General features: G+C 40.4%; 3 protein-coding genes across 6 annotated transcripts; 2 read left to right on the forward strand and 1 right to left on the reverse strand.

Annotated features, from left to right (window-relative positions):
• Positions 1-14,060: 14,060 nt before the first annotated feature.
• sdhaf4 (succinate dehydrogenase complex assembly factor 4) lies at positions 14,061-17,689 on the forward strand. Of its 2 annotated transcripts, none has more exons than XM_047350855.1 (3): positions 14,061-14,223; positions 14,348-14,479; positions 16,431-17,689. In XM_047350855.1, the coding sequence occupies exons 1-3, from the start codon at positions 14,145-14,147 to the stop codon at positions 16,538-16,540; spliced, it is 321 nt and encodes a 106-aa protein (XP_047206811.1). In that variant the 5' UTR covers positions 14,061-14,144; the 3' UTR covers positions 16,541-17,689. The 2 variants fall into 2 exon arrangements, with proteins under 2 accessions (XP_047206811.1, XP_047206812.1); XM_047350856.1 differs by having other exon boundaries at positions 14,063-14,223; positions 14,348-14,458.
• Positions 17,690-18,907: 1,218 nt separating this feature from the next.
• Positions 18,908-45,100, forward strand: cep68 (centrosomal protein 68). Of its 3 annotated transcripts, none has more exons than XM_047351747.1 (8): positions 18,908-19,198; positions 27,077-27,339; positions 33,028-34,071; positions 38,463-38,643; positions 38,727-38,902; positions 39,163-39,285; positions 43,893-43,989; positions 44,085-45,100. In XM_047351747.1, exons 2-8 carry the CDS (start codon positions 27,106-27,108, stop codon positions 44,246-44,248), a joined length of 2,019 nt encoding a protein of 672 aa, XP_047207703.1. In that variant the 5' UTR covers positions 18,908-19,198; positions 27,077-27,105; the 3' UTR covers positions 44,249-45,100. The 3 variants fall into 3 exon arrangements, with proteins under 3 accessions (XP_047207703.1, XP_047207704.1, XP_047207705.1); XM_047351748.1 differs by having other exon boundaries at positions 38,730-38,902; XM_047351749.1 differs by lacking the exons at positions 43,893-43,989; positions 44,085-45,100 and adding an exon at positions 40,546-41,075.
• Positions 45,101-49,094: 3,994 nt separating this feature from the next.
• Positions 49,095-85,297, reverse strand: chrna1 (cholinergic receptor, nicotinic, alpha 1 (muscle)). Its single transcript, XM_047352578.1, has 10 exons — positions 85,070-85,297; positions 77,054-77,196; positions 73,045-73,089; positions 71,105-71,214; positions 70,791-70,986; positions 70,323-70,560; positions 65,816-66,039; positions 65,587-65,701; positions 54,998-55,122; positions 49,095-49,860 (listed from the first exon to the last, which is right to left on the reverse strand). The coding sequence occupies exons 1-10, from the start codon at positions 85,122-85,124 to the stop codon at positions 49,732-49,734; spliced, it is 1,380 nt and encodes a 459-aa protein (XP_047208534.1). The 5' UTR covers positions 85,125-85,297; the 3' UTR covers positions 49,095-49,731.
• Between the last annotated feature and the right edge of the window lie 58,882 nt (positions 85,298-144,179).

Consider the following 144,179-nt stretch of genomic DNA (forward strand, 5'->3'; position numbering starts at 1 on the left):
AGCAATAAAGACAATAATTTGCAATAATTTCATCTCCAACTACCACTGACAGATACATATTTTGATTATTGAGTAAAATATATTTAAGATAACAGATAGGAGAGAAGGGAAAAAGCTTTGTGTTGTGTGTTGTATCCTTTCCAATCATTTAAACCTTGGATAAAGTGTTTTCATTTGTTCCAGCAGCAGAATTATTTCTATGTAACAATAAAAAGCAAATTAACACTGACAGAAAAATAAACAGAAACACACATTGTGTTCACACTAACCAAATCTACGAGTTAAAAAAAAAGTTAAAAGCTAATTAAATCTTGGCTTTTTAGACAACAAGAGGAAGCAAACGAAAATAACATTGCACCTAATACGAAGTAAAAAGAAATTTCTGACTTTTTTAAAAGCAATTATAAATTTATTATCAATCTGGTATAGCCTATTCACAGATGAAGTAGAGTCTAACAAACATTCAGCAGGTAAACTCAGTTCACAGCTGTTTCAGGTGAAAAACACAGCGACATCTCTCAGAAGCTAACTTTATGCTATGCTAACTTTAGGTATCAACAACAACAGAACTTGCCTGCTAATGTCGATTAGCTTAACTGTAACTGAAGGCCTTATCTCACCACTAAGGAATTCATTTCAAAAGTTTGTATATTTTTGACCAACACATTTTGGTTAAATGTTTTCTATGGATGGTAATGAAAAAAAATCCCTCTATACAGTTCACTGTGCTGCGACAGGTTTTGTCTTCCTGCAATGTCGTTTTCTGTATATGGTAAGAAGAGGCATTTTCACTATCTGACTAAAAGGCAATGAAAATTTTTCCAAACCCAACAAAATTTAAGATACGTGCCCATTTAATTTGTTCGTGTTCATTTATATTGTTTTGTGATTGAACATAAATATTGCTAAGAGACCTTTAGGCAGTGGCAGTTCTAGACCAAATTTAAGAGGCGGGCCAAGGTGGGGCCAGTGTTGTTTCATGGGGGCACAGAACAAAAGAATAAAATAAAAACAAGAACAAGGCAATTGTTTAATATACAGTACTTAGTGAGTCACAGAGCCACATCTAACTCTGCTGCTGCAGGTTGCAAACCCCTGATCTAGCAGATGAACAATTTGATCCTACCTCAATACGGCTGAAGCTAAAAGTGCAACACCTTCATTTTTAACTCACTGTTAAAGGAAACCTGTAAAGGTAGAAATCTAAATTGGTCCAAGGTATTAATCAGTTAAGGTTTCTATCCCAGTGCATATCATAAGAAATTGATTTAGTATTAACAGGAGCCAGGATCTGCTCTACAGGGGCACTGGTACATGTTGCCCCCTGTCTAAAACCGCCCATGCATTTAGGGAGAAGGTGAGAGAGGTCATCAGTCACTCTCAAACACTCTCCAAAATAAATACTCTGACCCATATAGCAAAATTGGTCTGGCCCAGTTCTGGCCCACACAATAGACTTACACTTTGCCCAGATACTGCAAGGAATGACGGCCCTTTGGAGGCCCAGATCTGATTTGCCAGAGGCGGCCGACACGTGCCAGATGTGGACACACTGATGGACCTGTGCTGGCCTAAAACAGCCTTACCTTAGCAAACCTTAATAAAACCATGATCTATATTAAAAAAACCACAACAGTGATAGAGTTATACAAATATTTATTTTGAATTCAATAATCAAGTATAAAATGCAAAGTTTACTCTTCCACTTTGTAGAAGGGAGCTTTGTCCTGTAACTCAGTGGAAACTGAGTAGAAAACTTCCATTCTGAAATTCCAGACATCATTCATTCCATTGCTTCCCTTAAGGTGCAAGAGGGCAGAACAAAAGTGGAAAAAGGACATGTTGTAGATTTCTTTTGACTTGCTAAAAAAGTGTTGGGAATGTTACCAGAATACTTTTATAATTGGGAAAAACAAGTATTTCAATTGGACCCTCAGTTATTGTCATCATAAACAGCAGCATGGCCTATGGAGTGGTTCACAATGTTTTTAAGCATGCTGTGGAAAACCCACTGTTTGTCAAGATGGGGTTTTGGTTTGGACCGAAGTGCAGACAAGAGCTTGGAACCAGCATCTTAAATAAATCCTTACTTTATTTGCAGGATCAAAAACGTAACAAAAATTACTGCAGGTACAAACAGAACCGGAATCCAAAAACTTACTAAGCTGAAAACACTTCAGGAACATGGCATGAATGAGGGTAGGGAGTGTGAGCGAAGGAACCAGCAAAATACAATGACACAAAACCAACTAATATACTGAGGGAATAACAAAAGGGCAGGTAATCAAAGGAACAAGGAACAGGTGTGACAAGGAGGCAGGGAGGCAGAGGAACAGGTGACAACAAAATACAAAGACTGAGCATGGGTGAAAAGACTAATACACAATAAACAGAAAACACAGACCAAGCAAAACTATAAGCAAGATAATTAATCAAATGAAACATAACGAAACTAGAATAACCATGAACTAAAGTAAACAGAGAAACTAGAGGGAAACATAGGAACACTAACAACAACAACCTAAGAACAAACAAAGAGCCCATAAGGAGAACCTGATTTACAAAAGTAAACAACCCAAACATAAACAATAACTAAAGCTAAGGAAGACCTGGAAAGAGAAGAAATACCTAACCATAAAGAAACACAGAGATACTAAATGAGAATCCAAGGAAGACAAAAAACTATAATGATAATAATACAACACAAAGTAATAAGAAAGCAACCACGTAGGAACTAAGAGCGAGAGGAAGAAAACAACACACACTAGGAAGCGGTAGAGGGAGGAAAAGAACTAATAAACATGATACAAAAACCAAAATAGAAACATCTAAGTAAAAGTCTACATGGCCCTAAGGGTGCATTGTTGAGGGTTTTTGATGAGCAACTGATTATTGGAGTTTTGTTATTCTGGTACTTAGACCTAACTGCAACATAAGTACTGTTGACCACAATATTCTTTTATCCCATTTGGAACATTGGGTGGGGTAAAAGGTGCAACATTAGACTGGTAGTATTCATACCTGCAGGACAGAAGCTTCTGTGTTTATGCCGAAAACATTTAGTCCAAATCACCTCCTCTTTTCTGTGGAGTTCCATCCATTGTCTTCCGTGGATGTTAGATCAGATCGCTGGGCCAACAGGTCCAGGAGGGAACCACAGACATTGCTCCCCCCAGAAACATCCTTCAGCTCATTCTGGGGGATCCCAAGATATTCCCGGGCCAGACAGGATGCAAAGTTGGTTCTTAGCTGGGGTCTCCTCCCAGTGGGACGTGCCCAGAAAACCTCTAAAGGGAGGCACCCAGGGAGGCATCCTGATCAGCTGCCCGAACCACCTCATCTGACTTCTTTCAATGCGAAGCCTTCCAAACCTCAGGCCGAATCTAAGCCTCCCCTGCCGCCAGGGAGGCTTTGTAACTACCAAGGCGACCTCTGCCATAGTGATGGAATTCCATTTTCCCAATTTTTCAGTTTGCAAAATTGTTCAGTCACCATGTCAGTGAAGGAGAGGATGACTGGATTTAGGAGATCCTCAAAACACTCCTTCCACCACCCAACGATATCCTCAGCCCAGGTCCGCAGTTCCTCTCCCAAAGCTTACACAGATGAGATGGTCCCTGTTTTGTCAAACAGTTTTCTAGAACCTCCCTACCTTAAGTCTCTCAATGGTCTCACTGAATTCCTCCCATGCCCAAGTCTTTACTTCTGCATTCACAGAAGCCGCAATCCTTCTGGCCACCCGGTACCTGTCCGTTGCTTCAGTAATCCCCAAAGACATCCAAGCCCTAAAGGCCTCCTTCTTCAGCCTGACAGCTTCCACCATCACTGGTGTCCACCAGTCGGACCTCTGGTTGCCACCGTGACAGGCACCGATAACCTTCAGGCCACAGCTCATGGAAGCTGCCTTTGTAATGGAGGTCATGAAGATGGTCCATTCCAATTCCACATCCCCAACCTCTCTTGGGACATGAAAGAAATTCTCCCTGAGCTGTAAATTAAAGATCACCCGCACAGGTTCCTCCGAAAGAAAGTCCCAGCACACCCTCACCAACCATTTAGATGAACCAGGTCTGTACTGCAGCCTCATCTGCCACTGGTTCCAGCTTACTATTAAGTTGTGATTAGCTGACATCTCTCCCCCTCTCTTATCCTAAGTGTCCAAGGTGTAACGCCGCAGGTCTAATGATATAGTTACTAAATCAATCATTGACCTTTGGCCCAAGGTGGATAGGAGCAAGTACACTTATAAACCACCTGGTACTTGAACACGGTATTCATTATGGATAGTCCATGCTTCATACAGACGTCCAACAACAAAACAACACTCAGGTTGAGATCAGGGAGGCCATTCTTCCTGACCACACCCCTCAAGGTAATGTCGTCGTCTCGTCAGAGCACCTAAACTCACTCCACGTCTCCAACATAGAGCAGCTTCTATGTCCTCGTCAACAGTAGCAGTAGTTTCTATGTCCTTGTCTTCAGCAGTACCTCCCTCGTCCTCAAAAGAAGTGGCTGTCACATTCATAACTGTAGTATTTGCAGCAGCTCTCTCGTCTGCTGTGTTTGATTCACACTGAGTCCCAATGTGTAGCCTTCAGCTTCATCATATTGTGACTATATTATTTAATATTTAATTTTAATGATTTATCAGATAATATTTTGGTCTGTTAAGGGTTGTCCTGTGAATACCAGCCCAGTAAGGCGGCGATATTAGGACAAAATAGAAAAGGATGAGCCAAGCTCTGACATTATTGAACAGCAAAACTGCACATATATGGAATGAATTCACACAATTTCTTAAAATACAAGAATTTATTAACAAAAATAAGTCAACTCAAAGTCAAACATATTTCAATCAACAAACTCTTTACTTTGCTAAAACAATCCAACTAAACTACTAAGCAGAATTAAAGAATAAAGAAGAATAATGGGTTATGTACAATATAAACAAGTTGATTAAAGATGATTGATAATTATGACCAAAAGAGTGATGCAACATTACCCTGTTAATGTTTATGTTTGAGAACCAAGGATTATCTTGAAGAACCTGGAAATGAAGTTAAGTTAGTCTTAGAATGAAACTTAGGCAATAATCAGCAACATTTAGACAACCCTTCACAATGTAAGATCAGATAAAATATTATTTTAATAAAATAATGTTTTAAATAATGATCTGCTGAATAAAACCAACCTTCTGGATAACTAATTCTCAACAATGCCTCCTTAACTGCCTTTGATTATTAAAATAATATTTAAAGAAATATTATTAAGGGAATATTTTGGAAAAGAGCCGAATCTTTCTGGAGAAATGGGGCTTAATGGTGTTTACTTAGTTATCAACTTTAGTAAAATAATGTTTAGGGACTATTATTTACTGGAATGAGAACTAAACCTTTCTGGGTAAATGTTCTTTAGCAGCAAGCACGTGTTATTAGCTGTTAGTTAAAGCTAACAAAAGAAGCTGATAGCTTAGCACCAGAATCAAACACACACCTTTGATCTGATCAATCTCCTGTGTTTAAAATCACCCTTCAAGCAAAGTTTGTCTTAACTTTAAAAACACACAAACACAGAACACAAAACTGAGCACGTGTGCTGCAGATAGCATGCTAGCACTAAGATAGCTGAGTTTCACACAAACAAAACCAAACTTAATAAAATAAAAAACATTTAGATCATTTCATCCTAAATCTCTCTGCCCAAACCTAACCTCTGAACCATGTTGAGGAAAAGCTATCCAGGGTGGCGAAGTTTGAAGAAACGTCCACAGTCAACAAACGGTTAGCTACAGCTAACCTCCTTAGCTGTGGGGAGTGGCTCGTTCTGTCAGGCCACCAAACTGCACGTTACCGTAACCACGGTGATGCGGCTCCTGTTCTCGTCCTTTCAGACCGGGAAAACCACTCCATTCGGCTTCGTAGAGACAGCGTCTCTACAGGGAATTCTCTGGAACACAGTTTGCTTCTGCAGGCCTCAGAGAGAAAGTCAAGCAATGCTTATACCTTAATTACCCCTTTTTTGTGAATGAATACCGGGTATACAAACAGTGATTCATTTGTACTTAACTTGTGCATATGGTCGCGTGATCTTATGACACTCTCGGATCCAGTTGAAGAGTTATGTCTGTTTCCCAGCAAAGAGACATTAGTGCGCTGTGCCTCCCATATCCCGGTTGTCACAGTGATGGAAGTGAACGACTTGTGGGAGAAGTGGGGGTTTTATATAGACAGAGGCATCATGGGAAGTCCACTGTTACCCTTTTCTTGGCTGTGCTGGAAGTAGGTTAAATGCAATTTATTTTGAAAGTTCCAGAAAGGTTTGTACCGCAACTTTCATGTTGTATTTATGGTTGTGGGTCCCAACAATCATCATCATCGCCATCTATGCTTCTGGCTCTATCATCATCATCTCCATTGCCACCATCTACACACCTGGCTCTCTGGCTCCATCATCATCGTCGTCCTCGCCTTCTGCACCACTGGTTCTGTCATTATTGTCCTCGCTATCTGCATCTCCTGTTGTCGTCATGAGATTTCCTAGGGGTTTCAGGATGAACTGCCTCTTGTTCCTAATCCTGAGTTCTCCGACAAGGGTGTCCAAGTGGATTCACCTCGTATTCCTGAGTTCTTCAACGAGAGTATCCAGGTGGACCTGCCTCGTGTTCCTGTTATCCACATAAACTTTGGACACTCAATCTTAATGTTGTTAAGTATCCATCAGATGGAGTAATGGACTTCTAAAATGGCAAAGAGGGACATCTATGTTCTCTCACAAGATGGCGAGGAGTCGGATATAAATATTTGACCTCCTTAGCAGTTAGTGGTTTTAGCTAACAAAGGAAAGCTTATAGTTTATTCACTACTCCTTTAAGTCACGCATGTCATAGCTTTATTGCAAAACTACAGGCTCAATAGCTGTTAGTATTAGCTCAGCAGGTAGCCTGCTAGCACGCAAATAGCTTCAAATTGGAACCACAAATAATGGCACACACCATGTAATGAACAATATTACGTTTTTTTGTCCTGAACTAATGTTCTTTGCCCAAATAACCTCTTACATGAATCGTTCTAATCAACAGGAGTTGCTTGGGGGACGTATGCAGGGGCTGGCACATGCGGCAGGCAGGCAAGGCTGTAATTTACACTCACCAGCCACTTTATTAGGTACACCTTTTTAGTACCGGGTTGGACCCCCTTTTGCCTTCAGAACTGCCTTATTCCTTCGTGGCATAGATTCAACAAGGTATTGGAAACATTCCTCAAAGAGTTTGGTCCATGTTGACATGATAGTATCACACAGATGTTGGCTGCACATCCATGATGCGAATCTCCCGTTCCACCACATCCCAAAGGTGCTCTATTGGATTGAGATCTGGTGACTGTGGAGACCATTTGAGTCCAGTGAACTCATTGTCATGTTCAAGAAACCAGTCCGAGACGATTCATGCTTTATGACGTGGCACGTTATTCTTCTGGAAGTAACCATCAGAAGATGATGTGGTCATAAAGGGATGGACACGGTCAGCAACAATACTCAGGTAGGCTGTGGCGTTGACACGATGCTCAGTTGGTACCAAGGGGCCCAAAGTGTGCCAAGAAAATATCCCCCACACCATTACACCACCACCACCAGCCAGAACCGTTGATACAAGGCAGGATGGATCCATGTTTTCATGTTGTTGATGCCAAATTCTGACCCTACCATCCGAATGTCGCAGTAGAAATCAAGACTCATCAGACCAGGCAACGTTTTTCCAATCTTCTATTGTCCAATTTTGGTGAACCTATGTGAATTGTAGCCTCAGTTTCCTGTTGTTAGCTGACAGGAGTGGCCCCAGGTGTGGTCTTCTGCTGCTGCAGCCCATCTGTCTCAAGGTTCGATGTGTTGTACGTTCAGAGATAACCGAGTGGTTATTTGAGTTACTGTTGCCTTTCTATCAGCTCAAACCAGTCTGGCCATTCTCCTCTGACCTCTGGCATCAACAAGGCATTTGCGCCCACAGAACTGCTGCTCACTGGATATTTTCTGTTTTTTGGACCATTCTCTGTAAACCTTAGAGGTGGTATTGAGTGAAAATCCCAGTAGATCAGCAGTTTCTGAAATACTCAGACCAGCCCGTCTGGCACCAACAACTATGGCACGTTCAAAGTCACTTTAATGACCTTTCTTCCCCGTTCTGATGCTCGGTTTGAACTCCAGCAGATCGTCTTGACCATGTCTACATGTCTAAATATATTGAGTTGCTGCCATGTGATTGGCTGTTTAGAAATTTGCGTTAACGAGCAGTTGGACAGGTGTACCTAATAAAGTGGCCGGTGAGTGTATATGCCTTCTTCTTGAACATGGCAGTGGAATCCCCTGCAGGAGCTCAGACAAAACAACTGCAGGTAGTTTGTCTTATTTGTCTCTGTTATACAGTTGCAGACATCAACAACTTATTTTATGTTGGATCCAAGGATTCTTCAAAGAAGAGTCTTACTTGCCAGCGATTTTCAGACCCTCACGCACATCGCCTTTCCTTATGGTGCTTCAGTGGTGGGCAGCACCATAGAGAAAGAGATGCGTCCAGGACCAGTGTTTTGCTCATGGATCCTCATGTCATCACAAGGATTCCCGTTGTGACTCTTCCTTCCTGGGGCTGGCCTAAATAAAGCTGGTTAAAGCTGTGCAGCTTTTGATTCTGAGATGTTTTTTTTTTTTTTTTACAGTCTGTAGTTCTTTGTGTACAGTTCAAGTCGATGTTTCATACATTGTTGGGGCACAACACCAGTGCTATTCAACTTAAAACTTGTTTCTTTATGTCAGCATTCTTTATTTCCAATTAGTCTAGCTTTTTTTTTGTTTTCCATTATGATCCTTTGTGCCTTCAGTAATCTGGCTGATAGCCTTTTTTGGTGAGCTTATGAAGAAAAGAATATTTTGGTAAAATCCTGCCTTCAAAATTCTGAATTTCTCTTTCATGCTATTTCACAATAATTGTGCAGTTGTTGAAAGGGAAGTAAGGAAGTCATTTTTTCCAGTTTTTCAGAAATAAAGCCTAAATACAATCTTGAGACAGTAAGCCATGTTCTTATTTTTCTGCATATTTATGTTCGTATTCCTGTTCATTTTGGAAGCAATCAGGCTGCCAAAATACTGGTGTGTGTGCATGTGTATGAGAATATCTAGGAGGCTCTAGAGCAGCTCTACTCCATCAGCCCAGTGCTGATAGCTCTGAGTGGATGTTGAAACTCTCCTTTAAATTCCTCTTCAACTTTTCAGAAAGCTGCCCTGGACAATGTCCCCTTACACACACACACACACACACACACACACACACACACACACACACACACACACACACACACACACACACACACACACACACACACACACCCAACACACGCACACACACACACACACACACATTGGCCCATTTTCCATTCCTTGTGGAAAGCCCCAGACTTTTGAAAGGCCCGGGGCATTTGAAAGCCCAAGGTGCATTGCCATACCAAATTACCAGGGTAATTTTATGAGGCCCATACTTTGGACCCCATTAAATTGTATAATTTTACAATTATAAGATTTTATGTAAATAAAATTGTTTACGTGTTTGAACACATATTTGTTAGTTTACTGTTCAAAGCAGGGGATTTGTAAAGCAGTGCTGTCATCTAGTGGTTGCCTTTTATATTACTAGCAGTGACCTTGTCAATTTAAAGACAGTTGCCACATGGTTGGGCTTCTGAATTGTTTTAGCAAACTCTGCACACATCATGTTTTCTGGTTGCATTGTTGGCATGCATCGTTAAACTGTTAAATATTTACATGTTTTTATATTTGGTTTATGTTGAGGCTTTGTGAATGTAGTAAGTGTGCTAGTTGTTAGTTCATATGCTAATTAGTAGCCACAGTGCTCCACTCCACTGTCTTACACGAGTGCAATGTTTATGTTTTTTTGTTTAAATCTTGTGTAATTAATGTATTGTGTTTGTTATTTTATGTAATTTTGCCTAGTTTTTACATGATTTAGTTTGTGGACAACAGCGGCTCAGTATTCAGTCTTGGTGGGGGGAAAGGAGTTTAGCTGATTGTCAGGAATGCACATGGGGTGTCTCCTGGGCAGTACATATATAGTTCAAGTCATTTTAGTGAAGAGCAGAGGGAGGGTAGAGTAAAGCAGCAATCATATTAGAAATAGAAGAGACAATACATCAAGAAGAAGACAACGATGTCATTAATATGTATTTTTCAATAGTTGAGTTTGAACATGCCCTGAGAAAAATCACAATGTCAACTCCAGGAAGTGACTGTTTTTATTAGAAACATTAGAACAGTGAGTTTTCGAAGTTGTTTGTATTAGATTGTATTCTACTCGCATGATAGTGTGCAAATATGGTACCAATACCAAAACCCAGAAAGGATTGTACAAACCCGGCAAATTATAGGCAGTTCCCTTAACATCCTGCTTGTGTAAAATTATGGAGAAAATGATAAATGAAACAGAAAAGGCATGTAATGGCATGTGATGTGGAAAGAAGGATTAATGATTAAGCTAAGAACAATGGGCATTGGTGGCAGAATTTACCACAGGTTGGAAAACTTTTCAGTTGACTGAACAGGTAAGAGTTGGAAAGACTCAGGAAAATATGGCATTGAAAATGGGGAAGCAGAAGGTAGGATAATAAGTCCTTTATTATCTTCAATTATGTGGGATTCTGCAGCACCTCTTCAATCTTAGCCTGGCCCAGAAGAATGTTGTGGAAGACCTGCTGTCTTGTTCCGGTACCAAAGAAAACTCACCCATCAGTCCTCAATGACTATAGACCTGTTGCCCTGACATCCCATATCATGAAGGTCCTAGAGAGACTCCTGTTGGCCCAGCTGAGTAAGCAAACAATAAACTATCAGGACCCCCTTCAGTTTGCTTATCGTTGTGGAGTTGGAGTTGAAGATGCCATCATACACCTGCTTCACTGTAAGGATCATGTTCATTGATTTCTCCAGTGCATTTAACACAATTCAACCTGATTTACTTTGTCAGAAACTCCAGAAGACTCAGGTGGAGGCCTCAACAATCTCCTGGATCAAAGACTACCTGACAAACAGACCACAGTTTGTGAGACTGAAGGGTTGTGAGTCTAACCAGGTATTCAGCAGCACAAGAAGTGGAGGTGGTGGAGGAGTATAAATACCTCGGTGTTCACCTGGACAACAGACTAGAGTGGAGATGCAACTGTGAAGCCATCTACAAGAAGGGACAGAGCAGACTGTACTTTTTGAGGAAGCTTAGATCCTTTGGTGTTTGCAGTAAGATGTTGCATATCTTCTATAAGTCTGTTGTGGAAAGTGTGATCTCTTCTCCATCATCTGCTGGGGAAGCAGCATCAGAACCAGGGACTTAAAAAAGCTCAACAAACTGATAAAGAAGGCTGGTTCTGTTCTGGAGACTCCTCTGGAACCTCTGGAGATCATTGTGGAAAGAAGGATTCTTCATAAAATGAAGAACATCATGAAGAACCCTGAGCATCCTCTTCATGAGACTGTCCTACAACAACAGAGTGTCTTCAGTCAGCGGCTTCATCAGATCTGCTGCAGGACAGACCTCTACAGGAGATCCTTCCTGCCTTCATCCACAACGGCTCTTTGAAGAAACCTGCATAATATGAGCTAAAATGACATTTAATTTCCCTTTGGGATTAATAAAATATTTTTGAATTTGAATTCAATTTGAATTGAATATAAAGAAATAGAGAATGAAATGAGCTGTTCCCTTTTGGGGGCTATATGGAAGCATGGAAGAAATGTTACATTGTTACAAAAGGCCCAGCATGCAGTCTCTAAGAGTAAGTAATGGTCTTATAAATGCAATTTAAAATGTTCTCTTTATAGAAGAAAAGTAATGTTTTTTACAAAGAAAATAAATCAAGAAGTAAGTTATGTAACCAGGACCTTAAAGAGTAAAATAATTGAAGTTCTTAGGGCTATGGTTTGATGAAATGTTGATGATGAATGTAAAAGAAAATATTGAATGTATTAAAGGGGTTTAGTCAGGAGTGAATGGGGCTCAGACAATGAAGCTTTAAAATGTATTTTAATTAGTTGTATAAGATCTATAGTTCATTATGGTTGCATAGTTTACAGCTCAGCTTCTGACACAGTTCTCAGGAAACTGGTTGCCATTCAATATAACGCTTTGCGATGCGATTGAAACAACTTCGGCTTTAGCTTTAGAGGTAGAGGTGGGTGAAATGTCATTAGCATGAGGAAGGATTCAACTGTCGCTAAAATAAATGGTAAACGGACTGAACTTATATAGCTCTTTTCCAGTCATACCAACTACTCAAAGTGCTTCACACTAGAACTAAATTTACCCAGTCGCACACACATTCATACACCAAAATGCAAACTGAGGTTTAGTGCATTGCCTGGGGGCACATTGACTTGTGGCAGGAGGCTGGAATTGAACCCACAACATCTGTAAGATGAATACTCTTCCTACTGAGCCACAGTTAATAGGAAACAAGGAAGGTAACTCTCAAAATATAACATTGTAAAGAGAGAAATATTACAAACTACTGGGTTAATCTGCTGGGACACAGTCCAAACCATCCCACACAAGCAACTTAACACTCACCCTAACCCTAACTTTCAGTTACTGTTATTTTCAGTAGAGTGGATTGAGGAGACAAGACCATTAAAAGCTGTTATTCAAAAAGCCGTACTGCTATTCTACTTGCAAATATTATACCGTATTCCGATGATGGGGTTAGCAGTATTTGTGTCTCTGGGTACCAGCACGTACAAGGGTTGGACAATGAAACTGAAACACCTGTCATTTTAGTGTGGGATGTTTCATGGCTAAATTGGACCAGCCTGGTAGCCAGTCTTCATTGATTGCACATTGCACCAGTAAGAGCAGAGTATGAAGGTTCAATTAGCAGGGTAAGAGCACAGTTTGGCTCAAAATATTGAAATGCACACAACATTATGGGTGACATACCAGAGTTCAAAAGAGGACAAATTGTTGGTACACGTCTTGCTGGCGCATCTGTGACCAAGACAGCAAGTCTTTGTGATGTATCAAGAGCCACGGTATCCAGGGTAATGTCAGCATACCACCAAGAAGGACGAACCACATCCAACAGGATTAACTGTGGACGCAAGAGGAATCTGTCTAAAAGGGATGTTCTGGTGCTAACCCGGATTGTATCCAAAAAACATAAAACCACGGCTGCCCAAATCATGGCAGAATTAAATGTGCACCTCAACTGTCCTGTTTCCACCAGAACTGTCCGTCGGGAGCTCCACAGGGTCAATATACACGGCCGGGCTGCTATAGACAAACCTTTGTTCACTCATGCCAATGCCAAACGTTGGTTTCAATGGTGGAAGGAGCTCAAATCTTGGGCTGTGGACAATGTGAAACATGTATTATGGCAAAAACTGGAAAGATGATACGAAACGATTGCCCTGCGATGGACTGGCGACATGTCCAGGGTGTACCCCGCCTCCCGTCCATAGACTGCTGGAGATAGGCACCAGCTCCCCCACGACCCACTATGGAATAAGCGGTAGAAAATGACTGACTGACTGTCTGATACAAAACGAAGATGGTGCTAAATAATTCAGTAGAAGGTTGAAGAAGCTGAAAGAAGTGCTGGAAGAAACATAAAATGGGGAAGGATAATAACTAGACTATACCTGGGACACTTGGGACTTAATTCAAAATTACATTATATATTATAATGGAGAAACATGAGGAAGGAAGATATGAATTCTGAGGGGAAAGTGAAGCATTAGAATATGTAATGTAAAACTGTGGGAAATAACAGAGAGAAAGAACAGAATTAATAAGGAGTCTTGGACAGGTAAAAGAACCATATAATCTTACAGGTCTATTAAGAAAAAAGTCCTTTTTGATGTCAGCTATAAGATAATATTTCGTTATTTCATGTTAAATGGGTTATTTTAAAGAAGATAGGTTTTGTTTCTTTTGGAGCATGCTTGTCCTGATTCACACTCCTTACCGATTGGTGGCAGTAAATATTATACTGTCATTAAAACTCAAGAAGAAGACAAAAGGGGCGTTATTGTTGTGTAAGAATCGCAGAGCAACCTCAGAAGAAGACACGGTGTGTTTTTGTTCTGCATTATTGTCAAACATGTCTTTTCTGCGGTTTTGTGTGTCAGCTAGCAGACGGGTCGTGTCTCGGACCGCAGCTGTGGACTCGGTGTTTCCAGGTTGGTATCAAGCCGAGGTTCCGGAGGCTCGCCTGTGGATAGTTTTCATACAAACTCTAGATGGTTTATAGTTCTGCTGTGAACGCTGATGAGGTAGAGCAGTTAGCATGCTGTTTTTGTTCAGGCTCTGCAAGGTCAGCCAGCGGAGCCCTCAAGGACCAGGAGCCGCCGAGGAGGGCCAAAACCCCGCAGGGCCGCTTCGATGCTCCGGAGAAGAACACCGATGTTCTAGAAAGTGAGAACGTCTTATTACTGAGTTCGGTATTTATTCTGCTAATGTTATGATTTTGACCTTCATTTAATGAAACCCAACATTCATTTTGTCAGACCAATAAAAACTAAGTTTAATCCGGATATTATTATGTTATTATAACTTATTTAACCAGGTAGATCTCGTTGAGACAAAAATCTGTTTTTCTAGAGAGACCTGGCGAAGTACGGCAGCATAACACAGACCTGAGCAGTCATAAAACCACAGGTATCAAGTTAAAACCCATCATGGTAAATAAAAGAAGAACAATCAAATTAAAAATAGGACTAAAATACAAAGTATGGCCTTAAAAACGTTACAAGAGACCAACATCTTCAACTTGAAGTTTTCCTCCAGGTGATTCCAGCCTGGAAGAGCAGCAACCTGGAACCTGAGGTACAGTTCATAAAATGAACTCATCTAAGTGCAGAGAATAACCTCCTAACAACAATAAACAGGAGATAAGGGGGAAGATGGCTTCATAAATAAGATTATACCAGTGATAGAATCTGGAGGTGAATAAGACATTCTGTCCAACACTGGTATACAAAAGATGAACAGCTTGACGACCAGTGATAAGACATAAGGCTCCATAATATATAGAATCCAACGTATGCAACCAATAAGAAGATGTATGCGTATCAATCATGTCACCATAGTCTAAGATGAGCAAAAAAAGTGGGGGTGACGTTTCCTTGCCTCAAAAGATAATTCTGTAATAAAACCCTCATTTCAGCTTCAACTTATTTACCAGCTGTTGAATGTGGTCCAGAAATGAGCTGTACCAATGATGGGAGTTCTTCACTGGCACCTGGAGGAGTAGGAATCCAAGATGCTGCAGTCCAGTCCGGAGTATACTTGCAGCTTCTACTGGCATCTTTCTCAATGAGCTCACTTGTAAGCAGGAAAGAAAAAGTCCAGCAGAAATTGAGCCGCGAATAAAATCAGAACTGAATGCGTTCCTAAAAGGATCAGAACAATCCGACAAGACGGTGTAGAGAGATGAGAAAGAAGAGGAACCTTTAGACATGAAAGACCCAGACCAGAAATGTGGACCTAACAGTAAGTCCATGTTCTGGACTCAGTACTTGGTCTGAGCTCCTTTTACCTGAATTCCTGCATCAATGCAGCATAGAGGAGATCAACCTGTGGTTCTGCTGAGGAGTTCAGGAAGCCCATGTTGCTTTAATAGCAGAACTTTGGCTCATCTGCATTGTTGTTTCTGTGTGTCTGTTCTTCTTCATGACGACGGCCCAAAGATTCCCTCTCCACTCTTCTTTAGTTCTCTAGGACCTTGGATTTCCAAATGAAATGCAAACCATACTTTCATCTTAAATAACAGGACTGTGATATTTGTTTTCCATGTCCTGGATCCATCCGTCTGTGGTGGATCTTGAAGTTCTGACTCCAGCTGCTGTCCACTCTTTGTGAATCTCCATCAAACTCTTTAATGGGCTTTGATTCACAGTGCTGCTGTCACCCCGGTTGCTTGTGTACCCTCTTCTACCACACTTTTTCCTTCCTCTGAACTTTCCTTTAATAGGTCTGGATACAGTGCTGTGTGAACTGCCTCTGCAGCAGTGACTTCCCCTCCCTGAGGAGGGTGTCAGTGACTGGTAGCTGAACTGTTAGGTCAGCAGTCTTTCCCATGATTGTTTAGACCAGAACAAAACATTTCATTATTAAAAACCATCTTTATGGGCCTTATGTCATATTCTAATGTTCTGAGAAACTAAATTAATAGTTTTCATTGGGTGTAAGCCAGAAATATCTCTTTCTTTTCTCAGGACAATATTGCATTTACTGCTTTTCTTTAGTTAAATAAGAACAAGAGTAATTAAATAAACTCTTTGTAGCTGAAGAAATATAAAAGGAAAGAAAATGATCAGTTACTAAGAACGAGTGAAAACATGACATGAAGGGAAAGGATCCTGACTGGTGTTTTGTTTTTCTGCAGAGTTTCCAGATGACGTAAACCCTGAAACCAAAGAGAAAGGTGGTCCTCGGGGTCCAGAGCCCACCAGATATGGAGACTGGGAGAGGAAGGGCCGCTGCGTGGACTTCTAGTGAAGTCTCACCGTTTCCTGCCTGCAGTGTGAACACGTGCACTACTGTCAGAGGCAGCAAGATGCTGCTATGAGACTGAGACAAAGAGACCGTGTTTAGTTTTGTAAATATCTCCAGTCTGAACAAAATGGTGTCCCACATAGGAAACTAAAGGATGTTTTTGTCTAATTCCAACCTGCTACAAGTGTTTGTTCTGACTCTTTGGCTCATGTTGTTTTGCATTAACAGCGACGGTACACGGGATAAACCCTGGTTAGAAGAAAGTATTCACAAGTTTCCACAACGCAACAGTTCAGGGACAATATTCAGGTTCTGAGAACTGTCTTGGTCCCAATGAAGATTTGTAGCCTTTCAGTCGAGGAGGGCCATCTTCCCCTAACTACAATATAGCTGCTATTCTTAGATGTTCTGCAGCTGTAAAACGTAAGGGGGACAGGACCCAAGCAGGAACTGGACATGTGTTCATTTACATAAACCTAGACTGTGTGGAAAAGCACCAATAAAAGCTGGTCTGGTGATTTGAAATGAGATTAAAGACTATTAAAATGTGAGCCCTTGTTAAAACCAGAAAATGAAATCATTGGCTGTTCTGACGTTGGTTTCTCCATATGCTGTACAGATGAAGGTTTGGCTCTTACAACCCATAGGTCCAGTTTACCCTCTATACAGGTAACCACCAAGAACTTGTTCAGAAATCTTTCCAAACCAGGTCTGGAAGTGCAACTGGTCTGAAAATCCCTTAATTCTGTGTTAATCCCATGTCACTATGATTTACTGAGACCAAGTTGATGGAAATGTTCAAAATCTGAAGTGGCTGTGATGGATTTTTCTGTTCATGCAAACAATTTGCCACATTTCAGGAGGAAATTGGGGAGAAGTATGGAGCCATTTTGCTCCAGGGTTTTTTTCTTTTCTTGGGTGTGATGCTAAAAAGCAGGCATGACAAAGGACTACAAAATAAAATGGTGCATGACAGCAGTATTCAGGGTTATTACACTGCGTTGGTCCGATGTGGTCCAACTCAAAGATGAATTAACATTAATGGTGTTCTGATCCAGGAGAGAGTGAGTCCTAATGTTCAGTAACATCACTCCGTCCTGTCAGCACTGTAAGGATGTCCACATGAATAAAACTTAGGTTGGTATCAGGTTCAAAGTCTGGCCATGATTTCTTCAGGAAAACCAGAACAGTGTGTAATGAAATGTTTGCACTCTTTAGAAACTTGTATGTATGGATACAACCCAGATGTTAGGTGTAGTTTTTTTCTTTTTTCACTATTGGAGGAGCTATAGCTGGCATCAGATGGAGCATTCATTTTATAACCAGGAACCGGCAGGTTCTAGTCCCAGGGAACACCATCCATCTTCTATATCCATACCGTACACGGTCACAGGGGAGCTGGTGCCTATCTCCAGCAGGGTACACCCTGGACAGGTCCCCAATCCATCGCAAGGCAACACAGACACACAAGACAAACAACCATGCACACACACATTCATACTTAATGGCAATCAAGAGAGACAAATTGACCAAACAGTCACGTTTTCAGACTGTGGGAGGAAGTTGGAGTACCTGGAAAGAACCCATGCATGCACAGGGAGAACATGCAAACCATGCAGAAAGACCCCCGGCCAGGAGTCGAACCCAGGACAATTTTGCTGCAAGGCAACAGTGCTACCAACCACGCCATCATGCAACCACCAGGGAACACCAAGGTTTCAGCTACGCCTTGAAAACGGCTTGCTGAAATGTGATCACATTCAGGAACAGTTCCTTTGGCTTAAAGCCAGAGAAAATCCTGGAGTTGTCTCTGCTATATGGAGCATACAGAAATAAATCCCTCTACTGCTGCTGCACACTGCTGGTCAGGTGACAGAAAGATGGCTACTAAACCTTTCCCTGACTGAAAAGAAAGGCAAATTCAGCTTAAAAAATAGGGATAGTTATTACTTTGAAGCTAAGTTCCCACTCTTCTATTTCCCATTTCCTATGCTTCATCTCTACATTTTGGAATAAAATGGCATTTTTTGGCTGTTGTCACTAATTGTGCGGCTTAAAAAGTCACAATTATCCCCAATCAGACCTGTCTTGTGAGAGCTGAAAATGCTGCCAACCAACAGGAACCTTTAAACCTGTACAACTCATGAGGATCTGCATAAAGAAATAACCAAAACTCCAGAGATCTGAGGATAAACGTTGTCCTCTCTTTCATTCAGAATGACCAGCCTCTGCAAGTACACAGTAAGGGCTATAAATATGAATAGAAGTTGAGATTTGCATTTATTATTCAGTCTCTCTAATAGTTGTAATTGTGCGACTCAATGAGAGTGAGACATGCAGACCTCGTTTTGTCCACTGGGGGGAGTAAAGAGTGATAAAAATCAAAGTGTATTTTTTGGTTCCGTCAGTAATATTAGAACTACTAACTCTAGTTGTTAGAACTGTTTCCTTCACCTGATGTATGTGATTAAAGGAGACGTTTTCCATGAAATGAACATGTTAGTGTTGTAAAGAGAATGAGGCGTGTTCGTGACGGACAGCGACAGTAGTTAACAGACGGAGGCGGAAGCTTGGAGACAGAGCTGCGGAGGAAGGAGGCTGATAGCACCCACAGCTACCGGCCGGGAAGAAGGTCACTGCAGCTGGACGCTACAGCAGGTAAATACCCGGGCTTTGTGCTGGGCGGTTAGAAATGGCCGCCCCAGCAGCACTTTCGCTTTTCTGGCTTCTTTGTCCACTTTTCTTTGTGCGCTTATAGAGGACGTGATGAAACTTCCGCTGAACGCCTGCTGTGGACATTGTGATGCGTCAGATAACTTCTTCAGACAGACTAATTAATGATTCATTTCCAGGCTTATTGGAACCAAAAGACGGATAAATCTTCAGTGTCTGTGTCAGGTGTGTCGCTTGGTACCGTGGGCTCGTCCACAGATTTATATGGATGTGAATTGGTTTATGTCCTCACTTTATAACAAAACCGCTCTTTAAATTGTATGTTAGAAGTCTGACACAAAGCGCCACATAACGAGAAATATTTTTCAACATTATTTTACATATAGAAATCTGAAAATGTGGCATGAATGTGTATTCAGGCCCCCTTACACTGACACCCCTGAATAAAGTCCAGTCCAACCAATCACCGTCAGAATTTATAGTAGTGGGAACTTCACACCATCTGAGTGCTTCTTTGATTTAGTTTGTAAGACATGGATGTCCACCTAAACAAAATAGCCAGAAAATATTCAAGTGGTCAGACTGATTTCATCAGTAAGACATCAGAACACGCTGAGCTTGTTTCTGAGCTCAACCTATCGAGGAACGTGTTCAGTTCGTTGGCTCGGTCCAGACGTCCCTCTATGTGATCCTCCTGCTTGAAGCCTGTGATCTTCTTCATCCCTGAACAGCTCTGATATTGTTCTGTTGGAGCGTTCCCCCCCAGCGTCTTCCTGTACACCTCCTTGCTGTCTTTAGGGTTAGAGATGTCCTATGGTTGAACAGGCCTGTTTAGGTTCCGTTTGTTTTTTGCATTAACAGAAGCTCACAGTGTACTGGAAACACTGGACGGTACTGTCCATTGTTAGATATGTGCACCCTGTATCCTCGGATAAAAAGAGGCATTCATCAGCTTGGTGTGGGTTACTCTGTCACATCCTACACTGTGTACTCACAATCAGACATAACTGGTTTCCTCCTGCTAGAAGAAGAGAAGAGTTTCCTCATTACAAATCCATAAAGCAGCGAAAGGAGAAGCGTCTCCAGCCGGCTCTATAAATGATTCAGGCCAGAAGGCAGGGTAACACGTTGCAGCAAGGTTCCTGCTTTCTCCCACTTGTCCCACTGCTTCTGTTTTTTAGTGCCAAACTTGAAGTGTGTGTGTGTGTGTGTGCGTGCTAACATACATGGTTTCCTCGTTAAAGTGGAACTAAACCAAATCAGCCTTTTTTGCAGATAAACTGTAAAAATTGGGCCTTAAAGGTGCTATCTTTATGTTACTGTGCAATTTTGTTTAATGAAGCAAAAACCATCTTAGTGCTGCCCTCTTTGCGTTGAACAGTGACCACTGCGGTTGAATTTTCCTATTGGTTGAAACGGTACAGCTTGGTACATGTGTACGTCACAAAAGGGCGGTTAAAAATCTTCCACCTCACAAAGTCTATCTGTAACGAAACTACCAGCGTCGCTCTGCTCTCTCCATGTTTCAATATGTCAAATGAAGCTAGCTGTCACTTTCCCTCGTCCTCCTGACCACACCCCTGTTCAACCCCTCCCACTCATCCCCACATTTGACCACGCCCCTCAGTGTCTCGTGGCACCGCCCACTTTGGTGGCATTTTTCAAAATTTGGCTGTGGGCGGAGTTATGCTTTACATTGGGTTTAGTTCCACCTTAAGGTCTTGACATACCTCTCTGTGTCCTTCATGATCTGAACCATTGTTTTCTTCATCTGCTTTGGGATTGGTGTCGCCCTCTAACTGAAAGCATTTTTGTCCCCGCCATTGTGGTCCCATAAATCTGGCCAGAAGACAGATGACTACAGAGACCCCTTGCAGACCCTAGTGACCGTGTACAGATGACAATATCTACATCGCATGGGCGTTGTGGTCAAACAGAAATGGACCGGTCAAGAGTGTACCTTGTCTACCTCAGACCCAGTAAGAACTGGAATAGACTGTTCTTGGGAAAGATAAAACCCGTAGTCCCCTTTGGTGGCCATCAGAGTTGGCTTACTGTCTCTAGCTAAAGGTCCGAAAAGGAATTTGTCTCTGATCACCTTTCATAAGGTACCTGAGATCTGATCTGAGATGTGAACCTGCTACTGTGGCACCTTGCAGCCACCAAGCGAGGTACTGACAGGGCTGTAATGGGTACAGTGTGAAGGCTATGCTCAGTTTGATGGTGGAATATGTTCAGTAGTAAGTTCTGAGGAGAAGAGAAAGAAGCATTTAGGTCAGGGCTGTCCAGGTCCAGTCCTGGAGAGCCACTAACCTGCAGCTTTTAAATGCATTCCTGGTCCAAAGCACCTGGAGAAAATGTCTGAATTCCCTCATCAGCCTTCAGCCACTCAGCTCTGCAGAAGTCTTCTTCTTCTTCTTCTGTGTTGTTTTTTGGCAGTTGGCAAATAACTTGAAGATGTGCATTACCGCCACCGACTGGTATGGAGTGTGGTTCTTCATGGTTTTAAATCTTATTTACTATTACAACAATCAAATTTTATTTATTAATTTAGTGCTTTTGAAAAATCTAATTATAATTTGAATATGTTTGCTACCTAAACTTCTTTGCAAAGTATCTCTCAATATAAAATTTTCTTTAATACCTACAAATTCTCTCCTTAAAATTGTTCTTTCTTGTTCATATTTCTGACACTTCAATATTACATGTTCTATTGTTTCCTCCTCTCCACAATAATCACATTTTCCTGTATTATGTTTCTTTATCTTGAACAATGTAGAATTAAGTCCTGTATGTCCTATTCTTAATCTTGTAATTAATCTTTCCTCTTTTCTGCTCCTTCTTCCTGTTCTTACTTCTCCTACTATCTTGTTGATTCTGTAAAACCATCTTCCTTTCTTTTCTTCATCCCACCTTTTTTGCCACTCTTTCCTGATTCTCTGTTTAATTATATTTCTTGCCTCTGACCTACTAATATTTATTATAAAGCTAATGTTGTTTTGTGTTGCCTTCTTTGCTATCCTGTCCGCCTTCTCATTCCCTCCAACTCCTACATGTGCTGGTACCCATAAAAACACTAATATTAATCCCATTCTTTGTATTCTAAATAAAGTAAGTTTTATTTCCAACAAAATGTCTGGTCTACCCTCTGAATGATTATGTTTTAAACTTAATAATGCTGAACTTGAGTCTGAACAAATGATTGTTTTTAATGGTTTTATATCCTCCACCCACTGCACTGCTAACAATATTGCTAATAATTCTCCTGAATATACTGATAATCTATTTGTAATTCTTTTTCCTACTTTTATTTTAAATTCTGGTATTATAAATGCTACTCCTATTTTTTCATCTGTTTTTGATGCGTCTGTGTAAATCTGGACATAATGATAGTAATTGTTTATATATTCTTGTATTATACTTGAATCTAATCTACATTTTGGATCCTTTTTCTTTTCCATCAACACCATATCCACCACTGCTTCTGGTAACAGCCACGGTGGCACTACTGGCAAAGGCAACATTGAACTTATTTCTTTTTCATATATTTGAAATTTTTCTGCTATATTATTGATAATCCAACCAAAACTTATAACTTGTTTTTTTCTTTTTCCCAGCATGGTTTTAAAATATCATGTGTGGGATGATCCAGATTATTGCTTTGTAAGTTTATCCAGTAATTTAATGCTAACTGTTTCCTTCTTAAATCTAATGGCATCTCTCCCATCTCTACCTGGAGTTCTGCTGTTGGACTGGTTCTGATTGCTCCTGTACTAATTCTTAAAGCTTGATGTTGTATATTGTCTAATTTTATAAGATGAGTGTTTGCTGCTGATCCATAAATTATACTTCCATAATCAATATTTGATCTAATTAATCCTGTATAAATTCTTTTTAATGATGTTCGATCTGCTCCCCAATCAATACCAGCCATACATCTCATAATGTTTAATATTGTTTTGCATTTATTTATGATTTTTTCTATATGTACTTTCAATATTATTTTTTATCAAACCATATACCTAAAAATGTTATATTTTTTACTTGTTCTAAAACTTGATTGTATAATTTTAGTTTTATATTTTCTCTTTTCCTTTTCTGTGTAAACACCATTACTTTTGTTTTTTCCACTGAGAATTTAAATCCCCATTGATTTGCCCATTGTTCTATTCTAATAATCTCATCCTGTATTTTCTTTTCAATAAGTTTGATATTACGACCCCTTTTCCATATAGCTCCATCATCTGCAAATAGTGAGCAACCGACTTCCTTACCAATATTTTTAAATACATCATTTATCATTATAGAAAACAATAATGGACTTATAATACTTCCTTGAGGAGTACCATTATCTATTATATATTTATCTGACAATTCTTGACCAATTCTTACTTGTATTTTTCTATTTGATAAAAAATCTTTAATCCAGTTAAACATTTTTCCAGTAATACCCATTTTATGTAATTTAATTAATAATCCTTCAACCCACATCATGTCATAAGCTTTTTCTATATCATAAAATACAGCTACTACATTTTCTTTGTTTATTTGTGCTCTCCTAATTTCATATTCTAAACATAATGCAGTCATTTGTGCTTCTCCCTTTTCTAAACCCATTTTGATTTCTAGATATATATCCATTAATATTTAAATAATATGTTAATCTATTATTAATCATTTTTTCCATTATTTTACAAATATTTGATGTTAATGCGATCGGTCTATAATTTTCTGGTTTTGTGTTATCTTTTCCTGGTTTAACTATTGGAATAATAATTGCTTCCTTCCAGCTCTGTGGCAGCTCTCCCTCCTCCCAGACTTTATTATATAATTATAATATTTTATCATTAAGATGTTCTATCATCGTATAGTACATTTGATCTTTTCCAGGTGATGTATTTTTTGTTTTCCTGGTAACAAAGTAAAATTATTCTTTTGTTAATGGTTCATTTATTAATTTATTTGTATCTACATTATTTTGCATTAAGTCTTTATATTTCATCTTTGTGATTTCCCTACCTTTCTTTCCCTCTTCACTAATATTATTTGAACTATGAATTTTACTAAATGTTTTAGCTAATATTTCTGCTTTTTCTTTATCTTCCGTTATAGTTATATTATCTATTTTTAATATAGGATATCCATATTCTTTTCTAATACCTTTCATTCTTTTAATCGTTTTCCAAATTTGATCAATTTTTGTTTCTCTCCCTACTGTATTACAAAAGTTTCTCCAATATTCTCTTTTTGCATGTTTAATGATCTTTCTTACCTTTGCCTGCTTTCTTTTGTACTCAATTAGATTCTGATAAATTGGGTTACTTTTTAATATTTTAAATGCTTTATTTCTAAATTTTATTACTTCACTACAATCTTTTGTCCACCATGGCACAATTTTTTTATCGTTCTTTCTTCCTCCTTTTTTTATTGATTCTTCTGCAGCCTGTAATATGTTTTTACAGATATTTATATTTAAACTATTTATATCAATTGACTCATCTATTTCTTCCAATTTCTTTTGACTTAAATATTTAAATTTTTCCCAATCAGCCTTATTAAAGTTCCATCTTTTATATAATCCTGTATTCCTGTTATTTATTAATATTCCTGTTATGATTTTAATGGAATAATGATCACTGCCTACTGTTGTATCTTTGTCAATGTCCCACTCACAGTTATTGGCTAAACAATTTGATACTATTGTTAAATCAATCACAGACTCTGTACCTGTTTTTACATTAATTCTTGTTCCTCTTCCATTATTTATACATACCAAATTTTTTATTTCCATTATTTCTTCAATAACTTGTCCATTTTTATCATTACATTTTCCCCATAATGTGCTGTTAGCATTAAAATCTCCACACCAGATTACTTTTCCTTCTAAGTATCCCATTAATTCATCCATCAACTCAAATGATTCTGCAGAAGTCTGGAAATGAGCCTCTGATTTGATTCAGGTGGGTCTGAGAAGGGATGCGTTTAAAATCGCAGGATTGCAGAGCTTCAGGACTGGACTTGGCCAACCTAATTCAGGTATCCTGAGGATTGCATCGACTCCATCCTCCAATGTTGTTTTAAAAGTAATGGTGCCTCCAACATCATCACTAAGATGATCAATGCTGCTCAGGTTGTCTTTGTCTGAAATGAACATTAAACCGATAACCTGAACATGTGAAAACATGGAGAATACCTTCACGATGTCATTAAGTAAAGTTTACCGAGCAGATCATCTGCATAAACTGGAGGACTCTGCCTGTTATTAATCCTTCCTACTATAAATGCTGAGCCAAACAGGACATATGACGGAGCATTCCAGCCAAGGGACAACTTGGACATTTTAATTCTGCCTTGAAATGTATCTTCAGTAGTAAGATCACATTCAGGGCAAATGTTGCCTTCCATTTCCAATCAGAACTTGGGAGTTTCAAGTTTTAAGCCAGCAAAATCAGCTGGAGGATTTTTCTTTTCAGAGTGGGCTAACAAATTGATCTGGACCTTGCCAGTCGACCCTGAGCCGAGCCATACCAGATGTTTGGGATGAAGTTATCCTGAAATCAGCAGTTCTATCAAATTTTCACAATGCAGCTGAACAGAGAAGCATTAAAGTTAAGTTTGGAACTGCAAGCATTTCTCTGTCAGTCTCTGACCATGACTGAATGTGACGCACAAAGGCTTCGAACCAACATCAAGGGCTGCTGTGATGACATCATCTCATCTTTGCAGCATTGCTTTTTTTTTACTAGTGATTAAATAAAGTTGCTTCCTGTTTTTTGCGGGTTGAAGTCCTACCAAGCCCCCTACCAAGTCTGTGTTTACAGTAGTGATGTGAATAATCACATGTAAAGCTTGAATGCTGCAGCCTTTCTCTGCTTCCACCTCTGCATTCATGTACTGTAACGGTGCTTGCAACTCCTCTAAGTGGTGCAAAACATGAACAAAGTCCTTGATTTTAAACATGACATTTTAGTAGTTGTGGTGCATGTAAATGTCTTCCTCCTGCATGAAGATGTGATCTTCGTTTGCACTCAGACTCACACATGCAGGACTTCTTCGACTTATTTCCATATCTAAATGAAGGCATGTCAGTCAGTTCCATCTTGTTAGGGATTTCCACAGGAAATGTGCCTGGATCAATGCATACACAGCTTCACACATCTGGATCTTTGGTGCGTAGTCAGTTGTTGGCATTTAAATACACAGCATGTTTTAGTAGGAAATCCTTACAAGTCCATGATTCTGAGCATCCTGCAGCTGTTAGCAGATGCACCGGGTCAACATTAGTCTTCAGTGTTGCTGCAGTGAACACAGTCAGCGCTAAGCATGCAGTTTTAATGAGATTAGTCAGGTGAATAGCAACATATCATTGCAGTACCTGGACCCATCAGGAGGCTCAACAGGCCCGCTGTGTAGTGACTCCACAGAAACACAAAGACTGTCTGCTGTTTCCATCCCAGCTGTGTTTGAAACATGGAGGCACCTCATCATGATCTTAACAGGATCTACTGCTGCAAGCTGCAGATACACCAACAGACCCTCCGAGAGCTACGGGACTCCACAATGAGATGGATCAGAACACTTTCTAGCATTACAAGGGTCCTGTTTGCTCTTGGATGGTTGATCAGTGGATATTTTCCATCAGATCTCAGAATTATAGGAACTTTGTTTTTATCCTGATTCCTTTTTTTTTTTTTACTAATCAGCAAATTCTAACTTTAATCAGCTTCATATTTTATTTCATTTCCAAACTTACTTTAAGCCAGACTGTTCAATGTTTTCAAAACACACAATCACACAAGAGCATGTCAAATATTTCTCTGATTTTTCTACCAATAAACGTTGTTCTGTTTGTTTTCACTGCAGGAGCCCCCACCATTAGCCAGTGATGCAGGATGCATGTCTCAACATTTAAGCACAGCAACAGATTCTTACGTCCACCTGCAGAAGACGGTGGAAGAGACAAAGCTGAGCCAAAAGGCAATAAGAAGCATCATGAAAATGTGACCATAGCTCCCACAACCTGCTATCTGACTGACAGACGTTATGTGGAGAGAAAGCCGCTGTTCACTGAGGAGCATCATGTGTCCATCCTAAAGATGAGCCATGCACAGAAGCTCCCAGAGGAGGTGAGAAGGATGGGAAAGGGGTACTTGTTTTTTGTTCCTCCACAGGTCATCATCACCTCTTAGTTGTGAACCATTTTAGGCTCAGTCCTTTCAGTATGATGATCATGTCAGTTCCTCAAAGGTCACCCGACTGAAAACAATGTTTCGTGAGAAACAGTAGAGTAAAAATGGAGAGACAGCTAAGGTGAGATGCAGGGAAAGCCAAGAGTTAGTCACCAACTTTCTTCCTCATTCCTGATCTGTAGCCTGTAGCTATTAAGTGTTCATCAGAGAGACAGCCTGGGTCAAGAAACCTTCTCTGTAGCTCCGACCTGAAGGTAAAAGTCTAAACGGCTTGCGTCCAGGATGTGTGAGGTCTGCAGACATGTTTTCCTGACCCTGGATCTGTACAAGTCCTGGATGGAGGGAAGGTCAGCTCTGATGATCCTCTCTGTGGACCTGATTGTTGGTTGAAGTCTGAACCTGTCCTGCAGGACAGACTGAATGATGGCATCGTAGAAGATGACCAGCAGTTCCTGTGGAAGGTTGTACTTCCCGGGTTGCCGTAGGAACTACACTCTTTTCAACATTACATCTTTTTTTGCAGACATTAGTTTTTAGACATTATTTTGTAGATTATCTGCTATGCTTAAAAACATCATCCTGTTTCAGGACCCACCTTCAGGTTTTAGACACTGGCCTCACAGTTCATGGTCCACCCAGTGGCTGCAAAACAAGCCCCAATCATCACCACCCCACCAACAAGCTTCACAGTTGGTATGAGGTGTTGTGTTCTCCGAACCTGCTGCCTTTCAATATGACCAGATATCTCCAGCGTGGTCTTGTCTGTCCAAAAAGACTTTGTCTGCGACGTCTTGTGGTTTGTTCTGAAAAAGAAAACATGTTTTCCCCTGGCCTCACATTAGCCGTGATGTAAACTGCCAGGTGATGTCAACCCACAGATAGAAGCAGGTCCTGGTACTCAAAGCTTGAGCTCATGAGCTGGCAGATGTTTTTTAAGCTTCAGCATCTCGCCCAGTTAAGCCATCATTCCTAGATGCTTTAAAACCTTCACAATCATTCTAGGGACAACACAGTCTGTTGTCTGAATGATGACCTTCATGTCCCACTCAGCTCCATAATAATATAGCGTTTTTAGCAGCTTCTTAAAACCCACGTGAAAGCCAGTCTTGTTGCATCACTAGATTCACGTTAAATCACCCCAGCTGCTCATCAGAAGATGCACCACACTGCACAAAGTAATCCCTCATCTGGACAATAAAGACACCTCGCCTCATGGTATTTAACACCATCCCTCCACAGAAACTAACTGGAAAACTTCTACTACCCAGCCTGAACACTGCCACCTGTCTGTGGGTTCCTGACTGTGAGACCTCAGTCACTCCACAAACTTCTCTAAGTGTTATGCTGAGCATGGTCTCTCCTTAGGGCTGTGTGTTTAGTCTGTTGCTGTTCACACACCACTGTGTAACCATACATAAGAAAAACCTGCAGATGATACCACTGTAGTGGGACTCATTCCTGGGAATAATGAATCAATGTACAGGGAGGAAGTCAAACAGCTTCATCCTGATGCTCAATGTGGACAAAACAAAGGAGATGATCATCTTCAGAGGATCACAACCTGAGCACCTAAGGTATCCGCAGCAGTGCAGTAGAGAAAGTGGATAGAGTTAGGTTCCTCTGAGCACAGATCTGTGATGGCTTTACCTGACCAAAGAACACCACTGGGATGATGAAACAGGCCAAGCAGAGACCATCTGAGGAAATGGATCACTCTGTACCAGTCTCCTCACAGCGCTCTACCGAGCTGTGGTAGAGGCTGTGTTGATCTCAGTTAAGCCTGCACAATATATCGTCTGTAATGCTAAAGGTCGCAGAGTGATGGAGGCACACATGAGATGGAGAGGAAAGAAGAAACTAGGCAGATATCACACCTGATATCATCAAAATATTGTCTAATATCATGCTGAATTAGTCTGTGTTGTACTTCAGCCACATGGCAAACAAGAGGACGCTATAGAGCACTAAGAAGATCATTGGAGAGCCACTCCCTGATGATCAGGATCTTCATCAGAACTGCTGGAGGAACAGAGCTCTGAAGACTTATCAAACCATCTCCATGAAGATTTTGAGCTGCTGCCATCAGTCAAACTGTACCACAACAGCAGAGCTATCAGACTGCACAGCTTTCTCTGCAGCAGACATGTACATCCAAAGGATAGAACCATGAGATGGTAAAAAGAATAGTATGACCTTTAACCTTCTGTAACTTTCAGCCTGCTGTCTGAAATGAGATAAATCTGCAGACCTTGTTTGAACACATGCAGCATCTTCTAAACTAAGCAGAGGTCGGTATCCGCAGGGCACCAGAGGCCAGCTCAAACCTAAAAGGTAACGTCTCCAGCACCGGAGAAGTTCCGATCCGACTAAGGTTTCACCAGGGAACCACCTGGAGAAGACTCCAGCCTAACTAAAGTCGTATTTACACCTGCCGCCTTTGGTCCGTTTTAAATGGACCAAAGTTCGTTTCCTCCCTTGGTTTGGACCTTTTGTGCAGGTGTGAATACACTCAAGCGAACCCTGAAAAAGTGGGTCTTGGTGCATCCAAACGGAGTCTGGTGTGGTTCACTTCTGGTGTGAATACGAACTGGCCTGGATCCGACCCAACTACAGAAACATATGTCTGTTTGGACTTAACAAGCCACCGTAGCTGGTAGCAAAAGCAGAGGTACTAAAATCATACCTGATCAGCAGTTAATTGCTTAGCAACGCTGCTCCCAGCATGTTGTGGGACAGGGCAAGCAGAGCAGGTCCTGTCCTTCGGCTTGCAGCACACATTCTCCGACAGGGTTCCGAAATCAGAAATAGAACTGTTCAAAACCCACGTTAAATGAGCTGCTCTTGACCCTTAGTGATTTTGCAGTTGTAATAACGGCACAAATATGCAGAACACAGTGCCACAAGCCTTACCTCCTTGATAGTTTTCCTCCTGTTCTGGGTCGGTGTCATTTCTTTGTTTACAAGTTATAGTTCACTTTCAAAAAGGACAATGTGAAAGCGAACCGCACCAAATGAAATTAATAAAGTCCTTTTGGCACAGACCAAAAAGGTGGACCAATGCCACACCAGGTACCTCCGCCACTCTGGGGCCTGGAGGAAGGTTCAACACATTGTTCCTGCTTGGCTAAAACACTTCTGACACACTGTACTCAATCTCACCTTTATCAGTTTAGTGCAGAAGTTTTTCTATTATTTAGCTTTTTACAGGTTTACTGTTCTATGAAACATCATTTATTAACATTCTGACCTTTTCAAACACTTATTATTTTTGTTGCTCCTTTTATTCATTCTAAGTCATGGTTTCATGCTGTTGTTTCATGTATGTTAATATAGATTTTAGACTTTATCAATGTGTGTCATATACAGTACTGTGCAAAAGTTTTAGGCAAATGTGAAAAAATGCTGTAAACAAAGAATGCTTCAAACATGGAAATGTTAATCATTTATTTTCATCAATCAACAAAATGCAGTGAATGAACAAAAGAGAAATGTATATTTGGTGTGACCACCCTTTGCCTTCAAAACAGCATCAATTCTTCTAGGTAGACTTGCACACAGTTTTTGAAGGAACTCGGCTGGTAGGTTGTTCCAAACATCTTGGAGAACTGACCACAGATCTTCTGTAGATGTTGGCTTCCTCACATCCTTCTGTCTCTTCAACTACAGGTCCTTCTCAAAATATTAGCATATTGTGATAAAGTTCATTATTTTCCATAATGTCATGATGAAAATTTAACATTCATATATTTTAGATTCATTGCACACTAACTGAAATATTTCAGGTCTTTTATTGTCTTAATACGGATGATTTTGGCATACAGCTCATGAAAACCCAAAATTCCTATCTCACAAAATTAGCATATTATTAAAAGGGTCTCTAAACGAGCTATGAACCTAATCATCTGAATCAACGAGTTAACTCTAAACACCTGCAAAAGATTCCTGAGGCCTTTAAAACTCCCAGCCTGGTTCATCACTCAAAACCCCAATCATGGGTAAGACTGCCGACCTGACTGCTGTCCAGAAGGCCACTATTGACACCCTCAAGCAAGAGGGTAAGACACAGAAAGACATTTCTGAACGAATAGGCTGTTCCCAGAGTGCTGTATCAAGGCACCTCAGTGGGAAGTCTGTGGGAAGGAAAAAGTGTGGCAGAAAACGCTGCACAACGAGAAGAGGTGACCGGACCCTGAGGAAGATTGTGGAGAAGGGCCGATTCCAGACCTTGGGGGACCTGCGGAAGCAGTGGACTGAGTCTGGAGTAGAAACATCCAGAGCCACCGTGCACAGGCGTGTGCAGGAAATGGGCTACAGGTGCCACATTCCCCAGTCCTGGGCTACAGAGAAGCAGCACTGGACTGTTGCTCAGTGGTCCAAAGTACTTTTTTCGGATGAAAGCAAATTCTGCATGTCATTCGGAAATCAAGGTGCCAGAGTCTGGAGGAAGACTGGGGAGAAGGAAATGCCAAAATGCCAGAAGTCCAGTGTCAAGTACCCACAGTCAGTGATGGTCTGGGGTGCCGTGTCAGCTGCTGGTGTTGGTCCACTGTGTTTTATCAAGGGCAGGGTCAATGCAGCTAGCTATCAGGAGATTTTGGAGCTCTTCATGCTTCCATCTGCTGAAAAGCTTTATGGAGATGAAGATATCATTTTTCAGCACGACCTGGCACCTGCTCACAGTGCCAAAACCACTGGTAAATGGTTTACTGACCATGGTATCACTGTGCTCAATTGGCCTGCCAACTCTCCTGACCTGAACCCCATAGAGAATCTGTGGGATATTGTGAAGAGAACGTTGAGAAACTCAAGACCCAACACTCTGGATGAGCTAAAGGCCGCTATCGAAGCATCCTGGGCCTCCATAAGACCTCAGCAGTGCCACAGGCTGATTGCCTCCATGCCATGCCGCATTGAAGCAGTCATTTCTGCCAAAGGATTCCCGACCAAGTATTGAGTGCATAACTGTACATGATTATTTGAAGGTTGACGTTTTTTGTATTAAAAACACTTTTCTTTTATTGGTCGGATGAAATATGCTAATTTTGTGAGATAGGAATTTTGGGTTTTCATGAGCTGTATGCCACAATCATCCGTATTAAGACAATAAAAGACCTGAAATATTTCAGTTAGTGTGCAATGAATCTAAAATATATGAATGTTAAATTTTCATCATGACATTATGGAAAATAATGAACTTTATCACAATATGCTAATATTTTGAGAAGGACCTGTAGTCCCAGACACACTCCATGATGTTGAGATAAGGGCTCTGTGGGGCCATACCATCACTTCCAGTAAGTCCTGTTCTTCTTTACCCTGAAGATAGGTCTTCTTTGGCTGTATGTTTGGGTTTGCTCACTTAACATTTAGTAAATTGATAAAAATAAAAAGTCGTCTTTTATAGTTCTGAAAGCATTCGTTGTTTACAGCATTTTTTCACACCTGCCTAAAACCTTTGCACAGTACTGTAGATCACTAAAGAGGTAAAAACTCACATGTTAATATGAGACTGATTTATTAAAAATATTGTTTTTTTCTCCAAAGAATACAATTATGACTAAATATCAGTAAATATAATAATATCATACACTCAGACTTTGTGCATTTCTTTCTACCGTGTTACAGGAGCACCTTTCAGGAGAACACACCAACATGAACCACCGGGTCAAACCAGCACAGACACTGCTTCCAGAGAGACATGACCTCTCTCTAAGTGACCTCTCCCTTCCTACAGCTTCTGGAGAAGAACCCAGCTCACCCTTGACTGTTCCAGAACTTCAGACCCAGCGGAGCCACAGAACACCAACTGCAGGATTACTTTTCCATGGAAGATCAGCTCAGGGAAACTTCTCAAGTTCAGTTCTTGAGGTCCAGAACATAAATCCTCCTCTGAGGCCACGTCTGACGTCCTCAGTTCTTCATCCAACATACACTCCACGCTCATGGTACCACAGCCCAAGCCAAACCCACCTCAGACCAAGGGAAGGGAGTGGTATAGAAGAGACAAAGCCACGTTCTTCAGGGGTCAACTCTGAGCGTTCTTATCAGGTGGACTACTGGGCCTGTGCCATTCCTAAAGGTATGCCTCCTTCTCCGGACAGGAAGTCTGCTGCCTGGAATCCAAACACAGAATACGAAGCCCTGCTGGACTACACCTACCCACTGAGACCAGGACATGTCAACAGTGAGCGGAACCGCTCTGAGCTACAAACAGACTCTCTTCTCAGGACCAATCTTATCATGAAGGATTCAGGAATTGAAATGGACCAGTTCTGCAACTCTGCCAGCCTGTCAGGGTTCGACCCATCTGACAGTGGAGAAGGAAGGAGCAGAGACATAAGCCCTCTGTGTGCAGAGTACATGTTACCTGACCTGCAGGTCTTCCCCAGATCCTCAGATGTTCCAACCTGCAGTACACCACTCTCCCTTACCCATCCCATCAGTTTGTCTCTGGAAAGTTTGGACTGCAGGAAGGACAGAACTGGAACAAGTTATCAAAGCAGGGATGGTTGTGACTCTCAGGACATTGCAGTGGCCTCCTCCTCTTCCACAGCTTTTATTCGTTCCACCAGTGTTCTCCCACGGTCTAGGTGGGCTGGTGGAGAGATCGATGAGGATTACTGGCCTCTTCCAGAGCAGCTGGAGGAGCTGCAGCAGCTGTCCAGACAGGTCCGTGCAGCAGTCAGCCATGTGTAACACTTTCCTGCGTAATGATCAGAAGGCTGAGCAGGGTTCTCACCAGGAATTGTAATGAGCTTGGGGGGATGAGAAAATATAATTTGTTTTGTCAGGCCCTTCATGATATGATGCCGTTTATACCCACCTTTCGAAGCTGACATGATTTTAGAAAGCTTTACCGTTAGCGGTCACATAGGATGAAAGGTAGCGGGAGCAGACGTAGCGCATGCGCTACAGCCGACATAAAAACCACACGGAGAGGGAGGCCAGATGTCAGTCAAAGGGTCACTACCCTCATAAAAAATGAGCGTATCAGCCTAAATTTTAGCGTAGCAGCAACAATTTTCAGTGTAGCGGTCCGCTACACGCTGGCAACAACCCTGCTGTGCAGTTCTGGTTATTTAGGTGTTATTATCTCAAACAGCCACCATGCTGTGAAAAAGTATTTCCCCCTTTACAGATTTCTTCAGTTTTTACTTTTTTTGCCATGTTGAAATGTTTCAGGTCATCAAAGAAATGTTAATATGCGACAAAGATTACCTGAATTAATACGAAATGCTGTTTTCAGATGATGATTTGATTCGTTAAGGTAAAAACGCTATCCAAACCAACCCATGCAACTTCCTCCACTCCCACATGTAAATTCGTGAATTAACTTCAATTAACCATTGGAACAATAACAATAGCCACACCCAGGCCTAATTACTGTTAGACCTGCCAAACCAAGAAATCATTTAGAGAACCTTTCTGGCAAAATGAAGTAGGCTAAAAGAACTCACAAAACAACATATCATGCCTCTACCAATCAATCAAACTTTATTTATAGAGCACTTTACACATCCAAAGTGACCAAAGTGCTGTACAGGTCCATAAATACAAGAAAAAAACAATAAACATACAAATGACCAATTGGATACACCTACTAAAAAGAAACCGCTACAAACAGTGACTAAACAAAAATAAGACTAATAATTCTAAACATCCTGATATTTCTACTTGACTAGAATTAAAAGCCAACTTCAAAGAATGGGTTTTTCAAAGGGACTTAAAATTATTCAAGATATTGTCCCTCCTCCAAGCAACAGGGAAGATTGTTTCAGAGTATGTGAGCAACAACAGAAAAAGCTCCATCTCCTCGGGTCACAAGATAAGTTCTAGGAACATCTGTCAGCAACAGAATTTCTTCTGGGAACATGCTTGTGCAGAAGCTCTGCTAGATTAGGCGTGGCCAGACCGTTTTCAGACACAACACAACAGACCGCTTTAATTTAAAAACCAAAATTAAGATCTTAAAATCAATCCTAAAGCGTACAGGCAACCTGTGTAGGGAGGACAATAATGTTCAGGTTGCTTGTACCTGTTAGCAGTCAGGCAGCAGCGTTTTGGACCAGCTTCGGGCGATGTAGTAGAGAGTTGTCCAGTCTAGAGGTAATAAAAGCATGCACCACCCTTTCAAGGCCACTAGAAGGTAAATCGCATTTGATTTTGCTAATTAAACTTAAATGATAAAGGTTAGACAGGACCACTGCACTGACCTGTTTATGACATTTAAAACCTTTATCCAAAAACACTCCCAAGATTCCTGACAGCAGTACAATTAAAGAACTCAAAGGATCAATAGTACTGCTGCATCCTGAAAGCAAGTCAGTTTTCCATCAGATCCTGTACAGACTGGCTTCTTCTTGCTATCAACAGGAGATACATTTGTTGATCATCTGCAAAACAATGCAAAGACAGACCATATTTCCTAAGAATCGACCCCAAAGGAAGCAAATAAAGTTAGAAAAGAATAGGTCCTAAGATGGAGCCTTTAGGTACCCCACAATTCAAAGCGGCTTCAGAGGAGAACTGATTAATAATGGACAGAAGAACGTCTTCCAGACAGGTACGAGTAAAACCAATTAAGAACTGTGGCCTTAACACCAACAGACTGGTCCAGGCGTGATAGTAAAACATTATGGTCCATTGTGTCAAAAGCAGCAGTAAAATTAAGCAAGATTAAAACAGCAGAATCTGAGCCTGTAGTTAAAAACAGATCATTAAAACTCTGAGAAGTGCTGTTTCTGTGCTTTGAGGCGATTTAAAACCAGACAAACAAGATCTAGATGTTCCTGAAGTTGGAGACACACCACCTCTATCATTTTAGAAAGAAAATGCAACTTACAAATAGGCCTGAAGTTTGATAGGACATTAGGCTCGAAGTTGCCCTTGTTAGACCGCAGTGGGTTTAAAAGCAGCTGGGATACAGCCTAAGGAATTATGAGTACAGAACAGAAAGAATATCAATGAGCATTACAAAGAAATGGGTTACAAAACCATTTCTAAGGCTTTTTGACTCTGAACCACAATGAAAACCATTATCCACAAATGGAGAAAACATGCAACAGTTTTTACTCCAAAACTGTATTCTGTGTCTAATTTTGAAAGATAGGTATGAGGTAGCCATCCCAGAAATGATTAAACTGTTTTAGATTTTATTACTTGTACTTTGGACATGTCTTTGAAAAAACATTTCTTTTCTCCAATAAAGTTCCTGCAGTTGGAATCAAACAGATACAATTTTGTTTGATTTCTTTTCATTATATTGATTTTATGCTGTGCATTCTGGCACATTTTGATGTTACTCGGGATAAATGTGATGACCAAAGGCAAGTCATATGCAGGAGTCCTACAATGGAAATCCGTACTTATATTTCACCAGATTCCTTTTTATGAGATGAAAAACACATTCGGCGCAGTTTTGGCACATTTGGCCAAATGGTTCTAAAATCCCAGGTCCGCCTGACATTGGACCTATGTGGAACAAATATACTTCAACTGATTCAGTCCAAATTTGCTGTGTTTATAGTTGAGATGTTGATAAATACATCCTGGGGGTTCTAGGATTTCACAAGGATTTTCATGGTGTTTTTCAATGTTCATTTAATAAGAAAATGTTGCCGTGGCTCAAAAAATTCAAAATGTTTTTCTTTGTTTAATCACAAATAAATCAAACATAGTAACAGTTGCAATAGTGGTTACACTGGAATTTATTTTTTTTTACCTTTTATACAGGTACCAAAGGTTTGCATTTAGACTTATTTCAGGTATGTAATTTCAGGTGGAAATTCCTTCTAAAACCCTTTGGACTTAAGAGGTTAAGTAAGGAAATTAATTAAATTAGAAAAATACCTAAAACAAAATAACTAATGAGGCGAGTGTGTGGCTAAGTCCTAACCAGTTTGAAAATAGGTGGTGTACATTTTTAGAGAACGTTTGTATTTATACACTACTGGTCTAAAGTTTTGGAAACACTTTCTCATTTACTGGTTTTCTTTATGACTATTTCCATTGTACGTAGATTCTCAATGAAGGCAACAAAACTGTGAATGAACAGATATGCAATTATGTAGCAAACAAAGATTGTAAAATAACTTTAAATATGTTATATTTTAGAATCCTTAAAGTAGCCGCCGTTTGGTGTGATGACTGAAATTTCACGACTCTTTGGAAAACCATCTCAGGTGACCACCTCATGAAGCTCATGGAGAGAACGCCAAGAGAACAAAGCAGTCATCAAAGGGTGGTTATTTTGTAAAAATTTAAAAATGTTTATTTTAATGTCATGAAAATAAACAGACCCATTAAGTGAGAAAGGCCTTCTAAAACTTTTGACTGGTACTGTATGTTAGCAAAAATAGATTTTTGCTAACAGATTAACTAAATCAAATAAGAAAAAGCATCAAATAATAGATGATCTTTTATTCCTATCATTAGTAATAAGTCAATTACAAATGTGTTTAATCCCTTTTTCATTGATTCACCAAATGGAATAGCAATTAAGACTGATAACAGTCATGTCTAAACCAGCAATAATTTAAAGCTATTTACTAAAACCTGCTAAATATCTAGTAAATGTCTCAATAAGGCCAAATATGTCCCCACAGAGCTGGAAAAATGCTGGAATTACACTGATCCACAAGTTAGGTGAAAAGGATGAATGAAAGTACAGAATTAGCTAATTGTTACTTGCTGGAACAGATAAAAAACTCACTAGACAAAGGCTGCGTTGTTGATGCAGTTTTAGACTTGCTTTTCATACTGTGGATCATAGTATCTTAATTTCAAAAATTGGGACTTTTGAAATATCATAAGCTTTGTCATGGTTTAAATCTTATTTTGAAGAAAGACAGCAATGCCTTGAGGTTAATTGAGTTAAATCTGATCTCTGTCTTATTCCCATGGGAGTGCCACAAGGATCAGTTTTGGGTCCACTGTTATTTATAATGTGCATAAATGACCTTCCAGACTGTTGTCATGATGTCAGTGAAGCTACAACAGGAACAAATGACAACGTCCATATTTTCTGGTTCTGAACCAAAGTGTCTTCTTCTTTGGAGCAGGTGAGGGAGGTGACAGCCCAGCTGAGCCCACCTGTGACAGCCAGCTGTGCGTCTATTGATCGGTTCACCACTTCCATCCTGTCCTCCGTCACCTTTGCAAAGAACCCAGGTGCTGATGAGCAGACTCAAGAGATTGTGCAGGACAAACAGGATGGAATGCAGAGAAGTGCTGCTCAGACAGGTATTTATTTACTGACAATATACGGCTCTACAGATACTCCTTATCGCCACCCATCTGTTCTACTTGTTTTGCTTTTTTCTCAGCAGCAAGCGGTGACGGGGACTCTGATACTTTGAGGAGCAGTGCTGGTGCCGGGCTGGACCCTGCAGGAGGAGGACTCAATCAGACTGGGGTCAGGGAGCGTTTGGTGAAGCAGCTGCATGGCTCCACCCTGCCTGACAGCCAGGAGTGGAATGATTCTCTGATGAAACACATCCAGGTAGGAACAACCTGAGCTGTAACTCACCAGCCTCACTCTCATTTAACGAGCAGTAATCTGCAAATGTTTGGCTCTCAGGCTAAGACAGGACAAGTTTTTGGACCTGGTCCTATAAGTCCTTAACAGCAGGACAGCATTTTTTTGAATGTTCGGATCTAGAGGGGTCTGGGGAAAGAGAGCCAAGAGATTTGAACTCTTTAGGTTTATAATCTCCATTGTATTAACAATAGAAAGTGAGTGGTTTATACTGTTTGTTCCAGGTGTTCTCTTCACAGCTGGAGCTGCTCATCCAGCAGCTGTATGCCCTATCACAGAGTATGGAGAAGACTGCTGCACCTGCTAGAAACATAGGCAGTGTGAAGTCATCTCTGGCTGATTATCAGGTCAGAAATGAACTTTCAGAATGTTCCACAATCAATTCAGGCCTACCTACACATCATTTGAATTTTAGTTTGTCTGAGGTAGTCTGGTTCTGCATGTGTGTTGCGTTTCTCATGCACCAGTTGACATGATTCCTAGCTGTTTTATAGATAAGAGAAAAACTAGTTAAAATGTCAAAGTGCTGTAGAAAACTATAATAATGAGAACAAGAATAAAACAGCTAGGAGCTCTAGAAAACAAAAACAGGTACTGTGCATGCATTGAGTAAAAGGTTAGGACACAGATAGCAGCTCAGTCTCAAAGATATGAGCATTAGGGCCAGAATAAGAGAACAAAGTGGTAATGAAACGGCTCCAGAAGCAGTCCATGTGGTTCTTTCTTCTGAACAGTTGTTTCATAGTATTTCCTTATACAAAAGTATAACTTCACAAGATGTTCAACATTCCAGGGGGAAAACTGCGCTTTCTTGTAAGAGTTCTCATAAAATTACTTCTTTATTCTAGTAAAATTGTGACTTTATTCTCATGTCTTGAAGAAAGAAAAATATTCACTCAGTCTGGCTCTAATACTGTCGAACAAAGAGACTTAGTAATTTAACATGTATTTGATTTGAATTGATCATATGCATGGCCAGACTATAACGAGATAAACAGTCTGCTGAGATGTTTTACCTTCAAGTTGTGTTGAAGGGCAGTCTCCCTTAAGGTCCGTTTGGACTGAACGCGATTGACACGACAGGAGCGAGCGATTTACGTGTTAACCCTATGTAAAGGCGCGTTCAGGAACGAAGCGACGCAAAGGACGCAAACAACGCGATGCGATTAGGGTGAATAAAGTGAAGCGAAACCCGCAATGGATGAATTTTGCTGGAGTTGAAAAACCTAAACTTTTCTGTCAATTCGCCTCTTGCCTTTAGCCGTCTTTTCAGCAGAGCAGTTTTCATATATGTATGAAACTCACAGCAGTTGCTCAAGGTACATCTATGTTCATGTAGGAAATGATATTTTATTCACAAGCGTTTAATTTTAAGATGCACATGTCAGCAAGCCTGATTTCTAAGTGGCTGATCAGCCGTTATTACAGCATTATTCAATATGCTACCAAGCTACATTCTGTTGTCATATCAGCTCTTCTCTGGTGTATTTTGGTGGTCCACGTCCACATGTTTAGGCACAAAAATGTTTATTATATTTAGAAGATGTGGACAGTACAATTTGGCTGTTTTTCTATTGAGCTGAGATTTATTTACTCACCGAAGACAGATGGGCAGACGTTCTGCAGCAGGGATGGAGCCCCTGTAGTAGGTGACCCAGAGGCTGATTCGTCCCCCAACGCGGAGCAGCAGGTACTCAAACTGGGTCCTGGATAGACGGAAGTACCGCTGAAAATGACCGTAATCCAGACGCATCTCCTGGAGTAGGTGGTGGTACTCTCGAAACAGGTTCCGTCTCTGGTGAACACGCTGGCGGCGTTGTTAAATAAAGCACCATGACTCGCTCCATGTTGACTTGAAACTGGCAAGCAGCAGATAGAAGCTCCACCTATTTGATGATGCGAGTGGAGCGTTGTCGCCCTTTGACCATGCGAATTGCTGGCAAAATGTCAGGCGAGCGACAGCATGGAAATGAGGTGAAAAATTTGTTGAAACTTAGGTTGGTCTGAATGGACCTTAACATGTCTGCAGCTTGAAGAACATCTAGACTGAGGAAAAACGATTGTCAGCACGACATCCAGATTTTCAAAATAATTCACTAAAGACAGACTAGATTTTCTTAAAGGCTTTGTAATAATGTATATACAGGGGTTGGACAATAAAACTGAAACACCTGGTTTTAGACCATGATAATTTATTAGTATGGTGTAGGACCTCCTTTTGCGGCCAATACAGCATCAATTCGTCTTGGGAATGACATATACAAGTCCTGCACAGTGGTCAGAGGGATTTTAAGCCATTCTTCTTGCAGGATAGTGGCCAGGTCACTACGTGATACTGGTGGAGGAAAACGTTTCCTGACTCGCTCCTCCAAAACACCCCAAAGTGGCTCAATAATATTTAGATCTGGTGACTGTGCAGGCCATGGGAGATGTTCAACTTCACTTTCATGTTCATCAAACCAATCTTTCACCAGTCTTGCTGTGTGTATTGGTGCATTGTCATCCTGATACACGGCACCGCCTTCAGGATACAATGTTTGAACCATTGGATGCACATGGTCCTCAAGAATGGTTCAGTAGTCCTTGGCAGTGACGCGCCCATCTAGCACAAGTATTTGGCCAAGGGAATGCCATGATATGGCAGCCCAAACCATCACTGATCCACCCCCATGCTTCACTCTGGGCATGCAACAGTCTGGGTGGTACGCTTCTTTGGGGCTTCTCCACACCGTAACTCTCCCGGATGTGGGGAAAACAGTAAAGGTGGACTCATCAGAGAACAATACATGTTTCACATTGTCCACAGCCCAAGATTTGCGCTCCTTCCACCATTGAAACTGACGTTTGGCATTGGCATGAGTGACCAAAGGTTTGGCTATAGCAGCCCGGCCGTGTATATTGACCCTGTGGAGCTCCTGATGGACAGTTCTGGTGGAAACAGGAGAGTTTAGGTGCACATTTAATTCTGCCGTGATTTGGGCAGCCGTGGTTTTATGTTTTTTGGATACAATCCGGGTTAGCACCCGAACATCCCTTTCAGACAGCTTCCTCTTGCGTCCACAGTTAATCCTGTTGGATGTGGTTCGTCCTTCTTGGTGGTATGCTGACATTACCCTGGATACCGTGGCTCTTCATACATCACAAAGACTTGCTGTCTTGGTCACAGATGCGCCAGCAAGACGTGCACCAACAATTTGTCCTCTTTTGAACTCTGGTATGTCACTCATAATGTTGTGTGCATTTCAATATTTTGAGCAAAACTGTGCTCTTACCCTGCTAATTGAACCTTCACACTCTGCTCTTACTGGTACAATGTGCAATCAATGAAGACTGGTTACCAGGCTGATCCAATTTAGCCATGAAACCTCCCACACTAAAATGACAGGTGTTTCAGTTTCATTGTCCAACCCCTGTATATAAGGCTGAAACAATTAATCAAATTACTTATGATTAATCGATAATTGAACTAATTTAGTAATTGAAATGTTAACTGGAGTATACATTTGCTGAAAGAACAACCCACTCAGAGCTGTGATTAAGCCAAAACTGTACAAAAATGATGTTTAGCATTTTAGAAGAAACCCCTTTTTTGTCTGTAAAAATGCTCCATCCAGAACATCTCAAGTGGCATAGCTTTAGCTTCACCTAAGCTTTGTTCATGTTTTCACAAATGTTTTGTGCATCTTGCAACATTTGACAAAATGCATTTTCACTTTTTTTATTTAAAGACTTAATTATAAGTGCCATGTTCTGAGCATTGAATTGAGTCTTTTACATTTTTGCCATTTACGATGCATTTAAAGTGCATTTTTTTTTTTTGAAAACACTTGTTTACTAAACAATGATAATTTACTAAGAGTATCTATTTTTAGATGAATCAATTAATCGAAAAAATAATTGCTTGATTGATCCATTACCAAAATAATCGATAGCTGCAGCCATAATGCAGACAATTAAGGTTTAATGCACACACACACACACACACATATATATATATCTGTGTAACCGCTCTACCGCAGTTACTCCAAAGCCTTTATACCAGTCAAAGAGCTTCCGTTTTCCCTTTTTAACTTTTTAAATAAGACACTACAATTCCATAAGTAAGTTTCAATTATTTTATATAATTAAAGCAGAAAAATAGCACAACACGATTCCGGGGCCCAATCCTCTCCTCACATGGACAAAGTAGGTGGAACCCCAGACAAAGGAACACTCATCATTATATAATCTAGGCTCTGCCTTGTTACATGAGGCCGAGCACAAACCTCAGTGTATCAATAAATTTATCAGCGAAAAGCAGCTTTAACTGGATGGAGCAGTGTGGTCAGTGGGTGTGATGAACCCTCATTTAGTGTGGGAGACGTTCAGCTGATAACAGAAAGGCTGAACGTACAGCAAAGGTGCTGTTTTTGTTTTTGTCCCTTTGCGGTTTCAGCCTCTGTTCATTTAGAGCATGGTTCATTTGGAAATGCATGATCTCATAGTAAATGTAAGGGCTTATATTCTTTAAGTAATACACAATAGGCACTACTGTTTTAGTAAAGCTAACCATGCTAACCTGCAGCAGAAGATGCTGAAAATTTCAACTCTGTAATCGTGTTTTAAGATGTTTTATAGCGACTGCTCTCCTAAACACACAGCAACGTCTCCTTTGCTCCTAATATAAATAATCATTCACGGCAGGAAGACTTAGAAAAAAATCTTTGGAGTGCTGTTGTATATTATTCTATTGTAGTTCTTAAAGGGAAATGGGAATGAGTCAAAATTGGTGTCATCTGGTCAAAGCTTTACAAATAACTTCAATTGAAAATGAGCTACAAAGGTCTGATTGGTCCATCTCTAGTAAAAACCCAACATAAGAAGGATTTTACTGTGCAGAAACATGCTGCAACCCCCGACCCTCAGTCACAGCTTCATAATGTCTTCGCTCTGTAAGTGACTGATGTGTTTGTAGAGCTTTCAGAAGGAGGTGAGCAGCCATCAGCCTCTGACCTCCTGTGTTCTGCATGCTGGGCAGCATCTTCTCAGCTGCATCAACGGCACCTCTCCATGTCAGTGCTCTATACACACCTCCTGGAATTAAGAGATTTAAATAAAATGTCCCTGCAGAGCCTGACTCTGGTATGTCCTGTTTCTTTGTTTGCAGATTTAAGAGACACACTGTTACTTATTGAGAAGCAGTCTGGAGTTCTGCAGACACACTCTGACCACTTTTTCTCCTCCATCCTGTCTGCTGTGGACCGCCTGGCTCTGCCCACTCACCACAGTTCTGTTCAGCTGAGAGAAGAGAAGAACTCTGCTGGAACCTAGTAACTTCAGACAGGCTATGAAAGGGACAATATTACCTTTGTGACTTGTTTCTAATGGTTCTGATGGTTCCGTAATTATGATTTTCAAGGCACAGAACGACTGTTATGTTTAAGAATGAGCTCATCTGAAGTCTCCTCTTCTTCTCCTCCTGCTCCTCCTCCTCCATACTGAACCCCAGGCAGTTTCCTTGGATGATGGCACCCTGCTCAGCTACTCAACTATAGGACAAATAAATGTTAGACGACAGCTTCAGACATCCATACACTGTCTTCCAGGGGGACCAGGTCTAGAAGGGAAACCCAGACCGCTCCTCTCCTCGGGGTCACTCTCAAGCTTCTCATGGGGCAATATTATTGAAAGTTTATTTATGTCAGTAACTCCATCACTAAGGCGGATGTTTTCAAGCCTTTATTTCTGTTAATTATGATTTTCTGCTTACAGCTGATGAAACCATGACATTTAGGATTAGAATATTACATCAGATCATTAAAATATTAAATACAGAAATGTGGTTTTAATGAAAAGTATGTTTAAAACCTGCTTAAAAGTTATTTTTAATCTGACAAACGACCCTCATCAGAACACATACTGATTTATTGAGTCGGACTGTACAATCCCCCCAGTTTGTCCTAATTGCTCCTCCTTGTAGGACCTACCCAGAACATCTCCAAATGGAGATCTTCAAGAGGCATCCCAAGCAAATGACTCTGAACAACATCACCTGATTCAACAGGTGCAGTGTTACCATATTTTTTATCGAATCATTTTGTCACATGGTATTGGAAGATATGTTATTAAAACTCACATGAGGTTGGGACATTGTATAAAACATAAATAAAAACAATACAATGATTTGAAAATCTTGTTCAACCTATATGCAATTGAATCCACTACAAAGACAAAATATTCAACGTTTAAACTGATAAACGTTGTTTTTTTGCAAATATTTACTCATGAATTTCATGCTTGCAGCATGTTCGAAAAAGCTGGGACAGGTGTACAGGTCCTTCTCAAAATATTAGCATATTGTGATAAAGTTCATTATTTTCCATAATGTCATGATGAAAATTTAACATTCATATATTTTAGATTCATTGCACACTAACTGTAATATTTCAGGTCTTTTATTGTCTTAATACGGATGATTTTGGCATACAGCTCATGAAAACCCAAAATTCCTATCTCACAAAATTAGCATATTTCATCCGACCAATAAAAGAAAAGTGTTTTTAATACAAAAAACGTCAACCTTCAAATAATCATGTACAGTTATGCACTCAATACTTGGTCGGGAATCCTTTGGCAGAAATGACTGCTTCAATGCGGCGTGGCATGGAGGCAATCAGCCTGTGGCACTGCTGAGGTCTTATGGAGGCCCAGGATGCTTCGATAGCGGCCTTTAGCTCATCCAGAGTGTTGGGTCTTGAGTCTCTCAACGTTCTCTTCACAATATCCCACAGATTCTCTATGGGGTTCAGGTCAGGAGAGTTGGCAGGCCAATTGAGCACAGTGATACCATGGTCAGTAAACCATTTACCAGTGGTTTTGGCACTGTGAGCAGGTGCCAGGTCGTGCTGAAAAATGAAATCTTCATTTCCATAAACCTTTTCAGCAGATGGAAGCATGAAGTGCTCCAAAATCTCCTGATAGCTAGCTGCATTGACCCTGCCCTTGATAAAACACAGTGGACCAACACCAGCAGCTGACACGGCACCCCAGACCATCACTGACTGTGGGTACTTGACACTGGACTTCTGGCATTTTGGCATTTCCTTCTCCCCAGTCTTCCTCCAGACTCTGGCACCTTGATTTCCGAATGACATGCAGAATTTGCTTTCATCCGAAAAAAGTACTTTGGACCACTGAGCAACAGTCCAGTGCTGCTTCTCTGTAGCCCAGGTCAGGCGCTTCTGCTGCTGTTTCTGGTTCAAAAGTGGCTTGACCTGGGGAATGCGGCACCTGTAGCCCATTTCCTGCACACGCCTGTGCACGGTGGCTCTGGATGTTTCTACTCCAGACTCAGTCCACTGCTTCCGCAGGTCCCCCAAGGTCTGGAATCGGCCCTTCTCCACAATCTTCCTCAGGGTCCGGTCACCTCTTCTCGTTGTGCAGCGTTTTCTGCCACACTTTTTCCTTCCCACAGACTTCCCACTGAGGTGCCTTGATACAGCACTCTGGGAACAGCCTATTCGTTCAGAAATGTCTTTCTGTGTCTTACCCTCTTGCTTGAGGGTGTCAATAGTGGCCTTCTGGACAGCAGTCAGGTCGGCAGTCTTACCCATGATTGGGGTTTTGAGTGATGAACCAGGCTGCGAGTTTTAAAGGCCTCAGGAATCTTTTGCAGGTGTTTAGAGTTAACTCGTTGATTCAGATGATTAGGTTCATAGCTCGTTTAGAGACCCTTTTAATAATATGCTAATTGTGTGAGATAGGAATTTTGGGTTTTCATGAGCTGTATGCCAAAATCATCCGTATTAAGACAATAAAAGACCTGAAATAGTTCAGTTAGTGTGCAATGAATCTAAAATATATGAATGTTAAATTTTCATCATGACATTATGGAAAATAATGAACTTTATCACAATATGCTAATATTTTGAAAAGGACCTGTAGTTGACAGTTGTTGAATGTGACAGCACTGGAGTAGAACGGATTCACAATTTATTCTTCTCAAATCAGTTCATTTGTGTCTTTTTTCCCAACGTGTATCTTGGGACCCACCAAAACGGTTTATCGTTCTTTGATCAGGTTCCAATATCTTGGAAATCTTAAATGTGCTGCAGCCCTCTGAAACCTTTTACTGGGTAAAAACTAGGCTCCTGTAAATTATGTACTTCTTTGTCTAGCTAGCTGAGCTAACGTATTAGATGCTATAACATACACTTAAGGAGGGTTCTGTAACCACAAATACTAAATGGCTTTTGTGCTGACATGGAAGCCTAACAGCAGTACTTGCACATGAAACAGCCTTACCTGTTGGTCCATAGACTGCAGTTTCAACAGTCTAGTTAGGTACCATCTACCTAACGTTTGAGTTCTCAGCAGGTTTAACATTGCTGCTGCTTTGCATTTCAGATCGATATTGTAACTGATCTGTAATAAGCTCTCAAGGGGCTCAGGTAGGAATGAATGTAAACAGTTGAGATTTATAACTGGTTCTAGATCTGTTGAACTGTATTATTTGAATGATGGGAGTTCCTGTGATAACCTTGTTAATTGATCAACTACCCATCATATCTAGGAAGGCCACCTTCAGTGACCAATGAGACATTTAGGGAGGCACTCCATCTTTATCGAGCCTTTCTCCTTGTAGCCCTGTTTGGCTGTACGGCAGATTCAAGTCGAGCTCATCAATCCATCACCTTGTAATTCTAAATACATGTCACACACTCAGCGTGCGAGACTTGAGATCCATGTGCCGATTTTTGGACCTCAAACATCAACACAGTTGGGTGTTTATGGGATGTTATTAGTAGATGGGACAATTTGCATCTCAGATTTTGACATGAGAACCACCTTAGAATAGGTTTTGATGGCTGTGTGGGGGTGACTTGTGTGCCATCTATAAGAATTTGACAGACCACTATAGATCTTAAAGAAAATACATCTGGACTAGGTGAAAATCAACATCTGTATCTTAGCCCAAAAATAATAACTTTTTAAAAGCGATTTTCTGAAAACAGCAAAAGATATTAAAAAGTTAAATGATTTTCTATTAGCTCAGTGCCCCTATGTGTAATTTGATTGGTGTTTCTAGGTGATAGTATACAGAAGTAGTTTGGTTTAAAAAATCACTAGTTTGAGAGGCATTTGAAGCACTAAGTAATTCATTTTAATAGGATTTTTTAAAGTTTAAAACATAAGGAGACCCAGAATGTCCTGAGGTAGCTTAATAGCTAAAACGTTGAATAGTTCAAATAGCACAAAAATTGCATAAGTAGTTGAGTGACAGAAATAGGATCTTAATTTAAATAACTTACAACATTCACATAATCAAGAGAAGCAGGACCACAATGAACAGACTGAGCAATTAAAATGAAAAGCTTTCCCAGGCACCTACCTGAATATGGGACTGGAAAATATCGTATAGATTTAATAAGCAGTTTTAAGATACACACGTCTTGCAAGTTTCCATACTTTGAAAAAAAAGAGTTGGTCACTTCAAGATAGAACAACTGTTTAATGTATGAAGAGATTCCTGGGTTATTAAAGAACTTCAAGAAAAACCCTCAGCTCTTCAGGACAAATATATTTGCACTTTTTCACACTTTGTTTGTGTACAAACTTGGTCAGTAAAGCTAATTCTGAGTCATATTTGTGATTTTTATTGGTTTTATATTTGTTACAACAAAATGCACAAAAAATGCACAACCTTTGACCCAAAATGGCCGACTTCCCATAGATTTTAGACTACGGGTTCAAAAAAATTCAAGACAAAATTTTCAGGCATACCCCTCTCTTTAAACAAAACAAACCTTGCAACTTTAAAGTGAGTTATTAAGTTAAAAAGACTTTAACCTATAACAACGTCAATGTTGGTGTTTATGCTGTATCACATTTACAATACAACCCAGATTTGGGAATGAGATTACATCCAACCTTACCCAACCAGTGGCAAGTTGAAAAAAACCCAGCATGTTATGCCACTTTTTTATGCAGTGACCAGGCCAATTACAAATAGCATTATAATTAAACATCTATTCATCATCTATAGCCACTTGTCTGTATATGTGTTACAGGCATATATGTGTGTATCATTGAATTTATACATTTAAACACTAAACATGTACTTTTACTAACACATTGCACAGTTCTATGTGTACAACTGGTTTAATGAGACACAAACTGATAGAACTGTAGTTTATTGCTGCAGTAGTACAGTAGCCCCCACGGCTGCTACAGAACTGCGGACGTTTTTAGGTTTAGGAGAGACCCCTGATTTCTCCAGAACTGATATTTTAATGTTTTCTATTGCATTATTTTGTTTCCTGAATCTCAAATAAAATAGTAACTACATGTACAAAAGGAGTAAAATACAGATGAGTCAGGCAAAGCCAATAAGTAAAACTTCCTGGTTGGGAAATATTTTGCCTACATCAGGAGATTAAAAGCATGCAGTTTTTCAAAGTGACAAAAAGAAACTAGAAATAATTCTTTTACACATCAGAGTTATGATAAACCCTGCATTACCAATAAAATTACAGTTATGATCTAGTAAAATTCATTCACGACAAAAGTAATGTATTTATGCCAAGAGAATGAACTTATTACTGAAGTCTTATCTATTTTAGTAAATACACAAACTCACAAATGTGACACAAGGCCCAGGGCATCTTATAGCATTTTAGCTATCTTTGCCTTTGCGTGCCAGAGAGTCACAAACATAGTGTCAAAAATACAACCTCAAAGGGTCTATAACTGATGCCTGTGAAGGCAGGGTTTCTCATCACACTGTACACATCCTCCTTAGTGGGTTCAGGCTTTTATAACATGTTAAGCTCAATGAGTCTCCCAGCGAAGACAGCAAGCGTTCCAATGATGCACACAGCCATGAAGACACACAGCAGGATATGATCCAAAACCATGGCCACAAACTTCCATTCTTCTGCTGCCTGCAATGAAATGAGATGAGATATACCTTTGTGTTTAGAACTTGACTCTGTTGATATGTTAGCAACACTGCCCTGGTGGCACAAACTGAAATGGAAAACTGGTTTGCTGATGAATAATGCTCTATTTCACAATAATAAATGTACTATGTTTACAGATGAGAAATATACTACTGTAAAGACTCCTAATACTAACATCAAATGCAGAGATCAGCAGTTACCTTTGCTTATATCCCTTTTCCACTGGCGCGATTTGGCCCTACTTGGCTCGCTTTGCAAACGTTACCCTTACAGTTTTTTCCGTACTGGGACCTACTTTTTTGGTCCCTGCTCCTGAGCAGATACGGTGGGGCTGAGTCGGGACTACATGTGACATGAACAGACTGCTGTTCACTAATTGGCCATGGGAGGAAGAGAAATAAGAATGTTTTTGAAGCAATACAGGTAAAAGTAAATAAAAGTCAAGAGCAACAACAATAATTTTAAGGACCACAATTGCTGCAACGTCAGTCAGTCAGTCAGTCATTTTCTACCGCTTATTCCATAGTGGGTCGCGGGGAAGCTGGTGCCTATCTCCAGCAGTCTATGGGCGAGAGGCAGGGTACACCCTGGACAGATCGCCAGTCCATCGTAGGGCTTGCTGGAACGTGTCAAACCAAAATATAATTTTACTATTTACAAATCATAAACCATGCCAGAAGGCTGAAAAAAGAGAAAAAGAACACATCAGATGGCCTGTTGTATTTTATTTATTGAAGGTTCCAAAGAAAACCAGTGTCTGCAGGAGGGGGGAACAGGCAGACAGCCGTTGCCCGCAATCAGGCTGCCAACGTCGGATCAAGCAAGAGGAAGACCTCTACTGAGTTTTCCACGGAGCACGAATATCCAATATCAAACCTAAAACTAACTTCACTGCGGTCAAAAGTCCACATTTTCGCTTTAAAGCTCTTGTCCTTGTTATTGCCATGGCTGAGACAAAAACGTCCACATAAAGCTAAAAACTGTAACTTCCTCATTTCATACATGAAAAAACATATATGACATTTTTACACAAACAATAATACAAACATTATTAGTATTTAGATTATTTCTGTATTTATTTTCTATGAATAATTTTTTATTGTTTCATGAAGATTTATTCAATGTGACAATGTCACACAACAACATTAATAACGGCACAGTGCTCTACACTGACGGCTGGAGGCGGGGCTTCAGCCATAGCTCCAGCTGTCGGTGGGTCAGTGGAAACACAACTGGTACCGTACAGAATAGAGCGAAACCAAGTGGAGCGGGGCCACACCGCCTTAAACAAGCCAGTGGAAAAGGGCAATAGTTACGTTGACTCAAATAACTTTTTGTTACTTCACTGAATGAAGAACAAACACATTTTAACCAAAAATGCTTTAGACACACACAGGTTTGTGTTTAGTGATACTTTGGGTTTGTAAAAAAGCTTTATTGTTCTAATGTTTTTTTTTGTCTGCTGTACCATAGGTCAAGTGAGCATACAGTAAACAGTAGCTAGTGTCACTGAAGTATTTTGCATCGTTTTAACATGTATACATTACCTAGTGTAAGCATTAGTTTCAAAGATTTTATGTTGTGGAAAACTGAGATTTGGGCATGTTTTTCTTCTGCCTGAATTTATTTTGAAATGATATGATTTTATCATATGAAACACTGGAATGAAACATGAATAATACTGTACAAAAACAAGGAAACTGGTAAAACCAACAAATCCCTAAATACTCTTAGTGCAGCCCAGGAAGGTGGAGTCACAACTGGAATCCCCGTAGAGCAATTACCAAAACACTCCTCCCAGCCAGACCACTTTTTTTTTTTTTTACCTGCAACAGCGCTGCTGATCGCATCAGGGAGGCAGAGCATGACCACCTGATTGTCTTTGAGTAATACTCTACCAAGTATCCTTGGATCTAAAGTTGACTACAATCTGACGTTAGTGTATTTGTCGATCGAAGAACTACCAAAAGTTAGGTTATGATCTGCAATATGTGCATCTGGGGGTAGTTAAGACAAGTTATCTTAACCTTTCTTTCTGAGCTTCTGCAGAAAAGGAATCTGAGCCACAAATTCCCCTGGAAGAGAAGTTGCTGCGGTTTTCCGCACCGACTGAAGAAGACAGGCATCAAAAACGCAGCTCTACATGTCTGAAGCGTACAGCCCAAGCAGAAGCTTAAATCAGCTTACATCATCAAAAAAAAAAAAAAATCATGGAGAAGACTGCTGACCTGGCACAAGTCCAAACCATTAAGAAGGTAAGCCAGAAAAGATCATTGGTAAAGAATCTGGTTGTTTACAGAGTGCTGTATCCAAGCATATTTGTTGGATATTGAGTGGAATAAAAAAAGGAAAAGCTGCACCACCAACAGGGATAGCTGTAGCATTGACAAAATCAACCAAAATCCATTCAAGAATTTGGGAAAGACCAAGCAGTGAACTGAGGCTGGAGCCAGCGCATCAAAAGCCTCTATGCACAGACGAATCCTACACATGGGCTACATACAGGGGTTGGACAATGAAACTGAAACACCTGGTTTTAGACCACAATAATTTATTAGTATGGTGTAGGACCTCCTTTTGCGACCAATACAGCGTCAATTCGTCTTGGGAATGACATATACAAGTCCTGCACAGTGGTCAGAGGGATTTTAAGCCATTCTTCTTGCAGGATAGTGGCCAGGTCACTACGTGATACTGGTGGAGGAAAACGTTTCCTGACTCGCTCCTCCAAAACACCCCAAAGTGGCTCAATAATATTTAGATCTGGTGACTGTGCAGGCCATGGGAGATGTTCAACTTCACTTTCATGTTCATCAAACCAATGTTTCACCAGTCTTGCTGTGTGTATTGGTGCATTGTCATCCTGATACACGGCACCGCCTTCAGGTTACAATGTTTGAACCATTGGATGCACATGGTCCTCAAGAATGGTTCGGTAGTCCTTGGCAGTGACGTGCCCATCTAGCACAAGTATTGGGCCAAGGGAATGCCATGATATGGCAGCCCAAACCATCACTGATCCACCCCCATGCTTCATTCTGGGCATGCAACAGTCTGGGTGGTACGCTTCTTTGGGGCTTCTCCACACCATAACTCTCCCGGATGTGGGGAAAACAGTAAAGGTGGACTCATCAGAGAACAATACATGTTTCACATTGTTCACAGCCCAAGATTTGTGCTCTTTCCACCATTGAAACCAACGTTTGGCATTGGCATGAGTGACCAAAGGTTTGGCTATAGCAGCCCGGCCGTGTATATTGACCCTGTGGACCCTGACAGTTGTCATTGTTGGCTCAGAGGTCTAAAGTCTTCTTTTCAGATCAAAGTACAGTTTGCATTTGATTCAGAGATCAAGATCCAAGAATCTGGAGGAACAGTAAAGAGGCACAGAATCCGTGTTGTTTGAAGTCCAGTTTGAAGTTTTTATAGTCAGTGATGGCTTGGGGTGCCATGTCATCTGCTGGTGTTGCTCCACTGGGTTTCTGAAGTCCACAGTGAACACAGCCATCTACCAGAACATTTTAGAGCACTTTATGCTTCCTTCTGGTGATAAGCTTCATGGAAAAGCTGATTTCATTTTCCAGCAGGATTTGGTACTGCCCCATACTGCCAAAGGCACCCAAAGCTGGGTCCATGACCATGGTATTAATGTGGTTTATTGGCCAGCAAACTGGCCAGACCTGAACCCCGTAGAGGATTCTATGGAGGATTGTCAAGACGAAGATGAAACACCAGACCCAACAAGGCAGTTGACCTGAAGGCTGTTATCAAATCAACCTGGGCTTCTATTACATCTCAGCAGAACCACAGGCTGATCACTTCCATGCCACGTTGCATTGATGCAGTAATTAATGCAAAAGGAGCCCCAACCAAGCACTGAGTGCATAGAAATGAACATGCTTTTCAGAAGCCTGACATTTCAGTTTAAAATATCCTTTTTTATTAATTATATTCACATTTTCTGAGATATAATTTTGGGTTTTCATTATCTGTCAGCCATGCTCATCAAAATTACAAGAATAAAGGCTTGCCAAGTTTTACTCTATGTGATGAATATAAATGAGTTTCTCTTTCTGAAACAAGGGACAAAAATACTGAACTTTTTCACAATATTCTATTTTTAACCTGTACTTGTAGCTCAGAAAGCCCAGCAGGGAGAAATTAGCTACTCACAACTGAGCTACGTCTTAGTGAAACACATTACTGGATTTCCGATACTCTGGCAGTCTTGATCAGCCAAAGTATTGGGAATGTAGAAGAATGCTTATCAAAAATAAGCAGTCATGTGACCACTTTCTAATGTATACCTAGCTTGTACTTATTTGGACCCACTTTGGCTTTATTCTCCATTGCATAGATTCAAAGGGTCCACTACCTGCTGGAAGTTGGAATCAGAAAATAGGCAGACTGTAGTTATAAGGCTATGGACAGCAACAGTACTCATGTAGACTGGGATGTTTAAGTAATGCTCAGTCGTTACTAAGAGAGCCAAACTGTGCCAAGCAAACATCCCAAACCACAGACAGCAGCCTGAACCATTGAAACATGGCGGGACTGATACATGCTAATATCTTGCTTACACCAAATTGTAATACTAACATCTGAATGTCACTGCTTAAATTGAGACTTGTTGGACCAGGCAACATTTTCTAATCTGTTATTATGCAGTTTTGGTGAGCCAGTGTGAATTGTAGTCTCAGTGTTCTGTTCTCTGCTAAACAGGACTGGCACATCCTGTGGGTTTTTGCTACTGCAGCCCAACTCAAGCTTCAACATATTGTGCGTTGGTACCAGTCTGTCCATTGACATTAACAAGGCATTTTCAATGTCTAATCCCTCTTTGAATCTCAGCAAGTTGTCTTTGCCACGTCTAAATGCATTAACTTGCTGCTATGTAATTGGCTTCGTCTTTATTTTTGTTAACATGTAATAGAACAGGCGTATGTCATTAAGTGGACTGTGAGCGTTTGTGTATTTTCACTTATAAGACGCTAAAACAGAAACTCTTGTTGACTTTTGTAAATGTTTGCATAGATCCTTCTTTGATTAAACCCAACATGTTTAATGGCTCTTCAGTGGATTAATACAGTTTCCATAATACACGCAGACAGTCTCTTACATTGTTAGATTCTTCGTCTGATTTCATGGTTTCAGCAATATACTTCACTCCTTCAATGGCACTGCGAACATCTGGATTCTTCATGATGGGAGACTTGTAGGTTACACTAGCGGGGGTGGGGTTACCTGTAGAGAAGAGAGGACCCCAGGTTAGCCTGCAAATGTATCACTTTGTATCCCCATTCTGTACCTATGTGTTTTCCTCCCATCCCAACTTATATCCATTTGATACCCATGTACTAAAAACAGTTCATCAGTTTATTTATTTTGTTAGTTTAGTATTATGATCAATTATAGAGATAATCATAAGATTTTCAGATAAAAAATATATTCTTGCATATCATTTTCAGAAGATATTAATAAAATAAAACACCATTCCTATTGATTGTGGTTCTTATCCCCATTTGGGCCGATTGACTCTAAATGACAAAGGCCCCTGAAGTATTAGCAACCGCGTTTCCTTTCAATTATAATTAGATTATGAAATAAATCTTCTATATTTAAAGTGCAACGTTTTCCAAGCAGGATTAAAATGTGAATATTTTTGGAACAAAATGGCCTTTGGCAAGCTGCTCCTGTTAGTATCTTAAAAGTTGACCAGAAATAGAGAATGGTGAAGCCAGCAGTCCACCGGGGATTTCCCCGGTGTCCCCGTATGCCAGTTTGCCCCTGGCTGTGAGTCACTTCACTAAATGAAGACCAAACACGTTTAAATAAAAAATGCACCAGAAACCAAAACCCGGGTCCAATCCATGTGAAAACAAGTCCAGGCTTAATTATGCAAGGATATTTGGAAAATACCGGCTCGTTTTGCATCTGGTTTCATACTGCCGTTTAGTCTGGCGGTTCTTTTGCTTGATTTTGAGAGCAAGGGAAATCTCCAACACGGACTTAAAATGCTGTGCAAATCTGTCAAGATCATATTTTCTCCTCTGAGATGCACGTCGTGTGTTCACGTAAGCTGCTTCTATCGGTGAAGCATGTTATCTTTCAAAACAAATCACATATAAAGGATGGCGCCGCAGATGGTCGCCTCGGCGTGTTTGTGCGCATTGTTTAGTTTAGTTTTTTGCTTTAAAACGGTCTTCTGTGATGGTACCCGGAGCTCTCTCACCAGAGAAGAACTCATGAACATCAGGGCTACTACACCAGAGGAGTTATTTCCCACTTTTCTGCCTACTGCTCTGGAATTTATGGACATTCTGGTCAAAGGTGCGCTTACCTTTGTTCATGCGGTGAAACGCCGGAAGAGAGGGAAACGGGCTGGGGTGCTGGTACGTCTTTGCCAGCGTGGACTACGAACACCGTTACCTGGAATATTTCTCTCTAACGTGCGCTCACTTCCCAACAAAATGGAGGAACTACAACTGTTGTTGGGGAAAAACAGGGACTTTTATTCATCGTCAGTTTTGTGCTTCACGGAGACGTGGCTGTGTGGATTAATACCGGACTCTGCGCTGCAGCTGGCAGGATTCCAGCTCTACAGAGCAGACAGAGACACGGAACTCTCCGGCAAAGCGAAAGGTGGAGGAATCTGTTTTTACCTCAACAGTGGTTGGTGCAACGACGTGACAGTGATTCAGCAGCACTGTTCTCCAGACCTGGAAGCCTTCATCATAAACTGTAAGCCTTTCTATTCCCCCCGTGAGTTCGCTTCGTTCATCCTGGTCGGTGTTTACATCCCACCGCAAGCTAACGTGCAGGTCGCTCAGCGCATGCTCGCCGACCAGATACTGAGTGTGGAGCGGACCAACCCGGACTCCTTAGTTATCGTCGTTGGCGACTTTAACAAAGGTAATCTCACCCACGAACTCCCCAAATACAGACAGTTTATAAAATGTCCGACCAGAGAGGACAACATTCTGGATCACTGTTACACCACCATCAGAGACGCTTATCACGCCGTCCCACGTGCTGCACTGGGCCAATCCGACCACATCATGGTCCACCTGATTCCTGCATACAGGCAGAAACTAAAGCTCTGCAAACCTGTTGTGAGGACGACAAGGAAGTGGAGCAGTGAGGCTGTGGAGAATCTCCAGGCGTGTTTAGGCTGTACAGACTGGGATGTGTTCAGGACTACTACCAACAGTCTGGACGAGTACACAGAGGCTGTGACTTCCTACATCAGCTTCTGTGAGGACAGCTGTGTACCATCATGCACCAGGGTGAGTTACAACAACGACAAACCCTGGTTCACAGCTAAACTCAGAAGGTTAAGACTGGATAAGGAAAAGGCCTTCAGGAGTGGGGACAAAGACATATACAGAGAGGCAAAGTACAAGTTTGGCAAGGCAGTGAAAGAGGCCAAACGACTGTACTCTGAGAAGCTCCAAAACCAGTTCTCAGCCAACGACTCTGCGTCTGTCTGGAAAGGGCTCAAGCAAATCACCAACTACAAGCCGAAAGCCCCCCACTCCATCAACGACCGACGCCTCGCCAACGACCTGAACGAGTTTTACTGCCGCTTTGAAAGACAAAGGGACAGTCCTGCAACCATCTCCCACGACGCCCCCCAACAGCTGCAGCCACAATCCACCACCCCCATCTCTCCAACCTCAAGAGGGGCCTTGGCACCTCCAACCCCCACCCTGAAGTTCCCCCCCACCAGCCTCCTACCCACGCCGAGGTCGGCTCTTTCCATCCAGGAGAGGGACGTCAACAAACTCTTCAGGAGACAGAACCCCCGGAAAGCTGCTGGTCCGGATTCTGTCTCACCAGCCAGCCTGAAGCACTGCGCTGATCAGCTGTCTCCAGTCTTCACAGACATTTTTAACACCTCACTGGAGACATGTCATGTGCCAGCCTGCTTCAAGTCCTCCACCATCGTCCCTGTTCCCAAGAAGCCAAGGACCACAGGGCTTAATGACTTCAGACTAGAGGCTGACATTTTTTTGGGAGTCCCACGGGTCACGGGATTCCCGTGGGAATCCCGCGGGACGGGAGACAGCGTCAGTAAAGATCACGTGATTGGGACGGTACAGGATAAAAAATGAACAGGAGCAGACGGGAGCGGGAGCTAACCAATAGGAGGAAAAATAAACTAGGATCAATTGTCTTTGGAAATGTAAAACTGAGACTTTGTTATAAACTTTAAGAAAAAATAACTTGGATCGACGCCGCCATTGTGTAGTTTTTTTCCAAGAAGCCTATACTATAATGCACGTCTAACGAACTACACGACCCACAAGCCAACAGTTCTTCTGCTCGATGTTTTCCACCTGCGTTCAGGATGGAGAGAGCAAACGCAGGTGGACAACTGGACGTGGTAAAATTGGATTTGCAAAGTAAAGTCAGAAATAAGGACTTATCTATTAAACTCATAGAGCTGACAGGAAAGTCGCAAATATTACCGAACGTCAGGAGAGTTGATGTTAACACGCAGTCTGCTGCTTGTAAAACGTGTTTAGTCGTAATCAAGTTCACCAGTGATTAAGGAACACTTATAAGGCAGATTCTGGATTAAATCAGCCCTGCATCTCTTCATTCATCAAACCAAAAGTCCCATCATGTGTCAAGTCTCATCTGACCAACAAAACTGCTGCATGTGCACCAAAGATTTAAGAGGTAAGGTACGGAAGCCCGTGAGGGGACATGGGGAAATTTATTTCTTTTGCATCTCCACGCAATACTTTTGCGTTCGGCATTTTGGAGCAACAGCACAGATGACAAACTGCTCATAAAACAAACAGCACTGATATGTCATTGATATGGTTTATTTGTCATATGCAGGTTAACATGCAGTAAACAATGCGATGAAATGCTTAGGATAAGAAGAACCGTTCAAATCACGATAAAAACAAAAACACTAATGGTGTACAAAAAAAAGTACACATCATGCAGCAGTAATAAGCAAACAAAGTGTCACAGATGTGGTTTCGTCCAGTATTATTGTTCAGTAGTTTGTTTGACAGCTTGTGGATAAAAACTGTCTTTTAGTCTGATTTGAAGATAATTTTATTTAAGGCTGATTTCAAAATAAAACTCAATAAATCTCAAAACGGGTGTAGTGTTTGTTTCATTTTTGCAGTTATCTGGTTTGGAAACTATCCCACAAAGTATTGCGAAATAACGCAAAGACTATTGCGTGGGAACACAAAAAAGAAAAAAATCCCCCCTTGTCCCCTCGAGGACTCCGTATAGAAAGGCTTAATCAAGGGAAGATATTAAATAAATATATTGTGAAATAGAAAAACATTTAATGAACCATTAAATGTATAATTTATTTAATACATCATTAAATATTAAGTGTACCACTAATTACGTCATGTCGTCTTTAAAATTATACTTAATTATTCAGTGGCACATTTAATTGCATAATAGTTCATTTCATGATATAATGGTACATTTATTGTTTCTAATGATGTATTAAATAAATAAATGGTACCTTTCATTTAATGGCACATTTAATGTTACATTTCTTTCATGTTACATTTACTTCACTTATGGGACATTCACAACATTTATTTATTTAATGATGATTTTATTGTATTAATTTTGTCCAGTTTGACCCTCCATTCTTGATGTCTGTATAGGAGGTCATGTCAGAATTTGAATCAGGTGTTCTGGAGCAGACAAACATCTAAAACTTGCAGGGAAGGGGTCCCTGAGGACCAGGGCTGTGAACCATTGAGGTACAGTTTCTAAATTATGAAGGTAATGCCTTTTTATCCTTTTGTTCACCAAGTACAGTTCTCTTACTAGGTGCATTTTTCCTTTGTTCCAGCAACTTGAAACATAAAAGTGATGTCATTGTTCAAAGGAAATTATCACTTAATAAATAAGTAAAATACAACTAGGTACATTTTGTTTATTCAACTAAGATAGGCATGGTCTGTTTCCTTGTTTGATATTTGATTATTTCTTCATTATTATTCTTTTTACTTTAACTGGCCTTTACTACAGCTAAAAACAGGGACCTAACTGGTCCTTCAAAGAAAGAAATTACCAAAAGACTAAATGAAGAAAACAAAAATGGGAGTGGCACAGGAGTGGGAGTCGTTCTGAATGGGAGCGGGATGGGAGTGGGAGTCAATTTACCAGGAGTGGGACGGGACAGGATTTTCTTCGTTATGCTGGCCTGGGATTGGGATGGGACAGGAGAGAAAATCCACTCCCGTGTCACCCTCTACTTCAGACCCATCGCCCTGACCTCTGTGGTGATGAAGTCCTTTGAGCGCCTTGTGCTCTCACATCTAAAAGACATCACCGACCCCCTCCTGGACCCCCTGCAGTTTGCCTACAGAGCCAACAGGTCTGTAGATGATGCAGTCAACCTAGCCCTTCACTTCATCCTCCGGCACCTGGACTCCACAGGAACCTACGCCAGGATCCTGTTTGTGGATTTCAGCTCTGCCTTCAACACCATCGTCCCAGTTCTGCTACAGGAGAAGCTCTCCCAGCTGAGTGTGCCCGACTCCACCTGCAGGTGGATCACTGACTTCCTGTCTGACAGGAAGCAGCGCGTGAGGCTGGGGAAGCACGTCTCTGACTCCCTGACCATCAGCACCGGTTCCCCCCAAGGCTGTGTTCTCTCTCCTCTGCTCTTCTCCCTGTACACCAACAGCTGCACCTCCAGTCACCAGTCTGTCAAGCTTCTGAAGTTTACGGATGACACCACCCTGATCGGACTTATCTCTGATGGTGACGAGTCTGCGTACAGATGGGAGGTGGATCATCTGTTGGACTGGTGCAGCCAGAACAACCTTGAGCTCTACGCTCTAAAGACAGTAGAGATGGTTGTGGACTTCAGGCAGAACCCAGCCCCACCTGCCCCCATCACCCTCTGTGACTCCACAATTGACGCTGTGGAATCTTTCCGCTTTCTGGGAACCATCATCTCCCAGGATCTCAAGTGAGAGCCAAGCATCAGCTCCCTCATCAAGAAAGCCCAGCAGAGGATGTTCTTCCTGCGGCAGCTGAAGAAATTCAACCTGCCAAAGACTATGATGGTGCACTTCTACACAGCCATCATTGAGTCCATCCTCACCTCCTCCATCACCATCTGGTACGCCGCTGCTACAGCCAAGGATAAGGGCAGGCTGCAGCGTGTCATTGGGTCTGCTGAGAAGGTGATTGGCTGCAGTCTACTGTCGCTCCAGGAACTGTACACCTCCAGGACCCTGAAGCGGGCAGGGAAGATTCTGGCTGATCCCTCCCACCCCGGTCACAGACTCTTTGAGACTCTCCCCTCTGGCAGGAGGCTGCGGTCCATCCGGACCAAAACCTCACGCCACAAGAACAGTTTTTTCCCATCTGCCACCAGCCTGGTTAACAAAGCCCGGAAACCACCCTGACACTCTCCCTTTCCCCCACACCCCCCTTTTTTTACTGACAGGACACCTGTAACCTGTAACTCTATGAGTTACATTAACGCTCAGCATAGACTCCTGCTTTACTTGCACAATGATCACCTGCACTGTTGTATTGCTCTTGCATCTTATACTGCTCTATATTTACTCTCACTCACTTAAAACTGTGCACATATATTTATATTATATTGTAGATATGTTTATACTGTTTAATTTGTATTGTATTGCACCGACTACGCCAAAACAAATTCCTTGTATGTCCAAAAACGTACTTGGCAATAAAGCTTTTCTGATTCTGATTCTGATATGCCTACAGAAATAACCACTCTATATCTGTTGCAGTGATGTTAGTCATCCACACTGCTCTGACTCATTTGGAAGGTGGGGACTCTTTTGCCAGGCTTTTTTTCTCAGATTTAATGACTCTCGCCAACAATCTACTCCACCTTAGATTAACACCATCTCTCTGCAACTGGATCCAGGACTTTTTGACACACCAGCCACAGTCTGTAAACTACCACGGTAACTTGTCCTCCATCATCATTCTCAACATCAGCTCCCCTCAACATTGGGTCCTAAGCCCGCTGCTGTACACTCTTCACATATGACTGCTCAGCCAAGCATCCAGGGAGCCATGTACTGAATTTCGCAGATGACGCACCAGTATTGGGATTGATGTCCCACAACGATGAGTTGTTGTACAGGCATGAGGTGGAAGATCTAGTGAACCGCTGTGGGGAGAATAACCTCTTCCTAAATGTAAGTAGGCTGAAGGAGTTGGTCATGGATTTCAGGAATGGTACCCATATTACTGCACCACTGTTCATCAGTGGGGAAGAGGTGAAAATAGTCCACAGTGTCAAATATCATGGTGTCGACCTCTCCAGGGACCTGAAGTGGACCATAAATACCTCACACATCCTGAAGAAAGCTAACCAACAGTTTTCTTTTCATGGGAGGCTGAAGCAGGCTGGCTGTCACAACGCAGTGTTGGCAGCATTCTACAGGTGTGTGGTGGGAAGTACTCTTACCTTCTCCATCCATTTTATTCACTTCAGGTGCCTTGAGAAGCAGGCAGTTTCTTTTAGCAGCTCTCAATCTTTCCTGAGCTTTTTCTTTTTAAATGTATTTTTTAAAAGTGTTTTGTGTTCCAGTTTTTCCACCTTCTTGTACACATTATCGAGCTGACTGTTTTGTGGAAAACTTAGTTTTTCTTTTCTTTTTATGGCATTTGGTGTTTTGGCAAATATGGCGTGAGAGGCCATGCTCTCATTGTTTACTCCAGAAATAAGCTTCTAGCTCTAGGGAGCTACATTGCGCTGCCTCCCACTGAGCGGCCTGATATTCCCAGTGAGCTCAGAAGAAGGAGACGCGAAACATGCGCCGGAATCAGGCATCACATCTGGAGGAGAAGGTATAGAACCGTCATCCTGTGCGTAATCATGGGAAAGGTGAGATCTCTTCCCAACAAAGTGGACGAATTGACAGCACTAACCCGTCATCAGAGGGTCTACGGAGAAAGCAGCTTGGTCATGCACACTGTTACCACACTATTACGAGCAGACTGCAAACACTGCATCTCCAGAGCCAATTCCTGTTATCTGAGGACTGTCCTCCACTCTCACCACCTTCACTCAGTAAGATACCTCCTGCTCTAGATAAAACAAAACTCTAGACTTATTACATGCAAACACGAAGAAGGCAGACAGCTTATCACCTCTCCCTACCTTGGGATGCTCAGATCACAACATGGTTCACCTCCAACCTGTGTATAAACCCCCTTGTACACAGTGAACCAGCTGTGACATACACTGTTTAGGCTCCATTGTGTAGGAAGAACTCTGTGCTAGTTATGGGAAGGACATTGGCAGCATCACACACTCCATCTTGGACAAAGTTAACTTCTGTGTGCCCAACACTGTGCCCCTCATGAAGGTCAAGTGTTTTCCCAATAAAAAACCCCTGGATTAACCCTGATATAAAGGCTTTCCTCAAGGAGAAGAAGATAGCCTTTAGATCAGGAAAGAAAGAGAAGCTGGGAGCTGTGCAGAAGGAACTGAGAAGAAAGATCAGGGATGGAAAAAATATCTACAGGAAGAACATGGAGGACCAGCTGAAGCTGTAGGGTTTGGCTAGGCCTGAACAATTTCAGGTCACAAACCAAACTCTCAGAAAGTAGATGATTTTGGGTGGGTGAATGATCTGAACCAGTTCTTCAACAGATTTGATCAGACACACCCTACCCCAGTCACCCCTACTTCAACGCCTGCCTGCTTTTCTTGAGTCTGGCATTGGGTAGATGATACTGCTACCTACTGCAGCGAGAAGCTACTTGGATAAGCCTGGAAGCACTGTAAGGATCATGTCCTTTGATTTCTCCAGTGCTTTTAATACCAATCAATCAATCAATCAAATATTATTTATAGAGAGCTTTACACACCCAAAGTGACCAAATTGCTCTACGGGTCCATAAAACACACGAAACAAGCAATAAAATACAACATCTACAGTAAAACAAAAAAAACAAAAATCCATTACGCTGGAATTTCAAAGGGACAAGCTGGAGCTGTCAGGAGTTGACTACCATCTGTCCCAGTGGAAACTGGACTACCTCACTAGCCGGCAGCAGTATGTGAGGACACCTGGCTGTGTCTCTGACAGGCTGATCGGCAGTACCTCAGGGAACTGTGCTGGCACCATTCCTGTTCACGTCTACTCTTCAGACTTCTCCATCAACTCTCCAGGTGGCCATCTACAAAACGTATCTGATGACTCTGCCATAGTCGGCATCATCACAGCAGGGCTTTGTGGACTGGTGCCAGTGGAACCACCTGCTGCACAACATGAGGAAAACTTAGCAGCTGGTGGTTGTTTTCTTTAGGCACAGACACACCTCACTGACAGCAGTAAAAATTCAGAGAACTGACATTGAGATACTACACTCTACCTGACTGTTCACTTGAACAATAAACTGGACTGGAGTCACAACACTTATTCTCTTTACAGGACGAGTAAGAACACACTCTGCCTTGCAAAGGAGGCTGAGATCTTCTAGTGCAGGAGGCAATCCTGAAGAACTTTTTTGACTCTGTCCCAGGATGCCTACTCAACCTAGTGCAGATGGTGGGAGACAGAAAGACTCTAGCAAAAATAACATCACTGTTGGGCAATGTCTCCCACCCCATGCAGAAAGCTGCTGCAGAACTGGAGAATGTCTTCAGCGACAGACTGGTGCATCCTAGGTGCACAAAGGAGAGTTGTCGCAGATCCTTCCTCCCAGCAGCTCTAAGATTTTATAACCATCACTGCTCCCAACAAACTGTTTTTTCCCTGCTGTTATGTGCACACCTTTTCATCTTTTTTAAAACAGTGTGTTGTTGTTTTTTTCATGCCAATTACAAATGCGCTTTTTGTAAATTTTCAAATTTGAAATTACCCAACATTTTATTAAATTAAGCACAACATTTTTCATAACTGTAAAGTATTCAAATTTGTTTCCTTTACTGTACAGTCTCCTCTTATTTTTAGATTTGCTTTTTTTTTTACATTTGTATGCTTCCATCAGCCCTTTACAATGCTGCTTACATGCCAGAATTTACCCACTGTGGGACAATAAAAGATATTTCTAATATATTCTATTTCTATTCTACCATTTGGCATGGGAACTGTTCTGCTGTTGACATAAGGCACTGTAGAGGGTGATCAGAACTGCTCAGAAGATCATCACCTACTGCAGCTTCTCTGCTTCGGAAGATATTTACAGACGAAGGTGTTGGAGCAGGGCAGCTCACGTCATGGGAGATTCAAACCACTCGGCTCATGGACTGTTCGAGCTCCTCCCCTCGGGCAAGAGGCTGCGAAGCATTAAAGTTTAAATAAAAAGACTCAGCTTCTACCCAGAGGCCATCAGACTGGTGAACTTTATGCCTCACTCAAGTGGACATTTATTGCTCAAATGTGTTTTTATGCTGCTCCAGTTTAGTTTACATTTTATCCATTGCCCAACTTAGTTTTTTTAATTTGCTTCAAGCCTGATCATGACCCGTTGTGCTTTTGTATATTTCATCATTTTAGTAATTAATTTTACTTTGTTTTTTTCTAATTGTCAATACATCGCCCCTGGGCGTTTTTCTTGTTTGATTTCAAAGGTTGATAAGAACCAGGTCATTATTATTATTATGTAATTTTACATAACACTGGGACTGTAAAATGATGTACTTTCTTCATACCATCAGCTTACTTGGTTTTTTGCTACTGTGTTTAGTGGATTGTGTCTTGCCTGAAATATCAGATATGTCCATGTCAGTAGGGAACAATCTCTTCTGGCTGATCTCCTGACTGGGGCGCTTTATTGTTGAGAAAAACATCATGTTTGGAATGGTTTCAATGAAGACCTAACAGGAAAGATAACAAAAACAGATCAAGTTGCATCCAAACTGTTTTTAAGAGTCACTTATGGAACAGGTACACCATTTGTCACATTCTACCATAGAGCAAAAGACATGAACCTTGCGGATCCATGCTGGCATGGTGTGTGTACTGGGAGAGCGGTGGTGGGTGTTGATGACGATGACCGTGATGATGATGGAGGCAATCACAAAAACCATTGTGAAGAGCATGTATTTCCCAATGAGAGGAACGGCACTGGAAGTGGAGGGAATCAGCTCAACGATAACCAGTAGGAAGACGGTCAAAGACAGCAGGACAGAGATGGACAGGGTCATCTTCTCACCTTGAGTCAGTGAGAAAAAACATTGTCTGGAAACACAGTACAGGAAACAGCAGAGCAGTTTTACAAAACAACACAACATGCCTTAAATATGTTTACAAAGCAGCAAAGTCATGTTTTATAAAGTATTTAACAAAAAACATCTTTGCCCTGTCACTAGGCAGAGTTTGTCTAATCTGAGGTATCCTGATGAAAGGTTCGATTCTTTTTACCGACTTGAGTTATTGTAAGTCACTCACCAAACTGAAATGGGTTTTTCAGTCATTTGAGTCACTGTATTAGTGACTAAGTGTCAAACAAGTTCCACCCAATGCCTGTCCCCACTGACTCATACTGCTAAAACCATGAATTTAAAACAGGAAATATTTTTTTGTGAATAAAGTAAAAGATCAACAACTTCTATAGGCAAAACCTTTATTTTTTGCTTTCACAATGACACAAAAGATAAGGTATGCAAAAAAGAAAAACAAAACCGTTAAAGGGCAGAACCCAGATGCGATTCGTGAGATCACTGCAGCCAAAGCAGAAAGAAATCATGGCAAATATTTTTCCTTGAAACACACATGGAATTGGCAAATTGTTTTTTATTTAGTCTACTTTGGGATACAAACATCACATGATTGATAACTCATTTTGTCTCCATGCTGCCACAGGGGAAATTAGGGTGATAATCAGAGTGACATCAACTCAGGTAAGGGGAGCGGCTAACAGCCATAGAAGGGGAACAGTGAGCGAGTTTTCCTTAAATGGAAAGGAGTTAGGGATTTGTTGTGCTGGACTCAGTGGTTCCTTCATTCCGTGAGTGACGCTAGGCTTCTGAGCAGTTTTTTTACTCTAACGTGATTGCTGGGATAGAAACAGTGAGTTGAGTTGTTTTTCCCATGGGCTAATGCGGCAGTTAAGGTGTAATACAAATACAGGTAAACGAGCAGTTGCACAGTTACTTATTGTGTATATTCTCCTCTTTGTAGTTGGCTAGCTAGCAATAACAGAGAAGAGTCAGGGAATTACTTAATAGAGAAAACACATCATGAAGTCTGTAAAGTGAGTTAGGAGTCTTGAACAATTAGTTCAGGACTCACACATCCCTATGTTTCCCTGTGTCAATACTTTCAGCCTTAAACTGAGAAGCTGCATTAATTCTGACTGACAATTTGATCAGCAAATAATGTTTTGATTTGCAGTAAATCTGTGTTTTCTTTACCATTCCCTGGTATTCTAGCTTCCCTAATGGTGATTACCATAGGTGACGGATCTTCTGAGGGATGTTCCAAAAAACTGAAAATGCTATCAGGAGTCAATGTCTATAATTTCTTTTCCCCCTCTTTCAAGATGATTAAACTATTAGAATGATGTGTTGTTAAAATGTTTGCCATTTTTCGAATCAGCAGTTTGAAAAGATACATTATGCCTCTTCTTCCTTATTACCTACAGTACAGACCAAAGGTTTGGACACACCTTCTCATTCAAAGAGTTTTCATTATTTTCATGACTATGAATATTGTAGCTTCACACTGAAGGCATCAAAACTATGAATTAACACATGTGGAATTATATACTGAACAAAAAAGTGTGAAACAACTGAAAATATGTCTTATATTCTAGGTTCTTCAAAGTAGCCACCTTTTGCTCCACACACTCCTGGCATTCTGTTGTTGAGCTTCAAGAGGTAGTCACCTGAAATGGTTTTCCAACAGTCTTGAAGGAGTTCCCAGAGATGTTTAGCACTTGTTGGCCCTTTTGCCTTCACTCTGCGGTCCAGCTCACCCCAAACCATCTTGATTGGGTTCAGGTCCGGTGACTGTGGAGGCCAGGTCATCTGGCGCAGCACCCCATCACTCTCCTTCTTGGTCGAATAGCCCTTACACAGCCTGGAGGTGTGTTTGGGGTCATTGTCCTGTTGAAACATAAATGATGGTCCAACTAAACGCAAACCGGATGGAATAGCATGCCGCTGCAAGATGCTGTGGTAGCCATGCTGGTTCAGTATGCCTTCAATTTTGAATAAATCCCCAACAGTGTCACCAGCAAAGCACCCCCACACCCCCACACCTCCTCCTCCATGCTTCACGGTGGGAACCAGGCACATAGAGTCCATCCGTTCACCTCTTCTGCGCCGCACAAAGACACGGTGGTTGGAACCAAAGATCTCAAACTTGGACTCATCAGACCAAAGCACAAATTTCCACTGGTCTAATGTCCATTCCTTGTGTTCTTTAGCCCAATCAAGTCTCTTCTGCTTGTTGCCTGTCCTCAGCAGTGGTTTCCTAGCAGCTATTTTACTATGAAGGCCTGATTCACACAGTCTCCTCTTAACAGTTGTTCTAGAGATGTGTCTGCTGCTTGAACTCTGTATGGCATTGACCTGTTCTCTAATCTGAGCTGCTGTTAACCTGCGATTTCTGAGGCTGGTGACTTGGATGAACTTATCGTCCACAGCAGAGGTGACTCTTGGTCTTCCTTTCCCGGGGTGGTCCTCATGTGAGCCAGTTTCTTTGTAGCGCTTGATGGTTTTTGCGACTGGACTTGGGGACACTTTCAAAGTTTTCCCAATTGTTCGGACTGAATGACCTTCATTTCTTAAAGTAATGATGGCCACTCGTTTTTCTTTACTTAGCTGCTTTTTTCTTGCCATAATACAAACAGTCTATTCAGTAGGACTATCAGCTGTGTACTGTATCCACCTCCTGCACAACACAACTGATGGTCTCAACCCCATTTATAAGGCTTGAAATCCCACTTATTAAACCTGACAGGGCACACCTGTGAAGTGAAAACCATTTCAGGTGACTACCTCTTGAAGCTCATCAACATAATACCAAGTGTGTGTGGAGCAGTAATCAAAGCAAAAGGTGGCTACTTTGAAGAACCTAGAATATAAGACATATTTTCAGTTGTTTCACACTTTTTTGTTCAGTATATAATTCCACATGTGTTAATTCATAGTTTTGATGCCTTCAGTGTGAATCTACAATATTCATAGTCATGAAAATAAAAACAACTCTTTGAATGAGAAGGTGTGTCCAAACTTTTGGTCTGTACTGTACTTTACTCGACTCGGGTTGGGTCGGCCCTACGCGATTTGGTTTGTTTTCCATTACAACTGAGTACTATTTGAATATGGGGGGGATCGACAATGGCAAGGCAGGCCCCCAGTCCAAAAAGTAACATGATGTGATTGTAATGACACAAACACAATAACAGCCTTTACTGCTGCTCAGTCTATGTCTGCTGTCAGTCTCCGAGTTTAAGAAGAGAGCCAGAGAAGGCTGCGGGCAGCAGGATGAAGCACTCTGGATAAGAACAGGAGAGAGAGGAAAGCCATGGAGCGGTATGAGCTAGAGGACATGTGAGGGTAAGCTAACACTACCGAATGCTAGCTTGCTATACTGGTCATATACGTACACAATAGGCCCAGCGTTAATCGATCTAACGGTTGAAATATGCTGTGCCTATTGACGGCGCCCCCAACAGAATCAGTGACCCATAGTCTTCTGATGTTTTCAGAATGGGTCAGCTCACATAGAACCACAAGCAATCAGGTCCTTGGAAAAGCCTAAAAAGTGAGTAGAGTTGAGCTGAACCATGCTGAGTAGCTGTGCAGGGTAGGGACCAGTAGAAAAGGGGCACTAGACTCAAATACTTGCGTATAGTTTGAATCAGGACATGATGAAACAGGAAATACTTTGAGGCTCTAAGCTGTTTCATGCACCAAACAATAAATCATATGAGGTCGTCTTAAACTGACAATCACAATGACGCTAATGAATTATTGACAGATCTGTCTAAACGGACAACTTGATTTAGTTTCAAGCTGTTGTTTTTATATTCCTTTTAAGTTTTCGTATTTTACTGTACAGCACTTTGGTTGCCTTTTGGTTTGTAAAGTGCATTATAAATAAATAATTGATGATGATGATGAATATAGCATCTACAATAAGTAGATGCTATGATTTTCTTGTGCTGTTTTGGCTCCAGTAATTTTACAAAACTCTATCTCATTGCACCGAGTTCCCATTCCCAAGCTTATTTTGATATGTTTTTTGTGTTGAGTCTTTAATTCAAATTTTTTTTGTGGTTGTTCTGAGTTCATGTGTTACACTGAACCCCAGCAAACACTGTCTTTTGGTAGTTTGTTTAGATAACTAAAAGTCAACTATTCTAAACTGCTTATGCTGTGTTTCAAAATAACAACCTGAATATGTGCTTCTGCAAGTTTATTGTGAGGACTTTGATAAATGGCAGTGTTCCTTGACATCTGAGAAAACGCACCAGTAACTGCATACCTGAATCAGTAGGGAGGTAGAAGACCAGTCCAGTGAGGAAGGAGAACAGCATGCAGGGAATTATGACATTGACAATGAAATAAAGGGGAAGCCGAAGCATCAAAAAATGATAGGTGATGTCCAAGTATGGCGTGTCAGGGCAGCACGTGTAGAAAACCCAATGTTTCCAGCTCTGGTAGTCCTTTAAGATCCATTCACCCGACTCCATGAAGTTACTGAGGTCAGGTCGGTCGCTATCCTAAAGCCAGAAAGCAAACTCAAAGTATGAAAATTTATTCACACACATTGAAGTTTTTTAGATTTTATCACATAACAATCACAAACTATTTTATTGGTATTTTAAGACCAACAAAGTAGTGCATAATTGTGACTTTGAAGGAAAATGATCTGAAAAACGTGGCTTTCGGTTGCTGTATAAAACAAAGCACTACATCTTGACGAACAAACCATTGAAAGCATTGCTCTTACTGGGTTGATGATGACCAGAGTACCATCATATGTCCAGGTACCCAGTTTCATGCTGCAATTCTGCAGGTCAAATGGGAAGTGAAGGACAATGATCTCACAGTAACTCTTGTAGATAGCAGGTGGGTTCCATGTTATCATGCCTGTGTGCTCCAGCAGGACTTTGGTTTCATGAATAATGGCAAAATCACCATCAGCACTGGAAGAAGGAAGAGGAAGGAGGCAGAGTGCAGGAAGAATGTGACTAAAATGACAACATATGTAAGGAAAGCAAAGTGTAGGTGTGTGTATGAACCAGAGTAACAGTTTGTGTTTACTTGTTGTACAGCACTAAGTCAGGTTTCCATATGTCTGTTGAAGGAATTCGGATCTTTTTGATGCCTCCATAATCATCTGGATTCCACTGCAGGTTCACATCTTTCCATTGCTGGAAAGAAAATAGGGAAGACAAAAAAATTAATCTATTTATTAATTCTTCCCTCAAGTCAATTTTAAAACGTCATCTCCAACATTCCAGATCTAGTCAGAACAGTTTCTTATATATGCAGATTCTCTTTGGATTCTAAGAGCATAAAACCGTGAATTAAATATTAAATGATTAAACCATAATTATCAAAGGTTCTCAAAGACAAACAGTACAGGTTAGGAATCCAAACCTACAGCGATGCAGGGTTAAAGCTGGACTAGATGTTGTGGATTTGATAAAAAAATGTTTATTTCAGTTGTTAGAGACTTGAGACTTGACCTGGACTTGAAATGTAACAGCTACTTAAACAAGCTGCCTCTTAGTGCGGCACTAATCTAGAATCTGGCCCTGTAGCCCATTTCTTACATGTGATCAGCCACTGCGCACAGCTGCAGTTCCTCACAGAGCTCTTTTGTTTTAGCAATGACTCTCCACTATCCAATAGCAGTATGTTTCATTTTTTACTCATTAAGATCATAAAAAAACTGACTTCTGTAAATTAGAGTAATTACAATGCTTTAGAACAGCATGGACTATTTGGAATGATGGAGAACCACGAACCTTCCCACAGGCTCTCAATTTGAAATGGGTATGAATAATTTCAATCATGCTCTTATACTTAAAATGTACATCAAACACAGCAATTGTTTTTTTAGGGGTTTTTTTTGGGTGAAATTCATGGCACAATATAATATAAATATTTTAGGAAACAGCTGTATCTGTCAGAAGAAACATGTTGGAAAAGTCCTCCCAGGGGTATGTATAGTACTGACCTTAACTGTAAACTTACTGTGTTTTGTAAAGTACCCTGAGATGACACTTGTGAACTGGCTCTATTTAAATGAACTGAATTTAACAACATTTAATTGATAAAACAGGACAGTTGAGGGTTGAGAGTCATAGTTATTGTTTTGCTTATATGTGGCAAAAGAAAAAGGGAAGACAGACATACTGAGTAGTTTTGGAGGTCAGAGGTCGCTAGCTGTGGTGCTGCCATTAGATCATAAAACAAATAAAAAATCCAATGTCAAAAGAATCAAAACTCACACAAAACTGGAGAAAAAGCAGATCAAATCCAAATATTTGTGAAACTGAAGCATATAATTAAATCATACAATTAATCATAAATAAAGAGCAGATTAAGTGGTCAGCTCCATCTAAAAGTGGATGAGTCCAGGTGCTCTTACGAATAAAATGAATCCCCTTTCATGAGCTCTTTCCTTTGCCTCGGAACTAATAAGAATCAGACTAAATCTGCAAAACTTTCACGTGAAGATTGGAGGGTCTAAAAGATTACTGAAGTTTAACTGTTAAAATAATATAGTTCTAAATGTTCATAAATTCATTTACAAACTTATTGTCTTTTATTCGTAGCAGAACAAATAGTGTTTTTTCTTTAGCTGCTTATTAATAAAAAAAAATTCTTGAGAATGTACAAAAATCTCTCTGTCTATTTAACTTGTAATACAGAGAAATCAGTGGAAAGGAAATAATTTACTCCTTGAATTATTTTGTTAAACTAATGTGATTTTTTAGAATGACCCTGATCTATTAATGATGAATGATCTATTAATATTAATATTCCACATTATGTGTATATTAAAATCCTATTAAAAGTTCATCCTTACATAGTATTCATGCTTGAAATGAAAATAAAATATTTGTACTAAAATACATTACACCTACACAATCTTGGACAAAACGCAAAACAGTCCAGCCATAAAGATAGACCTTTTTTTTTAATTGATATTGGAAATTTAGATTTTATTTATTAATTCATTCCACACCTACCTGTCGGAGACGGACATTACTGGTCACAATCTGGTTGACTTCATCCTGAGGAAAATTAAGATAAACAACAGAGATAGAAGTTACCATCTGTCACTTATATTTACTATTACAATCAGTCAAGGTAGAGTTTTCCTTTTTCCAAACATTTGGGGTGAGGGTGGTAGAGGTTTGTCTGGTGGGTTGCTGGTTCGAACCCCTGCACCGTCTGTCTCAGTCGTTGTGTTTCCTTGGACAAGACAATTAGGATGTGAATAAAATGTGTAATCTCTCACTTTAAAATTTAAAGGGGGCATATCATGCAAAATCCACTTTTTAGCCCTTAAATACATTTTCCTGTGAACTTGGAGTCTGTAGGAAGAAAGTTGAATTAAGTCTCTCCAGGTGCTGCGGAGATATCTTTATACTCTGGATCATGTTTTTCAGTCCCTTCCGTTTTCTCTGTTCTCTATTACGTTTTTTGAACTTATGTCACAGTATTTGCTGCAGAGCGGCTAAACAAGGTCATGGACTTCCGGCTACTAATTCACGTATCCGCCATATTTATTTTTTCACTGCAACTTTGTAGTCCAAGCTCAACTATAACGAAGCTGCAAGTGGATAAGTCGAATTGTTCGGTTGCTGGGTGTATTAACCCACACAATTTATTACACCGTCCCCCAGCATCAGAACCTCTTCGAAGTGCCTGTTTAAATTTTATTGTTCATGGAAATGTTCCCACATTAATGGGGAAATTCATCTTTGTTTGCGTGAACTACTTCAAGGGCAAGTTTTTTCAGCAACCTCCGTCAGTATCAAGAAGGATTTGCTAAAAGACTTCATCTGATTGAGGGGTCAGTTCCTTCTGTCAATGGAAACAACGGGCACAGCAAAGCGGTAAGCTGCAAATAACTCTAAAATGACAACAAACTTTATTTTAGACATGAATTGATTGTGTGTTGTTGCGCTGTGTGCTGCTTTTAGCTCCTTGAGGACATAACCGTACTGCGTGTTTTGAAAATTATTATTACATAAAGTTTTACATTGTTTATGCCCTTTTGTCTTGTTTCTGCACTGCTAGATAATTGTATCTCTGCTATCAAACTACAAACATGGCTGAACGGGTTAAAGTGGAGCGCTCTTTGACCTGGAGGGGGGCGGGGTGTGAAGTGCATCATTAGCATTTAAAGAGACAGCACCAAAACGAGTTGCTCTCAGAACAGGGGTAAAAGTGGGGCCTGTGAAGCTACAAAAGCAAGGAATTCAGACCAAAGCATTGCAGTTGCACTTTATATAGACCACAACTGAATGATTTAAATGTGAAAAGGAAGGATTTAAAAGCATGATATGTCCCCTTTAAAATGCCGCCATATATTTATCAGTCTGGTCTCTGTACATACATTTTTAAGAACAGCAGATGATCTCGGGTGACGTTTGCAGAGGAGGATTTATCCAGAGAAGGGTTCATCGTACAATTAAATTCACTGGCTAAGAAGCCAAAGCCATTGCCGTGGTGGTTAAACATAAACTGGGATGAGTTATTATTATTTAAATATTGAGAATTGTTATTTGTTCAAGAATCAAAACCCTAATCAAAATAAAAATCTCCCAACTGTGTTTTTCTCTTTATTGTCCAGAATGAAAGGACGGTTCCTATTTATAAAAATGGCCGTACCTTTCTTATTCCATGAGTGGAAGGAGAAGCAAACATTGCCTGCCAAGTCCCTCTTAAGTTTCAGATACCTTGTTTCAGACAGCCTAGTATCATGAAGTAATGCTATATCTGAATTACTTCTTCAAAATATGTCGAAATCTTCTTCCTTTTAATTACATGCCCCTGTACATTAAAAGTAGTGAGTTTGTTTGAACCAGACATATAAACCACAGCCATTAAACATTAAATAACAGATGCTGAGTATGAGTGAGTTAATCAGAGTACAGACAATTATATGAAAAATGCCCTCCCTCAGTCCTGTCCCCCAAAGACAACGAAAAACGACGACCAAAAATAGCCAATGAGCATTCTAAGCATATACTGAATCAGGTAGATCACAGTAACAACCAAGACATTCGAAACAGTGTCCATACTCCATACTAAATAATAAACCACTGAGAAACACCCCCAAAAAATGGGTTTCCACATTATGTTTGGAACACAACATTTGCACAAGAGGTGCTTTAAATACAAACTATACAAAGCTGATCAAAAACAAAGTGAAAAACCCTTGTGGTAAAGTGTGAAATCAAACTGAGTATAAAGCCATATTACCTGCTTTTATGCATGTTGTGTTAGAAAGGCTAAAAAGATGACGGAAGAAAAAGGAAAAATAAAGTAAAATCACCTTATTTCCAGGGGAAAGAAGTACAAGATGCATGAGCTTCTCATTTCTTATTATTGTTCTCTCAGAGTCCATATAGTGGCCATGAAGAGGTATGACCATTGTGCTCACAGTGTTCGGGGGAGGCTCAGTGTAAATATAAAGTCTGTCCTTCTCCATTATAGCTGGTAACAATAAAGATAAAGAAAGAATGATCTCATTTAAGAGTCTACCTTAGTACGTGGAAACAAAGGAGGCTGGTTGGCTAGGCAAATCCACAGTAATTATGATGTGCCTGCACTTTGCCCACGGTTTCAAACTCTCGCTGCCTCTTTGTGAATATCATAAAAACTGGACCAAGATGTTTCTCAGGGGTTTATGTGGAGTTGGAGCTTACTCCAGACAGGGCTCAAAGTCCAGCCGGTGATAATAAAGGAGATAGACCAACTAGAGTAATATTGTCCTCGAAAGTCCTCGAGGTGGATGTTGTCCTCCTTTTTGTCTGGAAGGTTGATGACTACTGAGAAGTGTGTTGGATCTGAGTGTTCTGAATGGACCCGCACCAGGTTCTGAGAGTGATTGTGGCATCATTGCTTTCCACAATGAAGCTACAGGCTCAGCAACACTTGATATTGCTGTTCTTGTGTTACAGGCTGAGAGAGTGGGAAAAAAATGAATATCCCTCCAAATGTTGGCATTAAAGGCAAAAATGTATCACGTTGACGTCAGGTCAGTTTGCCCCAATAAGAATGAGACAATCGGAACAAGTGCTTTACATGGACGTGGTTTGGATTGTGGATCTGCCTAAACCATCCATCTCATTCGGAATACAATTTCTTAATCCGACTGGCACGTTTATATCAGGCGTTTTTATTCTGATCTGAACTTTTTTCCAAATACTTATGTCCAGCGAAACATGCCTGATGCTGAGAGAAATTGCGTAAAGAAAAGAGACTGCTACATATCAGAACTGAACAAACACGAGTTGTTTAGAAAGGTTGTCAGGAGAAAACCTCTTCTATCTAAAATTAATACTTAATGTTATGAAAATATATACATAAAAAATATGTTTATTTTGCATAAACATACTGTGGTTCTATTTTGCTCCTTTTAAATAAAAATATTACTCTTACTTATTACAGATGATTTACCTTTTTTTTTGTGAATTTCACCCACACATGCCAGGGTTTCCAAGAAATATTATATTTAACACTATATCAGAGATAAAATGGATTGTTATTCGAAATATGAATGGATAATTTTGACAGCTCTTTTGAAGTGAATGGATCCCGAAGATTCGGTTCCATTCAAAGAGCCATAAGTCCCATCACTAAAGAACATCCCCCATACACTGCCACATTACCTAATTTTTAAGAGTCTGAAGATGTGTAGAGTTCCACAACATTTTTTTAGCTTTGCTAGTACATATTTTCTTTATTCTATAGTTTCATCTCCTTTTTTCTCCGAGATGTTTAATATTTGTGTTTTTGGAAGGAAAATGTATGGCTGGTGGTATGGTTGTGTCTGAATGGGCAGGTGTGGGTGGGGTGATGCTGGGGGATCATGTTATGTTAGTATTAGATTTATAATCACATCGTAGCCTTCTGAATCATAATCAAATCAGGAAAAGCCTAAAAATTCCCACTCCTAAAGACAAACTGTGATATTTTGTTTGTACACTTAAAAAAAATACACCAGGAAACTGTCACCCTTACCACACTAATAAGCTGGATAAGCTGCAGGCCCACGGTGACTACTACAGCATCACTGAAGTGGTTAACTGGACGAACCACTTTGTTATAACCAGTAAACAGGGTTTTCACCAGTCGCGTCTCATCTTCGGAGCAGAATCCTAACCCTAAAGGAAAGAGAAATAAACATTTCAATTAGGGCTTGTCTAACCTTTGGGTTAAGTTTAACATAAGATCATTCTGAGTTCATTTTGCTGATCTGATTCAATTGTCCCTCAAATTAATTTTCACTATGAAACTAAAATCAGAGCTAAAGTAAAGATATTCTCCTAACTGTAGTTCCTGCACCAAACTTTTTCCTGTAGTAAATGGAGTTCGCCTGTGTGTAAATCAAACTCAGTAAAAATACACTAGATTTGAGGTTTGTTAACAAAAAGCATCATGAGGAACAAAGAACACAGCAGACAGGTTAGGGATAAAGCAGGGTTTAATCCTATAAAACAATACCTTAAACTTTGAACATCTCACAAAGGCCTGTTCAATCCATCTAAAAATGGAAACAACATCAAACAACTGCAAACCTGTGATGATATGGTTGTCTACCATGGAGAGCATTAATCACAGAATTAGCCGATGGTAACTCTGGCTGCTAGGGGAAAATCAATTGACAAGGTAGAGGTCCATAAATGTAGCAAGTGGCAAAGGGAAAGCCATTGTTAAGAGAAAGCTTTTAGATGTCCTGTTTAAGGTTTTCAGTTTTCACTCCAGGACACAGATAAATTATGGAAGAAGGAGCTCTGGTCAGATGACACCAAAACTTTTTGACTGACATGCAAACACAAAGAGTGGTGGAAAACTAACACTGTGAACACACTATGCAGAATAGGATGGACGGGGGCACTGATTAGGTGGGAAATGGAACAGATTTATTTGGTTTGGTTCAGGCTTAGACTGCACTTGGGAAGTAGAACAAACCATTTCGACAAGGTCATACAGTTTTGACAGCTGCTTGTTTGAGGTTCTGTAACAAAAAGCCAGAGCTACAATGAAAAGGTTTTAAACACAGCATTATCTTGTGTTAAAGTGGACTAGCCAAAGCTCAAACCTAAGTCTTACTGGGGAGACTTCAATCTGATTGAGCTTGAGCTATTTTGGAAAAAATATGGCAAATCTTTCAGTCTGGGTGTGCAAATCTGGTAAATGGACTGAAACTATACAGCACTTTTCTAGTCATACCTACCACTCAAAAGGGCTTTGACACAATAACTGTAATTTACCCAAATGCACTCACACCGTTTACATAAATTTCAGTCTCTACATGTGTGAAGCTGGTGGAGACAGATTCAAGTGTATTGACTCATGGGGGATTTAATAACAATGTACCAAACATGTTTTAAACACATGTATCCTCTTCCTTTCACTACACAATTAGGCGCTACTTTCTGTTGGCATATCACATAAAATCCCAATGAAATACATTGAAATTTGTGGTTGTAACAAAGGAATAAAAGTGCATTATTTTGTTTGCAGTAAGTGGAACAGTCCAGTGACCTTGCTGTTATAGTAAACATGTCAGACAGTTCAGTACAAAATGACCCAGCAGACAGCTGTGCAAGCCAAGCGGCATCGTTTGTATGTTATTTCGGGAATGTGCTGGCAAGTTTCCCCCAGCCAGAACTGGGAGAGCTGGGAGAGCTGGGATCGTGTTTCATTAAGACAGCAACAGTGAAGGTGCACATGCACACTCACGCAAACCACACTCATATACGCAGGTTTGTTTTCTTCTGTATGCCCTATTTCAAATTTTCAAAGAAGATCAACTGGTCAGGAGTCAAATATTGTAATTGAAATCCCTTGTTGTCATTCTCCATTTCTGTTAATGTCTGCTTACACCATGTGTTGAAAGCCAGTATTATTTTATCCAGGAAAGCACCGAAATAGATGGGAGGAGGGCAATGAGAAACACCTGGAGCTGTCAGTCACTGCACGCTCTGTGTTGCTGTTTGCTGGTGCTCAACAACTCCAGCAACCAGGGGCACCACTTATAGTCTTAGCGTGGTACATCAAGACCAAACTTACCACAGAATTTCAGGAGCTTTAGTAGGCCGTTGTCATATACACTGACCAATTAAGACATCATGACCACTGACAAGTTAATAACACTGCTTAACTCTTTATTGTGAAGAGATTCAGTCAGGCTTCAGAGCTCATCATAGCACTGAAACAACTCTGCTGAAAGTCACTAATCATATTCTTATGGCCTCAGATAATGGACTTGTGTCTGTTCTGATTCTGTTAGATCTCAGTGCTGCATTTGATACAGTCGACCATAATATTCTCTTTGAAAAACTGGAATATGCTGTAGGGATCAGGAGAACAGCGCTAGGCTGGTTTAAATCTTATCTGTCTGTCAGATTCCAGTTTGTTCATGTAAATGATAAATCATCTTTAAACTCCAGGGTTAATTGTGGAGTACCACAGGGCTCAGTACGTGGGCCAATTCTCTTTACTATATATATGCTTCCAATAGGTCAAATTATCAGGCAGCATGGGATAAACTTTCACTGTTACGCTGATGATACTCAGCTTTACTTATCCATAAATCCTGATGAACCCAACCAGTTAGATAGACTACAAGCATGTCTTGAAGATATAAAAACTTGGATAACTTTACATTTTTGCTTCTAAATTCAGACAAGACAGAAGTTGTCTTCTTTGGACCGGAGTCTTTAAAAAAGAAACTGCTTAGTCAATCACTTAACCTGGATGGCATTAAATTGACCTCTGATAATAAAGTAAAAAACCTTGGTGTTATTTTTGACTAGGACATGTCATTTAAATCCCATATTAAACAGGTTTCTAGGATTTCCTTCTTTCATCTCCAGAACATTGCCTAAATTAGAAATATCCTGTCCAGGAGTGATGCTGAAAAACTAGTCCATGCATTTGTTACTTCAAGGCTGGACTATTGTAATTCTTTACTATCAGGATGTCCACAAAATGCAGTTAAAAGCCTTCAGCTGATTCAAAATGCTGCAGCAAGAGTTCTGATGAAAATTAAAAAGAGAGATCATATTTCTCCTATTTTAGCTTCCCTTCATTGGCTCCCTGTTAAATCCAGAATAGAATTTAAAATTCTCCTCCTCACATATAAAACCCTTAATGATCTAGATCCATCATACATCAGAGATCTGATTGGTCCATATGTTCCTAACAGAGCACTTCGTTCTCAGACTGCAGGTTTACTGGTGGTTCCTAGATTCTCTAGAAGTAGAATGGGAGGCAGATCCTTTAGTTATCAGGCTCCTCTCCTCTGGAACCAGCTCCCAGTTTTAGTCCGTGAGGCAGACACCCTGTCTACTTTTAAGGCTAGGCTTAAAACTTTCCTTTTTGATAAAGCTTATAGTTAGAGTGGCTTAGTTTATCAGGGAGGGAGCCTTCCACCCTCCCTGTTGGTTGGAGTAATGGGGAGTCAGGTTTAGCCTAAACCGGCTCAGTTATGGTTGAGGTGCAAACACACCCTCCATTTCTGCTACCTGTATGACCCCTTCTCTTTTCCAATGGTTATAATCAGTCTGACAGAGAGAGGTATCCCAATCCCTGTGGTTTTTAGTACAACAATGACCATCAGTGGGACCCTTTGTGAGATGACATTGTTGTAAATAAGCACCGTTTAACTAAATAATCTGAACTGAAACTATCTGTGTAGTAATGCTGCTATAGGCTTAGGCTGCTGGAGGACATAATGACCACTTTCACCCTCTTCGCTACATTCTCACACTACTCTCCAATTTTGCATTATTTGCTGTTATTTCAGCTTTTAACTTTGTTCTCTCTCTTTTCTCTTCCTATAAGCTACACCTGGCCTGGCTATGTGTCTACCTGTGACACCTTTCTGGAGAGGGGCATCGTCTGAGCTTCTGCTGGCAACAACTTAATGCTCACCTTCTAAATCCGATGCTCACCTTCTAAATCCGATGATCCACATGGCCCTGCCATGTGGATCATCGGATTTATCTGTTCTTTCTTTCTAGGTGATACGACTAAAGGAGCTACATCCATTAACATTTACTTTTCCTTCCCATAGAAAGTACTCCTGGATCAGTGCTTCTTTGTTCTCTTTGTGTCTCTGCTCTGTTCTCTCAAACCTCCAGTCGGTCGTGGCAGATGGCCGCTCACACTGAGCCTGGTTCTGGTTCTGCAGGAGGTTTCTTCCTGTTAAAAGGGAGTTTTTCCTCTCCACTGTCGCTACATGCATGCTCAGTATGAGGGATTGCTGCAAAGTCAACACCAGTGACTGTCCACTGTCTCTACATGCTCATCCAGGAGGAGTGAATGCTGCAAGTCACTGACTGGCAAAGCCTTGCTGTGACTCAGAGTGGGTTTGCCCCTTTTCGTAATACCGGCGTGTGAGTAGACATCACCTGATGAAAAGACCAAGTTGCTGGACCGGCGGCATCCTCTGGTATAGCTATGATGTAGACCTGCTCTGAACACGTAAAGCAACTCTGTGTCTTGCTAGTTGTGCATGTCTCCGGTGAGTGGGAGAAGAAGCATTCCAGGCGTTTCATTGACCGCTGGCTTGTAAACGGTAGATACAAAACATGGTTGAAACGAGGACCAAATCCTCACATAACTTTCCTGCAACATACAATACTGATCAAAAGTTTTAGAAACACTTTCTCATTAAATGGTTTTCTTTATGTTTATGACTATTTCCATTGTACGTAGATTCTCACTGAAGGTATTAAAATAGTGAATGAACACATGGAATTATGTAGCAAATGAAAAATCATAAAAGATCTTCAAAAATGTTTTATATTTTAGATTCCTTAAAGTAGCCGCCCTTTGCTGTGACGACTGAAATATCAACCTTTGGTCGTCTCTCAATGAACCTCTGGTTAAGTTCTTTCAAGTCTTTTTGGAAAACTATTCCAAGTGACCACCTCATGAAGCTCATGGAGAGAATGCTAAGAGAGAAAAGCAGTCATCAAAGGGTGGCTATTTTGAAGAATATAAACTATAAATATATTTAGAGTTATTTCACACATTTTGTTTACTACATAATTCCATGTGTTCATTCATAGTTTTGTTGCCTTTGGTTAGAATCTACAGTATAAATAGTCATGAAAAAAGGAGACCCATTAAGTGAGAAAGTGTATCTAAAATGTTTGACCGGTAGCGTATGCAAAGAGGACCTTCTGCTCTCTGCGTTCTCGAGTCATGCAAAAGGCAAACCATAGAACTGGGAGGGAAATTTAAGCTATCTTACAACTTTGCAGGTAAATTGCAAATTGATTGTTTGAAGGATGGTTCGCGCTAGGGTTTTATGTCTGTACTTTAAAATGCGTAACAACAAAGTATTTTATTGAAAACGCCAGTAAAGGTGGTTAACTAATAGTTTAATTACCAAAAAGTAGCTGTGGCTTGGCAATCTTTCTTTTGAGCTCCTTCTGCCCATATGTCCATTTCATCTTAACAGTAAATTCAAACTGTCTTCGTTAGTTTTAATATATTTTTTAATCTGTGGTGCTGGAAAAGTTCTAAAATTTACCTTGAAAATGCTTGAAAAGTGCTTGAATTGTACAGTGGGAAACATATATGAACCCTGTTTATTGTGAAAGGATGAGCTTTTAGCCAGTGACATTCCTGGATGGGCTTTTAATGGCTCGCAACAACCCGTTTGTGTCAGCTGTAGCGATGAAATAATAAATGTGTGAATGTCTCTCTAAATGAAAGTTGTATCAGATGTAACAAAATAAATCTAACTTATATAATCTCACTGCTAAGCTAGCTGCAACATTATAAGGGAAACTTCCATCTGAAAATATCAAAGTAAAAGCTTTTCTTGTTCCGTTCATTCATTCAGATGTTTAACACTTATTTCCTTACTACACTGTCTCATTCATTATGATGTAATTTATACATCATAATTATTTAGAATTGAGAAAAAATGCTTTAAATGTGGATTTAGAGAATGGGTTCCCAGTGTTACTAAGGATTCTCCAGCTCAAAGTAAGGAGAAGAAAACAAGTAAACAAATGTTAAGTTAATCATTACAAAGACCAAAAACCACCTTGTTTGATTTATTGAGAAATATAACATTAACAGCTTTTAATTTCTTTGTATTATTTGTCTTAGAGCATCAGTGCCCATTTATATTTCTAATAGGGTAAATATTACATATGATCAGTTTTCAAACAACTTTACATTAGCCTTTAGCAAGTGTTAGTATGATGAATTAAATGTTAAATGGTTAAAAGATAAATGTAGAAAGATAATTATCAAATGTTCATGTGGTAATTTAGGCCCAGGGACAAACAGTAAAGATTTGGAACCCTAACCTAAGACACTTGAGACTTGACTTGGAAAAAAAAGGACTTGTCAACATTTCCGTGAGGAGCACAACAATAAGTCAGAGGTGTGGACTTTCAAATTCCCCTTATTTTAATCCACTTTGGATTGTTACATTTACGTACCTATCAGTTACCTGCTGCTTGACAGTCATCTGAAAACAGATGCTTGTCTTTTCACCATACCTTTCGTACCTCAGACAAGTTGGATATGAAAAACTTTTTCTGCTACATAATGTTTCATTCCAACCATACATCCATTCACACCCACCAATGTACCATGGGATGGGCTAAATGCAGAGCACAGATTTCATTGAAATGTACAATTGCAATGACAAACTGCAATTGTACATTCCAATGAAATTTGTGCTCTGCATTTAGCCCATCCCATGGGGAGCAGTGGGCAGCTGAGCAGTGCCTGGTGAGCATTTCAGGGTTAAGGGTCTTGTTCAAGGACCCAAAGTGGCATTAACCCGCAGCTGTGTTTATACTCTATTATGAGACAAAATACCAAATCATAAAGGTTTACCACTTTGTTCGATTTCAATAAATAAATCCATGCTTATTCACTGTTAATGTTTAACGCTGAAAGTTTATTATATCAACATAGTGTGTGAAACAGATTTTATCATGTGAAATTATTTAGTTTAAACTGATTCAAACTGATGTAGTAAAAAAGTTTGATCCTAAAGTCACATACCATCACACCCTCTGACATTACAGTGGAAGATCTGACCAACCTTAGACCTCCTTTACCTCTTTGGCTGGATATTATAATGCAGCACTCATGTTGCCCAAAAATTAACTCCGCGTGAGATTGGAGCATTTTTATCACAATGTCAATAATTCAAAAATAAACTGATAGGGGCGTTACAAGATATAAGAGGTGATATTAAAACAGCATCATATTTCTTGTTGCTGTTCGTGTGCAGATTTGTCTGTAAGTTAATTTATGAGCCTTCAATATAAAGTCAAGTGTTTTAAGATGGACACTAGACCAAGAGTCTCCAACTCCAGTGCTTGAGAGCTACAGATGTTTGGTCTTTTGTGGTTCATCTAAACTACCTTTACTGATCAAGCCTGAATTTATTACTGCAACAGAAATGAGATCCAACTAATGAAACTTTTACTTTATTAGTAAAAACACAACAGGGAACGTTTTTTTTTTTTTTTTTAACGAACATGTATACAGCACATTGTTAGTAGTAGTAGTAATTTAAAAATAGCTTGCTGAAAATTCTAAAGAATGACATATGCTTTTTTAATTTTTATAATTTTTGGCAATTTTGTTTTAGTAAAAGTAGATATTAGAAACATCTTGGACAAAGACTATTTACTTTTTGCTATAGAGTCATGTCCTGCTGGCTAGCCACCAGTTTGTACTTTTAGTTTGGGGAAACTGTCCACTGTGCCTAACCACACTTGACATCAGTACATTTGTTACAGCAGATTTGACATCTATACTTAACTTATAAAATAGGTTTTTATAGGTCATATGTATGGTTTTAATTTTAAAAATGTATTTTTATAAAAACAGATTAGATACATTACGTAGTTTCAAATTTTGGTAAGAGTAGATTTATGTTGTAAATGCAGTTGTAAATAAGACTCAGAATCTTAGTTTTTAGAACCATTTTGCCACATTCTTAAATATAAAGAAATAGCCAGAAATATAAAACGTTCTTACCAGAAAATGCACAGAAAATCCATGTGAGAAAAATCAGGACCTTAGGAAGGTGCATATCTGCTTTATAAAAATCTGTAATTCCACAACAACCGTTGAAGTATGTGCAGTTAGCAGGTCTCAGTGGGATACATGTACCAAGTATGCAAAGAAATAGATGTATGCACTAAAACTTTAGCATTTGACCAAGAGCTAGGGTGAGATCCAGGGCAGTCCAGCATGTGAACTCTGAAGAGCTCAGAGTTCTGAAGAGCATTTAATGGAAAACACTATACCACTCCCCCACCCACCAGCATTTCAACCTGTCAGCAAACTTCCCGGCAGGAAGACAGCTGGGAGGGTTTGTTTTTAATGTATGTTGTTATTGGTTAAAATTAGAGATGGGGTTTAATTTATTCAGGTAGCAATAGGTTTTGTGAGTTGTGTTAAATCTGTTAAAACAAAGAAATAAATGTATCTTGACATGTCTTTGTATTTGTTTATGGAATACAGTGATGGTAAAAAGAAAGTATAACCTCTGCTAATTCTTTGGTTTTATGTATCAGCACTTTCCTAAAAATGATCTGGTTTTGTCAGGTGGTGAAATTATTTCAACCTAAAGTCAAGAATGCAAAAACACATCTAATTGATATTTTCTGTATGACCTTATCAGTCTCTAAAAATATTATAAAGGAATTTCAACTGACCATTGCAGACATTTACACTCACTGGCCACTTTATTAGGTACAACTTGCTAGTACTGGGTTGGACCCCCTTTTACCTTCAGAACTGCCTTAATCCTTTGTGGCATAGATTCAACAAGGTACTGGAAACATTCTGAGGAATCTGCCTTGTTGACATGATAGCATCACACAGATGCTGTAGATTTGTCAGCTGGACAAGGGATGGACACAGTCAGCAACAATACTCAGGTAGGCTGTGGCGTTGACACAATGCTCAGTTGGTACTAAGGGGCCCAAAGTGTGCCAAGAAAATATCCCCCACACCCTTACACCACCACCACCAGCCTGAACCGTTGATACAAGGCAGGATGGATCCATGTTTTCATGTTGTTGACGCCAAATTCTGAGCCTATCATCCGAACGTCGTAGCAGAAATCGAGACTCATCAGATCAGGCAACGTTTTTCCAATCTTCTATTGTCCAATTTTGGTGAACCTATGTGAATTGTAGCCTGAGTTTCCTGTTCTTAGCTGACAGAAGTGGCACCAGGTGTGGTCTTCTGCTGCTGTAGCCCATCTGCCTCAAGGTTTCAACGTATTGTGTGTTCAGAGCTACTCTTCTGCATGCCTTGGTTGTAACGAGTGGTTATTTGAATTACTGTTGCCTTTCTATCAGCTCGAACCAGTCTGGCCATTATCCTCTGACCTCTGGGATCATCAAGACATTTGCGCCCACAGAACCGCTGCTCACTGGATATTTTCTCTTGGGTTTCCATATGTTTTGTGAAAGGATCGAAGCAGTGAGGGAAGTTGTTAGCCCACCTCTATTACACTCCTGATTCGCCTGGTGGTGTTGTCACCAAAATGCATCAGCTGACTTGTATAAGAGCAAACTAGCTGTGATCTGATGTAGTAATGACATATGGTTTGTATGACCAGTCATCTGCAGACTTTAAAAGAGTCAATAGGACTCTGTAATTATTTCTAACAAGAAGAGTAAGAAGGTGAGAGAAAGAATTAAATCTGAAACATTTGCTCAGCCAACAACAGGATTACTGAATTGAATGCTTCTGCCATTATTGTTTTGGAAGAAAATGATATGGTGGCCTACATTTGCCAGGGCAGTTTTGCTCTACAAACGGGATATCTAAAGACAGTATCCTCATTTTGTGATTAACAATATTGATTAATTACATTCCTCTTAATGAGACTGTTATCCAACAACAGTGTCTTTAGTCAGAGGTTCCTTCAGATCTGCTGTAAAAGGCCCGTGACGCAGCCTTCCTGCGCACAGCCATCAGCATCCACAACGGCTCTTTGAAGAAACCTGCATAACATGAGCTACAAAAACATTACATTTCTCTTTGGGATTAAAAAAGTATTTTTTGAGTTTTAATTTTCATGTGGAGAAACTGGTGCATGAGTGTGTGTGTGCAAGTTTGTCACATGGAGGTGTACAAGTGTGGCAAGAACGAATGAAGGCCTGCAATCTGCAGCACCTAAGAGCAACAAAGAGCAGGTAGACCGGGCTCTGGAAGGCCACAGCAGTCCCAGGCAGCCAGACAAATAGCTTCATAACAGGGCAGCCATACACCCAGCACAGAAATAGGTTGTCCCAACAAGTCAGGCAGGCACCAGCTCACTGCACCTACGGAACCTGGAGGGAGCAAGGTAGGAGGAGCACATTGCATTGTATTTCACCCTGGAGGGCCAATCCCTCAGAGGTCTAAAGGGAAGGATGCCCACCAGAGCTCAGCGCAGCCCCTTTGACCCTTAACCAGCCCAACACACCTCCGGGAACCGTAGGACACCAGATGGGGGCCCAACACTCCGGGATGTAACCCGGTTAGTGCATGATGCCCTCCCCTTGTTCCACACACCAAGACCCTGCTGCTGTGTGGTGTTGCATATATGATGAGGGAGTTGGCATCAAGGCACCTGTATGAATCCCCCCTTGTCCCGCCAGTGCACACACCAGCCCAGCATCGACCAGGGACCAGGGCCAGGGACCCCCCTGAGATTCCCAAAGACACCACGAAGGAGCCCTCACAGAGCAACCACCTCCTCCAAACAGGAGCGCCAGCCAAGCAAAGTTCAGCCAAATTAATAAGAACCTGTGGTGTTTGGATAAATTTAGAACCTTGTAAAAACCAAGTTTAAAAAATGTATTTGTATGTTCTGACAGACATAATCCCAAAGATTTAAGATATTCTTTCTTTCTTTCTTCTTTCATGAGCACCGCCAGCAAAGTTGTAGAGAGTAGCCAAGGAAAGGGAGAGTATAGGCAATAAAGGGAAAGACACCTGTTGCTTTAGGACACTTTTAGAGACAGGACACTGACGCCGAGAGGCAGACAGAAAGACAGCTGAACTTTGTCACTGATGGAATGAGAAGCATGTCAGGGCACATGAGTGACACACACAATCACACACATACACCCACACACACATACGCAAGGGCACCACCTCATATGGCATGACAAAACTCATAAGGGTTAGCTTCACACTGAACAACCAAATAACTTCAATGATTCAAGGACAAAAATAAGCATGCACTTGCTTCTTATTCAGTGGTTTGTCATTATTATTCCTAACTGTGGGAACTCCTTCAAGACTGTTAGAAAACCACTTCAGGTGACTACCTCATAAAGCTCATCTAGAGAGTGTTCAAAACAGTAATCAAAGCAAAGGGGGGCTATGTAAAAAAAAAATATATATATATATATGTATAAAATATGTTTTGAGTTATGTCAAAATATTTGTTTGCTACATAATTCTATATACTTTTGCTTCATAGTTTTGATGTCTTCTGTATTAATTGACAATGTAAAAAAGTAATACAAATAACAAAAAATCCATTGAATGACAAATATGTGTCCAAACCTTTGACTGGAGGTGTATCTTTTAGGTTGCTCAGCTGTAAGTACAGGATGAGGGCGAGCACTGTGTTGAATATAGTGTGTGAAACCTATAAAGACCTGAATCTGTTATAATTTGAGGTTTTTTGGTTTCAGGTTTTTTCTTTATGTGTTTTTCACTGCTCAAGTTTTAAATCATGCTTTTGTTTATTATTTTTCTGGTCAGATTTTAGTCTTGTTCATGTTTTGTCAAGTTTTGTTTGTATATTAGAGTCTCTGTTTTTGCCGCGGCCACGTTTTGTTCTGTCTGTCAATTCATTTTATTCGGTTCACCTGCACCATGTTAATCAGTTTTGTTTTCCACCTGTACCATGCTCCATTTATACACACCTGTTCAGTTAGTCTTTCTCATGCTCTTGTCTTCTTCGCAAACCAAGTCTTGTCTTTTTGATCTTGCCTGCCCGTTTGTTTTGTTCCTGCCTCCTGCTGAGTGTGAGTTTTTGTAATTAAACCTTTTTTCACTTACCATCACGATGCCTGCTCGTCTGCATTCTGGGGTCCAATATCAAGTAAACCGTAACAGAATCACTTCTCACTGAGCTAATAAAGCCATACTCCCACAGACAACTGGATAAGCAGCAAAGAGTATTCTATTACTGACTGTCGAGAATATGCAAGGTTGTAAAGAATGCTTTTAATATACCCAACAGGTGGTACTCTCGCATCACCATCATGCTTGATTGAGACAAGATCACTAAAATGGCTATGGCTGCTGTTGGTCTCCAGAATGTTTTAGGAGACTTTGGGACAGAGACATACATACCACAGCATCTACACAGAGAACCAGAATATCACAGATCAAGACTTAATCAAGGTCCTTGTTTTTAAGTAATATTAAGGGTAAAGGGGGACTCATGATTCGCAAGATGATTTTCTATGTTTAATGGTTACTGATAATATGCCATCTTCTGGATTACTCAGTGGGCCCAAAAGGTTGATTTTAACCCCCATCTTCCAACGAGCGTTTGAGTGGTGCTACTTTAAAATAACAATGATCATCCAGGCTAGAGGACAAGACAATCCTACGGCCATATCAGACTTAACATGGATTTGGCCATGCACAGGGAACCAAAGTTGCTCCTCCTTTCACCTACTGGGCAATCTTCACACTGACTGGTAAGGCCCATAATGTTTGTGTATTAATAGACACTGCAGAAGGCTGTTATATTGGAAAAATATGAGGTTGCAGCAGAAACCTTGCCAACAATTCCATTTTTTGGATATTCTTCCTGGGGAGATCACAAGAGCTTTATATGTGTGCCTCAAAGAAATGCTTGCCAAGTGGATTAAACCTGACAAGTCAACAGTAAAAGAAATATCTGAGATGATGGTAAACCCAGAATTGGAAGTGTAGCTTTAGGAGCATAATAGACTACAGAGAAGGAATCACAACTAGCTGAAGTCTTCACGGCAGTCAGACAAGGGAGAAAACACAGTAGGCAGGGACACCAACTTTGCACACAAAAGTAAGTTCAGTGGGGCTAAGTGGAATTGTGGTCATTTTGAGAACAGAGCATTTGTACTAGTAGGCTGCACACATCTAACAATTCCAACAAGCATTACTCTGCTTAGAGTTCCCCATTGCTGGCGGGGCCTGTGGACTCGTTGCTGAAGCTGTCAGGAGTGGTGTAGTGGTGGACCCCAGAATGCAGACGACAGCGAGCAGGGTGTTAACTTGTAATCTCTTCATCCTTCTTTCTCTCCTCCATTCTTTTCTCCCTCTCTCTCTTTTTCCTTTTTTCCCCACCTCTCTCTCTTTCGTGCTTCTTTTTTTTCCCTTTTCGTTTCCGTCGTTGTGTCCTTAACAATTGAAATAATCCCAAAGCAGTTTCTAATAAAGTTTCTTTTTATGAATATCAAGCAGAGCTTTAAAGCGTTAGCTGTAATGCGCCACTTGTGAAAGTAAATCTGTTGAGCTTCTTCTTGACACACAGACAACAATTTTGAGTGCTACTTTGCCGGGACAGGACACGTTTAAAAAAAAGATTCCCCATTCCATTCTGCTAGGCTGGATGTTACTCAGTATTTTTGTTCCCTTACAAATCTCTCAAAACCATCCCTGTTTTGTAGTGTTCCCAGACTAACTAGCCAGCATGTTTTTCAAGATGCGGTTTTTACAGCACCATTTCCTTATATTCTCCATTCATGGAGATGAACATGTATAACCAGTAGCTGACGTTTATTGGAGTGTGAGAAGGCCCACTTTTTTCATGCCAGTAACCTTTGTCTCAAAGCTACCATATTCAGTAATTGTAACGATTTGCACGTTGTTGCAGATTTGGTCCACCAGGCTGAAATGCATCTTCACAAAATACAGCCACCGGCACACCTAAACTCTTGCCCTCAGGAAGTAAGTGATGCCCCATTAGCAAAAGCTAGAGTCTCAGGTTAAAGCACCAAATTCAGTGTACAATATGGTAACTACAAGGGCTCAGAGTGCACAGAAAGTATAAAGGGAATTTCCATTTTTGGAAATAATGGTAGAAATATGAGAAACAGGCCTATTTAAACCCTCTCAGTCCAAGGAAAGGAGAAGGAGAGAGATGTTTAGAGGTTTTTTGTGAACGTGGGTGGCCTTCAAAGGCAAGATCCAACTTTACAATGTTTGATAAAGAGATAGGAGTGGAAGGCAGCAAGCAGGGCAGTACAGAATTTCTGAATGAGAATAGTTATGTAGTGAATTCTGTATCAGTGCAACAGAGATGTGGAGTCCCTAGCATTGCCATTGTTTTGGTAGTTTTAGTTTAGTATAGCAGCAACAGGAATCAGGAATCAGACTTGACTGCTCTGTCTTAACATGATGACTCCCATTTTATTACAACCTTTTCCAGTTACAAGATGCAACCACAAGAGGGTGCTGCATGAACACTGTACTGACTTGGTGGACCACCATGATATTCTTTCTCCCTTCCGAGTACATTGTTAGTACAAATGTTAGAACTGTAAATTTACTTTTCTTAGCAGTAATGAAAGCATTCCATCTGATTTAAATTCTAGATATTTCTAGGCTGTCACTTTAACTCAAACCTGTAACAAAAAGCGCAGTTGGTAGCACTGTTGCCTTGCAGCAAGAAGGTCCTGGGTTCAATTCCTGATTTCTGCATGGAGTGTTCATGTTCTCCAGGTACTCCAGCTTCCTCCCACAGTCCAAAGATATAGCAAACAAAAAATTGTAAAATAATTTTAAACATGTTTTAAATTTTATTTTAGCTGCCCTTTGCTGTGATGACTGACATATTAAACTTTGTTTGCCTCTCATTGCAGCTCTGCAAAAATTATTTCAAGAGCCTTTTGAAAACCATTTCAGGTGACCACCTCATGAAGCTAATGGAGAGAATGCTAAGGGTGCAAAGCAGTAATCCAAGCAAAGGGGGGCTATTTAATAGAATCTAAACTATAAAAATGTTTAGAGCTATTTGACACTTTTCTGTTTACTATATAAGCCCATATATCTTCATTCACAGTGTTCTTGCCTGTGGTGAGAATCTATAATGTAAAAAGTCATGAAAATAAAGAGACCTATTAAGTGAGAAAGTGCATCTAAAACCTTTGACCGGTAGTGCGTATCAAGTGATTTTTCAGACTTTGTATGCTATGCCATTGGCTTTGGCAGTATCAGTCCTCAGGTTGGGAAGGTAGGTGCTATTTATTCCTTTCATTGAAAGATCTTCAAAAAGCCATCTTCATGGAGTCAGTTCTGCACACCCAAAAATGTGCCTTTACACTCACACAGATGGTTCTGGAGTGGGTCTTGGATCAGTGTCATAGCAGGAAGTGGATGGAGAGATAAAGAAGGTTGTGTGTCTCAGCTCCAAGTTTCTGGACAGGGAAACCAGACGCTGGAGAAGGAATGTTAAACAATGAAGTGGGCCACTGAATCACGAAGATACTAACAGGTAGAAAGAATTCTTTTTGGAAAAAGAAAAAATTAAATGGATGATGTTACAAAGCTAAAAAGTAATGTTCTAATAAAACATTTAATGGATGAGTAGTAGGGATTGATGTCAGTCTCTCATGGGCCGTCCTACATCCATTCATGTCCAAGCCACCTCAGTGTGCTTCAGATTGTCTAGTTGGTAACATCTATTCAAGCAGCCAAAGCTGCTTCTCTAAGCTCAAGGTTTTTAAATCAACCAGAAGTTAGGGGGTTAGAAAATGTATTAACATAAATGAAATGAACCAACACTCATTCAGTCCAGCAGAAAAAACAAAAACAGAAAGACGCAAACAAATCATTTCATCTTAGATCAAATTGTACATTTTAAATTTACTGAATAATTTACTTAAGTTAAATTTACTGAGTGAGTTACTGAAGCTGCAGGAATTTTACAACGTTTTTAAGAATCTCTTTTTAACATATGTTTTTTCATTACTGCCCTCTTATTGTTTTGATTAAGAGATAGAGCAGATACAACAGAAGAAGAACATTATCTTCAATCATCCTTTAAATTAGCTCAGGTGACATCAGAGATTAATTTGGTTGATGCTTGGATGATTAAATACCTTCAAGTTAACAGTATACATGGGTAAAAATATAGGATGGGACAGTGAATGGGGCTAGGTTGGACAGATTTTATATCTCAAAAATTCATAGAAATAGTCTAACTGCAGAATTTGTCCTGTTGATTTTTCTGATTATCATTTCGTTTATTTGGATTTTCTTATTTCAAACACCACTAGATGCAGATCATATTGCCATTTTAACACTAAACCACTTCAAGACACCTTTTTTTTGACTAAGTTTTAGTAGTTTTTGGGAGCTATAGAAGGGAAGAAAATCAGTGTTTACATCCGTAACTGATTGGTGGGAGGTTGGAGAGACTCAGGTAAGAGTCTTTTGTCAACAATATACAAGTTATTCTGCAGTTAAAATTAAAAATGTTATTCAAAACGTAGAATATGGAATAAAACAGTTAAATAATCTATTAACAGATGTTAGTAATAATGACCAGCTAAAACAAAAGAAAGATTAGTTAAGTTGTTTTTTACATGAAATGATTAAAGGGGCTTTAGTTCGCTCAAGGTTTGCCACTGTTGAGGATATGGATGCCCCTATATCGCTCTTTTTTAATTTGGAGAGGAGCGTCAGCCAGACAAAGCAGTTGATTTGCCTCTGGCTTCCAGATGGGACTCTGACCACTGACCCCAGCACCTTGAAGGAGCATGCCGTGTCATTTTACAGTGACCTTTTTACCTTTTTAGGAAGCAGACCTGTAACAGAAGCTGCATGGATGCACTGCTGAATGGTCTTCCTTAGCTTAACGCTGCAGATCGGGAAATTCTGGATGCTGGAGTTTCATTGGAAGAACTGACTACTGCTGTTGGACAAATGGCTTCTGGCAAGAGTCCAGGTCTGGATGGTATACCTCTGGACTTTTATATACATGGAAACTGTAGCAGAAACACTTTTAGATGGAAAAGAAGGACAACAACTTAAGGAAAAGGTTAGGCAAATTGCACAAGAAGCGCAGAACTGTTGCACCAAGATGTACAGACCCGGCTCAACTGTGTCATTCACAGCGTGTTTAATATTGGTACTTAAATTGGATTCCACATGATTTCATGGGCATATGAATAATTGATCAGTAGTTCAAAAACCCAAAAACTTTATTTAAACTTTATTAAATGTTAAGTAAAAATGAAAGAACATTTTTCTGTCAGTTGATTTAAAATGGCTCTGCGATGGACTGGCAACCTGTCCAGGGTGTAGCCCGCCTCCCGACATAGACTGCTTGAAATAAGCATCAGCTTCCCTGCAACCCACTATGGAACAAGCGGTAGAAAATGACTGACTGATTTAATATGTTCGGACCCCAAAATGTTTGGATGATGGAGGTAGTGGACCTCCTGCTATTTTAGTTGGGGATCCGTGGTATAGGGAGTAAGAATTAAACACATGAAGAAAAAGATGTGCAAAAAGCCACAGAATGACATGAAGAGTGGTACAACTGGTAAATGGCTAGTGCGCTTCACAAAACAGTCTCATATTTGCAAAACATAATAATCGCAATGATCACAGGCAAATTTCTAAACTTCCGAATGTTCCAGTGAGTGCCACTGAAGCCATATACACCTGCCATAGCCAGGTGCCCCTCATAGGATTTCTGACTGAGGACTCAAAACAATATTTAAGATTTTTTTAAGAGCAAAGAAACACTCGCAGACAGCTTTGGAAGGCACTGGAAATAGTAGGTATGGTTTTCCCCATAAAAACAAGAGATGCACTCAACCACAATAGCCTCTATGTCCACTCATTTCACAAGACTCCTCTACCGAATAAAATCATTTTGAACCATTGAAATACTGCTAAAATATCTGGTTAGAATATGGTGAGATGAGGCCAAAGCTGAACTCTTTTTTTGTCATTGCACACACCATATTTGGAGGAGGAATGACCACTTGGTCAGGCGTATAAATTGTCAGTGGTCTTACTACCACGGGGGCACTGAAGCAGAGTGCTTGCCGGATCAATAAACCCCTCATTCAGAGAGTCTTGCCAAATTCTGATCACTTCGATTGGAGAAATGTTCCCTATTTTCAAAACTTTAGCTAAAGCGGTGCTTGTAATTCCAGTCTCCAGTGTGGCGGTAGAGCACAGAAATAGCCCCCAGAATAACATCAAAACAGCCACAAGAAGTTGTTTGTCCAAAAGTACAAACCTCATGACATATAGTCTCTGCAGCAATCCCACTCGAGACATTTGATTTGCACAACTGGCTACGCAACTTCCTCAGTTGTGAGAATGTGCATTCACAGCAGGTGATCTGTTTATATTTTAAGTGCAATCGTTTAATTTCATTGTTTATATGTAGTTATTGGGACCACAGTCAGTGTTTTTTGTCACTGCATAGAAAAAGTTACATGTGTTTATCTGGTTGATGTGGATTCTCTGTTTAGCTTGTTTTGACTGAATAATAATTAAAAAGAATGAAAAGAAAAGTTATTAATTATTTAATTATTATCACTTTAAAACATAAAGTGACATGTAAAAAAATAGATGGTCAGTCAAAATGATGGACAACGAAAAAGTTAAGTGCAACCTCTATTCTGCACATCAGCCTGAAAACACCCAACCAAAAGTGAAGTTTGCAGATGGGAAAATCATGGTGTGGGATGTCCTAAAGGATGTGGTCCTTGCAGACTTCATACAAGTATAAGAAGGATGAATGGAGCATTGTACACTTGAGAAGAGTCTGAAGATGAACAAGTGTGGATTTCCAAACAAGGCCATATTTCCAAACACACAGCCAAGGAAACTCCTAATTGGTTTCAAAGAAAGAAAGTAAGGGTGTATTCACATCAGGAAAGTCCTTTTGATTCATTTGTTTGGTGTGGACCCAAAGCTACTTTATCATTTTCATTTGGTGCAGTTTGCTTTCTCATTGTACTTTTTGCAAGTGAACTATAACTTGTAAACAAAGCCACACGTGTGACAATTATTGCTCCCATTGGACATAAAATTCAGCAAGACCAGGCTTTTTGGTAAAAAAAACTCATGAGCTGTGCACAGAGGAAATAATCTGTGTTACAGACATTATAGGCGGAGTGAGTGAAAATTTGTGTATGACTGGAGAAGCAGCTGTGGAGAGCAGCTCTCTCATAAGCAGGTGACTGAATGCAGTTTTCTATCTGGAAGTCTTATGGATAGACTGCAGATTGCTGCTTTTGATGAGTAACAAAATATTTCTCTGTGAAAATTCAGATTATAAACACATAAACTTAGAAGGAACAATATAAGCGGTGGAAATAACACCGTAAGATATAGAAAGTTCTGTGAGTTTGACATGTTTTTCTTAAAGAGCTGTGAACAGCAGTTATTATAACTGTAAGACCGGTCATGAATTGTTAAGTTGGAGAAATAACCAACAACAGACTTGTTAGGGTTAGAAAAGTGAATGAGCTGGACACACAACACTCCGGCAAATATTAGGCAAGATTTATAGTTTAAGTCCATCAGCTGTGAGACACACACACACACTGACCACTAAAAACAGCCTTCTGGGGGTTGAATGTCTTCTGGTGTTTTGAAAGTTGGTCAGAATTGAATGAGTGAGTGACTGAGATAACGCATTAAAAATATATCTTTTAGAAAAAAAGCATAGTAATTGTCATAAGATGGAAAAAAGCAAGACAGATAAAGAGAGTATTGGCAAGTGGTATTGTCTGAAAAAAAAAAAAATGCAAAAAAGAAGAGGGATTTGGCTCTAACTAAAGGATAATTAATTGACTACGAGGCGGACGTCGTTCTACAACACCACAGGGTCGACCCAAAATAAAATGTAAGGAGATCTATATTTATTCTCCTTTTGCCTGCTAATAGTGTAGGTGGTGTTGTGGAATATATATCTGTTTTCTCTTAAATTTACAGTCTTGATCAGTTTTGGGTAAAATATTTGTTGGTTAAAATAATGGATTACGGTAAAGAAATTATATATTGCGTAAAATTATTTGTTGATTGACACAAGATAAATTTTAGCCGAGATACTTGAATGTTGAGGCTGTAACATACTTTTCACCGAAGATACTTAAATGGTGACGGTGTTGAAGTAAATAAGTTCCGGATTTGGCAATCCAAACTCAGTCCTGACGAGGACTGGGGTATTTAGGATGGGGTTAGTAAGAGCCTCCCCAAGGGATTGGGACGCCTCAAAGTGGCCAGGGATAGGAGGGAAGACAGTTGAGATACTTAAATGGTGAAACTGTAATAATGAGATTAATAAAAAGGAAGTCCGGGGAGTCAACGGAGAGTTGATTCCTAGGTGTCAAACCGGGTTTGGCATCACAGCGGTCGGACCAGCAGAGATTGAAAAAGTCCCGCTGAGTGGAAGGGTTATAGGCCCTCTGCGCACGCAAGCTATATATCCTTTTGTGTTTTCGTATTTGTCTAACTGGATTTACTATGCATATGAGTGAGGAGAGAATACAAATGAGTGGCTGCGAATGGCTGCACTTGAGTGTGAGTGACTGTAGAAGCGGTGATTATATTACAAACTCTATTGCCATAGAGTGAACATAAAAAAAAAAAGACAAGTTGTTCAACATGGCAGGAGAGATTGATTGTCGAAGGAGGAGTAGGAATGAATGACAGGGAACCGTTAGGTAGATGGTTGAACCGAGAATATAAGAGGTATCTGAAGGATAAAGAAAGTTGGTTGATTAAAGCTGATGAGGAAGGGCAACTTGGTGGAATAAAGTGTAAAGTTGAAACAAAAGAGCTGAAGTAGAGAGACAGAAGCACAAGAAACGCTTAGACTTTTAAGTTACACTATTGGAATCAAAAGTGTATGATTTATATGAGAAAGCTTCTCAACAGATGACAGGAAAACAGTTTAAAGATTCTGAAGAACACACACCATGACAACTTGTAGCCAGAGCGGTCCATCCAGATTTCTATGTCCGTTGTTGACTTCGTCAGTTGGAATGACAAATTATGTCCCTTTTTATTGGGAGATGTACAGGCATTAGTGGATAAGTTGCCACCTATTGTAGGATGCGGACGGGTCTGGTTACAGGAATTAGATACATTGATTAAAGGCATGACACTGGCCTTAGGTGACTTTAGAGCAATTTTGGGACGATCTGTGCGTCCCTCGGTGGCTAGAGAGATAGAACAGAATGTTGATTGCAGTAAGGACCCTGATGACACACCCCTGACATGTGTAATGACAGCCCTAGGGAAGGCCATAAGAAATCAGACTCCGTTGCAGTCCCTCAATTTGATTGGGACCCTAATCAGCATCCTAAAGAGCACATTAGTGCTGCAGTGGACACGTGGATGAGACACACAGGAGTTAATCCTAAGGGTGACGGGACAGGAATGGGACAGCTGTTTAAAAAGCCATATTAAAAGGAGTTCCTGTTGACATGTGTCAAAAAATGAAAAATAATCCTGATTTGCAGGGAACAGACTTCACAAAGTTGGAAAAACATTTAATTCACCATTTACATACAGTTCAGGAGGCAGAGAAAAAGAAAAGAGGAGAAAGAGCATTTACAGAATTGGCTCCTTAAAATGCTGCTTAAAGAGGCCAAAGACAAATTAAATAAGAGAAAAATGATTTAACTGAAAATGTAATGTTAGCTGCAGCTCAACCTGTTCCTCCGGCTGCATCTCCATCAACACACACCCCTACGTCTGTGACTGATCAGTGGCAAGGAGGGGTGTTACCTCCTCCTCCACCCTATCTATTTTTATAATTACAGGTATAGTGGCCACGGTCGTGGAGGTGGATGGCATGTTGGTGGTCATAGTAGATGGTGTGGGGTACCCAGAGGAAGGGGTGGAGCTAGCAGGGCACTGGGAGATGTGTGCTACAACTGCGGTCAGTATGGACATTGGGCACGACAGCCCATACTGACGCCCCTGAGGAGGACCAAGGCAGCATGGGCACAGCAGATCCCATGTTGCTTGCAAAGGTGGGAGAGAACTGTCTGAATTTTTGAGTGGACACTGGAGCTACTTATTCCACCATAACACAGCAACCTCCTAAACCACTGCTCTCTACCAAGACTGTTTCTGTTATGGGCTTCTCAGGGGCTGCATAAATTCTGCCTGTGACTGTACCACCTCCTGTTCAGATTGGGACTCAGAGAGTAACTCACCCTTTTGTGTGTTCACCCAGCACACCTGTTCATTTGCTGGGCAGAGACTTATTAGTGAAGCTGGGAGCATCAGTGCTGTGTGGTACTGATGGGTTAACGGTAACTTTTCCAGATGGTTCCTTTTTGGCATGTGGACAAATGCTTCAGCATGGACAATATTTTTTACAGCCAGTTGCAGAGGCATATGCTGACATCTACTGGGGACTGCTGACCGCACCTTCTTCTCCAAGCAACATCTTCTCTGTGTATCCGAATCAGAATCAGCTTTATTGCCAAGTTCGTGCATACAAACAAGGAATTTGACTCCGGTACACTTTGCTCTTTTGTTCTGTTTTTGCATTACAGAATATACAAATTTACAATTTACAATGTACAATATACACATATCTAATAGAAAAGGTGCATTTGCAACATCTGAATGCTGTTGTTTTGTACTTTCTTAAATGTTCAACAGAGAAACATCCTGGGGGAAGAAACTGTCTCTGTGGCGGCTGGTTTTAGTAAACAGTGCTCTGTAGCGCCACCTGAAGGTAAAACTCTAAACAGTTTATGTGCAGGGTGTGTGGGGTCTGCAGAGATTTTGGCAGCTCTTTTCTTGACCCTAGACCTGTATAAGTCCTGGATGGAGGGAAGGTCAGCCCTGATTATTCTCTCTGCATTCCTGATTATTCATTGCAGTCTGGACCTGTCCTGTTTTGTGGATGAGCCAAACCACACTGAGATGGATGAAGACAGGACAGACTGAATGATGGCAGTGGAGAAGATGACCAACAGCTCCTGTGGAAGGTTGAACTTCTTGAGTTGCCTCAGGAAGTACAGTCTCTGCTGGGCCTTCTTTCGAACAGTGTCTATGTGCGAAGACCATCTCAGGTCCTCAGAGATGGTGGTTCCTAAGAACCTGAAGTGGTCCACGGCCGATATACAGCTCCTTCTCAAAAAATTAGCATATACTGGATTTTATCTGTGCTGCAACTCCACTCTTTCGGCCAGTCATTGCTGCTGCGCCATCCATACAAACAGCGACACATTTTTCCCAGCTCAGTCTTGCTTCAGTCATAAAAGCATCAACAAGTTTAAATATTTCCTCACCAGTTGTCATCCCCAAGACCTCCTTGCAGAACAAAAAATCCTCTAAAATGTCTCCTTCCCACGGATAGCACACCAGAGCTATCAGTTGAGCTGCACTGGAAATGTTTATCCATTCGTCCAGCTGTATAGAAAACTGTTCACATGAACACAGTCTGTCCAGTAATTGTTCCTGAATGTCAGCTGACAGTTCTTTACAGGTCCTTCTCAAAAAATTAGCATATTGTGATAAAGTTCATTATTTTCTATAATGTCATGATGAAAATTTAACATTCATATATTTTAGATTCATTGCACACTAACTGTAATATTTCAGGTCTTTTATTGTCTTAATACGGATGATTTTGGCATACAGCTCATGAAAACCCAAAATTCCTATCTCACAAAATTAGCATATTTCATCCGACCAATAAAAGAAAAGTGTTTTTAATACAAACAATGTCAACCTTGAAATAATCATGTACAGTTATGCACTCAATACTTGGTCGGGAATCCTTTTGCAGGTGTTTAGAGTTAACTCGTTGATTCAGATGATTAGGTTAATAGCTCGTTTAGAGACCCTTTTAATAATATGCTAATTTTGTGAGATAGGAATTTTGGGTTTTCATGAGCTGTATGCCAAAATCATCTGTATTAAGACAATAAAAGACCTGAAATATTTCAGTTAGTGTGCAATGAATCTAAAATATATGAATGTTACATTTTCATCATGACATTATGGAAAATAATTAACTTTATCACAATATGCTAATTTTTTGAGAAGGACCTGTAGTGTTGTTGAGGATGGTGAGGGGGGTGTATGGGGGTGGTGTTCTCCGAAAGTCCACCACCATTTCCACCGTATTGAGTGGGTTCAGTTCAAAGTAGTTCTGACCACACCAGTGTAGCAGCCGATCCACCTGCTGTCTGTATTCAGACTCATCACCGTCCTGGATCAGTCCAATGACAGTGGTGTCATCTGCAAACTTCAGGAGTTTCATGGACGAGTCCGATGAGGTGCAGTCATTTGTGTACGGAGAGAAGAGGAGTGGGGATAGAACACATCACATCCCTGGGGGGCACCAGTACTTATTGATCTGGATCGGGAGAAGATGCTCCCTAGTCTCACCTGCTGCTGTCGGTCCATCAGGAAGCTGTTGATCCACTGACAGGTGGAGGCTGGGACGTTGAGCTGGGTGAGCTTCTGGTGGAGGATGTCTGGTATGATGGTGTTGAAGGCCGAGCTGAAGTCTACAAACAGGATCCTGGCGTACATCCCTGGGTGGTCGAGGTGTTGCAGGATGAAGTGTAGACCTACGTTAACAGAATCATCTGCCGACCTGTTTGCTCGGTAAGCAAATTGCAGGGGGTCCAGCAGGGGGCCTGTGATTTCTTTCAGGTGCTTCAGCACCAGCCGCTCAAAGGATTTCATGACCACAGACGTCAGGGCTACAGGCCTGTAGTCATTTAATCCTATGATGGTTGGTTTCTTGGGAACCGGGATGATGGTGGATTGTTTGAGGCAGGAGGGGACCTCACATTTCTCCAGTGACTTGTTGAAGATCCTTGTGAAGATCGGAGCAAGTTGATGTGCGCAGGCTTTCAGACATGATGGGGAGACGTTATCAAGTCCTCCAGCTTTCTTTGTTTTCATGCGTTGAAAGAGCCCGTTTACCTCTTCCTCGGAGATCTTTAGTGCAGGTAGAGGATCTGATGGTGGGGGGTTGGTTGCTTTATGGGAGGAATTTGTTCCTGAATGGGATGTGTAGGAGATGATTTGAGGTGTGAATGGCTTCTTGTCTGCAGTAGAAGCCATTCAGACAGTTGGCCAGGAGACGACTCTGTTCAGGATGGGTGGAGGTGTTCCTATAGGCAGTCAGGTTTCTCAGACCAGTCCATACAGCTGAAGTGTCACCAGTAGAAAGGATGTTCTTAAGCTTCTCACTGTAGCTTCTCTTAGCTGCTTTGATCTCTTTTGTTAGTTTGTTCCTGGCCTGCCTGTACCGCGCCCAATCTCCACTGCTGTGAGCTTCTTCCTTTTCCCTGCGCAGATTCCTGAGGTGTGGAGTAAACCATGGTGAGGTGTGGAGTAAACCATGGGAGTCAGCTGTGGAAACCCTGGATTCAAAGTCTCTGCCTCTACACCTCTCTGCCTGACCCGCCCCATGTCACTCTGTTCTACGACCGTTGTCACACTGAATGGTACCAGGATTTGTTTAATGAAACAGTAGAAGGTAGGACATGGTTTATTTCATCCAAAAATATTTATGTGGCTCCTGAGGCTGTGGCTGCAACAGTTGATTTAACACCTGACCAAGCAGAATGGTATTTACTGTCTGATGAAGCTGTTCCTTATGTTTCTCTTTCTTTGCATCCTGAGCATCAAGCTAAGGAATTGGGAGGAGTGGTAAAGCACTCTCTGGCAGCTGGGGACTGGCAGGACACCTCAGTCACCAACTTAAGTTTCTTTTCAGGTTGCATCTCCCTTGCTTATTTGGGTTCCACAGTATCCGCCCAAAAAATAAGCTCAGGAAGGCGTCAGAGACACCATTGAAGGCCTGAAGGCAGCAGGTGTGTTAGAAACCTCAGCCTCAGCATGGAACACACCCATCCTTCCTGTAGAGAAATAAGGTACTGGAAAATACCGCATGGCACATGATTTAAGAGCAATAAATTCAGTTCGGGTGACTCCTGCTGTTCCTGTCCCAAATCCCTTTGTTGTTCTCTCCAACCTTGAACTTTCACCTCAGTGGTACACATGTATTGATCTAGCTAATGCTTTTTCTGCAGAACTTACGCCCCCAGACTACACAACACCATTTTATTTGGATGTTTCTGTAACAAAACTGGCAGTAAATGGAGTTTTGTTTCAGAAAAAAGGGGGAGAGAAGAGAGTGCTGATGTACATTTCAGTAATGATGGATAACATGGAAAAATGCCACCCACAATATACACAACATGCAGCAGGGTTGGCAAAATTAATTCAAAAAACAGCTTACTTAGTGATGGGACACCCTCTGAATGTTTTAACAACTCACAGTGTGGTGGCATATGTGAACTCTCAAAGTTTCACCATGACAGCTCTGAGACAACACAGGCTCAGCAAAATCTTGGAGGCACAAACATGACATACACACATGAAGGGATAAACATGGCAGATAGAATAACTACCGGTACACCACATGTCTGCGCAGAAAAAGTGGAGTTTAATGAAAAAATCAGACCAGATCTACAAAGTACATCCCTAACAGACGGCCGAAACCTGTACACAGACGGGTGCTGCTTCAGACATGACACAGAAGGACTTAAGGCAGCATACGCGGTTGTGGAAGACACAGGGACAGATTTTGTCACAGTACAGGCAGAAGAACTGACAGATGCACAATCAGCGTAGAGAGCAGAGGTTTTGGCAGTAATAGCTGCTCTGAAACTAGGAGCAGGACAAAAGGTTAACATTTACACAGATTCCACATACGCTGCAGGAGCAGTACATGTAGAACTTAAACAGTGGCTGAGGACAGGATTTAGAACTGCAGGACAGAAACCCATTAAACATGAACAGGAAATGAGAAAGTTGGCTGAAGCTTTGTTGCTCCCTCAAGAAGTAGCCGTCATTAAATGCAGAGGACATGACAGCAGTAACACCAGAGTAGCACAAGGGAACCAGGCCGCTGACCGGGCATCTAAACAGTGTGCAGGATATCAGCCCAGGCACATAATGCTGTGTTCAGAAGCAGGGTGGACACCAGAACCCACCGTGGAAGAAGTAACGAAACTACAAAAGGGGGCCTCTCCTGAGGAAAAATCAGTTTGGAAGGCACGAGGGAGTTCACAAGATCAGAATGGTCTCTGGAGAAGCCCAGATGGACGTCCCATCTTGCCACCAGGTCTTACCAAAGTAGCTCTAGAAGAAGCACACGGAGTAGGACATGTGGGAACAATGCGAATGTTGAAAAATCTTGAACACTGGTGGCATCCTTTTTTGAAACCAATGGCAACCTGCCTGCAATCCTGTATAAGGATCACATCCAGTCTGCGATCCAGCTCACGTAACATCTCAGTCTGAGTGTTGATCGCTCTGAAGATCCCATCACACATGGCAGGCAGCCTCACAATGGCCAGAACAGCTGCTGATATTCTCCGAATTTCTCGATATGCCAGGTAACCGCTGACTCCAAAAAGCAGAAATCCTGATATCAAACATCCAATTATATACACATCTTCCACATCCTCGACTGACATTATCGACAAACACACAATCCTCCACTTCTGCCAGGAGTCCATCGTGTATCCAGAGAAAAATGTCCCGTCCGGGCAAGCGGGCTCTCCTTCACCCTGTCTTCTCGTCGAGAAAATTTGATCAATTGCATTGAGAGACCAGCTGACCAAATCCATATTTTGGAAGAATTTGGAAGATGTGCAAAAAGAGGCTCCAAAAAGACAAGACACAGAGCTGAAGCAGGGCAGATATGGGAGGGGTGCGGGAGACAGAGGAAAAGCGTCCACCTCCACCGAGAGCAGGAAAAGAAAAGTTGTAAAAGCTGAGAGGAGAGGCACTGACATATATGATTAAAGGTTGCACTCGACATGATAAAGTTCTGAATAAACTTGGTCTCTGTAAAGTTGTTAACATCCCTGTCCCACCATTGTTGGCTGTGTCTCCGCATCCAAACAGCTTGTTGTGCTGAACTGGCAGTCAGATTTCCCTAAAACTGAACAATAAAGAGTTTCACTCTCCTGTTATTCCTGTGTTTCCAACACAGCACCCTCTGACACAATAAATGGCTTCTGTTGTGCACGTAAACCATAACACCTATTTCTCCGTGTTTACTGTTGTGCTGCACTGGATGACGCTCGTGTTGTTCTTATTGCTGTGCGGGTCAGTTTGGAGCCGCGACATTTTCAAAGTAATGTGAACGACCACACAAAAAAAACCGAGTTCTGAAAAAATCAGATTTGAGCATTAGAACCTGAAGTGTGAACGTAGCCTTTGTGTAAGATATAGGGTACTTGAAAATAATAAATGTAAACAGTGTTCTTTCATTGAAATATCTGTATTTAATAAATAAACAAACATATTTGTTACATTTCTCAGTCTTTTTGAGGGTTGCAGAGGAGCAGGGGGTTGTGCTACTTAAAATGGAACTGTAGTGTGGGTTGTTGAGGGTTGCAGAGGAGCACATTTTTATGTTACACCAAAAAACAATTGAGATGGAACTCAAATCCACAACAGAAATAAAGCATTCCTCAGTGGCCTACAAAATGATATGGTTGAAGAGGGTGTAAGATGGCGCCAGTCCTCAACACTGCAGTTCAAGTTTTAAATGGTTAGAACTCCTTCATTTCTATGTAATTCACAAATGGCAATGAGGTCGCTGACCCATCTGCCAATTTCTCCACAATGTTTTGGGTCAACAAAATAAAAACATTTTTACATTTATTGTCAGTGCCTAAAGATTGTTGATCACCTTACATCCACCTGTCTCCAGCTCTGAAAGACTATAAAATCCTTTTAATTTCTGTTAAAAAGTCATGTTTTTTACTTGGATTTTAAACTTAATGGAACATTATACACAAAACAGTTTAAAGCCTTACTTGTAACTCAGAACTCTATGCAGAAAAAGTTTCAGAACAAATAAAAAAAAAATATTTGTGAACCTACCGGGTAGTACTTCAGAAGGGTAGCATGCTTCTCTTCCAAACATTAAAAAGTATGGGGAGTACATGGTGGTGATTTGCTTCTTTGTTTATATTCCAAACATCACAGCATCTAGGTACTGGTCCTTCTTGGTGAAGAATTTGTTTTCAGGGGGTAAGCTTGTGGCCACTTTGTGGAGTAATCGATTAGGACACATATATACTGGTGTCCCTTTCTTTTATTTTCTGTTGTTTTGTTTCTTTAGTATCTCTTAGGTTACAAAACCCCCCACAATACCCAGAAACTGAAATAAGTTATTCTACGTTTCTGCTAATATATGTTGTTTCAATGTTTTCAAATTAAATTAATTTACTTTTATAGGAGTGCACTCAGTCGGCTGCTCACACTGGCGCTGGCTTGAAAGGCTGAGCACTTGGAGACCAGATAGTATAGGAAAAATGCTATTCAGAAATGTGGATGCATGCAATAAACCTTCAGAAATTTGTTAAATATTTGATTTAGTTTGTTCATTGTGCTTAGATGACATACCCATTGTTTTATATCAATGGACATCCCTGGTCAGTAAAATCTTTTTGAGATTGCTTCTATGGTCTTGGTCTGCCCACAATGTGCACCTGTGGGGCTGGCATGAAAGTCCAGAAAGATTCTGTTGGCTTCCTCTGCACCACAAACGGCTTTGGCCTTTGAGGATCCAGAGCAGCCTTTCTGCCTCCAATAGAACAGCTGATCTCCTATAAAACAGAAAATCACAACATTAGAAAATGATATAACAAAGAAAAAATGTTACGAAAAGATCTCATCTTGATCACATCAGTGGTTTTAACCTTTCCCCATTTGGTTAATGTAAATAATATAACATACCTAATTATTAGCTTTCCAAATACAGTGGGAAACTCAGCAATAAAACCTGATATTTGATTTACAAAGCACAATACCTCTTTAAATAGTAAATATGACACAGTAACACAAAATATTTGATGAGGAGACCTTTTAAAAATAACCCAATAACTTGCCAACTTTGCAGCGCTAATATGTGTAATTCAGAGGAAAGTATTTTTGTGCAAGCATATTAGGCAACATTTAAAGCAGTAGCCTTACCTAAATAAAGGAACATTGTTGCAAATGTCCAAGAATCATTTTTACAAAATGGTTATGTTAATGAAAATGCACACAGGTCGCATCTAAATTGTAATTATTTCATTGTAACAGTTAAACCTATGTCCTTTTGCAGTTTTCATCTTTATTAAAGTAAAAATTGATTTGCCCAAATCAATGAAATTTGTCAAACAAAACTTACCTTCTATATCACATAAAGCAGCTTTTTTCGCATAACATACTTTTTTAAAATTTGTGATAAAATGCGGATATTTGCCTTTGACCTTGTAGTTCAGAAATGTGTCATATTGGACTCTATCCATCTTTCTGAGAGTTACTAAAAAAGGTGCTCAAAATGCCTCTAATTAACTCTGCTTCGATACTAACCAGACTTCGTAACAGGTACACCTTGTGGCTAATCCAAATTTGCATACCTGATTGAAGTAATACACCCACGTGAGTGACACAAACTGTACTGTATAGTGTAGGCTGTTATATTTTTTACATTGATTTTAGAAATTGTTTTTAAGTTCATTTAGAAAAAAACAAAACATTAACTAATACACTGCTCAAAAAAATAAAGGGAACACTTAAACAACACAATATAACTCCTAGTAAATCAAACTTCTGTGAAATCAAACAGTCCACTTAGGAAGAAACACTGATTGACAATTAATTTCACATCCTGCTGTTCAAATGAAAAAGACAACAGGGGGAAATCTTTGGCGATTAGCAAGACACTCAATAAAGGAGTGGTTCTGCAGGTGGGGACCACAGACCACTTCTCAGTACCGATGCTTTCTGGCTGATGTTTTGGTCACTTTTGAATGTTGGTGGTGGAGTGCTTTCACACTCGTGGTAGCATGAGACGGACTCTACAACCCACACAAGTGGCTCAGGTGGTGCAGCTCATCCAGGATGGCACATCAATGCGAGCTGTGGCAAGAAGGTTTGCTGTGTCTGTCAGCATAGTGTCCAGAGCCTGGAGGCGCTACCAGGAAACAGGCCAGTACACCAGGAGACGTGGAGGAGGACGTAGGAGGGGACCAACCCAGCAGCAGGACCGCTACCTCCACCTTTGTGCAAGGAGGAACAGGAGGAGCACTGCCAGAGCCCTGCAAAATGACCTCCAGGAGGCCACAAATGTGCATGTGTCTGCACAAACGGTTAGAAACCGACTCCATGAGGATAGTATGAGGGCCCAACGTCCACAAATGGTGGTTGTGCTCACAGCCCAACACGCTTGGCATTTGCCAGAGAACACCAGGATTGGCAAATTCACCACTGGTGCCCTGTGCTCTTCACAGATGAAAGCAGGTTCACACTGAGCAGATGTGACAGACGTGACAGAGTCTGGAGACACTGTGGAGAGAGATCTGCTGCCTGCAACATCCTTCAGCATGACCGGTTTGGCAGTGGGTCAGTAATGGTGTGAGGTGGCATTTCTTTGGAGGGGAGCATGGCCCTCCATGTGCTCAGCAGAGGAAGCCTGACTGCCATTAGGTACCGAGATGAGATCCTCAGATCCCTTGGGAGACCATATGCTGGTGCGGTTGGCCCTGGGTTCCTCCTAATGCAGGACAATTCTAGACCTCATGTGGCTGGAGGGTGTCAGCAGTTCCTGCAAGATGAAGACATTGAAGCTATGGACTGGCCCACCCGTTTACCAGACCTGAATCCGATTGAGCACATCTGGGACATCATGTCTCGCTCCATCCACCAACATTACGTTGCACCACAGACTGTCCAGGAGTTGGATGCTTTAGTCCAGGTCTTGGAGGAGATCCCTCAGGAGACCATCCACCGTCTCATCAGGAGCATCTCCAGGCGTTGTAGGGAGGTCATACAGCCACGTGGAGGTCACACACAATACTGAGCCTCATTTTGACTTGTTTTAAGGACATTACATCAAAGTTGGATCAGCCTGTAGTATGTTTTTCCACTTTAATTTTGTGTGTGACAGCAAATCCGGGAATCCATTGGTTAATAAATTTGATTTCCATTAATGATTTTTGTGCGACTTTGTTGTCAGCACATTCAACTTTGTACAGAACAAAGTATTTAATGAGAATATTTCATTCATTCAGATCTAGGATGTGTTATTTGAGTGTTCCCTTAATTTTTTTGAGCAGTTTATTTTAACTACATAAGCCCAATGTGGTTTTTGTGAAGTTTGTGGTCAAAATAACATGCCCAAATCTAATTGAGTTTTTCTCAGCAATTAAACACTTTAGAGATTCCATCAGAAGTGTAAATATCATAGTTGCCACTATTGTTTCAGAGATAACACAGAAAAAATAAGATTGTTTTCCCTCGCCAGACGTTTTTCTGCATTATACAGTATATAAACCTTTTAAATATCATGAATAAGGCTACAAACTTTTGAAAACCCTAAATCCACTTGTGGACATTACCTGTGCAAAGGTTCATGCAGCTGAGGTAAAGTAAAGCAAAGTTACAGTGCTTTTAGTAAAGACATACCTAGGTGTTTTGCCCATTGGCACCGTATGGCACATGTTTCAACCTTTTTTTACATGTCTAAATTATTTGTTTTAATGAATTCCTTTTTTTTTAAATCACCCACATTTATTTCTCTTTATTAGTAAAATACTGAGAAACTGCTCTCTTTCGCTCCAACTTTTTTAAATTCAGTTTTATTTACATAGCGCCAACTCACAACACGTTTTGTCTGACAGCACTTGACAAAGTCAATTCAGTCCAATCATACAGATTTCAAGTAAGGAACATACCTTCCAATGAATCCTGACTATCAAACAGTCCAGTCAGATTGAGTTATTTATTCAAATTGGTTAAAACGTTTTTCTATCTAAGGAAACCCAGCAGATTGCATCGAGTCAAAGACTTGTAGCATTCATTCCTCCTGGATGAGCATGTAGTGGACAGTGATTGGCATAGATGTTCCCTCATACTGAGCATGCATGTAGCGACAGCGGAGAGGAAAAACTCCCTTTTAACAGGAAGAAACCTCCAGCAGAACCAGGCTCAGTGTGAGCGGCCATCTGCCACAACCGACTGGAGGGTTGAGAGAACAGAGCAGAGGCACAAAGAGAACAAAGAAGCACTGATCCAGGAGTACTTTCTATGGGAAGGAGAAGTAAATGTTAATGGATGTAGGTCCTTTAGTGTAGGGGTTCTCAAACCTTTGGGGGCCAGGGACCTCTTAGCAGTGGTAGAATTTTTGTAAATTACCCCTTAAGATTCCTCATGCTGATAATATTTTTTAAACTGCCTTATGTACTCTTAAATTCTGTAGGAATTCTGTATATTTTACAAAAAATGTACATACACCCAATCTGTTATAGAAAAAAAAACAAAAAAAAAAACATTTGAACACTTTAAACAGGAAAAATATCATATCTTAAAGCTTCCAAAAACAAAATGTGAAAACTGGACCAGTTTAACAGCTCTTATTTGGTTCAATTTTAACACAATAAACACCTTATTCAAACTCTTGGCAGAAAACTGAAAAACCTTCTGAAAAATATCTGCTTTAGGCTTTGTTAAATACAGTCACACCAGTCATCAGTTACATCAATAACCCCTTAAAAATTAGTGAGAAGGATGAGCATGTCTCTCACTACACAGTTTCTCTATTCTTGGAGGTATGTATGACAAACAAACTGTAAGATCATCTTCCACTTGTAAACGAGCCCTGTATTTGTTCTTCATTACAGTCAGAGTGGAAAATGATGATTCACAGAGGTAAGTGGTAGGAAAGGGCAGCAATATTTTCATGGCCTAAGCAGCCAGTTCAGGTTACTTATGTAAGAGGGACGTCCAAAGGTGTGCATGACTTGCCTGTTGGAATCTGGTCTTCAATGTTCTGTCACAACATAACTCCAACAGCTGTTCTTCTGTGTTACCCTCACAATAGCAACAGACAAGTTCTCTTTGTTTGAAAACTCAGTCAGTTGGGGGAACATGTTTGTTATTCCATCTTGTATTCTTCTTCTCCAGAGGTCGGTTTTCTTCATGAAGGCATTTTGTCACTAACTTCAAGGATAGATGTGTGGCCTCCTTGGATTGAGAGGTTGAGGCTGTTCAGTATGTTGAATATGTCTGCAAGATAGGCTAACTTGGCAATGCAGTCTGGATCAAGAAAGAAATGTGCAATATCCAGTTTTTCCCCTGTCATGAATTATGACATTTCTCTGCGTAGCTCAAAAAATCTCTGCAACACTTTCCCACGAGACAGTCATCGCACCTCTGAGTGATAAAGCAGCACATCATGTTCAGCATTCAGATTTTGACAAAGTTGACCAAACAACCGTGATTGGAAAGCTCTGGATTTCACAAAGTTAACTGCAGTGATAGCTTTTTTCAAAATGGAGTGAAGATCTGGTTCCATGTCTTTGGAAGCTAGTGCTTGTCGATGCAGGACACAGTGGGTAGCTATCACCCTTGGATTGCTGGATTTTATCTGTGCTGCAACTCCACTCTTTCGGCCAGTCATTGCTGCTGCGCCATCCATACAAACAGCGACACATTTTTCCCAGCTCAGTCTTGCTTCAGTCATAAAAGCATCAACAAGTTTAAATATTTCCTCACCAGTTGTCATCCCCAAGACCTCCTTGCAGAACAAAAAATCCTCTAAAATGTCTCCTTCCCACGGATAGCACACCAGAGCTATCAGTTGAGCTGCACTGGAAATGTTTATCCATTCGTCCAGCTGTATAGAAAACTGTTCACATGAACACAGTCTGTCCAGTAATTGTTCCTGAATGTCAGCTGACAGTTCTTTACAGGTCCTTCTCAAAAAATTAGCATATTGTGATAAAGTTCATTATTTTCTATAATGTCATGATGAAAATTTAACATTCATATATTTTAGATTCATTGCACACTGACTGAAATATTTCAGGTCTTTTATTGTCTTAATACGGATGATTTTGGCATACAGCTCATGAAAACCCAAAATTCCTATCTCACAAAATTAGCATATTTCATCCGACCAATAAAAGAAAAGTGTTTTTAATACAAACAATGTCAACCTTGAAATAATCATGTACAGTTATGCACTCAATACTTGGTCGGGAATCCTTTTGCAGAAATGACTGCTTCAATGCGGCGTGGCATGGAGGCAATCAGCCTGTGGCACTGCTGAGGTCTTATGGAGGCCCAGGATGCTTCGATAGCGGCCTTTAGCTCATCCAGAGTGTTGGGTCTTGAGTCTCTCAACGTTCTCTTCACAATATCCCACAGATTCTCTATGGGGTTCAGGTCAGGAGAGTTGGCAGGCCAATTGAGCACAGTGATATCATGGTCAGTAAACCATTTACCAGTGGTTTTGGCACTGTGAGCAGGTGCCAGGTCGTGCTGAAAAACGAAATCTTCATCTCCATAAACCTTTTCAGCAGATGGAAGCATGAAGTGCTCCAAAATCTCCTGATAGCTAGCTGCATTGACCCTGCCCTTGATAAAACACAGTGGACCAACACCAGCAGCTGACACGGCACCCCAGACCATCACTGACTGTGGGTACTTGACACTGGACTTCTGGCATTTTGGCATTTGCTTCTCCCCAGTCTTCCTCCAGACTCTGGCACATTGATTTCCGAATGACATGCAGAATTTGCTTTCATCCGAAAAAAGTACTTTGGACCACTGAGCAACAGTCCAGTGCTGCTTCTCTGTAGCCCAGGTCTGGGGAATGCGGCACCTATAGCCCATTTCCTGCACACGCCAGTGCACGGTGGCTCTGGATGTTTCTACTCCATACTCAGTCCACTGCTTCCGCAGGTCCCCCAAGGTCTGGAATCGGCCCTTCTCCACAATCTTCCTCAGGGTCCGGTCACCTCTTCTCGTTGTGCAGCGTTTTCTGCCACACTTTTTCCTTCCCACAGACTTCCCACTGAGGTGCCTTGATACAGCCCTCTGGGAACAGCCTATTCGTTCAGAAATGTCTTTCTGTGTCTTACCCTCTTGCTTGAGGGTGTCAATAGTGGCCTTCTGGACAGCAGTCAGGTCGGCAGTCTTACCCATGATTGGGGTTTTGAGTGATGAACCAGGCTGGGAGTTTTAAAGGCCTCAGGAATCCTTTGCAGGTGTTTAGAGTTAACTCGTTGATTCAGATGATTAGGTTCATAGCTCGTTTAGAGACCCTTTTAATAATATGCTAATTGTGTGAGATAGGAATTTTGGGTTTTCATGAGCTGTATGCCAAAATCATCCGTATTAAGACAATAAAAGACCTGAAATATTTCAGTTAGTGTGCAATGAATCTAAAATATATGAATGTTAAATTTTCATCATTACATTATGGAAAATAATTAACTTTTTCACAATATGCTAATTTTTTGAGAAGGACCTGTAATTCTTCTCCTCACTGTGTCATCTGAAAGCGGGACAGTTTCACCTTGTTAGCCGCATCTGTGCCAAGCAGAACTCACACATGTCCACCGCAGCTGGAAGCACAAGGTCTTGTCCAACTGAGTGTGGCTTCTTACTTTTTGCAATGCGCTGTGCCACCAGATACGAAGCCCTCTGAGCTTTTTCTGATGTTGTGCCCAGGTTCACCAATTGTTTTTTTTGCTGCATGTAATTCTCACCCTTTCGCTGTAAAAATACTCCTGTGTTATCTTTGAACTCCGGGTGCTTTGTGATGAGATGCCGCTTTATCTTAGCTGGCTTCATTGCTTCATTTGCTAGCACTTGAAGGCACATAACACATTTTAGTCTTCCATCCTCATTCTCAATGAAGCCAAACTCGACATAACTGTTGTCATACTTTCTAATTTTAGCTCATTTGGCTTTTGCCTTACTTGATGAAGTGGACGGAGTTAAATATTTGTCCATTGTGTTAATTAGCACAAGTCCGGAAGATCCACAACAGTGCCTCCTCGGGTTCGACAACATGTGTTTCACGGACCCCCAACCTATGGTTCGCGGACGCCCGGGGGTCTAGGGACCCCAGTTTGAGGGCTGCTGCTTTAGTGGCTTTGTCTAGGAAAAAAAGACAGATGAACTCTGAGCAGTTTTCAAGTCTAGAAGATGAAAGAGAGCACTAATAATTAGTCACAGTACAAGCTCAGTCAGTAGCTATGTCTAGGAGAAAAATAGGGTTAAACACTGAAAGGCAGGGCTAAATGTATCATCGGAGAAGGTGAGCATTAAGTTGTCGGCAGCAGAAGATTGGACGATGCCCCCCTCCACGATAGTGTCACAGGTAGATACAGAGTCAGGCCAGGTGGAGTTTGTAGGAAGAGAAAAGAGAGACAAAATAAAGTTAAAAACTGAAATAACAGCATATAAAGCAAAATTGGAGAGCAGTATGAGGATGTAGCAGAGAGAGTGAAAGTGGTCATTATGTACTCCATCAGCCTAAGCCTATAGCAGCATAACTACAGAGATACCTAAGAATAACCTAAGCCACTCTAACTATAAGCTTTATCAAAAAGGAAAGTTTTAAGCCTAGCCTTAAAAGTAGACAGGGTGTCTGCCTCACGGACTAAAACTGGGAGCTGGTTCCACAGGAGAGGAGCCTGATAATTAAAGGATCTGCCTCCCATTCTACTTCTAGAGACTCTAGAATCCACCAGTAAACCTGCAGTCTGAGAACGAAATGCTCTGTTAGGAACATATGAACCAATCAGATCTCTGATGTATGATGGAGCTAGATCATTAAGGGCTTTATATGTGAGGAGGATAATTTTAAATTCTATTCTGGATTTAACAGGGAACCAACGAAGGGAAGCTAGAATAGGAGAAATATGATCTCTCTTTTTAATTTTCATCAGAACTCTTGCTGCAGCATTTTGAATCAGCTGAAGGCTTTTAACTGCATTTTGTGGACATCCTGATAGTAAAGAATTACAATAGTCCAGCCTTGAAGTAACAAATGCATGGACTAGTTTTTCAGCATCACTCCTGGACAGGATATTTCTAATTTAGGCAATGTTCTGGAGATGAAAAAAGGAAATCCTAGAAACCTGTTTAATATGGAATTTAAATGACATGTCCTGGTCAAAAATAACACCAAGGTTTTTTACGTTATCACCGGAGGTCAATTTAATGCCATCCACATTAATTGATTAACTAAGCTGTTTCTTTTTCAAAGATTTCTGTCCAAAGACAGCTTCTGTCTTGTCTGGTTTTGGAACCAGAAAATTTAAAGTCACCAAGTTTTTATGTCTTCAAGACATGCTTGATGATTTATCATTTACATGAACAAACTGGAATCTGTCAGACAGATAAGATTTAAACCAGCCTAGCGCTGTTCCCCTGATCCCTACAGCCTATTCCAGCCTTTCTAAGAGAATATTGTGATCGACTATATCAAATGCAGCACTGAGATCTAACAGAACCAGAACAGACACAAGTCCATTATCTGAGACCATAAGAATATCATTAGTGACTTTCAGCAGAGCTGTTTCAGTGCTATGATGAGCTCTGAAACCTAACTGAAACTCTTCAAACAGGTCATTGCTGTATAAATGTTCACACATTTGATTAGCAACTATTTTCTCAAGAATTTAAGATAAGAATGGAAGATTTAATATAGGTCTGTAATTTATCAAGTCATCTCAATTAAGCAAAGGTTTCCTAAATAAAGTTTTAATTACAGCTACCTTAAAAGCCTGTGGTTCTGATCCATTTACTAAAGATAGATTAATCATATCTAAAATGGGGCTGGTAATCAGAGGGAACACTTCCTTAAATAATTTGGTTGGGATTGGGTCTAACATACAAGTTGAAGGTTTAGATGAAGCTAATATTTCTGATAACTCAGGAAGCTTCACAGGATCAAAACAGTCCAAACACAAATCAGGTTCTGCAGTTATTTCCAATGTTGTCTCACTTGCTGAGGATGAAGTAATCATCTTCAGGAGTATGTCAAAGATTTTCTTTTTAATAGAATCAATTTTATTTAAGAAGAATCCCATAAAGTCATGACTGCTAAGAGCTAAGGGAATGGATGACTATGACTGTGTAAGTTTAGCAACTGTACTAAAGAGAAACCTAGGATTATTCTTGTTCTCTTCTATTAATGATGAGAAATAAGCTGTTCTAGCTTGGTGAAGTGTCTTTTTATACAGTAGACTATTTTTCCAGATTAAGTAGGAATCCTCTAGGTGTGTAGAGCGCCATTTTCTCTCCAATTTTCTAACATTGTGCTTTAAAGTACGCAGCTCTGAATTAAACCAAGGAGCTAGCCTCCTATGAATGATTACCTTCTTTTTCAAGGGGGCTGCATTGTCTAATGCATCATGCAATGATGAAGTAACACTATGAACAAGAAAATCAATTTGTGAAGGGGAAGAAACAAAATTATTGCCCTCCACTGTGTTTTTCTGTGATTATGAAGAAATTAAAAGTGGAACAGATTCTTTAAAGGTTGTTACAGCATGGTCTGTCAATGATCTTAAGCATACTTACTGACAAGCAGCTTTACAATAAGAGCAATAACTCCAGTTTGCTTGGTTCTGAATTGCACAAATGACCCCTTCCTTTTCATCCATAGAGCAGAATCAGATTATACTAAACACATTCACATAAGTCCCACCAATCACCAGCTGTAAACAGACGAAGACCTGTGATGCAGACTGAGTGACTTTTACATTCGTCCAATCAAGAGGTTCTATCTGGAACCAGCAAGCAGAAATTTAAGCGGAACCGGTCGTAAGTTATTTAAGTACTTAAATAATACATCTGCTAGAGCTGAGTATTTTAGACAAAACACACAGCAACAAGCAGTAACGATCAACAACAGATATTGACGATCAAACATTAGCTAAATATCTTTCATTAATGAAGGAATGTGTCATATTTTACATTAAAATGCGATTTACCAGAATAATGGGCCTACACTATCCACTAATTTTTCATGTTCAGGAAAGTGTACTTCCATCATTTTATGTCAGTAATGAAAAATAAACAAAATAAACTGTGCTGGAAAACGGTGTTTGGTCAGTCAGGTTACAGTTACATTACCAGGTACATTTTTTTATCAGGAGCTGTAAATTAAAAAATAAAGTAACAACCTTTACGTAATTAAGTGTCGTAGCTTTAACAAAAAAAAAAAAAACGATCTGAAGTGCTGTGTCAGATCTGCTTCTGTGGCTGCAGTGTGCGCTCCTGACACAAGGAAAACAGATCTTCACAGAGGAACAGAATTTCACACAAACCGGCTCCGGAAGGCTGCAGCAGCCCCAGGCAGACTTACACAGTGTGTCATCACAGGGCAGCCATATCCATCGAGCCCCCCAGCCCAACCACACTGCCATCCCCCGCCACACAGGCTAATCCCCATCTACCTTCGGCAGACAGTCTACACACGCAGTGCAGAGAAAACCCCACCTTCCCCAGATCCCCCAACACTCCAGCCATGCATTAACCCACTGTCACTTCAGTCCAGGAAGGAGTCACAGCTGGAATCCCTGTGATGCCATGCACCCACTTAAACAAAAACACTTTGCTGGCCGAACTTCCTTCTCTTTCATGACTCCCAAAGGACCGGACAGGAGAGGCAACACATGCGAATGTTGGACTTGCTGGCAAACTGGACTAATTCTTCAAACTTGGATCCAGAGTTGACTACAATCTGAATACCCGCCGATTGAGTGCAACCACAAAGTTAAGTAGGATCTGCTGCCAGAATAATCCAGTGTTCATATGAAAGGGATAAGACCAGTCTGTCTTCAACTTTTCTTTGGGCTTTAGCAGAAAAGCAACCTGAGCCACAGATTTCCCTGGAGAGATGTTGTCTGTAGTCAGCTACACTGAAGGGGTTTTCCATACACCATGGAGAAGAAGGCATCGGAACCGCAGTTCTGCACACCTATGCTGCCTGACCCAACATAAGCTTCCCCCCACAGCTGCTACTGAGTAGCTGCAACGTTTCTTTGTTCGTGCACACCACGTGGGCCAGGCGAGGCCAACTTCGCCTCCCAAACCAGTACCTTTTGGACCTCCTTCTTCAGCACGGTTCACATAAGAGGAGGTGTTTGGGTAGTGAAAATTAGTTTAGAATAAATAATCTAAATATTGTTTATTTCATGTTTGCTTTCTTTGTCATGCAAAAGCTAAACTATATTAAGTGCTAGCAGGCTATCTGCTGAGCTAATGTGAACAGGCCTCTCAGCCTTGAGCCTACTTATGTGTTCTGTGTTGTGTTTAAGATGTTAAAAAACTTAAGACATACTTTATTTAATGGGTGCTTTTAAATCGGCCATGATGCGCTGTCAGCACTCCAATGCATTGTAATCTTTGTATTAATTGTATTTCAAGGTAAATGTTTTACTTTAAAGAAGTGGGTAAGAAGTTATAAGCTTTCTTTGTTAGCTACAACTGCTAACTGCTAATGCTAGCACCAGTATAGTGAAATGTTCACACCCGACTCGTCGCCATCTTAACGGTCAAAAAACATTCCTCATCGCCATTTTAGCAGTCTATTACCCCATGTGATAGCTATTGAAAGACAATTAAAAATCACTCATCCAGGAAGGTCAGCGTTTTCCCTATCATAATCATAGGGAGGTGCACCACCCTGCCAACAAGACCGCCTGCCCCCTCAAGAGGATCACTGCATGTAGTAATAATACGTTTTCACAGTTAATGTCATTCATTTTATTAGGCCACGCCGTAAGTGATTTCTGTTCCAGCGTCGTCACAACTCTACTTTCTATGGCCAAACTTGGATGACCCTGGCGCACTGAGTTATGTGCGCTCGCACGCAGGTGAACACATGCTCCCAACAGCGGACAGAAAATGCACAGAAAAACATGACGCTAAAACCTGGAAAGCAGGCAAGTATTTCTGCGATTTTTAAAAGTGCCAAATTTTATTTTGATGGCAGAACTTCCTCTCTTGCGAGTAGCAGCAGAAATAACTCTCCAACTCATGGTACACATGGTAAGGTACAAGTACACAAAATAGCCCAAGTGTGTCATGCCCTACTCCTGACATGCAGCGGGAGTCCAGTCACAACCGAATTAAAGGTTTTGACCAGGCTTGGCTGTCGCAGGTCAAATAATCCCCCTGGCTCTATAAGACTGAGTAATGTTAATTAAATACATACACGATAGATAGAGAAAGATAGTCAGTAGATTAAGATTGAAAGATGGAAAGAGACAAATCGATAAAATATGTGATAGAGAGAAAGATGGAGAGACAGTTAAAGATAAAGAAAAGATATATAAATGATATATAAATAAGGACAGAAAATTAAACAACATTGAGAATTAATTATCCAGAAGGTTGTTTTTTCATTTGGCAAATTATATTAATATTTTATTAAATAAAAATATTTAATTTAAATTCATAACAATATTTTATTTAAAAAAAAATAATTACTTAAATTTATGATCATATTTTATTAAAATAATGTTTTATCTACCCTTCTGATTTTTTATTGTGATTGGTTGTTTTAAGACATACTGCTATTTGTTCTTAATTAGTTCTAACTGATTTGTTCTCATTTCCAATTCCTCAAGATAAACCTTGGTTCTTACATATAGATAACACCCAATGGTAATATTGCATAATTTTATTTGTTCATGGTTTTTATTGATTCCCTTCCTCCCTAATTTGTGTATTTAGTTGATTTAGTTTTTTTTTATTCCTTCATTGTTGCTTTGTGGTTTTAGTTTAAATGTTGTAAAGAGTTTAACAGAAATATGTTTAACTTGGTGTTGAATTATTTTTGTTGATAGATTCTTATATTTTAAGAAGTTGTGAATTTATTCCTTGTGGTTGCAGATGTTTGCTGTTCAGTAATGCCAGAGCTCGATTCACTCTTTCATCTATTGTGCTAATACCACCGCCATATTGGGCTATTATTCCCAGGACAATACTTGACAGACCGAATGGTTAATTCAATTTTAAATATTATAAGCACCCTGATTGCACAACAGGAGGGCACATTACCATTCCCACTTGGTAAATTAACCTGTTGGAGGTCAAGAGGGAGGGATGCTCAGGAGAGCCCTGCGTAGCCCATGAATTTCAAGAGCAGCTGACACACCCTCAGGGGCCATATGGAGCCCATCACACAGGGACGTGGTTCAAGCACCCACACAAACAACACCCACACACAATAAAAACCATCCCCAAAGTAAAAACCCCTTTAAGAGTTGTGCAATTCACATTTAGGCTGGGATGACACTTTGCCAGATGCTTTTGAAAAAAGATGAACAACTTGGCTACTGGAGCTACATTAACTTGAACTGTTTAAGGCTGTTAGATGCCTAAAAGCTTACAACTCCGAAAAGATTGTCTCTGCCTACTTACACCACTTTGCAGATACAAGTCAAGATTGATATGGCACATTGACAGGTTCAGAGAAATGCATTGTACGTTTCTGATGCGAAAGCCAAAAGCGGCTCCATTGAAGGCCATTATCATCCATTGTATGGGGCTAACAGCTGTTGTAAATGCAAATGTAAGGACCAAAGTACTGTACAGAATACATAAGACATTAATATTACAAATGCCATTGCAGAAAAACATACCATACTAAAATCCAAAGTAATTTAAAAACACACATAACCAGTTATGCAGTAAAAAATAAACTCACAGACTAAAATCAACATCTCATGTGGTGTCAAACACCAAGGCAAAGATATGAGTTTTAAGAAGTGTTTTAAAGATGAATCAAGTGGGCAAATGACAGCTGAACAATACAGAACAATTTTTTTATTATGATGTAATGTGTGAAGTTGCTGTTTTGTTCACACTGTTGAATTACTTGCCAAATACCAAACATAGCTACGGACAAAAAAAAAGAAACAAATGTATCAAGAGATAAGGGTGGCAAGCCACTTAACATAAACAGAAGGGGCATGATTGGATAGGATATCTGGAAAAAGCTCGCCCCATAAAGACATTATTTAACTGTTGACCTTGGGGACACAGCATCGCTTTAGAGAGTCAGTAACAACTTAAGCAAGATAAGCCTCTATTTTGCTCCTAGTTGTCTCCCTAATCTGCATAACATTGTGAAGTCCTTGTGGATGAATCTTCTGCTCCAGTAGAACTAATAATGCTGCTTCCCTCTTAGCCAAAAATACCCATGATTACTGCAACCTTGCAGGGGAAAAAAAGACCAAACTACTTATCTTGACAGCTTACACACCAAGGAGCTCTTATAGATGTCATGTTCATGAATTCACATCCCCTCGTAACTTGTTGATTTGTAACTCTATTGAAACCAGTCAAACCTTTGGTTCTTTTGTACTCTTAATGCTTCTATTTGGGTTTTCGTTTGAGGATGCTACACAGTCAGTCAGTCATTTTCTACCGCTTATTCCATAGTGGGTCGCGGGGGAGCTGGTGCCTATCTCCAGCAGTCTATGGGCGAGAGGCAGGGTACACCCTGGACAGATCGCCAGTCCATCACAGGGCAACACAGTGCTACAGATGCTACACAGTAAACCAAAAATATCCTTAACCACAGCTATAAATATAGATACATAATGAAATATTTTCTTCTCAAATGTTTGAGTATGTTAAAAAAGTAGTACATCACAGACTTTCTCAGTCAGATGGCAGACCAGACCTACAGACCAGTGATGGGTATATCATTTAAGGAACAGCTGGCATGTCTAAAACAGGAACCAGAGGACATAATTGGTGTCATGGGTTACCTGCAACATTATATCCCCAACAGTCAGTAAGTGAAGGTCAAGAGAAACAAACGATGCCTCATAGACACATTAGACAGTATTACATAACACTTTGCTGCGTTTTAATAGGGGACATGTTTTGGGTATAGTTTAGCCTGCTAAAACGGAAAGTTGCTCGGTGGCAACTGACAAGAGAATATGAAGTAAAGACGAGATGATGTGCTCACGTGCCAGCAGGCCTGATGCACATAGGGGATTAACACCAGGACAATTAAATTAATTGGGGCCTGCCATAGAATGCATGGAGGCATGCACTGCCTGGCCATAAAAAAGTCGCCACCTGGATTTAACTAAGCAAATAGGTACGAGTCTCCCATTGGATAATTACTGCATGGGTGATTATGTTTCAGCTGGCAGTTGGTGCAATGATTTGCTTCTCATTTCTTAAACAACCATGTCGAAGGCACATTCCGTGGTCGTGGAAAAGATGTCAGTCTGTTTCAGGAAGGTCAAATCATTGGCATGCATCAAGCAGAAAAAACATCAAAGGAGATTGCAGAAAATACCAAAATTAAGAATTGTCCAACGCATTATTAAAAACTGGAAGGATAGTGGGGACCCATTGTCTTCGAGTAAGAAATGTGGCCGGAAACAAATACTGAATGATCGTGACGGCCGATCACTTAAACGTTTGGTAAAATCAAATTGAAGACAAACAACAGTAGAACTCTGGGCTATGTTTAATAGTGAAAGTAAGAGCATTTCTACACACACAATGCGAAGGGAACTCAAGGGATTGGGACTGAACAGCTGTGTAGCCCTAAGAAAATCACTATTCAGTGAGGCTAACTGGAAAGAAAGGCTTCAATTTGCTAGGGAGCATAAAGATTGGACTTTGGAGCAATTGAAAAAGGTCATATGGTCTGATGAGTCCAAATTTATCCTGTTCCAGAGTGATGGGCACATAAGGGTAAGAAGAGAGGCAGGTGAAGTGATGCACCCATCATGCTTAAAGCCTACTGTACAAGCCTGTGGGGACAGTATGTGTTCAAAGAATGAGGTCAGCTGACTACCTGAATATACTGAATGACCAGATTATTCCATCAATTGATTTTTTTCTTCCCTGATGGTACGGGCATATTCCAAGATGACAATGCCAGGATTCATCGGGCTTGAATTGTGAAACAGTGGTTCAGGGAGCATGAGACATCATTCTCACACATGGATTGGCCACCACAGAGTCCAGACCTTAACCCCATTGGGAATCTTTGGGATGTGCTGGAGAAGGCTTTGTGCAGTGGTCAGACTCTACCATCATTAATGCAAGATCTTGGTGAAAAATGATTAAAAATATGCACCCCACCCATGTTTTTATTGCACTCTCTGACCATAGCAGGATATGGGACTTTAAAAGGTTTTCTTGTTCTTACCATCCCCACCTATCAACCTTTGCGATTGGATATGCTGAATGTAGCTTTTAAGAAGACTGACTTAACGGTTATCATACCATTTCACTGCATACAAGATGGTTTCTGAGCAACACTGAGCAAGTGTTTCTATGATAGACGCTAGTGAACCAGTTGTGAAAGAAAACCTTCTTGTTCTGCTGCGTAGACACAGCCTGGGCAAGGCAGAGAACAATGTTCTCACTTGCACCTACATCTGGCAGCTCAGGAAGCTGCACAACTTTCCCCTGTATAGATATCAAAATTATGTGGAATACTATCAGGGCCAGCCAGAATGGGTATCTTGTCGTCCTATTTCTTTGGCTTTGCTGGTAGGTATTGCTTGAGCCTATTTCTGTCTTGAAAGGGGCCATCTACTTATCTACAGCATGCTTCTCAACCATTGGAATTGTATGAAGCTTTGAGATTAGATGGGTGACTAGTGGTCAAATTTTGTGGAGTGGATCAACATTTTCTCCTTGTTTCATTTAATTGTTGTTGAAGTGCAGGTTTTTATTTTTGATGAACATCCATCTGTTCAGTGACAAGGTGTCTGCTACCGGGACACTCAAGTGGCTTTGTTCCTGGTAATCCAGTGACATGTACACTGCTTGTGTATGCCCATGGACTGCACCAGTTCATAAGTATTGAGTTTAAGGGACTTGGTGATGTCACACTAAATGGCACATACTGTACATTTGACTGCTCTACAACTACTTCCAGAATGTATTCAGTGGAAAAAAAAAGAAATACTAATAGGGCGACATAATATTCTCTGATTTTGGAAGGTAGGCCTGCCATAATCAATGATGTTGGAACTGTGGGATGTTCTCCACCTTGGTGAAAGTGTTACGTCTTCCTTTGATGAATTATCCTCATCATAATCTTCACTCTCCTCCTTATACACAGACTCATTATCATCAGTCAGGTCATCTGTTTTCAAGGAAGGAAAACAGTTAGAGTAGAGCATACAGTTAGAGCATACAGTTAGAGTAGATCATATGCCTCTTTTTACATGCTTATGCACACATACAGGGGTTGGACAATGAAACTGCAACACCTGTCATTTTAGTGTGGGAGGTTTCATGGCTAAATTGGACCAGCCTGGTAACCACTCTTCATTGATTGCACATTGCACCAGTAAGAGCAGAGTGTGAAGGTTCAATTAGCAGGTTAAGAGCACAGTTTTGCTCAAAATATTGAAATGCACACAACATTATGGGTGACATACCAGAGTTCAAAATAGGACAAATTGTTGGTGCACGTCTTGCTGGCGCATCTGTGACCAAGACGGCAAGTCTTTGTGATGTATCAAGAGCCACGGTATCCAGGGTAATGTCAGCATACCACCAAGAAGGACGAACCACATCCAACAGGATTAAGGTGGATGCAAGAGGAAGCTGTCGGAAAGGGATGTTCGGGTGCTAACCCGGATTGTATCCAAAAAACATAAAACCACGGCTGCCCAAATTATGGCAGAATTAAATGTGCACCTCAACTCTCCTGTTTCCACCAGAACTGTCTGTCGGGACCTCCACGGGGTCAATATACAAGGCCGGGCTGCTATAGCCAAACCTTTGGTCACTCATGCCAATGCCAAACGTCGGTTTCAATGGTGCAAGGAGCACACATCTTGGGCTGTGGACAATGTGAAACATGTCTTGTTCTCTGATGAGTCCACCTTTACTGTTTTCCCCACATCCGGGAGAGTTATGGTGTGGAGAAGCTCCAAAGAAGCGTACCACCCAGACTGTTGCATGCCCAGAGTGAAGCATGGGGGTGGATCAGTGATGGTTTGGGCTGCCATATCATGGCATTCCCTTGGCCCAATACTTGTGCTAGATGGGCGTGTCACTGCCAAGGACTACCGAACCATTCTTGAGGACCATGTGCATCCAATGGTTCAAACATTGTATCCTGAAGGCGGTGCCGTGTATCAGGATGACAATGCACCAATACACACAGCAAGACTGGTGAAAGATTGGTTTGATGAACATGAAAGTGAAGTTGAACATCTCCCATGGCCTGCACAGTCACCAGATCTAAATATTATTGAGCCACTTTGGAGTGTTTTGGAGGAGCGAGTCAGGAAACGTTTTCCTCCACCAGTATCACGTAGTGACCTGGCCACTATCCTGCAAGAAGAATGGCTTAAAATCCCTCAGATTAGAAGCATTGCACTTTGCGTCACAAATATTGCAGCGCGTGTAATCTGCATTGCATTTCTATCAGCCATGCTTTGTTGACGGTACCAGTGGCTACTGACATCATTACGCTCTTGTGCATGCAGTGCTGTGTTTATTTATAGCAAGGACTCTTCCACTCCCTCACTGTCACAATGATGCGTTTATCGAAACATGGTACTTTGGTATTTTATGTGAATAGGTACTTGGTAGTACCGACGGAATTTAGTCCGTCGTACCTATAAAAGTACTGAATTTGGTACCCATCCCTACACACATACATTTGTCAAATACAGCATTTTACACTGCTGACTGAATGCAGATCTTCACACGCTCTCTCAAACCTGATTCTGGGGTCCATTTTTCCTCACCCTATCAGGCTCAAGCTCCTTACTGTCAGAATGAATGACTGTTCAATCAAGTTTGTTGCACCCATAAAGTATTATGCATTAATTTCCTGTGGGTAATAGTGGATAATGATAAATATATATATATTAGTGAGACAATTATGCATTTCTGCTAAACTACATTCATGTGCATGTTACTGGTCAAACAAAAGTAGTCTAATGTTGCCATGAGGCAGCAGACAAAGAATTTCCATTGCTGTATATAAATAAAGGCAAAAAGTGTATTTACAAAATCAAATATACTTCTGCACATATTCATGCACATCAAATATATATTTTTTACAAAGTTATTTAAATATAAAAATGCTAAAAGGTGGAATTTATCTCACTTTTGTGACCAAGCCAGCTATGGTCCCAAACAGGATGATTCCACCCAGAGACATCCGGTCACATGTCTCCAAACTCAAATTTCATTGGTCACAGACTTATGATTTATTTTTACTTGAAATAAATTTTGAAGACTGTGTGCAGGCCAAAATAGTGGTGCCATAGATTGTTAACATGACTTTTCAATTAAAGGTTGATATAACATTATTCTGTCTAAGCTATATTGTGTTGGGGTCATCCATTTTGGTCACACATTTGACATGCGCAGCTCAACAGACGTCGCTGGAAGCATAAACCGGCTGAGATGCAGAGTTTCGTTGCCATTTCCCGCCTGTGTCACAGGACAGCGCAACGGAAGAGCATGTCTGGAGAGACAAAAGCTCACAGTCAAACCTTTGCTCCACAAGGCCATTCTTGGAAGAGCTTGAAAGCTGGAAATCTGTCTGATACGAGAAGATCAGGAGATCTATTTCCCGATCGAAGACCACGCCGACACCCGGCGCAGTTGGAAACCCACAGAGGTTTTATGTCCAAGGAGATTAGTTAGTCGACTACATACACAAGGAGTTTTCCCTCCTTGTGTATGTAGTCGACTAACGGTTCATCTTTTCCCCTCCTGGACGGATGAGAAGTTACCGTTTTTTTTTTCTTTAATTTGATCACGGACGCGTGGTCCCCTTCCACTCCTTTTTTCTCAGACCTGATCCCTCCTCAACCAGTGGAGAGCAGAAATCAACGTCAAGGTAATTTCGTTCTTTTCATATTAAACCGGATAGGTGCATTTAGAGGTCTGGGCAGGATGAGGCCTAGTGAAGGTGATTTAGGATCACCAGTAGTCAATCTCAGGTATTAACTTGTTGTATGCAATACTGATTGCAGTGTTTTCTGCTGAGCTGTGTTTTGATTTGCTGCACAAGCTGCTGAATTGTGCGTGTTTAATATTTTGTCCGGCTGATCTCAAATCAGCCAGGAGTTAAAAGTTGGACTTTTAAAAGTTTTTCATTCAAAGCAACTGCGGTCTGGGCGTCGCCCGACCACTCTTTGTTCCAGTTTTATTGCTGGAGTTTTTCCACTGAGTTCCCTCCTCAGAGTTTGTGACCCTTTGTCAAGATTTGGGGCGATCAGCTGATTGTGGCTAAAGGGGCGTGGCCCCACCGTTTCTCAGCTGATCGCTGGAATCGAGACATCAGCACCATTTAACCCAAATTACACATTTTGTCCATAAAACTACTGGTTTGATCTTCAAACACTAAATACGCATATATTTTTATTTTATTATTATTGTTAGGTAGTCATTGTTATTCCCTTTGTGTATAACGGTGCTTGTTAGTTAGGTGAAGGTTTTTGGACCAGAATAATGGTATATCAGGATTATTTGGCTTCAATAAATCTTCATAAATATAATTAAGAGAAGCGTTTGTGTTTATTTTGTGCAAGAGTGATTTATATGTCAAAACAACATCGAAGATCCTCCACCTTCGATGAAAAGGTTGAGTAAACAGTGACATTTTGTGGTTTTGGTTAATAATTTGTAATTATTAAAGAGCTTTGAGCCCATAATCACAACACCAGAGGACATCTCTGATTTCTATTTGTAAGTCATGATTGTTGGTTAAGACATACATTTTTTTTAATTATGATTTTAAATTATAATTCTTGATAAATATTAATTAATCAATAATCATAATCCTTACAATTGTAAACATAAGTCAGTAAAAAAATTACTGTCTAACCTCATTCCTAATTTTTTTAATGGAACTCACCTTCATGGAAAAGACAATTTTCCAGATTTTGTTTGAGGGGTGCTGGTTGGCAGACGGTTGTCTTTTGTTTCTCAACTAACTGTCTGGGAGAGCCTGGTAATTTGGCAGGTAATAGCAGAACAGCTCTTCAATAATAGGTCCCTGATCAGAAAATTAGACTTTTGAATAATAATGACAAGATGACTGACAGCTGTGCAGACAGAAGTCGGATAAGCAAAAGAAAGGCATCGGTATGCAAACAGGAAAAAGTCGACACTGATATGGCAAATTGAAAGGAGATTAAATAAAAAGGACCACGGAACATATTTAAAATGGGTCATGCCCATCAATTGCCAATGCAGGTGTTGGGTTGGTTCCCCACTGAGAGGTATTTCTCCATCAGCTGTTGTTTTACACAGTAGTTTCATGACCGTTATATCTCCAGATGGCTCCTTGCACAATACAGACAGATATTACTTTTACATAGTTTTCCTTTTACTTTGATCCTCAGCAAGTAGTCCTGGTTCAACATGTTAGGGTCTGTCTCTTCTGAATTGAACTTTGAGTTCATTTAGAAGGGACAATGTCACCATTTGATGGGCACTCCTTTTTTTATGGTGTCCATAACACCATGCATACTTGAACGTATCTCACATTATCTTCTCTCGTGAAGTCACTCGTGCATATGTGTATATTTAAAGATATTCTTTCTTTCAATTAATTTATATTGGAAATAAAATCTTCACTTTGAACAAAGTGTACCGGAAGTCAAATTCCTTATTTGTTTGCACAAACTTGACAATAAAGCTGATTCTGATTCTGTTTTCTGATTGTGAGCCACACAGAATTTATATTGTCAGTCACACACTCCATCATGGAATTTATGTGCTCTCCATGTGGCTGGCACAGTGCCTCCGAGTCTGTAGGATCAAAATCCTGCAGGGGTTCAACAGCTTGTTGTGATCATCTTCTTGCATTTATGTTCATTACTGGATGTCTCCTGGCTCCGATCTGGATTCATCCCACTTAGCTCAGCTCTCTGCTCTCCTGCCGCAGCGTGATTTTGTCCCTCCACCTCCTCCACCTTCCACCTCCTACCTCCTCCAGAAGCACCCTAAAATCCTCCTGCCAAGCGTCGCCGAGTTGACCTCCTCCACCCCGGCTCCTGCCTGTCTTCTGCATGCAGCTTCTTCTCTGATCTTCGTCTCTCAAACCGATCCTCCCACACCTCAAGCTTCGACGTCTTCTTCTACTCCAGTCATCCCTCAATCTTCTCCGCTTCATGCATATCGTCCATGGATTCTCTCCAGCGCTCCATTCATCTCACTCAACATCTTCGGAGTTCAGCTCCAACTGGGCAACTTTAGCTTCCTCTTCTCCGCTCTACCGGCACCCAGCCTGCTCCTTGGCCCCTCCCACCGGCGTTCACCTCCCTAACGCCCGGCCTTGCTTGTCTCTAGGTGAGATGCATCACTCCATTTTGTTTTCCGTTCCTATTTTCAACCATCATCTACCTTTCAGGCATTCAGTGTTTCTCACCTCTCTTTTGTTTCAGAATAAGAATCACCATTCACATTGTCAACAAAGGTGATTAATCTTTTAAAACTCATCGAAGTTTGCCGCTCTCTCAGTAGTTTAAAGAAGGGCTTTATCTTTATATTTTTGGAGTTCTACTCCAACAAAATATTTGGAGATATTTAAAGTTGTCGGAATGTGCAATGTGCAATGCTTAAGTAAACCTTAAGGAGCTTTCAAAGTTCCTTAAGGTTTGATCTTTGGCACAAAGCTCTTAGTGTGACTGAAGAGTCACTCATAATGCAAGTCTTTAGTTGCGTGAAGATATAACCATCAGCTTTTTAAAATATTATTTTCTCCACTCAATCCGCATAAGGCAAACTATTTTGTTTTTGAGATCGATGAGTTATTTTGTCTGGCTGAATTCCTCATTCATATTCATAACATTGGCAGGTTTTAACTTTAACAACTCTTTATGTTGGGAATCTGCAACAGTGTAGAAAGCCATATTTGCTCAGTAGAGCAGATCTATCTGTGAGTCTTTTAGAAATGGTGGCTGTAGAATATAAACTATTTATGTGTGTAATATTAACTATCTATGTGTGTAACTGGCATGTGTGCATAGAGCATAGGGGGGGTCAAGCTTAGGGAGTGAAGCATAGAAAGTGTAAGGTCCTTAGGGAGGGAAGTAGAGAGTCCAAAGTCATAAATTAGTGAAGGACAAGGAATCACTGATGGGGGAGAAGAAGACAGGGGAGAACAGCGCACAGAGAGGGCAAGGTCATAAATTGGGGAAGGAGACAAGGCTGGATAAGTTTGTTATAAGAGAAGAACCAGAAGTACTCCTTATTTGGATATGAGGTTATATGGTTGCTGGGGAGATATCCACAGATAGAATGAGTGTGTATGTGTACTGCATAGCAGCGAAGGGTATATAAAGGTATTGTGGCCCCTCCAAAACGGACAACACACAGACGTTTCCAGGTACCAGTGTAAGTGTGTGTCTCCCTCTCTGAATTCAGATTGTTTTTTTATAAACTTGTGGAAACGTACAACTGATCTCTGACTGAGGATTGTCCTTTGGGTGCCAAATAAAAGAGTTGGGGAGAGGTGAGGAGTAATGTAAGAGTTAACTGACGGCCAGTAAAGTTTTCCTACCTCGACAATTGGTGCCGTGACCCGGATTTTGCACTAACTAAAGGATAATTAATTGACTACGAGGCGGACGTCGTTCTACAACACCACAGGGTCGACCCAAAACAAAAGGTAAGGAGATCTATATTTATTCTCCTTTTGCCTGCTAATAGTGTAGGTGGTGTTGTGGAATAGATATCTGTTTTCTCTTAAATTTACAGTCTTGATCAGTTTTGGGTAAAATATTTGTTGGTTGAAATAATGGATTACGGTAAAGAAATGATATATTGCGTAAAAATATTTGTTGATTGAGACAAGATAAATTTTAGCCGAGATACTTGAATGTTGAGGCTGTAACATACTTTTCACCGAAGATACTTAAATGGTGACGGTGTTGAAGCAAATAAGTTCCGGATTTGGCAATCCAAACTCAGTCCTGACAAGGACTGGGGTATTTAGGCTGGGGTTAGTAAGAGCCTCCCCCAGGGATTGGGACACCTCAAAGTGGCCAGGGATAGGACCCCGAGACCCTGAACTGGCAGGTGAGGGAAGACAGTTGAGATACTTAAATGGTGAAACTGTAATAATAAGATTAAGTAAAAGGAAGTCCAGGGAGTCAACGGAGGGTTGATTCCTAGGTGTCAAACTGGGTTTGGTATCACAGCGGTTGGACCAGGAGAGATTGAAAATGTCCCGCTGAGTGGAAGGGTTCAAGGCCCTCTGCGATTGTGTTAGATATGCTTTAATTTGGGAAGATAAGTTTGGTTTTTCACAGAGTGGACGTTTGAGTGTAATGTTTAAATAGTTTCAAGTAAAAAAGTTGATGGATGTAGAAAAATAAGAAACATAAGAAAAAGATTAAAAAGCACAGAGTGCATCAATTAAGGTGTTAAAGAGTTAAAACTTTCCTGCAGGACGTTTCGTTTGTCTTAAATATTGCGATCAGTCGGAAAAGAAAGGAGTATACTGCATGTTATGGTGGACAAATGACTGACTGACTGATAATATTTCTGTGTGCAAAATCTGAACCTATACTAAACTTCTCATCTGCCTCTCTCACACACACACACACTTACACACACATGTATGGGATTTGAGTGCAACATCTGCGTTTTTGAGTCTGGACTTTAGAAACCTGCCGTTCCCATGGCTACTCCACCAGAGACGCTTCTTCAGCACGGCCTGAAAGAGAGAGAGTCTGCCTGTCTGCCTGCCTGCTGCAAATCACAGTGTGAGTTTCCACCAGAACGAAACTCAGAAGAAGTCTGGACCCACTGAGATGGACAACGATCCATGCTGCTGCAGAGCCAGAAGAGCGATACACTGGATTTATATTGAAAGCACATCTTATGCGGGCAGAAGAGAAACAGGCCGGAGCAAAGTTTCTTCTTTCTCCCTCCTGGAGAAGTTAAAGTGGACAAAGAATGATTGAATGTCTCACCAACAGACCAGGGAAGGGCCTGGTTGTTTTTTGGACTGATAGAGGACTGTGTGCCTGACAGTCTGACTCTGGAGCGATTTAGAAACTGATGGAGGTAACGTACAAACACACAAACATTTGCATAAATCTTTTCCTATTTTCTGCAATGAAGAACGCTTATTAACCGCTGCTCATGTGACACGCTGGCCTGACGTTGACAGATATAGCGGGTTAAAATATTATTTTAGGGTTAGAAAAGTATCTTTAAAAGGTTGATAATTTAACTCATTTGATACTTTCCAGTTAATTATTTTAGATAAACAAGTTATCTTTCGTCGTGGAATATTCAGGGTCAATTATTCTAGTTATTAAAAGTTATTAAAAGCAGAGGAAGTTACAACATCTCCAAAACTCAGCAGTAACCAAGTGTTTCTATGTTATTCTCAGGACAGATCTCATGAAGGAGCATTTTTAAAACCCATTGCATGCGTAAAACCTGATGGGTTTCTCCTTCAGATATTATTTTCTGTTGTCAGAGTTTGTATCCCATAAATCTAATGGGTAGAGACCTCATTAAAACAGGCTTAGTTCTACTGCAGATGGTCTTCATACAGTTTCTGACACAGTACTTACAGTTTGGTGCAGTTTTTGTCCACAAGTGCTAACTGACGCTTATGGAAAGTACAAATTCATTGTTTTTCACAGCAGCTGCTGGGAAGAGGTTATATAAATTTTTTCTTCCCTCTTCTGATTCATGCAGCGTGTTGATTTACACTGTACCTTATATCAGATCCTGACAAAAACTATGAAAGGCTTGGTTCTGCAGTTTCTTTCCCTTTGGGGAAGGAAAGGAAACCTAATCAGTTCTGTGCTGCACAGAAATATTAAAACACTTGTTGTTTTCTAAGATATAACCAGCTAAAACGTTTAAAACTTTTGAGAGTAATTGGTTTTGTTAAACACATTTTCCTTGGTAAAACAAACCTTTAAAATGAGTATGAAAAATTGGGTTATTTAGAAAGAATCTGATTGGACAGTGGTACCACACAAAAATTAAACTAATCTCATGTTTCCTAAAAGACTCTGCATGAAAAGGCCTTCAGAACCGTAGAGTTATTTTCCACCACAGTACCAAGTTTTTAAGCATGCTTTTTCTTTATTTTAAAACAGATCTGTGTTTTTGTTTTGTTCTTGTTTTTTTAGCATAATGTTTGTCTGAAGCTTCTTATGAACTGTGTTAGGAGCAAATATGATCTGAGGTAAATTAGGAGCTGTGAACTAGTGATTTTAAATCTGATTATGGTCCAAGCAGAAATAATATATATATAATATATATAATATATTTAGCCAATCCTTCAATCTGCAGAAAGTTAACATCATTGTTCAATGCAGTAGTACTCAACTTGTGGTTTCTGGACTCCTGAAGCCCATGAGCCATAGATTTTGGGTCCATAAAATTATAATACTTAATTAAAGGTAGACCGATTACTTATTAAAATAGATCTAAGCCAATGATGAGTTCCAGTCATTTTGGTGGCTTTGAAATGCAATAATACTCAAGATTTATATTCTGGGGAACACAGATTGGAGTTGAAGAGTTTTGTTTTGGAACCAAAGTTAGGATTTTTATAACGAAATAAAGAAAATCCTTCATTTTAGGAAAAGAAAAAGAAATAAAGGCTCTCTCAATACTAAAGAGGATGGTCGTCTCAAACTCCAGTCTCCTTGTTTGATTTCTTAAGGTTTAAAGATTAAAAGAATACATAGGAGTAGAAAGGTACACAAGGTAATTTCAGATTACTAAGAGATAAAATCTTGGAACATTTATCAGCGTTTAGATTATTAAAGAGGAGTTAGTAATATTAGTTAGTAATAATTTTCTCCCCAACTCTCAAAATTTAAATAGCCAAATTAAGGAAAATTATGTGTCTTCCATTTAAAACATTATGTGGAAAAAAGTCCAGTTTGGAGTCAAGTTTCTTATTTTAATTTCTGATTAAATCAAACACTGCAGTTTTTGTTTAGTTTGGATATACCATAAAAATGTCAACGCCGGTTTAAAATACTTCTTTACATTTAACCTGAGCAGAGAAATTCTTGAATGCAGCTGTGATCAAATTGAGCAAAACAAAAAGAGAATTATGACAATAACTGTAGTAATTATTATTACAGAGTTACAGTACAAAGAATTGGTAAAAGGTTTCAGCATCATTGAATTTGGATTCATTTAAGAGAAAACTGTTGCTGTGCTTCTAAATAGTTTGAGATTTTTTGGACTATGTGCACTCATCTTAAAAAGCATCCTGAAGATTGTCATAACAACATTGATCAATTACAGCATTAAAAGATATGGCTGAGAAAACATATTCTGAAAAGAGATTGTTAAAAATTTATTTTAATCCTTGAAGCTTCAAATTTGGCCATTTGTTTGTCTTTGATGTTTTGTCTTTGTTTTGTTGGAATTAATGTTTGTTTATATGTTGCATGAAACAATAATCCATGTTCAGAATAATGTTTCTAAATCTCAGATTGATTAAACTTTGAGTTTTCAGGAGAGTTAAGAAGCAGCTTGTTTCTGAGGTAGGTGCATGTTAACATTTTTGTAGTTTAAGGTTCATTAAGATGGGTTGGAATGAAGAAACTGTGGGTCCGCCCATAGGCTGTCAATCATAGGTTAGTTCTGCCTGACTCCGCCCACCTACCAGGTTGGTTCATGGCTCAGCACCTCCCTTCCTGAGTTCTAACACTGTTTAAGAGACAATAGAATCAAAATGCTTGTAGTGATTGTTGCCTTAATAACATGTTTTTTTTTGTATAATAATTAAGGATGTAGCATGACTTTTAGATTTATGTGTTTTATTATTAAAAGGTTAATGAAATAGTTTAAACTAGTTTGAAGAATTAGTTTTGCATACAGAATCATCGGTGATTTATTAGATTGAAAGTTTTCCCTGGTGCCATTAAGCTAACTGACAGTTCAAGATATGCCAAAAGTATTGAATATATTTTTGATAAAGAATCAGAGTTATGATTTCATACTTGATAGGAATTATTTATTAGATTAAATTTGTAGAGTGTATGCATCAAAATTACATTAGATGTCCATTAATCTAATATTTATCTTCATACAAGACAAATCAGGATGATATGTGACTAATTTCTAAGTGAGACATTGATGAACTGAATAACTAAAGTTTGTGTTTAGTTGTTAATGGAACTGAATTGCAGTTAAAAACATCTGGATTTTATTTATGTTGTTCTCATTAAATTAATAGTAACACATAGTTATGTCAGAATTCATTTCTTTGGTTCTATGTAATGTGATCTTGGTTACTAGAACATTCTTGTTTAAACCTTTTGCTGGATTGTCGCATGGGTTGGACCCTGCACCAGAAGGGGGGAATGTCAGAATAAAGTAACATGGAGATATTGCCAAGATCAATTTTTTTCCACATCTTTGTGAGAAGATAGGATGTTGTTTTACTGTCAAAACCTGTCCACTGTGTTTTCTCAAGTTTCACAGACGGTGAAGGCTGCATTATCAGAAACAGCCACTTCCACCCTCCAGTCCTTTATTCCTGGCGACTGGATTCTGATCAGAGAATTTAGGAGAAAACACTGAAAGTCCAGGCACTGGAATGGCCCATATCAAATCCTACTAGACACTCAGGAAAGCTGCAGGAAAGCTCCAGCTCCTCCAGCTTCATCTGGCTTCCAGGACAAGTCATCTTCCAACTGGATCATCCACGGCCTGAAAGGTTTGAGGACAGCGGACCACCACAAGACAAAGAACTGTAAGCTGATCACTGGCGAGTGATTGAAGAGGTGGTTGAAGAACACTGTTCTTACAAGGGCACAATAATCCCTTGGGCAGTGCAACGTTATTTCAGAATCTACTTAAGGCCATCGCATTGCCTGAAAGTTAGAAATCATAAGGTCATTTGCCTCACTGCACACACACCACAGTGAGAGACACATAGAAAAGATACAGGGAAGACCTCTACACATTTGCACATAACCTTTCTCTGGATGATGGACTGGCGATGTCTGCAACAGAGAGACAGTCAAACATGCGCCATGATGCTTATTCTCCTTCATTTCTTAACATTTGGTGGCTACTAGGCGCTCCTTTGCCTGGACAGCAAGGGTCAGCCAAATTCTTTTCTCCCACTTTGACAGCGAAACTGACTCTGAGAAGGAAATCTCGGATGCTTTTATCTAACTTTCATGTTTATTGCTTGATATCTATCATTATGGTATTATTACAAGTTTGAATGTGTTCATTTCCACCATTGTTATAATTTGTTTTCAGTACCAGAAGAAAGGAGTTCTAATGTAAATTCTCGTATTAAGTGCTCTAAGGTGTTCCAAAGTGTATGACCTTTAGGTTACTTCTCTTTCTTCAGAACATCTGTATTAGAGGAGGAAGCTGTAAGAACCAGGAGCAGATGGGTCTGCTCATAGATAACGTTGTTACCCCTGACCCGAGGACGGTTCAGGGCCGTAAAGCCCAAACTCTTTTAAGTGGAGATAACACCCACATACTCTTTAAATACTGTGTGTAAATGTTGACACCACACTGAACCCAAAGACAGAAGAAGAGGCTAAATGATTGAGTTTCTCTCACTGGGAATGGTGGAGCTTCCCTCCCACCCCAGAAGACACCGTTTGGCGGACATTTTATATTTTATGTTACATTTTGATGTTTCTGTATCTTTTTCAGGTTATGATTTAACTTTGTGTGGATGAGGACTCAGTGTGTGAATTCATGGACACATAATATGATGGATGCATGTTTTTTAATGATTTTCTCTTTTACAGGTAGTACAGTACTAGTTTGACTTATTTCTACTTATTTTTAGGAGGACATTTTAGATTCTGAACTCTTTTATGAGAGTTCAAAAGGGGGATTGTAGAATATAAACTATTCATGTGTGTAATATAAACCATCTATGTATGTAACTGACATGTGTACATAGAGCAGAGGAGTTCAAGCTTAAGGAGTGAAGCCTTGTCAGGCACTGCCCCATCTACGCCTTGACAGGCACTGCCCCATCTACGCCTTGACAGGCACTGCCCCATCTACGCCTTGACAGGCACTGCCCCATCTACGCCTTGACAGGCACTGCCCCATCTACGCCTTGACAGGCACTGCCCCATCTACGCCTTGTCAGGCACTGCCCCATCTACGCCTTGACAGGCACTGCCCCATCTACGCCTTGACAGGCACTGCCCCATCTACGCCTTGACAGGCACTGCCCCATCTACGCCTTGACAGGCACTGCCCCATCTACGCCTTGACAGGCACTGCCCCATCTACGCCTTGTCAGGCACTGCCCCATCTACGGTCCCTTTTTTGGGGGAGAAGACATCTGTAAATCTAATCCTAAAATGTTCATTCAAGCGCATGTCATTCTCAGCATTCACGTCTTCCACTGGGGTCCAAGTGCCAAAGAAATAAACATTTACTAATAAACTTTTCTAATTGCATCCCTGTCTTCTCTTTGTCAGTCTTTCCAGGTTGAATTAACAGTTATCCCTGAGCCGGGCCATGCCAGCCATATGGAACGGCCTCATCCATATGTTGCTCAGATATAGAAAGTTCCCCTAAACTGTGGCTCTCATTTGCAACGAGGAGCTGATTTCCGAATGCAATCAGAGCTATAGACTGCACTCATATTGCTATAAGGGTACCATCTGAATATGCTTTTGTGCATAGAAAGGATTGTCATTCACTATATGTGCAACCTATTTGTGATGTGAGAATGTGCCTCACAAATGCAAGGGAAGGTTGGCCTCAAGACACTTTTGTTGAATCATGTAGATTTCAAGTTAGGTACATACATTCCAATTGATCCTAATTATCAAAAAGTGCAGTCAAATTCAGTGTATTATTCAAATTGGTTAAAAAGGAAACCCAGCAGATTTCATTAAGTCAGTCACTCCTCCTGGATGAACATGTAGTGACTGTCCATGTAGTACTTTGCAGCAATCCCTCATACTGAGCATGTATGTCACATAGTGTGTGGTTAAAGTCTCCTTAACAGAAATATGGGAGGCATGTTCACGTAATTGAAATGATTTGCTATACATTACAATGGTCAACATTGACCCATGATTGAGCTCAGTGTAGCAACTAGACGGCACCTTTTGGATTTGATACAGACATTGTGGAACTAAATGTGTTCAAGCCGAGTAACACTTTATTTTCAGCTAGTCAGGTTTGAGTCACTGATGTCATTCAAGAAGTTTCTGATATTCTGTAATTCACTACAAAAATACCTCATGGTGTGTAGACATAGTCTCTCTTGGTGTTTTTCCACCGAAAAGGAAACCAGTTTGGTTCTGTGACTGCTACAGCACAATTGCCATGGTTACTTGGATACATGGTGGTGCCTTCCGGCTACTTATACTACTTTACATATGTATTTATGGGTGGGGATCGGGCGGTTCAAGTTGCTATGTGCAACTGCACCCAATTCACTGCAAATTGGGATGTATTAAGGCTACATTTGCAGTGACATATCTATGCACTGTTTTGTACAACTGACATTTTTCTGTGCGCTGCAAGTTTCGAATTTGTCTCTAATGCCAATTTTTAGTATGAAAGCTGTGCACTCTTTAGTGCATGAGGCCCCTGGTAAACTGTCTCAGAGCTCATCTACTTAGCTCTGTTTTCTAGATGAAACCCCTAAAGGAGTTACTACTGCCATTACGTTTCATTTACATAGAAAGTACTCCTGGATCAGTGCTTCTGTATTCTTTTTGTGTGTATACTCTGTTCTCTCAAAACACCAGTCAGTCGTGGCAGATGGTCACTCACACTGAGCCTGGTTCTGTTGGAAGTTTCTTCCTGTTTAAAGGGAGTTTTCCTTTCCACTTTTTCTACATGTATGTAAATATAAGGGATTGCTGTAGTTAATGACACAATGCAGCTGACTGTCCAGTGTCGCTACGTGCACATCCAGGAGGAATAAATGCTACAAGTCAACCATTCAATGCAATCTGCTGGGTGTCCCTAAATAAAAAAAATAAAAAAATACCCAAACAAACGATTTAACCAATTTGAACAATAAACTCAACTTGACGGCATTGTTTGATAACTAGGATCAATTGGAATTTATGTATTTGACTTGGAATCTGTATGTAAGCCATATAAATAAATGATTACTAATGCTTTTTGCCAAAAAGCCTTAAATGCACCACAACTTTACTATTTCCCCTGAATGCATCATGTGCTCATGCTGCATGGGTCTTAGCCAACACGCATAGGATAGACAAGCGTTGTAAAGCAAGACCTGTAGAGTGTTTTGCACCAGTGCAACCAAGTGGAATGTGTTTGTTTATCCTTGAAACTCCAACTGTTTTTCAGTGGTTGATTGTTGATGTTGATGGCAAGACAGACTCAGTGAGAACTCTGCTGAAGAATCCTATAGCAGATTAGCCAGCTGCTTGGGTTTCTGGAAAGGATCTATGGACCTGAACACCTGAATCACAGGACCCCAGATAACCCTTTTTATTAAATTACACCAAACACTACACACAGGGACCAAATACAAAGGACATTAAACTAAACATTCTCATATGTGCGTTTTATTTTCAGAGCTGTATTTGCTGTTATTCGCACTGTTTTATTGTGTCATTGTTAAATTGTAATAAATCTGCCAACTGTTCAAATTTCACATTTCTGAATGTACAAAGGTAAAAAGGTTTTAGCAACAATTCTTCCAGCTGCACAGCATCCAATACCAGAGAGAATAATTGTCCAAAACAGTAATGTTTCAGCCAGAAAGGGAAGAAGTAAAATTGTTTAAAAGAAATCAGAATGGAACTAACAGAGCTACTCCAATATGCTGCCACTTTCAGTGGTGCAATACTATAAAAATTAGATCTGAATTACTCCTGTGGTGTGCAGACACAGAGTAGCAACTGTTGCACATCTTGGAATTTTTTATCCATATTCAAAAGGTTCCAACACAAAACAATTTGACTACCTTTTTTGGGTACTAAACACTGTTGCTGCTGCATTTGTGACTGTTGGTTATTTCTACCCTTTGCAGATGTGCTAATTTTTTATTTGACTTTTCCTTATAAAAAGGTGCAATTGCCACAGGATCTTTTCTTGCAACCATGCATTAACCTTTCTAAACATGACATCAGATATTAGCCTTCTACCGGGGCAGAAATACTTATCACTGGAGAGACATTACAAAACTAGAAAAGAGCGCTCATAGAGCACCGACCTCCGCCAAGGGAATCCGGTCATTGACACATGTCAGCTTTTTTTTTTCATACTGATGAGTTATACTCTGGATTACTTCTGGCCACTGTATGTCAGCTGCTGAGAGGATGACTAACCATGTGAGAATTCCAAGTTGTGGCATCATGATCTGGCAATGATACAGAATCCTTCATAAAAATCCTGCATCCAGATGGTGCTCCACATCACCACCAAAATCTAACGATCTATTCCTTCTCCTAATACCCACCTTGTCTTAAACTTTCATCCAAATGTGACAGACAAACCAACGTCGACAAAACATAACCTTGGCAAAAGTAATAACAGCAAACTTACAAAGTGTAATATTCCAAAAATATATAAACTTCAGTTTGTTTTTCAATTCAATTCAATTCAATTCAAAAATGCTTTATTAATCCCAAAGGGAAATAAAATTTTTTCGATTACATGGTTTTTACTACCAGTTAAAGCCCAAAATTGAGAAAGAAATGTAATATCCCAGGACCAGTTCAGACAAACAATACTCTTCAGAATCATTTAAGTATTCAGAGTAATGAAATAACATTAGATTCTGTTTAAACTTGGGTCATTTTGTATGACAGCATGCATCTAGAACACCAATCCAGAACAAAAAAAAGATGGATTTTCCAAAACAATGAACAGCTCAGGGTATGCATTACACTGTAAAAACTGACAGCCCCCTTAGGTTAAATGCACTTACTATACAGCCCCGATTCCAATGAAGTTTGGACGTTGTGTAAAACATAAATAAAAAGGGAATAATATGATTAGAAAGTCCTGTTCAACATATATGCAATTGAATACATGTTCAAAGACAAGATATTTAATATTAAAACTGATAAACTATTGTTTTATTGAAAATATTCACTCATCTTAAATTTGATGCTTGCAACAAGATCCAAAGAAGCTGCCACAGGATTTGCAAATTATTGTATTCTGTTTTTATTTTCTTTGCACTACATGGAATTGGGGTGGTATTTCATCTCTTAAATGTCACTTGTTATGAGGTTATTTTACACTGAACTGAGGTTTATGTGTTTTCCAGTGTTAAACGTAAAGTTGTACGTTGTCCTGACTAAACCAGTCAGAGGTGAGACCAAATCTGAAAGTTAGCTTCACTCATAGTTGTAAGGCAGCTTCTAATGTTTCTTTCTAGGTTTAGAGACATACAATTTTACAGTGTACAAATAAATGGTTTCCGGGTGCAAGTCTTAACAGTATATTCCAGTCTAACTTAAACTAGTTTTGTTTGAGATCATTTGTTTTTATATTCATAGAGAAACATTTTATACCTGATGGTATATCTTTTGCTCAGAACATGGTCCTGACTTAAAAGTTCTTATGCAGTTTAAGATGAGTTTTGCCACCTTTCTTAACTGTAATTCGCTTGAGACTTTTGCAAATGTTTGTTCTTGTCGTTGCACTCCTCCTTAGTCATAAAAAATTGTGTAAGGGTAACATAAAGTTTAAATGTTTTTGTCAGGAAGACTCTTGGAGTGTGACCCAAATGTAGACAGGCAGGCAGAAACAGCATGGTTAGCTAGGATGTTTGATTAATAAAAAGGGAAACCTTACAGTCTGGCATGGCAGAAGCAGGCATAGACATGCAGTGTTAACCAGCGAAGAGCAAACAGAACAGAAGAGCATATGGTGCAGAGCACAGGTGTGAGAGGGAGGCCGATGGTAAACTGAATGAAGCTGATCACATAATGGCTGTGGCAGAGAGTAGAAACAAATAAACATGATTAAGCTGAAGAGATAATGATAATCAAACGGCAGTAACAAACACAAACTGAAATTCCCCATAGCAGAATACAAGAATAACTAAGAAACAAAACCTAAAGGACAATGAAAACCTAAACATCCACAAATCATGAGACACAATTTTCATTATCAACACAAAGAACAATTTTCAGAGTCAAACTTATAGCTATTTACAGCATCCTAGCAAAACCTGTCATATTTTGCTACAGCTGTATTTCCTTAATGCAAGTAAACACATGCATACAAATAATTCCAAAATCATAACCTTCATATATACAAAAAAGACCTATAGGACATGCCAAAAATCAAAAAATGTGCCTTAGTCTTTTTCAAATCTAATTTTTTTACCCACAGCAAGGTGCCGAGCATTGCTTTCCAATAAGGCAGCTTCTGCAAATACACATTTTAATGCATACTCACCTCTGGCTTGGCTACATTTCCTGCAGAAAGCTGTTCCTGCTTTATCAAAGTGGTGAATCCAGCATCTAGAAAAAAATAAGTGGACATAGTTGGTGTCCTCAGAATGGTTTCAACATATCTCTAACTGTTACATATATTACACAGTATTTTTTATAATCATATGTAATTTTATTTAGTTTCATTTGTATAGTTTCAATTCAAAACAAATGCCCTCTCAAGGCACTTTATAAGACAAACATCCAATTTATATTTAACTATATTTAGAAATATATCATTAGATCAGATTAATACAATTATATCACTAAGCTATAAATTAAAATTCATTAACATACAATATATTCGTTTGTTGTAAGGTAGGGACATAAATGTGCCATTAGATGGTGCTGTTGCTTAGTGCATTCTAAGGAAAAGCAGCTACAGGTCCTTCTCAAAATATTAGCATATTGTGATAAAGTTCATTATTTTCCATAATGTTTATCAAACATTCTCTTAACATATCAGTCTGAGTGCTGAGAGCTTTAAAAATCCCTTCAAACATCCCAGGCAGCTTTGGAGTGCTTTGAACAGCTGCCGATGTACAAATCTTTCGATAAGCTAGGTAACCGGAAACTCCAAAAAGCAGAAATCCTGTTATCAGAAATCCAATTATGTACAAATCTTCCACGTCCTCGACTGACATTGTTGTCAGGCAAAACAATTGAGTGTCCATAAAGATCAAACCAGCAGTTTTATGGACAAAATGTGCAATGTGGGTTAACTTGGAAAGTGAACCCCTTCTGGTGTGCTGATGACTCAATAGCAGCAATCAGCTGGTAGACGGTGGGGCTGCACCCTTAGCCACTAACAGCTGATTGCCCCAAATCTTGAACAAAGGGTCATAAAACTCTGAGGCGGGAACTTGGTGGAAAAACTCCAGTAATAAAATTGGGAGTTTTCAGGCCACGAGGCCCAGTCCGCTGCTTGTTTCGCATGAAAAACATCCAAAGTTCAGCTTAAACTCTCAACTGATTAACAAGCAGCAGGGGGAACGCATCCAACTTGAGCGCAATTGCTCGCTGCACTTCCACAGTATTCAAACAGCAAATCAAAACAGTTCAGCATAAAACACTTTAATCAATATTGCATGCAGCCTTGGATTAATTTATGGTGATCCTAATTCACCTTAACTATGCCTCTATGTTTTCAAGGTCACTGCAACATCAAAAATTATATTAAAAGTGATTGTCGGAAGTGCTGGAACAACAAAAAATCTGTCTGTGGCTTTCATTATTACTTAAAACATAAAAAGGTTAAAAAACAAACAGACTTCAGATGTAGTTGAAGATGTTTTGAGGAGGAAGATAGATGGTTTGAGAAAGGAGTGAAAGTCAAGAAGTGTAACCAACAGAGGGGGAGGCCTCAGATTTCAGCTTTCATAAACATACGGCTCAGCTATCAGCCTGATATCCAGTCAGTTTCAAACCAATTGACACCTTCCTTAAGCATGTGTCTAATCTGTATGTGACTTTAGTTGTGCAGAACAGCTCTTCCCAAACACCTTGTAACTTCTCCCTCACTAGTTCTAAATTGAGAAAGCTCTTTGGACGAGGAGCGAAATGTCTTAAACTACAAGAACCAAAGTCCATTTGTTTGGTATTTAAACAATTGTCGGATTTGCATGTCCTAAATGAATGAGAACCTTCACCAGCATTATTATTTTGCATTGTGATAGGTAAACTAATCAAAATAATAAAACTAATTTGTTTCTCACCAATATGATGTTATAATTGAGACAACCCAAAATATTTTTCAATATTACTGATGTCTGTTCATCAATGATAATAAGTAATATAATTTGTGACAATAAGGTTATAAATAAAGTGGAGGTATTAATGAAAGATCAATAATAAATGGAAATATTATATTGGATTCTGAC

This window comes from Girardinichthys multiradiatus, chromosome 22 (assembly GCF_021462225.1).
Source record: "Girardinichthys multiradiatus isolate DD_20200921_A chromosome 22, DD_fGirMul_XY1, whole genome shotgun sequence".
Taxonomy (NCBI): domain Eukaryota; kingdom Metazoa; phylum Chordata; class Actinopteri; order Cyprinodontiformes; family Goodeidae; genus Girardinichthys; species Girardinichthys multiradiatus.

Bases quoted from the DNA above. Each gene is read 5' to 3' on its own strand.
- sdhaf4 (XM_047350855.1), top strand. From the start codon at position 14,145: ATGTCTTTTCTGCGGTTTTGTGTGTCAGCTAGCAGACGGGTCGTGTCT. The intron at 14,224-14,347 runs GTTGGTATCAAG...GTTTTTGTTCAG, and splicing joins TGTGGACTCGGTGTTTCCAG to GCTCTGCAAGGTCAGCCAGC. The intron at 14,480-16,430 runs GTTCGGTATTTA...GTTTTTCTGCAG, and splicing joins TGAGAACGTCTTATTACTGA to AGTTTCCAGATGACGTAAAC.
- cep68 (XM_047351747.1), top strand. From the start codon at position 27,106: ATGCATGTCTCAACATTTAAGCACAGCAACAGATTCTTACGTCCACCT. The intron at 38,644-38,726 runs GTATTTATTTAC...CTTTTTTCTCAG, and splicing joins GAGAAGTGCTGCTCAGACAG to CAGCAAGCGGTGACGGGGAC. The intron at 39,286-43,892 runs GTCAGAAATGAA...ATGTGTTTGTAG, and splicing joins CATCTCTGGCTGATTATCAG to AGCTTTCAGAAGGAGGTGAG.
- chrna1 (XM_047352578.1), bottom strand. From the start codon at position 85,124: ATGCACCTTCCTAAGGTCCTGATTTTTCTCACATGGATTTTCTGTGCA. The intron at 65,702-65,815 runs GTTCATGTCTTT...CTTTCCTGTTAG, and splicing joins TGCCAGCATGGATCCGCAAG to GTCTTCATTGAAACCATTCC. The intron at 49,861-54,997 runs GTAAGAGACTGT...ATTTCATTGCAG, and splicing joins CAGACGAAGAATCTAACAAT to GCAGCAGAAGAATGGAAGTT.